The sequence below is a fragment of the Aulonocara sp. 'chitande type north' Nkhata Bay genome, linkage group LG3, assembly GCF_057382095.1.
Source record: "Aulonocara sp. 'chitande type north' Nkhata Bay isolate Kocher_YH1m ecotype deep benthic linkage group LG3, A_spYH_male_GT1.1, whole genome shotgun sequence".
Taxonomy (NCBI): domain Eukaryota; kingdom Metazoa; phylum Chordata; class Actinopteri; order Cichliformes; family Cichlidae; genus Aulonocara; species Aulonocara sp. 'chitande type north' Nkhata Bay.
The window spans coordinates 20,175,478-20,317,588 of record NC_141346.1 but is presented as its reverse complement, the minus strand read 5'-3'; the positions used below and the strand labels follow the sequence as shown (position 1 = coordinate 20,317,588).

Below are 142,111 nucleotides of genomic sequence, written 5' to 3'. Positions count from 1 at the left end.
TTTAGTAACGCAGTAACGCAGCGTTCCTACGGGAAAGTAACGGTAATCTAATTACCGATTTTGCAATAGTAATCCCTTACTTTACTCGTTACTTGAAAAAAGTAATCAGATTACAGTAACGCGTTATAAGTAGCGCGTTACTGCCCATCTCTGGTGACCATAGCAAACAGGAAACTAATGTTGTAGGAGATGAGGCAAGCACTGAATTATTTTAAATCTTGTTAGGCAGAATTTAGAAGTTGACCACACATGTACACAATACTATGCACCCCAGATTATTTCAGAGCATTAAAAACAAAACAAAAACTAAGTTTTATGCAAAAGACTACAAGAATTTCAGAATTTTTTGGGATGAGTTTTTGGGTTCACTTTCTCACAAGAAGAACGCCGGTGAGATTTGATCCAGGAGTTTAAATCTGTACCATGACCGCTTTCGTGCATTTTTCAGGATGTCAGTGGGGCAGTTTGAGGTTTGGTTAGCAGAGTTGGGAAGACATCTGTGGAGGCAGAGAAGTAATTTTAGGGAACTGACTGACAGGGAACAGGAGCAGCTTCTAGCTGTGTATCTGAGGTAAAATAAAGGCCTTAATACTTGCAGATGATTTTGAGCTTCTAGAAATAAATTGAACACATCATTTTTGAAGTGAGAAATGTATTTGGTGACTCAAAGTCCTCCTAGAAGCAAGTCCTTCCACTCAGTTTCTTAAAAGCCTCCTGACACTTTAAACATTAGAAAAATTTATTTCAGTTGGCTGTTTAATGTTTTTGCCAAGTACTCTTTAAAATACCAGAATAGAGAGGATGGAGGATTTAAGTTTATTAGATTGATCAGTATTGCTGAACTATGAAATATTTTGAGTGCAGTGTGTTTTTTGCATACAGGCATAACAGAATAGCTTTAGTGTTTTGTTTTTTAAACTTGAGAATGAACTTATACAAAATGCAGCAAGATATTCAAAAAACATTTTTAATGATTAAAAAATACACTATATCGGATTCATATCAGTATCGGACATATAAAGTGGTATCGTGCCATCTCTAGTATATACAGAATGTGGCAACTGAAGTATACACAGAGGGAAATTCAGGGAAGTGCAGACAGCCATGTAGAACGAGACCCAGCTGAACTAAATTATCAACAATGGCACAAGGAAAGCACAAGCACACCAACTCAAAATAAACCAAAAATGTCATAATTATCTGTCAAGTTTATTTCTAAAGTACATTTAAAAACTACAGCTGATGATTAAAGTTATGTACATCTAAAAGAAAATTCAAATAACATAAAACAGAGGACACAATCAAAGTTTAGATTCAACAGTTTTTCCAAACAGTTAGAGTTGAAGCATTCGCAGAGACAACCCTGTGTTTCATCCCTGACCACCAAATACAGCACCGAGCTCCTGTCAGAGCTTCACACTGCAGCGATAAAGCTGTGCTGCACGGTGGGGACCTAAACATAATCATCAAATTAATGACAATGATAACACGATCACATGCTTAACTTGTTACAGACAAATATACACAATACACCTTTTACCTGACATCCTGTCAGAAAACACTGGAATTCAGCCTACACCTAAAAATTTCCATGTATGGTGGATCCTAGATGCACTCCAGCTGTCGATGGTGTACTGCCCACAACTCAACAATGGCCTCTGGGAACAGACATAAATAAAAAGTTGTGTAATGTTCAATCTCACATCCTGTCCAACCTTTTGGAATGAGGTCTGTCACACTAGGTGTTTTGGCAAGATGCACTCCAGAAAACATGCCTGTCACCTTTTCATTGACATTGACATTAATTTTAATGTAAATCAAATTAATTTGATTTGCATTAATTAACATTAATTATGTGTAACCACATAATTTCCTCAGGGATTAATAAAGTATTCTGAATGTGTCATTTAGTTCACTAATTAGTAGCATTTACCTTCACGACAGTGGTGATGTCTTTCAATTTGTAGCACAGCAAGTTTTTTGTGTTTATGATTCTGTGAGAATCGCTCCACATGGTTTACCCAAAGTATGTTGATTTCCTCAAAATCAAATGTGAAATGCGCCCTTATATCTGCTCCTCCCAAGCCTTGACATTCTAGATGTCTCATCTCAAAATACCTAAAAATAGTCTTTGTGTCCTTGCATGATGATACTGTAACTAGTTTTGTGTTTTTGCAAATATTTTGTTGACTCTTCATAAATAAAGGAGGTTTTCACATAGTTCACTCAAGTAAAATTGTTAAAAGTTAAATTGTCTACATTCCCCACTGGTTCCTGGTCCCTAAAAAGGTACCGTCTGAGCAGAAGCAGATGTAGATTAAAGTTGTTGTAATATGATGGCATTAACTGGACTCTAACAGTGTGAATACACAGTCATCCCAAAGATGAGGTGCAGTGAGGGTGACACGAAAACTTTCAGTGCATGCAAAATGACATCATTGCACTGAAAGATCCTCATTTTACACTCGGCTCCACTAAAATCCCATCTTGATGCAGTCTGGCCAGTTTAAAATACGTGTTCTTGCACAAAAGCACAACCAGAATACCATAGTAAAATGTCATGTGATTGAAAAAGTGAGACTGTGATGAAGATGATGTACATATGACAAAAATTAAATTTTTGCAAGAAATGCATTTTGAAAGTACACATAGTGTACTTTCTGTGGTGCAGTTTGTTAGCCCGAGTACATAAGCATACGCCGACAGATGTTCACCATCAGAGAAGCATGTACAAACTTAACGGTTCTTGATTCAGAGCCCAAATGTCAGAGTAAAGGAAGGCTTTCAGAATGTAAAGTGCGTATTGTTGTTAGCTGTAATAAAATCCCAGTGGGAACAAAATGTACACTAAAGTCCTTATTATCCAAACTGTTCCACATCCTGTATCTGTGTCTACACCGAGTCAAAGCAACATGACGTATAATGGGGTTTTTCAGATGAGTGTGTCAAGGACTGATAACAACTACGTAACACTGACACGATTACCTGTAAACATGCTGTGTACTCAAATGCATCTTTTGATATTTCAGAGGGCTGATAAAGGGACTGTGGGAGCTTTTCTATCTGTTACACCCAATAATTCTGACATGAAGCTGATGCTAATGACACTTACTAGAGATTTTTGTCAAACATCAGAAAACCTGCTCACAAAGGATTGGATCAATGGGTCAGTGAGTCCAAAGACTAAGCACAACGATCCTTCTAACATCTTTAAATGTAATGACCAATATTTTACATCCTGTTATGTTCCCTCCATTCATCCGCTAAAATTTAAAATTTGGGTTAAAACTTTTCAAACTTCAACATGGCATGTGTAAACATACTAGTTTTCTTAAGTAAGCCTAAATTATTTCTGTTTCAGAATCTTATTGTCAAGAACAACAAAATTGTAATCAAACCCATCCTGAAAAAAATACTTTTTTATTAAGCCACAGCTGTGCAAATGATCTAGTTTAACTTTAAATCCACAAAACTTGTGAAATAAGTTAAAACTGAGGATTATCTTTCAACTTACACAGATAAATTATGTCAAAACCAAAAGAAATCAGTTTAGACTTGAGAAAAAGACTTGCTGAGGCTCAGAAAGCTGGAGCTAAAAATACAACATTAACAAAAATTTTCCAGGTGTCAAGAAGTGGAGTGAGAAGGATCATCGATACATTCAAAGACAGCCAGACAGTACAGAACAAGCCTGGCAGAGACTGGAAGGAATAGATCTCAAAGACTGGACAGAAAACTAGTGAGAGACGTGTCTAAAGACCCCAGAACAACCAACTCCTAGCGAACCTCGTCCCCACAGTGAAACACGGTGAGGATGCTTCATAGTGGAAGGAAACATGAAGAAAGAAAATGTGACAACCCTGAAGGAAAACATCAAGCAGTCAGCAGCAAAACTGTGCTTGGGTCTTCACTTTGTCTTCCAACATAACCGCAAAACAAAACAGACGTGGCTCCTTCAGGAGGCGATGAAAAACCAGCTCACAATGAGCATTACTGACTGGCCTGCACAAAGTCCTGACCTGAAGCCTGCTGAACATCTGTGGAGGGAACTGAAGACCGAGCTCCATAAAAGATGATCATCAAATCTGGAGGTGCTTGAGAATTTTGCAAAAGAAGAATAGGCTGGGGTTACTCGGTTCAGGCTGTTATCCAACAGAGACCACACACAGCTGACTGTTAGCATCAGTGATGCTAATAATTCTGACCCTGCTAGTTTTGTGTTTTTGCAAAGTAAGAAGTAATGTGAGCATTCAAAATAAAACTAGGATGTTTGAACACGCTGTTTTAAACATTCCTGCTCTGTTTAATGAAATGTTCATTGAGCGACTAATGACCTACAGTGAAGTGATCATATTAGCCAGTGAAAGAGTGACATTATTCCATTTTTACCTATAACAGTTGTGGCCGATCTGTGTTTAATTCTGGGTAACTCACTCTTACTGCTTAATCAGTCTCTCTGTAGCTACTTAGAGTTGTGTTGCTGGCATATGCGACGTGCTTCTGACAAAAATTGATTAGTGTATTAATCTTTTGTTTATCTGTCAGCACAAGGAGTGAACTAAAGGAATTTTTGTTTGATACGATATCTCTGGCCTCAAACGTTCCAGCCTTGGGACTCTCCTCCATCTCTGCCGTCTCTGTATCTTGGTGGCCTTGACGACTTTCTTGCCCGTGTGCACTTGTGTTTGCAGCCACGTGGTGATTAGAAAGCTGAGATTACGAACGGGACCGGGACAAGATGTTGGTCACTAGAAAAATCTCAGCAATCAAAATTCATAAGGAATTATTTCTAATTTTATTCCATTTAAGAAGACATAAATGTTATATGCTGAAAGGTTTCAAAAAACACCTGAAGCTCTCGGGGGCTTATTTCAGGTGTCTCTCTGTAAGAGGCTGATTCATCAGTGGGAGGTTCCCATCAGGTAGCTCCTCCAGCCCTCCTCTCTACCCCACTGGTTCCTGGTCCCTAAAAAGGTACCGTCTGAGCAGAAGCAGATGTAGATTAAAGTTGTTGTAATATGATGGCATTAACAGGACTCTAACAGTGTGAATACACAGTCATCCCAAAGATGAGGTGCAGTGAGGGTGACACGAAAACTTTCAGCACAAGGAGTGAACTAAAGGAATTTTTGTTTGATACGATATCTCTGGCCTCAAACGTTCCAGCCTTGGGACTCTCCTCCATCTCTGCCGTCTCTGTATCTTGGTGGCCTTGACGACTTTCTTGCCCGTGTGCACTTGTGTTTGCAGCCACGTGGTGATTAGAAAGCTGAGATTACGAACGGGACCGGGACAAGATGTTGGTCACTAGAAAAATCTCAGCAATCAAAATTCATAAGGAATTATTTCTAATTTTATTCCATTTAAGAAGACATAAATGTTATATGCTGAAAGGTTTCAAAAAACACCTGAAGCTCTCGGGGGCTTATTTCAGGTGTCTCTCTGTAAGAGGCTGATTCATCAGTGGGAGGTTCCCATCAGGTAGCTCCTCCAGCCCTCCTCTCTACCTGGGTGTGGACAGCAGGAAGGATCCAAATAAAGAGAGACGGACGGCTCACAGAGACACCATCACCAGACAGCCTCCTTAGCAGCAGCCTCCACCCTCCTCATCCTCCAACAGAGCTCCAGAAGGTAAGACGAGCTGCACGAGTAGAACAATAAAGAGTCACTGACGGGCATCTCTGTGGCTTTAACAGGATAAATAACAGACAGACGAAGGAGTGGGCAAAACTCGCACACTGACTTTTAGAACTTTTAAATGCCGAGTCCTCCTTTTAAAGGATAAATTCAGGGTTTTCGTTGTTTTTTTTGCTCATGATACGCATTCCTCCAGTCTTTTATTCATATTGTTATGTTTCTCTTCTTTGAAGTTTGGTGTTTAATGAGAAAATAAACTTAGATTCAGAGAGGAAATGTGCCAAGTGTTGATGCAAGGAGACAAATTTCACTGACAGCTGAAGGAGCATGGAGATGTTTAACTCGCACAGTGATGATTGTTCAGTTAGTCTGTTTCTGTGACATCATCAGAGTCATAATTTCAAACATTCTGCATGCTGGGATTTTCCTAACCTTACAGATGATGTACAGTAATAACTCCAAGTGTTACCATTTGATGTTTGTGCTACTTTCTGTCCAATCACAGACGTCCAACTGTGTTTCTTTTTCTTTCAGGTCTTTGTCAGGCGATTGGTTCCCTCCAACATGCTGTGCCCACTGCTCTTCCTGTCTGCATTCATTGTACTGGCAGGTAAGCATGCACCGCAGCTACTTTAAAAGTATCCTTACTAGGGATGGGTACCGGTGCACCGGTTCTGACATAAACGGTAGTAACCAGACCAAAAAGCAGCGCACATTTCGGTGCTTTATTTCGGTGCTTTTTTTTCCTGAGCTGTGATACACTTTAGATTCTAGCCAATCATTTTACGTTTCCGAGGATAGTAGGCGGGTCCAGGTACGTACGTTCTTTTAGAGCAGAGCTACAGATTAAAAATGTCCAAGGTGAAGCGTTCAAAAGTCTGGCTGTACTTCACAGCAAAATATGCAAACTCAGCAGCAACAAGTGCTTTAAGCTGATACTGTGATACTGTGCAAAGGAGGCAACACCTCGAATCTGATGAAACACCTGGCGACGCATAGCGTTTTTTTAAAAGCCGAGAAATGCGCCGTATTTGATGGCAGCAGCAGCCGAGAGGAGAGTCCTGGCCCCTAGCCCTGCCAGTGTAGCAGAAATGATGAGGATGATGATGCAGCAGCAGCCGTTCTTCTCTGCGTGAGTAGCTTAATGTTGTTCGTGTGTAATTTACGTTGAGTAGGCTAACCACGTTATTACATTAATGCATGTAAGGTGAACTAGCAAACATCATCATAGCTACATGCGGCTGTCTTCTTGTTTGATGGCAGATACTCCCTTCACCCTGGCCAAAAAGGCTAAAATGACCAAAGAAAAAGTGGGAAACCTCACTCATGTCATTGCCTGGCCCTATTTGGTTCATAACAGACAGAAAGAACATTACCTTAAAAAGGTACAAGAGGTTTTTGGACAAAGTTGGTGTTTTTTCCATTGTTTAAGCACTGCTTCCAGCCAAGAGTGATACCATACATGCCCCATAGCTGCAGAAAAGGCTAACATTGTTGTCTTTTTACAAAAAACAGCTGAACATGAGAGGTTTTTGGACCAATTTTGTGATCTCCATTCTTTAAGCACCGGTTTGAGCACCGTTTGAGCACTGGCACCGTTTCAAAAGTACCGATTTGGCACCGGTATCGGATAAAACCTAAACGATACCCATCCCTAATCCTTACTAGACTTGAGTATTTGGTGATTAGTATTCAGGAACTGATAATCAGAGACTGAGGAACAAAGACCAAATGACCTGAAGTAAGGAGGGACAGTGAAGGCCATTTGAAGTGCTGATAATCTGACAAACATGGACAGATTTTCCTGGGATCCTTGCTTTCATATCTTTATTTTAGAATAAACAATCATACAAACAAACAAGCATTTTTAAAGAGTTCAAGGGATGTAGATCTCTGTCATCTGCCCATCCATCAATCTGATGGTTCATTAATTACATTCAACACGACTCCCTGAACTCTTTCAAACGCCCTGTCTTGTCTTTTAGTTTCTATGATTTTCTCGTGGAAGGTTTGGCGCGTTTGACAATGCTATGGTCTTTTTTGCATTGAAAACACTGAGCTCTACTAACATTTTGCTCACATTTAACATGTCTGTGTCCTTCAGGGTCCAAACACACTAAATATAGTTTTGGTTCTATGTGGAAGAAATTATTTCCTGTTTTCTGTTCACATTCAATTTAACTCACTCATCTTAAACTTTTCACGTAATAACTGAACATTTCAAGTCCTGTTTTATGTTAATATTGAGTTATTTTCGTGGCATTTTGAACTAATAAGACTCAGACAAATTATAACCCCTAGTCCTGATCCTAAACTTGAGTTACTAAATTGAAATTTAAAGACAATAAACCAAAAGTGTAACTTGCAGATAACTGACAGCATTTTTTTCAGTGGCAGAAACAAGCTTCCATATTTACTGGATGCAGGAAGATAAAACTGTACCATGGGGAAAATATGGATCGCTACATACAAAAATAGCAGTGTGTGTGTGAAGAGAAAGGCACTGTAGAGAAATATATAGTACTAAAAGTTTAAACTTCAAGCACTTCAGTTGTTAAACATTTTTCAGTTTTACTAAGGTCACCAATACAAATATCTGCTCTCTTTTAGAATAATATATTAATGCTTATAAAACAGAAAAGATGTGTTAAGATATCTGCAGCCAGCCAGGAGAAAATCAGCAAATAAAGTTGAGAATCTTTTTTTTTTCTTAACTGATACTCAGAGAAATACAAAAACATTACTTTGAGTTTGATTCCATAAAAAGTGACAAAAACATTAGCGTCCATCGTGCGTGGGAAGAAAACTTCTTTTTACAGCGAAAAAACCCCCTAAACTTCCAAGCAAGCACCGAGTAGCTACCACATAATGGGAATCTCACAGAGAAACTCGCGGATTCTTCAACTGACCGCGGCACACCTGCACCAGGGCAAGCATCCGCCTACCCTACTCCTGCTTTACAGGTGAAAATAGAGCAAAAGGACCGCTGAGTCTTTGATTTTATTTATTTTCTGCTGTGTTTTACTTGCATCTATTTGAAAGAGTGAGTGTAAACACAAAATAATATTTTATTTTATGTGCTGGAATGTGTAGAAAATAGGTTTAAATGTTAAACTAATTTATTCAAGTCAGAGAATGTTGCATATAATTTAAGTTTTGCTTGATGCAAAAAGTTAAAAGATTAAAACTAATAAAACAAGTTTAAAAAAAGAGACTTTTCCATTTGATTACATTTTGTATGATGGATTATGCAGAAAAAGGAGAATTGGGCTGAAAGATCTATCGCTTTATCACCTCTTCAGGTTGTAAATCGTGTTTTTAAAAAGTAACTAAGTAACTAAGTAATTAATTACTTTTGAAAATAAGTAATCAGTAAAGTAACGGCATTATTTTTTGGGGAGGTAATCAGTAGTTACTGATTACTTTTTTCAAGTAACTTGACCAACACTGCTCGCCATACAGAGGTCCGAGGGATCTCCCAGAAATGGCCAAGCTCATTTCTGGAGAATAGGTGATTGATTTCATACCTGCTGATCTCTTACCCAGTGCAGGTTAGGTTTGCAGTATTAGTTACCATCATGATATGCCCCAGTCACACTTTCGCAGGACAGGAAACCCAGCGTAAATAAGTTTGAATCCTGCTTCGTAGTGGACCTCCAGTCTTTGCATTTGGAGTTTTTTCCCTGTCCATATCTGTCTGTTACTGGTTTTTCAGCTTCACCCTGATTATCTGTGAGTCCCTGTCATGTATTTCATACATTTTGTTTTACTTTGTTTTAGCCTCACTGGCACTCTGAATGTTATCAACTCAACATATTCAGATCAAAACAGCTCTCATTCTCTTTTCCAAACACTGCATAGCTGATCTATACGATACAATATCTGAAGTTACAACATAGTAACCTTTCTGTACTTTAGTGTTTAGGCCTGTCGTGAGAGTACATGTTAATGTACTACCGTAACATAGATAAGACTTCATAAGTCCCCATATATCCATCAACCCTATTTCTTTAGCAAAATAATTTGAATAGTTCTTTTACACCAGCTATGAGACTGATCATGACCTATCCGGCTGTCCATCGCTGCATCGAGTATGCTCTGCTATTACAAATGAGAGTGTAAAGTGAGTAAGTAATAAAAACGTTAAGTCTACTATACCCATCCATATAAGTTCCCCAAGTTTAACTTGTAATCTACCCTCCTTTTCCAAGATTTTGGCAACTTGTACGAATACTTTGTTTCTACAAATGCGTGAATGTGAACCTTTGTTTGTCCTAACAGCTAACAAGCTGCAGCTCACACCTCTCACGTGTGTCTGTGTCTTCAGGTGCTCAGCAACAGTCAGTCACTCAGCCTTCAGTGTTGGACATCAGCTCATGTCCCATCACATATTATGGACAGAAGTACGGGAAGCTCTATGTGAGTAGGATGAAGCCTGATGTTTTAGCAGAGCTTTATGTGTTGTTGCTGTTTAATCTCCACCTGTAGCAGAGATGATGTTTGCAGACTGAGTGAAGAGTTCAGAGATCAGCGTCTTATTAATGTCCTCTGCAGTGATGCTGAGTATGTAACCATCACCTGATGCAGCTTCCTGAAGAAGAGCGAGAGCTCTGACTGAAACCCGAGCACCAACAGTTCAGCTGTACATGACAGAAAAACCCACAAAATATTTTGCTATTTGATTTGTTGTGTCTCTGATTTTTACAGGTGACCTTCACAAGACGAGACATTGTGATGTGTTTTGACAAGTTTTACGACCCTAGGAATGAAGGCGACTGCATCGTGGGGAGCTCACCTGACAAAAGGAGAGCAGCTTTTAATATAGTTCAAGCAGAGTCTGTTCTTGAACGTTGGGTTAAAAATAAAACACAAACAATTCAGAACAGTTTGAGATGCAGTGTGCAAATAACCATGCAGATCAGCAGTTCAATGGTGAGTCCTGCTCTGCATCACAAAGCCTGAAGGGTGTGCCTAAAATGAATAGTTTCAATCAACACTGAAAACAAATATAAAATGAAAAATGTTTTTTTTATTTTTTAAAGGGACATTGTAGACTAATTAACATGAGTATGTCAGATGCAGCCGTACAGGCTAGTTTTCACCTGAAGGGTGAAGGAAAACCAAAGATGCAAAGGCATCTAAGCGTACACAGGAGACAGGACCAACGCATGTGAATGGTAAAAGTAATGCATAATCATAACCAAACAAACTAAACATCAAAAGCAACTATTAAAGATTGAAAACAGAAGCACTTTAAGACAATACAGACCATGAAAACAGAGACTTGCATGGATATCACTTCAGTATATGACAACATGTTGGATTATGATCGTGTTTGTTTAAAAATCACTTTTTCTGCTATTTTTGTTGCTAGCAGAAGGATTGGTCTGATGATTGGTTATATAATCACCTGATTTAAAAACATGTGTGATGACTGTAGTTTTTATAGCATATGGAAACACTCCATTATGAAATTCAAAATGTTTTAGCAATGCAGCTCAACAGGCCCAATGTTAATGTTGTGAACCTGAGCTTTTCTAAACACTTTCAGATGAAACTTCTTCACAGTGACTGAATCTTTCCTGTTAACCTGTTTACAGATTAGCTTACACCTATTCAACTTTGGGACAGAAGCAGCTATGTTTTTGGAAGCAGCTGGCATTGGTTTAGTGGCGGTGAGTCTGTGTGTATATGAACAATAACACTTTGACGTAATATGTTAAATACTTTATATTTAATGCCAACATTTGTGTCTGTTTTCAGCTTGATGTCAGTTCTTTCTGTTCTGTGATTATAACATTAGCTGTGTTTGTTTCTGTTTAGTTCTATACTCAGGTCAGTGATGTCGTAATCAACAAAGTAGAGGTTAATAACATTGTTTACAAGTCTCAAAATCATACCATAGATATCAGTGGATGCAGACACTCAGGTTAGTGAATCTTAAACTCCTACCGTGACTTTGGGATTATGTAATTCTGAAAGATTTGATTGTTACTGTTTTATTTGCACTTACAGTTGGAAAACTGTTGAACTAAAGTGAAGCCTCTCTTCCCAGGTACTGTGTATAAACCTGGTACTGTGGTCAACTCTGACCCACAAATCTGCTCCAGTGTCACCTGTTCTGAGACTGCAACCCTCCAGACCTCTGGTTGTGGTCCATTGGAGCATTGTCAAGGCAACGGCATGTAAATATTTTCTCTTCATATTTTGTTACTAAAAGGTTCTACAGTGAAATAACTTAAGAAATAGAGGGTCCCCTGGGGTAACCTTCTTTGGCAGCAACTCATGGTGATGTTTGTGGTTGGTTGCCTTTGTTAGCTGTGTGTTGGACTCCACCTGCACTGTGACCGGCCCCACTGTCATCGACGTCCACGGCCATATGAACTCCATCCAGGATCGCTGTGCATACTCTCTGTTCTCGACTCCGTCACTCCCAGACTTCCTTGTTCTGGGGAACTTCAGGGACAGACGTCGTAAAGATGTGAGCTTTTTGGACAGTGTGACGCTGCGTGTGGACGGGCATGACATTCACCTGGAACAAGGTGGGAGAGTTCAGGTAAGCGACCTACAGCCACAGTTCATGTGTCAGAGTGGAGTCTGATCCAAAGTCCTCCCTCATCCTCTGCTGTGTCTCCTCGCATCGTTCTTCTCAGGGCTGTTAGAAGCAGTTCTTTCAGAGCTGCTAAACTCAGTGGTTGTTGCTGTGAAATCAGCCTGTTTGTGTGTTTGACATGTTTCACTCAGTGTTTCCTCCACTTTGTCTCTGCTGTGATGCAGCTGGACGACTCCACACTGACCCTCAGCAGCTCACCTCAGTTGGTTCATGGTGTGCAGCTCTCTAAGGACCAAACTGGAGTCACTGCCGAACTCACCAACCTCAACATCTCTGTCTTCTTTGATGGCAACACCGCACAGATCCTCTTAGAAGGTACAGAAAATAAAGTTTAACTCATGTAATGTAAACTGTAAACTGTGCTGTTATTTATTGAGCTGCTGTGTTCCTCCAGTTTGAATATTGATGCTGATCTGACTCATTCTGTCCTGATCCTGTGCAGGACCTGCTGGTTCATCTGTGGAGGGTCTGTGTGGAAACTCCAGCAGCTCTCTGAGTGACCTGAGGCTCTCTGAGTACAGCTCCACCAGGTAAGACCTCATCACAAGCTCAGAGTCCCTCTGACTGCTGCTGCTGATGTTGCAGATATTCTGTTTGTATGAATGAGCCTGAACTTTGTTGTTTGTCGCCCCCTAGCTGTAAGATGCAGTACAGTGAGACTGCTGACAGCACGATCGACTGCAACAGTGTGACTGAACGGTGAGCAGACTGATCCACAAGGCAGGATCTGTTTACCCTTTGACGTAATAAAAAACATGTGTGTTGATCTGTCTTGTAAATTACATGGTACATCACATGTGACTGTAGCATAGATGGAAGATAAACACAACTGATTACAGATTATTATTTTATTGTCTTCAATTTTGTTTCTCTATCTGTGGTACAGCTGTAATCTCCTGAAGGAGGCGCCCTTCTCCTCCTGTAACACTGACATCGACCCAGAGCCCTACATAACCGCCTGCACCGACACTTTGTGTAAATATCCTGCAGTGGACGGACTCAACTGTCAGTTCCTGAAGGCCTACGCCAGAGCCTGCAGTCTACACAACCACGCTCTGGATGGCTGGACATCAAATACCGGCTGCTGTAAGATGTTAATAAGACCTTAATAAGACGTCAGATTGTCACTGATTTCTAGAATCGATTCAATTCTGATTCGATTCGATTTGATTTGAATCGGGGAAATTTGGCCTCAGACAGTCAGAAATATTATAATTCAGATCATGCATCAGTACATTTCTATATTTTTATATCTATAAAAAGAAAGCTGACACTTGCGAGACTTTATCAAAGGTGTAAGCATCACAGCAGATACCTTTGTGTCAAAGTAACTGAGGATAAAACACAGAAAAACATGAAGGTGATTTTCCTGGCCTGAGATTTTATAAAAATATTCTGTAGTAGATCAAAAACGAAAGAAACCCATTAATCAGCATATGAACATTACCTGATGCTGCTGAAGTGAAGCAGAGCAAAGTTACAGAGGTTTTATTAGAGACACAGCTAAACGTTTTGCAATTTTGCACAATTTTAAAAAGTTTAAATTTGTTCAGTAGCCTATTGAACAGCAGAAATTAGCTTTTCTTTTCGGAAGTAAGTAAAAGGAAAAAAACAGCGGCCAACAGTGCTGTAAACAATGGTAGACTTGTGCGCAAGCGAATAATGAAGAAAACAGATTTTTAGACTGGAAACTTGTTAGCAGAGACGGGTCTTCCAGCAGAATCTGCATGAATATTGAAGATACTTATTATCTAGACGGAGGAATAATCACACGTGGGGCATCGGCTTTCATGGGAACATTCACACCAAAAGGTGACTTTGTTTATTGAACTCTCGCGTATACTCCGCAGCATAACAGGAAGCATCCTTTCAAAATAAAATCACAACAGATGACAATGAGGGCATACCTATTAACTAGCTCAACAAAACTGTTCTTGAAGTAGACTGAGAGAGAGAGAGAGAGAGAGAGCTGTGCATGAAGTGTGATTGTATCGTGGTGGAAGCAAAACAGCAAAAGTCAGAGGAAATTCACGTCGATGTTTATCAAATGTGAAGCGTAGTTTGCTGCTTCTTTTGCGGCTGGTTCAGTGAAAACCTGCAGCTTCGGAATCTAGCGCAAAAAATACGTACACACAAAGCGTGGACCCGCCGAAACATCAGAATCAGCGAGCTGTCGACTTTCAGCCCCAGTCCGTGCCGTCGGGTGAGAAAGGCAACATCTCACTGATTCTGATCCTGATCCGCGGGTCCGCGCTTTGTGTTTACGTCTTTGTGCAGAATCCATGTACCTGCTCTCATTTACTGTTTTAGCTGTTTGGTGGTTGTTGAAATTTTGTGAGGTTTAACCTGAGATTCTGGCTTTTCGGGCAAATTAAAATTTAGATTAAAAAATCGATTCAGGATTTTAATGAATCGATATCACGTTATCCAAGCTAGAATCGATTTTAATCGATAAATCACTAATCAAAACCCACCCCTATTAATAAGCTCTCCTTTGTTAAAGAACTGAACTGTGGATTTTTAGAGCTCCCACGTTTTCAGGATAATACATCAGTGTGTTCCTCTGTAGCCTCTGAGGCCTTCTGTCAGGACAGGACCTGCAGCGATCACGAGTTCTGTGGTGAGAAGACGGTCAGTGGTGACACTCGCTGCTTCTGTCGGGCCATTTTTGCCTCCAAGTACCAAGCAAACAACTCTTTGGGTACGACAGCTGTGACATCACCATGACAACAGGGCTGAATAATGTAGGAAAGCTTCTAACTGTGATTTTTCTGACTGATATTGTGACGTTCAGGTGATGCAACGGTCTGCAAGGAGAACTCTGCTTCACTAACTCTGGTCGGTTGTCTCCTGGAGGACAAAGACATCAATTACTCTGCTTTACAGCTCAACGACCCGACCTGCAGGGGTCGGGTGGACAAGCTCACCCACATGGTGACCTTCAGCTTCAACAGCAGCAAGAGATGTGGGACGGTGGTCACGGTGGGTTTCATCTCCTGCTGTTTAAGCTTTGATCTCTGTGAATTCTAAAATTTTTGGTCATCTGAAGTTTATACCAGTCAGTCAACATCTTAAACAGTATCAGATGTTAAAGATGAAACAATGAAGAACTTGCTTAGTATCTGATTATGTGACCCTGCAGACCAACAACAGCTACATCATCTATAAGAACACCATCAGGAGCCAGAATTACTCTTCTGACGTCATCACTCGCAAAGACCAAGTCCAGATCGACTTCTCCTGTGTTTACAGTCAGCCAAGCATCCACACTGCAACCTTCAGAATCAGAGACTGGTTTGTAGTGGCTGCTAGGTATTGTTTGAATATTTGTTAAAATGTGGGCATTGCTAACAGTGCAAGTATTTTAAGATGTTGGGATTAGGGCTGCTCGATTATGGCAAAAATGATAATCACGATTATTTTCACTGAAATTGAGATCTCGATTATTTGACGATATTTATTTAACCCTTACGACCTACTATAGAACCAAGTCCGCCAGAGCTTATATTATTTTTTTACATGTTGTAGTGCCATTTGTGGGAGCATTTCAAGTTGCTATACAACTATTATAGCCCATATTTTAATAATATGTATGCATTAAGTCCATAGTAACTACATTAATTGCAAAAAAGTGCAATAAACTACAAAAAAAATTGAAAATCATTTTTGTTTTTTTTACATATATTTCTACTTGGAGAAATTTAAGAGGTTTATCCCTCAAAACTTTAAATACAAAAAGTTGCAAAAAATAGTTTACAACAACAGGAAATTTATTTTGAGTGTCTTCATAGTTTTATTTTGGAGATACACCAATTTTTATATACTGCAGGAAAAACGAAAAAACAATCCTATGATGCAAATTTGCAAAGAAAACAGCATGTGCATGAAAATAAACTATTTCCAGCAGTGCAATTCGAGTTCTAAGCATCCCAGAAACTATTCAGAAAAGTCAAACATGACTTATAAAAACACCAGTGTAGGCTTTTAAGGCCTACAAGTAAAAAAAACTACATTTCCGCGAAAATGACGTCATTTCCGGTTTCGGGCAGGAAATGGCGGACATGCGATAGTTCACGCTGACGTCTGTTTCACTGTGGGAAGTGTTACGAACAGCTGATCGGATCGGCAAAGCGTGTTTCTGGAATATTATGTTTTTGTTCCTGCAAGAGCTTTTTATGCAATTTTTGCAAAGCTTTATGTGGAAGGAAACCGTGACCGAGGACAAGCTGATGGCATAAGATGTAAGTACAACTCCTCCGGTTTCATATGCAAAACAAATTATTGCGCTAGCTTACACGGCTCAGGGTTCTTCAGGGATTTAAAAATAGTTACACAAAACGGAGCATGCTGCTCTGACCGGATTTAAAGGGTTAACAATGACTTTAAAAAATAATATAAAATAGTGTGCAACACCAATGAAGTTTGTTCTTTTTTTTTTTTTACCTCTCTTTTCAACCAACGGCAGTCACTCTCCTCTCCAAATAACTTCTGCTTAGCTTTCCGAGCTTCCCTCGTGTCCTCTTAATCAGCGGTCTCCACCCTTTTTTGCGCCACGGACCGGTTTATGCCCGACAATATTTTCACGGACCGGCCTTTAAGGGTAAATGAGGGAGGGGCTAATAATCGGCTCAGTCATTTTTAATGATCGTTGAAAGCCCAGATCGTAATCGTGATTAAAATTCGATTAATTGAGCAGCCCTAGTTGGGATTGTTGTTAACAACAGTGTAAATGTGTGCATTCTGCAGGTCCGTTGCACAGCGCATCACATCTGGAGCTTGGAATTACACTCTGACTATCAAGGCCTACGCTGCACACAACTTGTGGAGTGGAACAGTGAATTGCAGTTGAACGAGAAAATCTGGATGGTGTTGAAGACCGATGGCTTGGATGGAAGCATGGTCAGTGTGGTGACCGACTCCTGCTGGGCAACTGACAAGGCATCACCCACCAGCAGTCCAAGACATGATCTGATCATTAACGGGTGAGAGAAACTCAGAGGTGGTGGTTGCTCGCTGCTGCTCAGAGATTAATTCAACTCCTTTTGATCACTATTATGGACTCCTGAACAAAGTTTATTTTCCTGCTTATGATCAGCTGTGCAAACCCTGCTGACCCGACGGTGCAGGTGGAGGAAAACGGACTGGCAACCTCCACTTACTTCTCCTTCAACATGTTCCGGTTCACTGGGGGCTCTAGTGACATCTTCCTTCACTGCCAACTCCACCTGTGTCCCAAACAGGGGAACAACTGCATCCCGGTACGCAAATGTTCATAGAAAGATATACCAAATCTGGCCATCTTTTCTGATTTCATGAGACATTGCTCTGCACATAGACATTTCTCTTCAGTGTGCAAATGTTCAAGCACTGAAGCGCATTATTTACTGTTCCTTATCCATAGTGTCTTTTGCTATTGATGTCCAAATAGCTTCTAGATGTCCACAGAGAATTGGTTTGCATAAAACGAGCTGTCTTTGAATACATTAAATCTCAAATCTGCTCAACAGAACTGAAGTCTGACCTTTCGCTTCGCCATTTCATCAGGTCCAGAACTTCACATTCTTTTTTCTTGGTCAAATAGTGTCTGCACAGCTTTGACTTATGATTGGGGTCAATGTCTTGTTGGTATATGAACCCACGACTAATCAGCTCCGGTCCAGAAGAGACTCCATAATGCACTAAAATGTTGTGGTAGACTTTCTTGTCCATGACACCATAGATTTTTTTTTCCTAATTTGCCCGAGCTGTTAGATATGGGTGCAGTGCATCAAGCATTAACCCTTTAAAGGCGGTCGGAGCAGCAACGCTCCGTTTTGCGTAACTATTTTTAAATCCCTGTAGAACCGGAACCATGTAAGCTAGCACAATAATTTTGTTTTGCATATGAAACCGGAGGGGTTGTACTTACATCTTATGCCATCAGCTTGTGCTAGGTCACGGTTTCCTTCCACATATAGCTTTGCAAAAATTGCATAAAAAGTGCTTGCAGGAACAAAAATGTAATATTCCAGAAACACACTTTGCCAATCCGATCAGCTGTTCGTAACACTTCCTACATTGAAATAGACGTCAGCGCGAACGATCGCATGTCCGCCATTACCTGCCCGAAACCGGAAGTGACGTCATTTTCGCGGAAAATGTAGTTTTTTTACTTGTAGGCCTTAAAAGCCTATACTGGTGTTTTTAAAAGTCATGTTTGACTTTATGCTTTTCTGAATAGTTTCTGTGATGCTTAGAACTCAAATTGCGCTGCTTTAAATAGTTTATTTTGATGCACATGCTGTTTTCTTTGCAAATTTGCATTATAGGATTGTTTTTCAATTTTTCTGCAGTATATAAAAATTGGTGTATCTCAGAAATAAAACTATGAAGACACTCAAATTAAATTTCCTGTGGTTGTAAACTATTTTTTGCAACTTTTTTGTATTTAAAGTTTTGAGGGATAAACCTCTTAAATTTCTCCAAGTAGAAATATATGTAAAAAAACAAAACAAAAACGATGTTCAATTTTTCTGTAGTTTATTGCACTTTTTTGCAATTTATGTGGTTAATATGGATTTAATGCATAAATATTATTAAAATTTGGGCTATAACAGTTGTATTGATGTATAGCAACTTGAAATGCTCCCAAAAATGGCACTACAGCATGTAAAAATATAAAGTAAGCTTTGGCGGCCTTGGTTCTATGGTAGGTCTTAAAGGGTTAAAAGGTTCTTCAGCTTTTGAAAATGCTGTTTCTGATGCTGTTCATTGTTATCACCGGAATTCATCATTTTTAAAAGATGAATCGACCCATATATAATAGATGCTGATCGACTTTCAGAGACTACTATCATCAGATTCAATAAAAATGTTATAATTGGAGGGTTTTGACACAAAAGATGAAATGTTTGCTGTCAGTGGCTTCAGTCCTAAATGAATGGATCACTCTTGGTTTTGTAAAGCCTGGACTTTGTCTTTAACTTCCAGACGTGTAACACACCTGCTCGGGTACGCAGATCTGCCAGTTTGACATATGAACCTGAAGCTCCAGCCTTCATCAGCGTGTCCTGGACTTATTAGGTAAGGTACAATCGGCTTTTGTGATTTACCATCATATATGTTATGTGGTGATTGCTGAAGAGAACAGTGAAGTTTAAGTAAGAAATTCAGAAAGAGGAAAAATGCCTGAGGAAACCTCACTGGTGGAGGTGGAAAGAGACATTACAGATATGTTAGCAATTTTTACTGGAGTTAAGTTTTCTGCCCACCTAAACTGATGGGTTTGTATTTCCAACTTTGCCTGATAAGCTGTTGAGTGAATAAAATGTCCTAGTTTATACAGTGGTTCAAAAAGGTGTTTCCCCCCTTCCTGATTTGCTATTTCCTTTGTAGATTTGTCACACTTAAATGTTTCAGATCATCAAAAGAATTTAAATTTAAAATTTTAAGAGGAAAAAACCTACATGGCCCTGTGTGAAAAAGTGATCGCTCCCTTAAACCTTATAACTGGTCGGGCCAAACTTAGCAACAACAGCTGAAACGAAGCGTTTACCATAAATGGCAGTCTGTCTTGTACAGTGCTGTGAATGAATTTCGGCCCGCTCATTTTTGCAGAATTGTTGTAATTTAGCCACATTGGAGGATTTTCAAGCCTAAACCACCTTTTTGAGGTCATGCTACAGCATCTCAATCAGATTCAGGTCAGGAATTTGACTTTGGCCACTCCAAAGTTTTCATTTTGTTTTTCTTAAGCCATTGAGGTGGACTTGCTGTTGTGCTTTGGATGATTGTCCTCCTGCAGAACCCAAGTGAGAATATACGGCCATCTGTTCGTGATCTCAGCTTGAGGTCAAGAATCGTTCTTTTGTGACCTCCTGGATGAGTTGCTGATGCACTCTTGCAGTAATTTTGGTAGGCTGGCCTGTGAAAGTTCATCACTGTTCGAGGTTTTGTCCATATGTGGATAATGGCTCTCACCGTGGTTCACTGAAGTCCCAAAACCTTACAAATGGCCTTCTAACCCTTTCCAGACTGAGAGATGTCACCTACTTTGTTTATCAGCCGTTTCTTTGGATCGTGGTATGTTGTTTTGCTTTTTGAGATCTCTTAGCTTGCTTCAGTTTGTTAGAAAATTTCTATTTAATTACAAATACTTTTTCATACAGGGCCATGTTATCTTTGTCTAATATTTAAATTTTTTGATGATCTGAAACACTTAAGAGTGACAAATACACAAAAAATAGGAAATTAGGAAGGGGGCAAACACTTTTTCACACCACTGTACGTCACCTGACAGTCCAGCATCAGGGCAGAGGTCATCCTCAAACACAGATGATTCCAACAGAAGAACTGGGATATGATTTGTGAAAAGGAGCCAAGGTCTGTGACAGAAAGAACAGCAGTCACAGTTTACTCTGGTTGTCTTCTCAGGTGGTTTCCACGGTGACTTTGATGGACTGACTGACCAACCGAGTGCTGACCTAATGTGACAGTGTTCGCAGAGACAAGAGACATGCTGCTTTTATCCATCTCCTTTATACTTGTACTATTTCTGCTAAAGGATGGAAAAATAAAGCGTGTGGTAACCAGTCTGTGTTTTTCCAGAATTTCATTACTTCTACTTTTTGGCTCTGAAACTGTTCAGCTTGAACTCCAGTCTTTTCAGCTTTAATGAATATTTCCTGCAATACATTCAGAGGCTTTGAAAAGCTGACGGGCTTAGAAAAATGAAAAGATGTGCACTAATATTAGTGTTACAGACACCACCCATTCATTCCACATTTAAACATACAGTTGTGGTCAGATGTTTATACACACTCATCATGAATGTCATGGTAATTTGGTTTTTTTAAATAAGTTATTGGAACTGGCCTTTTTCGATGGTGGAATGATGGTATAGCATACATCTTTAATTACTTTAAAAAATAAGAGCTGGGTGCTCAAGTTTGAATTTATTTGGAATTTTCTCTAATTCACACAGGGTCGAAAACTATGCATAAAGACTTAAATATATACTTACATCCTCACTAGTATTTGGTTAAATGTCTCAGAAGGTTTGACCTCAACCAAACACTTTTGGTATCCATCAACAAGCTTCTGGCATAATTCAGGCTGGATAATTGACCATTCATCATGGCAGAATTGGTAGAGTTTATTTCAATTGGTTAGTTTCCTCGCAAAGACCTGGCTTAGCTAATGTGAGCTAATGTGCTTTGAATGTGCTTCCATTTGAATCGAGTTTTCGTTTGTGTTTGGGATCGTTGTCAAGTAAAAAAAAAAAAGGAGAGTCCTGTATTATTGCATCCACATTGTGTAATGTACCAGTAGCAATAGTGTAAAAACAGCCCCAGAGCATGACGCTACCACCATGCTTGACGGCCGCTGCAGTGCTACTCCTCCAAACACACCACCTGTCATTTTGGCCAAATAGTTCAACCTTTGTCTAATAATAATAATAATGGATTGTATTTATATAGCGCTTTTCGACACCCTCATAGCGCTTTACAATTCCACTATTCATTCACTCACACACTGGTGGAGGCAAGCTACAGTTGTAGCCACAGCTGCCCTGGGGCAGACTGACAGAAGTGAGACTGCCATATCACGCCATCAGCCCCTCTGGCCAACACCAGTAGGCAGTAGGTAAAGTGTCTTGTCCATCGAACCGGCAACCTTCCGGTTACATAGATGAGCTTCCCAACCCGCCGCCCCGGTCGTCTAGTCTCATCATAAAGATGTTCTGCAGAATGCATTTGGCTTGTCCATATGGGCAGCTACAAATTTCAGTGGAGTTTGAAGGTGTTATTTTTGGAGTAGGAGTTTGTTTCTTGGTCAGCACCCTCTCATTCCGTGGCAATTTAAAACTGACGTTGCTATCGACGTTGATGCTGGTGTTCCAGAAGTTTCCTGTTCATGGCAGGCTTGAGCCTGGGGGATCCCTGAACATCCTGACCAATTTCCTCTCATCTGATAGTGACAGTTTGGCTCTTCTTTCAGTCCTTAGCAATGAGACATCCAAATAACTTGTACTTAGATGAAACTGCTTGAACTGATAATCTTGGAATCTGCAGTTGCTTAGAAATGGCTCCAACAGACCTTCCCAACTCATGTTAATCTACAGTTCTCCTTCTTATATCTTCACTCAGGCTTTCCCATTACAAGCATTGGTCAATCCAGTAAGGGCTGTTTAACAAATTCTTTTTATCCGGGCAAAGAGAAACCCACAAGTTTTTTCTCTTTTATTTTCAGGTGCTTACTTTACCATGTAAGAACCATGTAGAACCTTCAGCGTCAAGATGTGTGAATAGATATTATATAGAACACACAGGGAGTGGGCAGAAGTTTTAACACTGATGTCCCTCTTCTAGCCAACATGCAGGACAGTTTATATGGCCAAAATATCTTTTTGTAGCAGGCTGTAAATATCTTTATTTCTGTTGTAAAGTTTGACATTTTGCGTCTGTGGGAACTGACTCACTTTTGGTCACTTTTAGAACCAGTCTGAAGTGGATATTAGAGAAACTGCAGTGTTCAGTGCTTTAACATTAGATTTATTTGTTAGCCCCAGAGGTTGATTTTGCATAATGCAGCTTGGCATGCTGCAATATTAACATACACCAGGTTACTGACAACCCTTTTTCAAGCCAAAACGGATAAGACTACATCTAAAACACAATATCCTCTTTAGCATGAGACAAAACAAAACTCAACTCTGACCTTCCCCTTGGTCTCAATGGGTTGGCCAATTATCCAGAACATAAATCTATTGGAATTTTAAGATCAGAGCCATACCACCAGAAAACAAACATCTACTCAAACTGGCATATGGATACTATGAAACATGCATTTCTACAACAGTCTGATTCTAAACTACCTGAATCTGATGTAAACCCGTTCCTATTGATAGAAAATCTCTTAAGACATTTACTGTGGGAGGTCCCAAAGAAATCCAAGATGACAATAATCATTCAGAGAATTCTACAAAATAAGACAAAACACTATTTCCATATAAAAATATAAAAACAAAGATAAGAAAAGTCAACGTAAACTTAAATTATTAACTTAATATCATGTTTACATTACATAACTGACAAATTACAAACTGCAAACTTAAAAAAAAAATTACTAAAACTTTAATAAGATGATTAAATCAGTCCCAAGGAATCCTGGGAATTATTGTAGTTCATTGCTCTGATTGGTGACTTTGAAAAGTAATCAGTATCAGCTAATGTGTCACCAATCAGAACTGAGGATGAGTGGATGCCCCACCGTTTTAGTGCTGCTCTTCAAACGAGCCATAGAGATTGAAAATGTGACGTCATTTAAGGGTAAAACCGCAAAGGATTCTGGGAATTCGTGGCAAGAGGTACTAGCGCACGCAGGCTTTCAATTGAAATCAGTTACACAGCGATAAAAAGAAACACAAAAAATGGAAAGAAGCTGTTGTATTATTAACTGCAATAGCCGGTCACATGACAGCCACGGGAAGCCGACGGGTAAAGCAGATAAAACAGGTTTTTTGGTTTTTTGTATCACTAATTGCCCAGTACGATTACAGCATACAATATTATTGTCACTGCTACATTTCTGTAATCCGTACCAGAAATTATTTCCACTACTAATTAATTACCATTGAGCTTAAAGGTCCTATTAATAAACGGTTAACGAATGTGTATTTATGAAGACAATTTGTGAGACTGGTAAACTTACCTTTGTTTGTACGATGGTCTTTCGTTCTACACGGTGCATTTCAAGGTCCTGTACCCATCCGTCGGTAAACTGTACCTGGGCTTGTTGCAGTGACCTGAAGTTACTAAACTTCATGAATGTATGCACTGGTGGTGGTGAAAGTTGGGCAGCACGCTAACGTCTTTTGTCCACTCTGTGTGCTCGTAAGGGTCTAACCCTTTCACTCCTTTGATTTTTTTCCACGTATCTTTTCTTTGCCTTTTCGTCGAGTCTGTCTTTGTACAGACCAGCATTGTTATCCTTCGTTTTGTACATACCTTTTTTGGGGGGCAAAGAAAAAGCAAGAAGGTATTGGAACCGGAGAATGAACGTTTTGCAGTGCTGCAAATACTTGCATTTGATGCGGTACTTGGATTGTTTTGCCACGAGTTCCCGGCATGCAATGCGCAAAAGTCACGTGGTCTGTCAATCTGTATTGTGGGCTTGTTGTTCCTACTGAGGTTCAGACAAACTGTTTGGGTTTCTGGTTGGGGGTCGGCGTGGCTTGTGGTGGGAGGGGCTTTTGCTTCTCTGATGACTCTCCCTGGTCACTAGCTGTGGATAAATAAAAGTAGAAAATGAGGAACTGTCACACTGATCTGAGCCCTGAAGTGAAAAATAAACTGAATATGAGCATAATGGAGCTGAAAATAGGTTTAAGGTTTAAAACAAGAAAAGAAAATGCACAGTTCTCATACCCGGAGTGTACCGTCGTCTTTTATATGCAATCTAAGGTTTAAGTTCTAATGACCGAAAATCAGGCTGATCTAAACTACATCTACATAAAAAAGTCAAAAGAGAAGACTCATATGACATTTGTTATTCATATTTTAATAAATAAAAAAAAAATGTGAATCCTGTGACCAAATCTAAAAATCAATGAAAAATTTGACATCACTCTAAGCCACCACCAAAGGTGTGCAATACAGTAAATGTTGGTCTCAATCTGATACTAGATTGAGACCAACGTTTAATGAAATGCTCTAAAAGTTAAATTAGACAAAGATGATCAGAGAAAATAAAAACCATAGTTTTTAAATGATGATTTCCCTTTTTAAGAAAGAAAAAAACAGCGGTTTTGTGATAGGCTGACGTTTGTTTTCTTGGTTTTAACTGGATTTCTTTTTACAGTTTCAGGACTTTTGTACAAAAACACATAGCTTGTGGTAATTAAGCTTCAGGTTTTGGTGAAGCCCTCAGAGGTGAAATACAGATTTGTGTGTGCATGTATTTGTGACTTACTCTGTAGCTTGGAGAGAGAGTACTCCAGCCCTCTCATGGCTTTAGCTTGGTTACTTTTAAACCTGGCGAGACCGAATTCCTGGCGGAGAAAGACAAAGAATTAGTCAAAGATAAATACCCGCACCATACGTTAGCTGTATATAGATACTGACGAAGTGTCACATAGTTGGTATTGGTATCTTGGCTTGGCTTGAGAGCCAGGAGGTATTACTTCACAATGTTCTGAGTGTTTGCAGACAAGTCAGCATCTTCCATGCAAACTATGGGCGACAATGGACAATCTGATAAGAGACCAAACCAATCGCAGACAGAATTTTGGTGCAGCACCCTCTTTGCAACGAATTTCCCCAGCAACAACTCGCTAACTAGTCAGGGGTTTTATTTATGACCTGCATTGCCAAGGAGTAACCGAGATATTAGCTAAGCCAACATGAAGCTATGTAACAAGCATAACAACCCAACTGCAAAAATAATGGAATAAAATTATAATCGCAAACATGCAGAACATTAAGGCAAACTAAGCAGCCGTTATCAAGTTCGTGTTGACCACACCTCCAGCCATTACTGGGGATCTTTTATAGAGATTGAAAATGTGATGTCATTCTGGGGTAAAACCACAAAGGATTCTGGGAATTCGTGGCAAGAGGTACTAGCGCACGCATGCTTTCACATGAAAACAGTCACACAGGGATAAAAAGAAACACAAAAAATGGCGAGAAGCTGTTGTATTATTAACTGCAATAGCTGGTCGCATGACAGCCACGGGAAGCCGACGGGTAAAGAGATTGTTTATGGGATTACGTCATGGAAGAGAAATTGTTCAAGCCATGTTTCCGAAGTAACAAGAGCTGACGTATGGCCTGGATTGGAGCAATTTGAAGACCAAATATAACGTTTCAGAACACTCCAGCTCACATGTTAGTCTGCTCCAAGCATTTCCACAACAGTAAGTCTTCTGTTGTAGTTATTACGTAATTTATCATAACATAATTGGTGATGTAGGTTACAAGTAAGTCTTATATTGATTTGAATAGAATTCATTGCGCTATGCTGCTTTGTTCACTGTGGCTTTGCGGGCTAATGTTTGTTATGTTTTGTAGGAAAACCAATGCAAAATGCTGGAATGTGATCCAGACTGAGCACCCTCTATCAACCTGGATCATACTGAGTTTAAAGCTGCTACCACAGCCAGATTTGATCGGTTAAGAGAGAGCGAGATCAAAACAGCCACGAAAATCCCGCATATATGTGCCCAAGTGTTGTTTTCAAGCAATCAAGTGATGAATAACTGTTTTCTACTATGCTGGTTTCCAATGTTGTTGTTGTTGTTTTTTTGTTGTTGTTTTTTGCATTGTTGATTTGTTTTTTATTGAAGCAGCTAATAAAGCATAATGGAATACAATTTTGCCTCTTTCTTGTAAGATTCTATAATAGAATGAAACAATAATGCCAGTTATAAAGAAAGACAATAAATTGAATGAATTATGAAACACTTATTTTTTTTCTATTAGATCTGAAAATGTTGTGTAATACTACAACCTGAAACTACAAACAGATTTCGTTGGCCTGTACAGAAGAAAAAGGGAAAAAAAATGTAACAACAGCTGTGAAATGGAATAGTCCAAATCACCAAAAGTAAACTGGACCTGGGCTTGTTGCAGGGATCTGAAGTTAATAAACATGAAGTGCATACACTCACACTTAGGACCATACAATAATAAATATGTCCGTGATGAAAGTTGGGCAGCACGCTAACGTCCTTACTCCACTCTGTATGCTCGTATGGGTCTGACCCTTTCAATCCTTTGATTTTTTCCTTGTCCTTTTTTTTTGCCTTTTCGTCAAGTCTGTCTTTGTACGGACCTGCCGTGTTGTCCGTCGTTTTGTACATAACTGTTTTTGGGGTAAATAAAATGCAATTAGGGATTAAAACCACAGAATTAATGATTACCGGTGCTGGAAATACTAGCGCTTGATGCAGTGTTTTGATTTTGTTGCCACGGGTACCCACAAAGCAATGCACGAAGGTCACGTGGTCTGTCAATCTCTATCAGAAATACACTAAGAGAAGCTGGTGTGTTCTTTATACTTTAAGTGATAGTAGGTTGAGTTTGGGTTTTGGTGGCCAATTTTCCCTAGGACTGAAACATTTGTATGTTTGTGTATACCTGTATGGGTCGACCCAGTCCATATACAGCTGTGGAGATCCAGGCCTCCCTCCTCAATTTGGTCCAAGATGGCTGACCATGGTTCTCTTCAAACAGACACCGCTCCACAACAGTCTTAGAGGCAGAGACGGTAGAAAATGTACAAAAAAGCCCGTTTTTACTCCAAACACAAACTGTTCAAGCACAGGAAAAAGTATTATATTCAACCCGGAGGGCGGTGCACTTTTGGACGGACCAATCGGAGTCTACGCTGCGGGACTGTTTTGATCACGCGGACTGGGAAATGTTTCACGTGGCTGCTAGGGACATTGATGAGTACATAGACTCAGTCTGTGGATTTATCAGGAAATGCGTGGAAGATGTCGTCCCATCCAGAACAAAAATAACGGAGTCTTCATTAATCCCATGCAAACGTACACCTATCTGGAATAACCCTGACATATTACAAAACAATAATATGATTAATTTCCCAGAATGGAGTTGTAAAGGAATTAAATACTTAGAACATATACTAGAGGGAACAGAATTTATTCCATTTGACAGACTAGTTGAACAATATGGGATCAACAAGACAAGGTTTTTAGAATATCAACAAATTAAATCCATAGTAAAAAAGAAATTTAACCTCAGTCAAGTTGAATTACAAACACCACTAAGTGCGGCACATTTTCTTACTCTTAAATCCCCCAAATTATTATCTAAAATATACAGAACACTTTCTAAATTAGATGAATCAATATCCCTTCCTACTGCAAAGTGGGAAGCAGATTTATCAGTCAACCTAGACCAAAACTTCTGGTCTCAGATTTGCTTAAAAACTTTTAAATTAATTAAAAATCCCAGTCTGCAATTAATACAATACAAAATACTTCATAGAGTGCACTATACAGGTCATCGGATGTTCAAGATGGGCTTTACATCTTCCAACAACTGCTCACACTGTCAAGGCAACACACCAGACAATTACATCCACGCTCTTTGGTTCTGTCCACCAGTGCAAAAGTTTTGGCGCGAGATATGTGAAGACTTATCAAAGTGTCTGAAATGTAACATTCCAACTTCCCCCTTAGTGTGTCTACTGGGCAGCTTAGATAATGTCACTTCAGAAAAGAATATAGCCCATATGATCTTCACTGCCCTATGCATAGCCAAGAAAACAGTCCTCATGAACTGGAAAAATAAAAATAATCTTAATTCTAACCAATATAGAAATTATTTTATTTATTGTTTACTCTATTTAATTTGTAAAATATGTGTACACACACACACACGTAGAAAAATATTTAGTATACACATCCAGAAATGCATATACTATTATATATTGTACATATATTTATTAGTTTCAGATCAGCCATTCTTGTATTTTGCCTGTTTACATTATTGTATTTTGCACAACTCTGTTGCTTATGAAGCTCGCACACAAGAATTTCACTCACATGTGCTGTACCAATGTACCTGCACATGTGATGTGACAATAAAAGTGATTTGATTTGAACTTAGTTAAATACTGAAAATGTTAAAACCAACCAGACTGTAAGAGGCCTTGTAGTTTTCCAGTCAAAAAGCATTTATACCTGTGTTCAGTGCAGTTCTTTAAATCCGCAAATTCATCCATTTTCTTGTCCTTTCTGAGATGAGCAAAAGTGGAGAGAATGGCCTCATTTAGGCAACTATCTCCAGCCTTTCCAGCAAGGCATTCCCAGTCCAGTCCTGTTTCTGTCACAGGTCTCCTCACAGCTGGACATGCCCAAAACCCCTGACCTAGTCCATCAAAGTCTAGATGTGCAGGAGATCTCCTATTCAGGTGCTCAAACCATGTCAGCTGGTTCCTCTATTACAGTGGTTCCCAAACTTTTTTGCTGCCTTTGTTTTACAACACGCACGCACACGCACAAACACATCCTCCAACCACACACGCCCATATTTTGCTCCATTGTGGTTTCTTTCACACCTCAAACATTTAGTAAACAATTAAGCAAATACAAGTAACTTGCAATAAATTACAGGCAGTAAGAAAGTAAACTATTACACTACGTCCACACCTACACGGGTATTTTTGAAAACGCAGCTGTTTCGTTGACACATAAACAGCATTTCGAATCACCAAAAACGGAGATTTTTTTAAAAACTCCTTTTTTTCCGTTTACGTGTGGACGAGGAATACAGAGTTCGTCACGCAACGTCAAAGGTATGTGCCTTTTTTCACGTCACGCTGTGCGCACGTTATTGTTTACATGAGATGAATTGCAGAATGGCAGATAGAGACAAAATACTGTTAATCTTACTGTCTACAGGTTTTACACACTAACATATACAAACGCAGTTACTGTCCCTCCATTTAGAAAGGCAGAGGCGTCACGGTGTGATTATTTTACTGTATGTGTAATAATATTCAACATTGCTATCAATGCATTTTTCAAAAAATGCCTCTCTGTGCAAAATGGGTTTAAAAACATAAACAACTGTGGGATACTGTTTGTCCGTGATAGGGAGAGCACAGTGCTGCTCCCAACGCAGGGAAAACCAATCCTGCAGGGGAGACTTGTGCACTTGGCACTTGTGCAGGTGAAACCAAAGGGCAGATATGCTTCGCCAGATTTTCTAGTCTTTGGCTTAGAATGAAGTTGGTTTGGAAACATATTCAGCGATGCTTCATCTCCTGCTTTGCATTTCTGTGGGCGCCCTGTGCTAGCAGTGTCCAAGAGTTTTGTTTTCTCTCTCCCTCCCTTTTCATACCGCGCCCCCCCTGCAATGGCTCCACACTTTGGGAAGGTCTGCTCTATTACATCTATGACCATGATCTCATGCTTTCATGCTATTCACAGCTCGTGGCCATTTTCTGATTGGTTATCTCAAACTGCAAACTGCCCCATTCAAAGTGGGAGAAATCGCTTGATGACAATAAGACCATCAATCTGAACTCTATCCTATCTGTCATGGGGTGGGGGTGGGGGGGTTAATTAACCACAGTGATCTAATCAGAGCGCATCTCACCATCAGCGTGTTGTGGTTCAGGTTCCAGGTCTTGGTGATGAGCGTGTGGGCCTGAGGGTCCACGATAGAATCTTCCAGGACGTAGACCGCCCGAGCCATGTGCATGGAGAAGACCCGCTCCGCCCAGCCCGGCAGGCGGTTGGTCTTCGTCAGCAGTCGCCTGGACAGCAGGTGGTTGCTGGAGGTGACCTCGCGGTATAGGACATCTTCCGTGAGTACATGGGTGCTGGTACACCAAAACAGATCTATTTTTTTGAGAACACTCACACATTCTGTTTTTTTAAATGTCTTTTATTGTTTAAAAAACTGAAGTTCTCCAAACAACACCCAGGGTTGATGCAGTCAAGATAAAAGCACGACAGTTTGGTCCACTTTGTCCATTGTCTGGAGAAAATGGACTAATGTGTTTTTTTTTTCTTTTATTGTACTAGATAATAAGGTGACATTTTTCACTGTTTTATAAGGGAAAAATATCAGATTCATTGATGGAAATTACTTTGCATATTCACTGAAACAATCATTCATGGACTCATTCCGCTTCCTGGGTACCACCATTACCCAGGACCTGAAGTGGGAGCCCACCATCACCTCCGTCATCAAGAAAGCCCAGCAGAGGATGTACTTCCTGAGGCAGCTGAAGAAATTCAACCTGCCAACACGGACGATGATGCAATTCTACACCGCAATCATCGAGTCCATCCTCACCTCCTCCATCACCGTGTGGTACGCTGGAGCCACTATCAGGGACAAACAGAGACTGCAGCGTGTTGTGCGCTCTGCTGAGAAGGTGATTGGCTGCAGACTCCCATCTTTGCAGGACCTGTACACCTCCAGGACACTGCGGCGTGCAGCTCGGATCTCAGCTGACCCTTCTCACCCTGGACACAGTCTGTTTGACCTGCTCCCCTCAGGCAGGAGGCTCCGGTCCATTCGCACCAGAACCTCTCACCATAAGAACAGTTTCTTCCCCTCTGCTGTTGGACACATGAACAATAAACGTACGACTGTTCCCACCACTAACACATGACCCTACGCTGTGTTCACTGCATCATTCCATGTTTGGCACTGATCACCACCTGCACTCTTTCTACGTAGCACTTTTAATTCTTATTCTCATGTATATATCTCATGTATATCTCATGCATATATCTTTCTACGTAGCACTTTTAATTCTTATTCTTACTTTTATTTTTTCATGTCTATTTAAGCGCAATTTATGACAGTATGTTTGCACTGAAGCACCGCAGCAATTTCCTAATGTTGTAAACCTGCTCAACATTTGGCAATAAAACCCTTTCTGATTCTGATTCTGATTAATTACCTGTATGGGTTTGGGTAGCACTGCCAGAAGGCAGCCAGCACCTGATGCCACGGGCTCTTAATGTCCACCTCGCTGTGGAAATACCTCCCCATGTCGGCATGTACTAACAGAGCTCATTCAGCAGCTGCAGGAACAACATAAGAGACAAGTTATATATTTTTTAAATATATTTTGTATTTAGTGTCATGAGTTCCTCTTCATGTTTAAGTTTGTAGAATAAAATTCCTGTCCCGTTGGTATGAACACTCACTGAATTTGATCACGGCAAGCAAGAGAGGATAGGACAGTCGTGCCAAAGTCCCCATTAACAGGACAGACAGCTGATTGTGCCTGCATTAGTGCCTGAAAATCCGGGTAGCTTTAAATTCTAACAGTGTGTTTAAATGACTTTAGTTTTCATACCACAAAAAGCTTTCAGACACCAAATGAAAACCGTTGGGGTGAGCACGTTTCTAAATATGCAATTGTTAACAGTAGAATCTAAAGTTGCCACTTTAGTGAAGAAATGACTTTGCGTTGGCCGGGAATTGAACCCGGCTCAATTGCTTGGAAGGCAGCTATGCTAACCACTATACCACCAACGCTCACATCAGCAGAGGGGAAAGTAGAGCGACTTATCCTGTGATTAACACAATACTAGTACTTCTATGCAATGCTTTTCGTCATAGCATTTGTTTACTGTAAAAACTGTTAGCTGCGACCGTTATTAGGTGTTGCTACAGCTCCGAGGCCAGCATTGCTAATCCCTTTGTTTTATAACCGCACTTCACCAGCGGGCTCAAGCTAGTTAGCTGTTTAACGCGGTCGCCGCTTCGTCATCGTCTTCTTTTTTTTTTATCTAAATGCTGAAGTCAGCGTCCGAGGTTGCTAGTACAAACACCCTCTACCGTAAACGTCGCAGTCTGTTGTAGCTGCTGAGGAAGCTAACAGCTTCGGCTAGCCAAGTAACGGACGTACCTAAAGCGCGTGTTTCTCAAAGCCCGGCGGACTGTAAGGGAGCCGGCATGGATAAAACACAGAAGCGAGGCAGTTCGGGGGTTTCTTTGTAGCAGCTGCTTATTTGAGACAGAAACAAAGAAGAAAAAAAGTGGACCCAGGCGGTCATACGTGCACTTACCGCCTTTTTCCACCAGATGGCAGACTAGACAAGCAGAAATCAGGTCGCGCTGCTTGGTAAACGGTTCACGACTAAATCCACATGATCTGCAGACCGCATGAAGTTTGGAGGTCTGTGGCAACTCTGCAAAAATTTGGTGCCCTCTGTGCACTCACTCTGTCAATTTACATGATTTACATATTTTAGTCTAGGCAACCCAAAATGTGACGTTCACATATGTGGACGCCAGGTTCTAGGAGGTTAAAGAAGTCCAGATGCTTTTCCTTCCAAGCTCCTTAGATCACAATACAGTTTCTCTCAATCTTTTAAAGTGTAAATCTGTCTGTACGTGCTGGTACCACTTCTGTCTGTTGCACTTATTTACTCTAGGATGGGTGTCAGCTAACAGAAAAGGAGTAAATACTTTTTTCCATTGTTACAAAATAAAATAATAAATAAATAACTATACTGTACAGGCAAAAATATTCTACAGACACTTTTCAGTTGTGAATTGAAGCAGGCCTGGTCAGATTTAGAGCAAATCTAAGTTTCAGGTGATATATCCACTTAGACTATGGTTTAAAGATCTAATGTTTAAGAGAATAAAGTTGTTATGATGAGATTGAGCAGTGATTGATCCCCTGGACTTGCTTGATACCCTGCACTTTCCACGGAATTCCTATCACATAAGCTGGCCCTGAAGACCTGCACTTCATGTTGTTGATGAAAAAAAGACAGTTGAAAAATGCAAGAAATGTTTAAGAAATTCTAAGATTTTTTTTTTCTTGGGCAGCACGGTGGCACGGTGGTTAGCACTGTTGCCGCACAGCAAGAAGGTCCTGAGTTCAATTCCAACATCAGGCCGGGGTCTTTCTGTGTGGAGTTTGCATGTTCTCCCCGTGTTTGCGTGGGTTCTCTCTGGGTTCCGGCTTCCTCCCACCGTCCAAAGACATGCAGCTTGTGGGGATAGGTTAATTGGATAATCCAAATTACCACTAGGTGTAAATGTGCGAGTGAATGGTTGTCTGTCCCTGTGTGTTGGCCCTGCGACAGACTGGCGACCTGTCCAGGGTGTACCCCGCCTTGTGCCCTATGACAGCTGGGATAGGCTCCAACGCCCCCCGTGACCCTGAAAAGGATAAGCAGATGGATGGATTTTTTTTTTTTCTTTCGCAATCACTGTTTAAACATAACTACCAAAAGAGCTGTACAGGAAAGGAGTGTCTCCTGTCTGGTAAAATACCATGAATTCAGTCCAGGTTAAATGACTCAATAATATGGGCTGCACCCCATAAAGTAAAGCAAACTTATCTTGTAAAATTAGGGTGACCATATTTTGATTTCCAAAAAAGAGAAGATTTGGCTTAGTCAAGAAAAACTTTAATAATACAATTGCTTAAAGAAAACTTTAACATATTTAAACGATAGGCTTTTACAAGTCAACAACTGCAAAAAAGAGGACGGTTGGTCACCCTAGTAAAATGGTGAAATATTATCCGTTCATCCATTTTCTTCTGCTTATCCAATGGGGAAATATTGTTTTTCTGAAAAATTCTCAATAAATTACTTAGTACAGTGGTCCCTCGTTTATCGGGATAGTTATGTTCTAAAATTAACCCGCAATAGGTGAAATCTGCGAAGTAGCCAACTTTATTTTTATACAATTATTATAGATGTTTTAAGGCTATAGAACCCCTCACAACACACTTTATACACTTTTCTCAGACAGGCATGAACATTTTCACACTTTTCTCTCTTGTTTAAACACTCTCAAAGTTCAAACCTTTGTAGAAAAATAAGTCCAGTATTATAGAATGAAACCAAAGAAACCCGCAGGTGACTTTGACGGTGCAAAACGTTTCATCGCCATTGTTGTGTTTGTTGGCGAGAAAACTTACAAACACACAGTACAGCACTTCAAAGCCACACTGGTAGCGATCAAAGATTTATTTAAACTTGACAAGCTGGACACATTCTGTAATGTACAGGAGACACGGCACGAGATTGATTGACAATGGTCACCCTGTACACCTCTGACTTCTGCTACAACTCTGAATTATGCCACATTCAGAAGTTTGCAGATGACACAGCCATCATGGGGTGTATCTGGGATGATCAGGAAGAGGAGTAGAGAAGTCTGGTGAGGAACCTTGTCGCGTGGAGTCACACAAACCACCTGCAACTCAACACCTCAAAGACTAACGGTGTGTTCACACCGAACGCGATGGACGCGAATAGAGCGTCAGGTTTACATGTAAAGTCAATGGAAAGGCGCGATGACGCGCGATTGCGGGTCCCGCGAAAATTCGGAAGCAGATTTGCGTCGCGAAAACGCCAAAACGCGTGAAACGCGCGTCAGTGTAGCGCGTCTGGCGCGTTTGACGCGCGAATAAAACCACGCGCGTCAGTTTTTGTGTTGCATTTTGTGCATACGCGCGTTTCGCGTCTACCGCTCGAGTTGGAAAAAGCTGAACTCGAGCGTCAAATCGCGCCGCGACAACCAATCAGGAGCCTGGTGACGTGGCTCTGACCTAGGTCAAAGGGGCAGATCCAGCCAAAGCCCTTCATTCTTCATTCAGTATGGAGGAAAAGCTAATCAGCGCTGTGGCTAACCACCCTGAGCTGTATGATGCCAGCTACTATTTTTACCGAGACAGGAATAAAAAGGACCTAGCTTGGAGACACATAAGTGAGGAGATCGGGCAACCTGGTAAGTTCATTCCTTCTTCTTTTTAATTTTCAGACTGACCCGATGAAGCCGCGCAAAAGCTAGCAAGCTAGCAAGCCTGCCTACTGTCCCGCGATTTTCCCACTGTTGTACAAATACCTTTCCGCTAACCAGATAATGCGTTTATTCAGAGGACATCTGCAGGAGAAAGTGGAAGAGCCTCAGGGACACCTATAATAAGGAGAAGAGGGCAGAGAAGGAGAAGAGGAGTGGGTCGGCAGCAGGATCGGGGAGGAGATGGAAGTTCTTCGCGGTCATGGGGTTTCTGGACCCCTTCCTCACCCCGCGGGAGACTAGCGGTAATATGGTGCGGACCGTGGAGAACTTCTCCCCCGAGGACCAGGGACAGCCCGAAGAGGCAGCAGGGGAGTGTCAGTCAGAAGGTATGTTTACAATGAATTAATGTAGGCAGTTAATTAATGCGTGTTGTCATACAGGAATATATTTTGTTTATTAATAAACAGTATACAGTAGTCCCGCTGTTCATCCGTCACTGCCTCGCCTTTTCGCTGATTTTGTTTTTATTGCACCGTACAGCATTGCATTCTGCAGCCCAAATGACAAATCTCCTCCGTGTCGTGTCTCCTGCGCTTGCCAAACTTATCATGTTTGGTTTTGATATCCATCATGTCCAATAGAAAAAAACAGCACAAAAACACTCTTAACTATGACCCTCATTCGGAAATATAAAACCTGCACCGGGGAGGGAAAAAGGCGCACAAAAGTGGCGCCGCAGACGGAGAAAAAGCGCGGCATAATACGTTTTAAAATCGACAAAGGTTTGCACTTTGAGAATCAACTTGTGAGAACTGTGACTACTGTTCATGTGCTGCAATAAATGAGAGACCACTGTATATAATAATAAGTATATAATAATATAATATTCTCTATGACTATTGTCTTCAACCTGTTAACATTTAATATTGTCTTGATAGAGTCAAGTAATCATGCAGCAGAGTCCTCCCATGTTGCTTCTCCTGACTCCCCAGTCCCTGGTCCCTCCACTCCTGCTGCTGCACCCACAGGTATGAACATCAAGCACTGATAGCTTTTTACTTGCTTGAATCCCCTTGTGATCACCTTTACTAAATATCTACAACCAATCTGTTCATATCCTGGTTTTCTTCAATTTTGAAAATGAAAATCTAGTAGCAACCTTCTCATTTCTTTGTGGTGTTTTGTTCTGTGTTTTACAGGCCCACAGAGGAGGACAGCTCGAAGGCGGGCGAGGGAAGGGTCCCAGGACGGTCCATCGGCGGTGGAGCTGGCTATCCTGGAGACCCTAAAGAGGCCACGCCCGTCTGCAACTGAACATTTCCTCCTCAGCCTTGTTCCTGCTCTGGAGAGCATGCCGCCTCAGACACGAGAATTCGTGAAATTCCAAATTTATAAATCAGTTTATGAAAACAGCACAGCTGTGCTAAATTTGGAAACATTGGACCCTAATGATCAGTAGTTTTCTGATGAGGCAGCAGCTCTCCAGAGCAGAAACAATGTTCTTATGTTTATCCTCCTTCTCCCTGAGGCTCTTCCACTCCAAGCTGGGTCCTTTTTATTCCTGTCTGTCTGTAAATAGTTAAATTTCATATATTTATGTTGAATCTTTTTGTTACTGAATTTATATCTTTTATCAAATAAACATTTATAATGACAAATGTCTTTGTTCTACTACACAGCAAATATTGGCACCCGACTTGACAAAAGTAGAATTTATTTCATATTACACTAATAACAAAACATACTAATACAGTGGGATGCATAAGTTTGGGCAACATTGTGAAAAGTAATTATTTTCCTGTACAAATCGTTGGTTGTCACAATAAAAATTGTCAGTTAAATACATCATATAGGAGACACACAGTGATATTTGAGAAGTGAAATGCAGTTCACTGGATTTACAGAAAGTGTGCAATAACTGTTTAAACCAAATCAAGCAGGTGCATAAATTGGCAACACAAAAAAAGAGAAATAATATAAATATGTAGTGTATATCAATGTGTGTGTCTCCTATATGATATATGTAAGTGACATTTTTTACTGTAACAGCAATTCATACAGGAAAATAATGACTATTAATAAGGTTGCCCAAACTTTTGCACCACACTGTATACAGGAACATAGTGAAAACAAGTTGCAGAGTAAAAAGAGGTTAGTTTATTTTGGCGTAGAGCTCCATTTATTAAGAAAAATTTAAAAAGACAGGAACACTCTTTAGAGGTTTGTGGGTGGCTCTTAAAAGAGCCGTTGTGGGGAAGTCACTCAGACTTCAAACAGGCTACTCCTTTGGTTGCCAAGACACGGCTCCCTCTGCCGAGAAGTGAGCCATGAACTTCTCCCTCACCAGGACAGCCTCTGAACGCGATGGTCCTGAAGGAGTCCCCAGTGGCAAGGAACCTGGACAAAATTGTTTAAAATGAGTATTATGTGTACTGCAGTTACAAAATACATTATTGAAATTCCAAAATTCCAAATTACAAAACATAAATCTTACATAAAACATTTTGTAATTATAAGGATAATTACATGATATATTTTAGATATAATCCAAAACAGTCTGCGGTGATTATATACAAATATTCAACTATCCCAGAATTAAACCAGGTCTAAATAAAAAAAAGGAGTGAGTATCACTACAAAGATTAACCCACATTGGTCCTAATACCAGTTTGATATCAGCAAACACCGAGAGCATACCTATGACACCACAGCCATGCTATCATTCAAACACTGATAACAGCATAAATCGAATTAAATCGGGACTTGATGAGACCGTCTGAGTATCACTAGGAATATTATCGGTAAACACCGACAGCATTCACTGTTAGCATAGCACATCCATGATAGCAGTGTATAAATGGATGGTTTAGCATATTAGCACAGGTATCAATAAAGGACTACCGTATTAAATACTTTTACTAACCTCAGGCAGACGGACAGGCGCTCTGCAGGTGGGATTGAGCGCCTGTAGTTGGTGTCTAGGCGGGCGATGCTGGGACCGACGAGGGAAAGCAGGTTCTCAAACTGGCCGACGGTGATAGCGCTGGAATCGGCCGTCATCCAGGCGCAGCTCCTGGAGCAAATGGTGAAACTCACCAAACTGCTCACGCCTCTGGAGGACCTGATGGACCCAGGTACGGCGAGGACGTCTTTTACGCTGCTGCTCTGCTCTCCACAGTAAATAGAGAAGGGAGACTCTCTCTTCAAGCGCTAGCTCGAAAGCTGCCATCTTGCAAAGATACCGGTCTGGCACAACTTCCTCCCACATTCCTCCCACATTTCCGGTTCACGCGCGTCAAAATATCATATTTTGACGCGCGATGGATTTTTCTTGGACACGCGTTGAGACGCGAATGTACACGCGTCAATTTAGGGGCGTTTGGGGCGTTTTATTCACGTCCATCGCGTTCGGTGTGAACACACCGTAAGGAACTGGTTGTGGACTTCGGGAGGTCCAGAGAAGGTCCCCTGCCGGTTCAGATAGAGGGGGAGGAGGTGGAGGTGGTCAACAAGTACAAGTACCTCGGGCTGTGGGTGGACAACAAACTGGACTGGTCATGCAACACAGAGCACCTGTATAAAAACACCCAAAGCCGACTGTACTTCCTCAGGAGGCTGAGGTCTTTTAACATCTGCAGGAAGCTCCTGAGGATGTTTTACCAGTCAGTGGTTGCTGGAGTACTTTTCTATGCTGTGGTGTGCTGGGGGAGCAGCACAGCAAAGAAGGACTCATCCAGGCTGGAGGAACTGATCAGGAAGGCTAGCTCTGTGGTCGGCATGAAGCTGGACACTCTGGTGACAGTGGCAGAGAAAAGGACACTAAAGAAACTGCTGGACATTATGGACAATGCTGGGCATCCTCTGCACACGGCCATAAACAACCAGAGGAGTCTGTTCAGTGACAGGTTGCTTCTCCCAAAGACAAGAACCAACAGACTTAAAAACTCCTTTGTCCCACACGCCATCAGACTGTTTAACTCCTCTCTCGAGGGGAGAGGGAGGGGAAACAGGAGGACAAAGGAGGGGGGAACAACTAAGCTGTAGCGCCTCTTCACTTCACTGTGCAATACCTTTGTGCAATACTCTTGTTAATAGTCAACGGTGCAATAGACCTCAATACTTTAAATGTGCAATTCACTTGTATTTTTATTTTTATTCCTATTTATTCTATTTATCCCCTTCGTATATTTTATTTATATATCTCTGTATTTATATATGTGTGTGTGTGTGTGTGTGTGTGTATATATATATAATATTCTGCTCACGCTCTGTAACTTCTTTTTTTTTTTTTTTCTTATCTTATCTTATCTCTCTCTTATCTGGTCTACAGCCAATCAGGATGCAGAACACAATGTGCTGAAAAAAAAAAAGAAGAAGAAAAAGAAAAAACTACGGAGCCCTGCAAGGGACATGGGAGAACAAAAATGAAGATGAACTTTTGCGAGATTTCGCAAAAGTAACTCGGGATCTCGCAAACGTTTTGCGAGATCTCGCAAAATAGGCTGCATCCTTCAGAGGCTGCCAGCTTGAAGCTGACGACCCAGGCGACGAAGGCTGGCCCAATTCAAAGGCTGCTCCAAATGTGTCCTTTGTGGGCCAGCCTTTTCAGGCGAGAATCTAGCTGTGTACACTTCAAATATCTGCTTGTTTTATCAAGACATCACATATTTGCAAAGGTGCTCCAACGTTTTTGGAGATGTCTGTTACCCACCAGTTTGAAGTTTTGCGAGATCTCGCAAAAGTTCATCTTCATTTCTTTTCTCCCATGTCCCCTGCGGGGCTCAGTAAAAAACAAAGCATGCAAAATTTCATGCGAAACAGCAAGGCAGCGAAAGGTGAAACGTGTTATAGTGAGGGACCACTGTATTGAAAAATTAATTACAGTATAATTTGTTTCTCCTTTCCTGTAAAATACCTACAATTTAGGCCCTATTTAAAATTATTTATGCAGTACTTGAATGTAGTTAAATAAGAGTTATCCTCTTATTCGAGTGTACCTATTTTGCCTGGTGATTTTGTCATTATACACATTAGACAAAGAAATTTAGAACCAAATTTTACATTTCATACTGGTGTTTACTATATTATACTATGTGTCTGTATCAAGTATCAGTGTCTCCTTTGTCTCCTTCTTCTTGGCTTGGTAACATGTAACAACTGAACATGTTGGCATTTTACAATTATCCCCTCTTTCTGTCAGCATTATAGATTCAGCTGTGTTGTAAAGTTAATAGGCTAAATAGGATAAGTGATGTGTCCTAAAGTATCCTTCAGATCAATGACTAGATGCTGAAAAAAAAAAGAGCTCACCTCTTGGGTCGCAGTTGCCTTTGTCTTCATCCACAAGTACACGGTTAATTTTTAAAACAGCTCCCCCAAGTTTCTTTAAATAAAATACCCCCATCCACATAAAACTAAAAAGAAAAACCCATCTCAAGCGTTGTCAAGACCCAAACAAACATATAACCCTAATCTGACTGAAAATCAGAATCAGAATCAGAATACTTTATTGATCCCTAGGGGAAATTATTTTTTGTTACAGTGCTCCATTATAAACTAACATTAACAAGACATACACTACACTAACTAAGAATAGCACAATATATACACACACACACACACACACACACACATATATATATATATATATATATATATATATATATATATATATGTACATAAAAGTCACTTATCAATAAATAGCTGAAAAAGAAACATGTGTACACAGCAAATCCAGCATGATTTCAACACTATTAAAGTGTCTATATGGGTCCACACCAGAGAGTGTTAATTTAACTCTTTTTGGAGAGTTGGTACATTAACTCTGATTTAGTGTTAAACACCAAATCTGTCTGGAGTTGATAATTTAACACTTAGTGTTAAGAGTTTATATATTAACTCTCAAAGAGTATTTTAGTTTAACTACGTAAGAGTTATCTTCTAATTCATTCTAAAAAGCGGGAATTTTACTGTTCTGAACTTCTAGAAATTTCTTTTGGAAATAAACATTTACTAAAAAGATGCAATGGTTTTTGAAAAACATTTATTCTGAACTGTGCACCACAATTTCAAAACATTTTCTGAAAGATGTAACAGTATACATGTTCTCACTTTCATTAGAATTTTGTTTATCAAAAGGTCTGACATGGTAAATGCAAATAACAGCATTCTCATCTCTTATTTCTTCAATACAATATGCACGTCCTTCATTCATCCCTTTGTGGAACTTCAACGCACTTCTGCTCTCCCCCATATTCCATCTTCACAAGCATATCCTGTGTGGAGATTGAATAAAAATTAGTTGACACTAATTAATGGCACAAATAATCCAGTAAACAATTGCAGCACAGTAAAAAAAAAAAAAAAAAGGAATCCTCTTTGAGCCATTACTTGTGTAAAGTATTTTCCCAAAAGACAAAGACACAGGCAACAGGTAATACTGAACTAAATGTAAAACCTCAACCTTTTTAATTTTTACCTAAACCGTGTGCACAAAACTCTGGAGGGATCTAAATGCTAACGTAGAATCCAGTCAGGACGTCTGCTACTGCTGTTTGCTCGTTTTTTGTTTTTTTTTATGGGCGATCGTTTTCAGGCTTCAAGTAGCACCATTATACCAACATTTCACATTCTAGACATTGTTTTAGGTGTATTTGACCAAAAGTTTGACTGAAAATTCACATGCAAGCTTTTTTCAAGGCTGTGGTATTTGCCGCAAACAATACCTTTCAGCTAGCTAAAACAGAATATTATGCTATCACCGAGCAACATGGCTAATGCCTTTCACACAGCTTCGTCTCAACTCCAAAGCAGAGGCGGAGCCAGACATTTGAAACACCCGGGGCTTAGCCCTAAAGGGTAGTATGCATGTGGGATTTTTTTTTTTTTTTTTTTTTTGAGGGGGGGGTGTAGAAATGACTGAAAGATTAATAGGCTCTGTTTTGAGTTTTGTTCAAAAAAGAATGACTTCATATAGGGAAAAATATATATCACATGTGCAGGACACCTTAAACTAGTTTTTTAATTAAGCAGCAAGGCAGAACAAAATCGGGGCTGTATCAAGACACAGGGACTAAACCCCAATTCAACCAGACCCAGAACTGATCCGGAATTAAAACAGGACTACAAGAGTTCAAAATCAGGACTACTGAGGACTTAACCAAGACAGAACCAGAATCAGAACTAGATGATAGTAGCACTAAAAATCATCATAGACCTGCACTACACTTATTTTTTTAATTCTACCAAAGTCCACTATTTAGACTGAGAAAAGTTTATATAATTATTTAGCCTTGTTGTGCAAACAAGCCTGCATAACTTAATAAATGTAGAATTTGAAAAATAGCAAACCTAAAAAGAAACACTAGGTACGAGATACATGAGTACCTATGATACAGTGATACTTTTGGTAAACAACCATTTGAGTAACATGTGTGTCTCACCTGCTCTTGTTCATCTCTGTTCTGTCCTCATTCTCCATCTCCCTCTCTGTTCCTCTCTCTCCCTCTTTGTGCTGACAATCATCAAATATACAGTTGAAACCACATATTTATGTACTCTTCAGATCAAAACACAAACACTTTTTTAATTGTAAGATCAAATCAGACTAAATGTTTATTTTTTTAGATTGATAAATATAAAAAACATATTTGTTAACTTTAAGAGTAAAGAGAGAAACTATCTGTATTTCTTAATTGCAAATGGCACCAAATTGTATTCAAAACTGAGCCACACTTATGGAGCTCCACAGTTCTTTTCCTGGTGTTTTGGTTGACATCTCTTGATTTTCCCATGTCAAAGAAACAGGCTCTGTGTTTTGCCTTATATGCATCCACAGCTGTGCCACCAATTTACTCACATGGACTCTACTAACCTATCAGAAGCTTCTTCAGCTCAGAATGGAATCCTCTGGAGTTTTCTTATTAATTAACAATAAACGTAGTGTATATGTACTCCTAAATTTAATGAAAGTGATAAAAAATAGAAGCTCTGTCTCTCTTTATTCTGACATTTAACAAATTCAAAATATATTTCAATATTTATCTAAAACAAAAGTTTACTCTAAATTGATCTTGTACAGTAAAAATGTTTTATGTTTTCTCCCTAAAGTGTATGTAAATATCTGGTTACAAATGTGAATATCCTGCTGTGTACTGAAATCCCTCTTGTTTTGCATAGAAATATACTGAACAACATACAAAGCATAATATATAAAATAACATTTACCTGAGTTTTTTCTTTGAAAGAACCCTCTAATGTCCATTCTTATATTTCAGTGCATTACTGAAACCGATTTAGTCGGGGAGGGTAAGAACTGAAAATATGAAATAAACACACGTAAGCTAAGACTCTCTAAAAAAAATAGCATTTGTTCGGCTTTTCATTTCGCCATTTGTTGATTCACTTGAAGAGCAAGTAACGTAATATTGGTCAAGTGATCAGTTTGATATCAATCTTTCGTGATGCACCATCATATTTACATTATTTGTACGGTATGAATGATTTTCTTTGGTACCTGGTCAAACTTAAGCTCTCCTTAGTATGGTTGGCTGGCTCCGTCTCTCCAACAGCGCACTCACTGCTGGCAGCAGCTGCCCCGCCCCCTCGCTCAGTCGCTTAGTGCCTGAGCTCGGATCATACCAATATCAGGGGGGATTCACGCACAGTCGTAAATTCCCACAGTGTGCACTATGTGCTTCGAATATTGTGTGTACTTTTTGTTTTATACAGTTGTCAGCCAGACATCTAACTATGAAAAAATTACACTCCAAAAGACCCCGGGCTTCTGACAAAACAACCCGGGCTTAAGCCCAGTAAGCCACCCCCACGCTCCGCCCCTGCTCCAAAGAGCCACAGAAGTAAAAGCTCATGATAATAATTGAAACAATCTTTGAAAAAATGACTGTGAATTTACTCTATTGCTGTCATAGCCCCTGTAGGAGTTCAGAGTTAAGAGGTCAAGAGTTAATGTTTCCATTGTAACACCTCCAGATTTGACAGAGAAACACTCATTTTTAACACTCGATTTTAACTACTATCATTTTACACCTCAGAGTTACATTAAAATAATGTGACTCTACTTAGAGTAAAATCAACTCTACTTTTGCAAGAAGACTATTAACACCAAAACATTTAACACTTTTGAATTTGCTGTGTAGCTGTAGCAGCAAACAGTGTGTTAAGTGGATGCGTTGTACAGGGAGATGGCCACAGGCAGGAAAGATTTCCTGTGTCGTTCAGTGGTGCTTTTCAGTAATCTCAGTCTCTCACTGAACGTGCTCCTGTGACTGACCAGCATGTCATGGAGTGGGTGGGAGGTGTTATCCAACATTGTCTTTATCTTGGACAACATCCTCCTCTCCGACACCACCTTGAGGGAGTCCAGCTCCATCCCCACAACATTACTGGCCTTACAGATCAGTTTATTAAGTCTGTTGGCATCTGCGACTCTCAGCCTGCTCCCCCAGCATGCAACAGCATAGAGGATCGCACTGGCCACAACAGACTTGTAGAAAATCCTGAGCATTTTCTGGCAGATGTTGAAGGACCTCAAAAAATAGAGACGACTCTGGCCCTTCCTGTAAAGTGCTGTGGTGTTTTTAGCCCAGTCCAGTTTATTGTCAATGTGTACTCCAAGGTATTTATAGTCCTCCACAATGTCAACACTGACCCCCTGGATTGAAACAGGGGTCAAGTGTTTCCTGGTCTTCCTGAAGTCCACGATCAGTTCCTTGGTCTTTGCCACGTTGAGCTGCAGATGATTCTGCTCACACCACGTGACAAAGGAGTCGACCACAGCCCGGTACTCTGTTTCATCATCCCTGCTGATGCATCCAACCACCGCAGAGTCATCAGAAAACTTCTGAAGACGGCAGGTCTCTGTGCAGGGACTGAAGTCTGTGGTGTAGAGGGTGAAGAGGAAGGGGGAGAGGACAGTCCACTGTGGTGCCACTATGCTGTTGATTACCTTGTCAGACACACACTGTGGGAGACGTACATATTGTGGTCTTCCTGTCAGGTAATCAACAATCCAGGACACCAGAGAAGCATCCACCTGCATCGCTGTTAACTTATCACTTATCACACACACACACACACACACACACACTCTTTGTTTGTATGTAGACGTCCGTCGTATGTTATGACCCTATGCATATTCATGTAACCACAATAAAAGGAGTGCTATGGGGAACCTGGCTGGGAGTCTGACGGAGGTCAAGTGGTGGAACGACACTTGGCTCCAGGCAGGTCTCCCTCATGCATGAGTAACAAGAAGAACTTTGCCTACTTCGTGTCTTGCTTGCTGTGTAATTATATTGTCTTCAACGTTCCAGCGAATAGGTTCAAGCTACAAACCTATCATTAATTGGTCCTTTGAGAGCCGGAGCCCTGGAGTCGACATTCACCAAGGGGAGAAGAGACACGCTGAAAGACTGACGTCAGCCAGGAAGTTCCTGTAGTAAAGTCCCGAGACGTGAGAGTTTGTCATCAGGCCAGTGGATGAGCTGTCTGTTTTCTCTCCTTGATGAATGGCGATCGGCGGGATCCGAGGCTATACTACACGCTAAGCAACACCGAGTAAGTTTAGAGTCCAACTCTATAACTGTACGTCTTCGCCGCTCAGTGGGGCGTTGTCCGTGGCCGCTTAGTGGGGATAAATTCGCAGTCTTAGTGGGGCGATGTACAAAGCCGCTCAGTGGGGTTTTTTTGTACAGAAGCATTAAGTCGCAGAGTTGCGCAGTTCGAACTTTTTTGGTTCGCCGTCTTAGTGGGGAGAAATGTAGACCGCTTTGTGGGGTCCGCCGCTTTGTGGGGTATTGAGAAGTTCCGCGGGGTCCAGATTGTGCTGGACAATAGCCCTTTTTTGTGTTGTTGTTGTTGTTGTGTGAGTGTGTAAGGAGCAGAACACGTGGTCTGTGACGTCAGCAGCTGTTGTTGTTATCATGAAATCCTAAGCAACCAAGAGTGTGTCAGAGGGTGACAGACGTTTATGCTGGACTTTGCTCCTGGCAGCACAAAGTATTTAAATAAAAATAAAAGAGAGCGACGGCTCCATGGCTGCGCGGGTTTCACGCGGACCTGAGCCGTGCGGTTAATCGCAGGCTTATAAATGGAAGAGATTCAAATGTTAGAAGTTTTCAGAAAACACATCAGCCTTGAAGAGCGTGTGGAGAAGGCCAGCCCACATCAGCAGCACTTAAGATATGCTCTGGTGAATGGCTTTCCCCCACCCCTTGCTGACACAAAATGTTTATTCTTTAGCTTGTTCGACAACAGCCTGTGCTCCAGACCATAGATTTAATTGAGGTGGATAGTTGTTAAAAGTAATCTGCATTAAGCTTAGGGTTGCTCAAATTCAGTACAATGACATATGAGATGAAGTAAAATAGGCAAATATTTAAACTAATGAAGTGCATAGAGGCACTTGACCTGTGTGAAAGACTGTCGTCTTAATATGAGCCATTGTTGAGATATAGAGCACACCTGTGAAAACAACTGTTACGGATTCAAATATTGGGGATGGATACAAGAGGAAAAGCCAAAAGAAAAACACTGGTCCGGCCGGGTTAAGTCAAACAATGATTTTAATGGTCACACGCGTAGGAGATGGACACTGTACGCAGACAGCCTCAGATCTCAAAATGGTGGAGCATTGATCAAACTCTTATAGCCTCTAGTGGCCCCCACCTAATTATAAAAGCCTAAACATTCACATTCTTTCTCTCACACAGCGCCTAAGCTACGGCCTTGGCTCCCTGTTTATCTGCTCCTGCTGAGATGGGGCAGAAAACTGCAGTATGTTCTGTTCTCTTCTAATCAGACAAATAAGGCGATGACTTTCTGCGAACAGTATTTCTTATAACTCAGCAGTATAATGCATCATAAAACAATATCATTCATTCACAATAAATCAGCAGTCTAATGCAATGCAAATCAGTTTAACAAATGCAATAGTTTTCACCTTCTTCTAATTCAGGAGAATAATGCAAACCAAAACTACATAATAATTCACAATCTTTAATTAGGGGTCTAACATGGCATACAATAATATTATAATCCCACACTCCCCCTGTTGAGCTCTTTAGAATAAAGAGCTCACCTACACCCTGCATTCCAGTGTGGCCGGGTTCATTTCTTCTTACCGCTCAGGTCCTTTGTCCCCCTGTTGGGTGAACCATATGTGAGATGGCCTCTGTGTTTGCGCAGTTCAGATGCAAGAAAAACTATTATTACAACAGTAGTAGGTACAGATGACACTCCCCAGTTCTGCCACAGCTTTATTTTGGTGCTACCTTATACCCTCCAGACGTATTCAGACTAGAACCCCTGTCCGAGGAGCTTTTAGCCTCTATTTTATTGCTGCAGCTACCAGTGTCGTCCAGTTGGGTGATCATCTGCTCGTCTTTCTTCAACCTCAGGGGTTAGACAACCCTTCAGTCGTTGCACAGATCAGGGGATTATTCTGCCCCGATTTCAAACAACGATCTGTGTATCCTCCGGTCCTGTGTATCCTCCAGAAAAAGGAACAGGAACGTGTCCCCCTTTTGACCAAGAGCCTCTCGAACCTCGCTGGTCAGGTGTTCCTGGATTTCCGCCAACCCCTTCATGGTTATTGCTGTGTTTATGGGATCCATCCTTTTGAGGTGACTAATCGGAGCCCAAGCGCCATGACACTTGAACCCAGTTGGTGTCTCGGCAGTCACTGTGTCTGTCTCTGCTGCGAAGGATCCTCGTATATCTGTGACCTCGTCTGGTGTCTGTTCCTTTCTCTGTAAGAGACAGAAAACCAAAACACCTCTCTGCCTAGCCCTAATAATCTAATGTTGTTATCTACTGATCTTCTGGCGATTCAGAATTGGTTTAGAATATTCAGAATGTCCCAGGGACTTATTCTAATCATATCCTATGTGTGTGTAAGCGTGTTTGCATTTAGCCCTCTGCACTCAAAGTCAATACCTGCAATATATCAGTCCGGACCATCACGCCGAACGAAGCTTATGACCTTCAAAAGACCAAATGCCAACTCATTATAAGCACATTTGCAAGGCGTGTCTGAAAATTATTAAAACCACTCATTTTAACAAAAGACATCAAAAACAAATTAGCCATTTTTAATTCTAACATTTGCCCCCCGTTTTCATGTGTTTGCTTCCGCCTACTGTCCCACGGTTTCCTCTCCAGTGTGGTACTCAGCTTCTCATGAACACAGGCATTTTATCATCTAAACGCTATTCAGTTCATTTCAATGATTAACGCTTAAACATGGAAATAATGATTTATGCTTCTCACTGATTCTATAAAAAAGTCCGGAAACCTCTATTAGCTTAAGCTTTACCATACCTACATCATTAAAACACAAATGAAGTCATAAAAATGTTCATATAATCCTTGTTTGATGTTAAAACTCAACTTCCCCCCTTTTTTGACACATTCCCATGTGTCAAATCAACAGAGCTAGAAAATTAAAAGAAAAGGTTAGTGACCTCGTATCTTAGAAAGTATGAGACTTTCTCCTATCCAGTGTCGTTGCTCCAGTCCTGTCATCCTGTGTTAGGGAATGAAATCATTTTAATTGTCATGTTAGATCTGTTCAACTCCTGGCTCTGCCCAGAGCCTGCGTCCGCAGAATTGCCAAGAAACAAAACCTGTAATAATATGAACTTCACTTCAATATGAACCTGTTGACTATTTCTGAGACAGCAAAGGAAGATTCTCTCCTCCTCGAGGACAGGCACTGACTCCCACTTATCTCCTGGAGCCAACTGTCCCTTATGGAGACACAACAATGCAGCCACAAGGTTTTGCAGATTGTTAAGTTGATCTGTGTGTAATGCTCGGAATCAGGTATGTAATATTAAATGAATGTTGTTTAATCAACTGCCACTACTTAAAACTTAGCAAAAGATATAACTGAATAAAAGAGCACAAAGAAAAGCATGATATCAGTGTTATGTAAGCGCGTGCGGCCTTCTATGCTCGAAGTCACTCCAGTCCATAGATCAGCCAAACATCGCGTTGACTGTAGCTTTTAACCCTTATTAACTTCAGCACAACTCTATAATGAGCAACAAACTGCAATATGTATAAAAATGATCATGGTTACACCTGCAATGAAAGATTATATGATTATTCTAACACCTGTAAATAGAAGATTAACCTGAGGTTATAACAATCACTGTAAAACAAATGTTAATGTAATGTCAATAGCTTAAAAAAATGTTTAATGCAATGCTTGTTATATGATTCTTATGTAATAATAATGCTGATGCTAAAATAACAGTAAAACACCCCCTTTTATCCCGTTTATAACCTTCACACATAAACGTTTATCCATGCCTCTTTTAATTTCACTTCCCCCTGTTTTCCCCTCAATGACCACAGCAGGGGAATCTATGTTTTGATTCAGCCATGAATGCAGCTCACCTGATTAATCACTGAGCCCCACCGTCACTGGCGTCTGACAGGGTGGCGCTGCATACTCTTCCTTTAATGTCACTATTTTCAATCTGTTAATTAGAGTGCTTAAACATGAAGTAGACTACGTCCACAACAAGTCAATACAGCTGTAAATGTGGCCAATTATCAATCTATTACCAATCAATAATGAAAAATAGCTTTTATTTTATGCATGCTTTTAGTCAACCACTCACCCAGAGGGTTACCAATCCCAGAAAATTTCTTCTCCTCATTTAATGAGTCCGTCCTCCTTCCATGCCCTGGTAACTGGTTCATCCAGAGCTGTATCATCTTGAAACATATATGCAACAAGCCAAACCACACCTTGTTCACACCAACACTTTTCCGCCCTGAAGATGTCCAACGCCATCTTAGTCTGGACCAGGGTTTTAATAGTTTTGCAATTTTCATTAGTTTTATTTTTATTTAGTTTCGACTTCAGATTTTCAATTTCCTGTCAGTTGTAATTAGTTTTTACCAATTGTTTGCTAGTTTAGTTTAGTTTCTATTTTTTCTCCTGAAAATCCTTAGTTTCAGTTTAGTTTTGATTAGTTTCAGTTATAGCTTTAGTTGTGTTTGCAATAACTAAGTGTAATGAAATCCCCGTTCCATCATATCAGTCATGCTCTTCTGCTTATCCTTGGGTATTGAGACTATTAACTCTTGCAGCACCAGGATGGTCGTAATTTTGGTTCAAGTGAATTGATAAACTTTTTGAAGGCAATTGACTCACACAGTTATGTAGATGTCCCCATCCTGTTGTCTCGGGATGCATCACGCTGTCTTGCCTGGGGTTAGCTTCTGTTTTCTGGGGAAGAGGGTTGAGTGTGCTCCCTTACCTTCTCAAGGTAAGCTAGGTTAGCCTTCTGGTGTGAGCTTTTCAAGTGCACTTTAAGATTTGTGGGAGTTTTTTCCCTTTAGAAATGTCCCTTTATCCAAAACACAGTCATATTCAAAGTAATCCCAAATTGGACTCTGGCGCTTTCTCCCGACTTTTCCTGACCTGAGTCTGCGCGTGGACGGAGCAGCAACCAGTGTCGCCAACTCCTCAATAAGGAAAATCGCTATTGGTTGTCCTAAAAGTCGCTAGAAGTCGCTAAATGACGTCATCGCCTAATTTGCATAATTGGTCATGCTAATCTCATTGTAACCTAAGTTGTTGGAGAGAGAAATAACATCGTGGAAGAGACATAAAGTGAGTAAAAAACGTCCTAAATGCATTTAGAGTCTATTTAGAACTATAAATTAAATTTCTTTTAGCAATTATTGTTTTTTTGACACAATTCCAACCCTGCTCCTTTACCTGGGCTTGGACCGGCAAAAGTGACCCGAAATAGGCACTCTTGTGGAGTTACTTTGTGTGTGTGTTTATAACTAGTTTTAAACCTTGTGATCCACAAAACAGCATAAGAGTAAAACAGTAAAACAAGAACTGACTGCGTTACAGCATCCGCTGCTTGTTGAGAGTAAAAGTGATACACGCTTTCACGTCTTTTTTTTAGCTAAGGGGTCTGAAAACTCGCTAAATATAGCGACAAAGTTGCTAAGTTGGCAACACTGGCAGCAACACAGATGACACGACTAACGTACTGCCACCTGCTGGCATAATGAGACAGCAAGAAAAAATCTGGAAACTAAACTTCATCTTCACCCTTGACTATCGTATGACACACACACATCAATGAAAACGAAACACATTTTGCTATAAATTCAGTTAATTTTAGTTAGTTTTGTGAACACTCATTACAGTTTTAGTTAGTTTTCCTTTTTTGTTTTTATTTTTATTTCTGTTAACGAAAATGTTTTTTCACTTCTAGTTTTCGTTATTTCGTTAGTTTTTGTTAACGATAATAACCTTGGTCTGGACTGTCAATGGTGACTTTAATGCTGACTGTTCCGACAATCCATTTTATAACATTTCCTGGTCAGATTAGCCAATCTCTGTACACTGGAATAAACATAATCAACATGGTCAATATTTTTCCTGCGTGTTATTTCACCATCTTATCAATTCCAATGCTCCATCCTTATGTGGTTTGCGACATTATGTTTATCCACTCTGTCTCTAAATGTTTGAAGAATTTTTCAAGTTTGGGGTCAAATTTTGAGAATTTGACCATAAGTGAAAGTTATGGTGTTATCACCCCCTTCGGGGCTTACCTTTCCCAGTTTTGATGATATTCCTCCCTATTCTTTGCAAGTACCCCCTTTTGGTGGCGAGAAACTGTTGGTGTGGTCAAGTGGGTGCTGTAAAAACAAAAGCTCAGGACAGATCAGTCACCAGTCATGTACTCACACACAAAATTAGCATATATCGAATTTCATATTGATCCTCTGAGTGTAATGGTACGTTTTAATTTGAATTTCTCAAAGCTAAACACAATATTTTTCTTTATTTTGCTCTTGTTCTTGTGCAGCACCACCCCTCAGCACATGCCCCTGTCGGTTATATCTGTACTTTTCTGAATTATTGACTATTTCAATGAAGGGACCTAAAAGACGGGGACCAGTGTTTATTATTACATATCTCCATTTTGAGTGTGACAAGTCTATCATTCCCCTGTTATTCACAGACCTCAATAGAGGGTTTTTTGGCTTTTTTTTTTTTCCTCTATAAAAGTTAATTGACTCTTTACAGTGGCCTGCTATGGTTAATAATAACACGTTCAGTCATGAGTGAAATCAAACCTTTTCTTCACTTTAGCATTTAACATTCCCAACAATATAATGTGATACATTAATTAAAACAGAGCTACTAAAACACAATTTTCTTAATGCAAACATCAGTAACTCAAAATTAGCAACCAAAGGGTTAAGTCTGCATTTCACACTCATGTGAAGCTACAGCCTCCCCCTTTAGTCTCTGTCATCCTTCTGTTCCTGCAAAAACAAAACGAAGCAAGACAAAACATCCACCCTTCTTTTACAGGCTGGGTGAATTGTTTGTGGACATTTACTAATCCTAAAGTCGGTACCGTTTTTGTCTCAGTATCAAGTCAGTTAAAACTTTTAGTCGTCAGTCCATCACAGTCCAGTCACATGCATACATCCACACACATTCATACCAGATATTGCTGATAATGGAGTCTCACGCGCAACCTATTCGAGCCTCCATCACCAGCAAGATGACGTCATCATTTTAAAGGAAAACAGTTCCTTGTGTTTTTTTTGGACTGGATTGACTCGCTGCAATCCTTTTAGGCTCAGGACTTCTCATGTGATCAATGTCCCATCTTTCTCCCAAGCCCATTATAATCATGGAGAAAAATACTTTGCGACTGTTTTCAGTAAGAATATTTTATAGCGCTTTAAAGTTCAATCTCTCAGGCCTGAGAGATTCACATTCGTTCTCTCACACAGCACCTAAGCTACGGCCTCCTGCTGAGATGGGGCAGAAAACTCCAGTATATTCTGTTCTCTTCTAATCAGACAAATAAGGCGATGACTTTCTGCGAACAGTATTTCTTATAACTCAGCAGTATAATGCATCATAAAACAATATCATTCATTCACAATAAATCAGCAGTCTAATGCAATGCAAATCAGTTTAACAAATGCAATAGTTATCACCTTCTTCTAATTCAGGAGAATAATGCAAAATATTTCTAACATTTTGAGTTATTTTCCAGTGTTAGAAAATCAGCACTGCTCAGTGTTAGCCATTGTTAATCTTCAAAACTGACTAGGTTACTTTTAAACATATAACACTGTCAAAGTGTTAATTTAACACTCAATAGTGTTGTATTTAACACTCAGAGGTGTGCACCCATATAGACACTCTCCAGTGTTAATTTAACACTGGAGATTTTGCTGTGTAACATGAGTTTTGTGCGGTTCTGCTTAGGACTTGGAAGTTTACATCAGTGGTATCAAGGTGACTACAGTGTACAAGAATACAATACAAGATATCAGTGGATGCAGACACTTAGGTTGGTGAATCTCAGGCTCATTACTTTGACTCTGGGATGTTACAGGGAGTGCTGTGCCTTTCTGCTTGCTCTTGTTGGTTTTTAAACTAAAGTAAACCGTCCATCACTTCTCAGGTATTGCATATGAACCTGACACTGTGGTGAGCGCTGATCCAGAAACCTGCTCCAAACTCACCTGCTCTGAAACTGCAGTCCTTGAAACCATTGGCTGTGGTCCACTGGAGCGTTGTCAAGGAAACAACACGTGAATATAACCCCATTTATATTTAAAAGAAAGATCTGATGCATTAAGGGATTTTTTTTAATGTAATTTAATTAATTTTTTTTATTTTGTGTATTTGGTCTCTTCCTCATCAGCGGCTTATGAGGTTAGTGGTTGATTGTTTTCTTCTTTGCTTCCATCAGCTGTGTAGTGGACACCACCTGTACTGTGACTGGCCCAACTGTCATCAACGTCCACGGCCAACTCAACTTCATCAAGGATCGGTGTGCTTACTCTCTGGTTTCTATTCCGTCAATCCCAAACCTGTACCTCGTGGCAAATTTCAGAGACCGCCGTCGTGAAGATGTGAGCTTTTTGGAACGCGTGATACTGCGTCTAGATGGGCCAGGTGTTCATATTCACCTGGAACAAGGCGGGAGAGTTTGGGTAAGCTGCGTCAGGCAAGCTAAGGGTACATCTTTAACCATATTGCCATGTACATTGTTGCAGCCATTCCTCGATTCTCAATGGTGCTCATGGCAATTAATTAATGGTCATAACAATTCGGTCGATTGTTGGTCAGTGGTGCAAGTTTAGGTTATGCAAAGAAACTGCTGTGTTTCCTCGCATCGTTCTTCTCAGGGCTGTTAGAAGCAGTTCTTTCAGAGCTGTTGCTGTGAAATCAGCCTGTTTGTGTGTTTGACATGTTTCACTCAGTGTTTCCTCCACTTTGTCTCTGCTGTGATGCAGCTGGACAACTTCATGTTGACCCTTGAAAGTTTGCCTCAGCTGGTTCATGGTGTGCAGCTCTCTCAGGACCAAACTGGAGTCACTGCCAAGCTGTCGCTCTCCAACCTCAACATTTCTGTCTTCTTTGACGGCTACACCGCACAGATCCTCTTAGAAGGTACAGAAGATAAAGTTTAATTCATGTAACGTAAACTGTAAACTGTGCTGTTATTTATTCTTCTGTGTTTGTCCAGTTTGAATATTGATGCTGATCTGACTCATTCTGTCCTGATCCTGTGCAGGACCTGCTGGTTCATCTGTGGAGGGTCTGTGTGGAAACTCCAGCAGGTCTCTGAGTGACCTGAGGCTCTCTGAGTACAGCTCCACCAGGTAAGACCTCATCACAAGCTCAGAGTCCCTCTGACTGCTGCTGCTGCTGATGTTGCAGATATTCTGTTTGTATGAATGAGCCTGAACTTTGTTGTTTGTCGCCCCCTAGCTGTGAGATGCAGTACAGTGAGCCTGCTGACACCACGATCGACTGCACCAGTGTGACTGAACGGTGAGCAGACTGATCCACAAGGCAGGAAACATCTGTGTTGTACCTTGATCTCTGTGGTACATCACATGTAACTGCAGCACAGATAGAAGATAAACACATCTGATTACAGATTATCATTTTATTATCTTCAACTTCTTCTTCTGTCTGTGGTACAGCTGTAATCTCCTGAAGGAGGCGCCCTTCTCCTCCTGTAACAGTGACATTGACCCAGAGCCCTACATAACCGCCTGCACCAACACTTTGTGTAAATATCCTGCAGTGGACGGACTCAACTGTCAGTTCCTGAAGGCCTACGCCAGAGCCTGCAGTCTACACAACCACGCTCAGGATGGCTGGACATCAAAGACCGGCTGCTGTAAGACCTTAATAAGACATTAATAAGCTCTCCTTTGTTAAAGACCTGAACTGTGGATTTTTAGAGCTCCCACGTTTTCAGGATAATACATCAGTGTGTTCCTCTGTAGCCTCTGAGGCCTTCTGTCAGGACAGGACCTGCAGCGATCACGAGTTCTGTGGTGAGAAGACGGTCGGTGGTGACACCCGCTGCTTCTGTCGGGCCATTTTTGCCTCCAAGTACCAAGAAATCAACTCTTTGGGTACGACAGTTGTGACATCACCATGACAACAGGGCTGAATAATGGAGGAAAGCTTCTAATTGTGATTTTTCTGACTGATATTGTGACGTTCAGGTGATGCAACGGTCTGCATGCAGGACTCTGCTTCAGTCACTCTGGTCGGTTGTCTCCTGGAGGACAAACACATCAATTACTCTGCTTTACAGCTCAACTACCCGACCTGCAGGGGTCAGGTGGACGAGCTCACCCACATGGTGACCTTCAGCTTCAACAGCAGCAACAGATGTGGGACGGTGGTCACGGTGGGTTTCATCTCCTGCTGTTTAAGCTTTGATCTCTGTGAATTCTAAAATTTTTGGTCATCTGAAGTTTATACCAGTCAGTCAACATCTTAAAGAGTATCAGATGTTAAAGATGAAACAATGAAGAACTTGCTTAGTATCTGATTATGTGACCCTGCAGACCAACAACAGCTACGTCATCTATAAGAACACCATCAGGAGCCAGAATTACTCTTCTGACGTCATCACTCGCAACCAGTGTTGGTCAAGTTACTTGAAAAAAGTAATCAGTAACTAATTACTGATTACTGATCAGTAACTAATTACTGATTACTCCCCCAAAAAACTAATCCCGTTACTTTACTGATTACTTATTTTCAAAAGTAATTAATTACTTAGTTACTTAGTTACTTTTTAAAAACACGATTTACAACCTGAAGAGGTGATAAAGCTTTCAGCCCAATTCTACTTTTTCTGCATAATCCATCATACAAAATGTAATCAAATGGAAAAGTCTCTTTTTTTTTAACTTGTTTTATCAGTTTTAATCTTTTAACTTTATGCATCAAGCAAAAATTTAATTATATGCAACATTCTCTGACTTGAATAAATTAGTTTAACATTTAAACCTATTTTCTACACATTCTAGCACATAAAATAAAATATTTTTTGTGTTTACACTCACTCTTTCAAATAGATGCAAGTAAAACACAGCAGAAAATAAATAAAGTCAAAGACTAGCGGTCCTGTTGCTCTATTTTCACCTGTAAAGCAGGACTGGGGGTAGGCGGAGGTTTACCCTGGTGCAGGTGAGCCGCAGCGGTCAGTTGAAGAATCCGCGAGTTTCTCTGTGAGTTTCCCATTACGTCGTTGCGCACTCGGTGCTTGCTTGGAAGTTTAGGGGGTTTTTTCGCTGTAAAAAGTTTTCTTCCCACGCACAACGGACACTAATGTTTTTGTCACTTTTTATGGAATCAAACACAAAATAAGGTCAGTACTTCCAAGCTTTAAACGCTGCACGCTCATACTCTCTCCCACAATCGATATATGATCCATTGTTGATCTCCACACAGCTGTTGTCACTAGCGGCGCACTCGCTTACGTCACTGTCGTGAGACATTCTCGCAAAAAAATCACGGTTTTAGTAACGCAGTAACGCAGCGTTCCTACGGGAAAGTAACGGTAATCTAATTACCAATTTTGCAATAGTAATCCCTTACTTTACTCGTTACTTGAAAAAAGTAATCAGATTACAGTAACGCGTTATAAGTAGCGCGTTACTGCCCATCTCTGGTGACCATAGCAAACAGGAAACTAATGTTGTAGGAGATGAGGCAAGCACTGAATTATTTTAAATCTTGTTAGGCAGAATTTAGAAGTTGACCACACATGTACACAATACTATGCACCCCAGATTATTTCAGAGCATTAAAAACAAAACAAAAACTAAGCTTTATGCAAAAAGACTACAAGAATTTCAGAATTTTTTGGGATGAGTTTTTGGGTTCACTTTCTCACAAGAAGAACGCCGGTGAGATTTGATCCAGGAGTTTAAATCTGTACCATGACCGCTTTCGTGCATTTTTCAGGATGTCAGTGGGGCAGTTTGAGGTTTGGTTAGCAGAGTTGGGAAGACATCTGTGGAGGCAGAGAAGTAATTTTAGGGAACTGACTGAGAGGGAACAGGAGCAGCTTCTAGCTGTGTATCTGAGGTAAAATAAAGGCCTTAATACTTGCAGATGATTTTGAGCTTCTAGAAATAAATTGAACACATCATTTTTGAAGTGAGAAATGTATTTGGTGACTCAAAGTCCTCCTAGAAGCAAGTCCTTCCACTCAGTTTCTTAAAAGCCTCCTGACACTTTAAACATTAGAAAAATTTATTTCAGTTGGCTGTTTAATGTTTTTGCCAAGTACTCTTTAAAATACCAGAATAGAGAGGATGGAGGATTTAAGTTTATTAGATTGATCAGTATTGCTGAACTATGAAATATTTTGAGTGCAGTGTGTTTTTTGCATACAGGCATAACAGAATAGCTTTAGTGTTTTGTTTTTTAAACTTGAGAATGAACTTATACAAAATGCAGCAAGATATTCAAAAAACATTTTTAATGATTAAAAAATACACTATATCGGATTCATATCGGTATCGGACATATAAAGTGGTATCGTGCCATCTCTAGTATATACAGAATGTGGCAACTGAAGTATACACAGAGGGAAATTCAGGGAAGTGCAGACAGCCATGTAGAACGAGACCCAGCTGAACTAAATTATCAACAATGGCACAAAGAAAGCACAAGCACACCAACTCAAAATAAACCAAAAATGTCATAATTATCTGTCAAGTTTATTTCTAAAGTACATTTAAAAACTACAGCTGATGATTAAAGTTATGTACATCTAAAAGAAAATTCAAATAACATAAAACAGAGGACACAATCAAAGTTTAGATTTAACAGTTTTTCCAAACAGTTAGAGTTGAAGCATTCGCAGAGACAACCCTGTGTTTCATCCCTGACAACCAAATACAGCACCGAGCTCCTGTCAGAGCTTCACACTGCAGCGATAAAGCTGTGCTGCACAGTGGGGACCTAAACATAATCATCAAATTAATGACAATGATAACACGATCACATGCTTAACTTGTTACAGACAAATATACACAATACACCTTTTACCTGACATCCTGTCAGAAAACACTGGAATTCAGCCTACACCTAAAAATTTCCATGTATGGTGGATCCTAGATGCACTCCAGCTGTCGATGGTGTACTGCCCACAACTCAACAATGGCCTCTGGGAACAGACATAAATAAAAAGTTGTGTAATGTTCAATCTCACATCCTGTCCAACCTTTTGGAATGAGGTCTGTCACACTAGGTGTTTTGGCAAGATGCACTCCAGAAAACATGCCTGTCACCTTTTCATTGACATTTACATTAATTTTAATGTAAATCAAATTAATTTGATTTGCATTAATTAACATTAATTATGTGTAACCACATAATTTCCTCAGGGATTAATAAAGTATTCTGAATGTGTCATTTAGTTCACTAATTAGTAGCATTTACCTTCACGACAGTGGTGATGTCTTTCAATTTGTAGCACAGCAAGTTTTTTGTGTTTATGATTCTGTGAGAATCGCTCCACATGGTTTACCCAAAGTATGTTGATTTCCTCAAAATCAAATGTGAAATGCGCCCTTATATCTGCTCCTCCCAAGCCTTGACATTCTAGATGTCTCATCCAAGTTTTTATAAATCTCAAAATACCTAAAAATTGTCTTTGTGTCCTTGCATGATGATACTGTAACTAGTTTTGTGTTTTTGCAAATATTTTGTTGACTCCTTTCAAATAAAGGGGGTTTTCCACATACTTCACTCAAGTAAAATTGTTAAAAGTTAAATTGTCTACATTCCCCACTGGTTCCTGGTCCCTAAAAAGGTACCGTCTGAGCAGAAGCAGATGTAGATTAAAGTTGTTGTAATATGATGGCATTAACAGGACTCTAACAGTGTGAATACACAGTCATCCCAAAGATGAGGTGCAGTGAGGGTGACACGAAAACTTTCAGTGCATGCAAAATGACATCATTGCACTGAAAGATCCTCATTTTACACTCGGCTCCACTAAAATCCCATCTTGATGCAGTCTGGCCAGTTTAAAATATGTGTTCTTGCACAAAAGCACAACCAGAATACCATAGTAAAATGTCATGTGATTGAAAAAGTGAGACTGTGATGAAGATGATGTACATACGACAAAAATTAAATTTTTGCAAGAAATGCATTTTGAAAGTACACATAGTGTACTTTCTGTGGTGCAGTTTGTTAGCCCGAGTACATAAGCATACGCCGACAGATGTTCACCATCAGAGAAGCATGTACAAACTTAACGGTTCTTGATTCAGAGCCCAAATGTCAGAGTAAAGGAAGGCTTTCAGAATGTAAAGTGCGTATTGTTGTTAGCTGTAATAAAATCCCAGTGGGAACAAAATGTACACTAAAGTCCTTATTATCCAAACTGTTCCACATCCTGTATCTGTGTCTACACCGAGTCAAAGCAACATGACGTATAATGGGGTTTTTCAGATGAGTGTGTTAAGGACTGATAACAACTACGTAACACTGACACGATAACCTGTAAACATGCTGTGTACTCAAATGCATCTTTTGATATTTCAGAGGGCTGATAAAGGGACTGTGGGAGCTTTTCTATCTGTTACACCCAATAATTCTGACATGAAGCTGATGCTAATGACACTTACTAGAGAATTTTGTCAAACATCAGAAAACCTGCTCACAAAGGATTGGATCAATGGGTCAGTGAGTCCAAAGACTAAGCACAACGATCCTTCTAACATCTTTAAATGTAATGACCAATATTTTACATCCTGTTATGTTCCCTCCATTCATCCGCTAAAATTTAAAATTTGGGTTAAAACTTTTCAAACTTCAACATGGCATGTGTAAACATACTAGTTTTCTTAAGTAAGCCTAAATTATTTCTGTTTCAGAATCTTATTGTCAAGAACAACAAAATTGTAATCAAACCCGTCCTGAAAAAAATACTTTTTTATTAAGCCACAGCTGTGCAAATGATCTAGTTTAACTTGAAATCCACAAAACTTGTGAAATAAGTTAAAACTGAGGATTATCTTTCAACTTACACAGATAAATTATGTCAAAACCAAAAGAAATCAGTTTAGACTTGAGAAAAAGACTTGCTGAGGCTCAGAAAGCTGGAGCTAAAAATACAACATTAACAAAAATTTTCCAGGTGTCAAGAAGTGGAGTGAGAAGGATCATCGATACATTCAAAGACAGCCAGACAGTACAGAACAAGCCTGGCAGAGACTGGAAGGAATAGATCTCAAAGACTGGACAGAAAACTAGTGAGAGACGTGTCTAAAGACCCCAGAACAACCAACTCCTAGCGAACCTCGTCCCCACAGTGAAACACGGTGAGGATGCTTCATAGTGGAAGGAAACATGAAGAAAGAAAATGTGACAACCCTGAAGGAAAACATCAAGCAGTCAGCAGCAAAACTGTGCTTGGGTCTTCACTTTGTCTTCCAACATAACCGCAAAACAAAACAGACGTGGCTCCTTCAGGAGGCGATGAAAAACCAGCTCACAATGAGCATTACTGACTGGCCTGCACAAAGTCCTGACCTGAAGCCTGCTGAACATCTGTGGAGGGAACTGAAGACCGAGCTCCATAAAAGATGATCGTCAAATCTGGAGGTGCTTGAGAATTTTGCAAAAGAAGAATAGGCTGGGGTTACTCGGTTCAGGCTGTTATCCAACAGAGACCACACACAGCTGACTGTTAGCATCAGTGACACTAATAATTCTGACCCTGCTAGTTTTGTGTTTTTGCAAAGTAAGAAGTAATGTGAGCATTCAAAATAAAACTAGGATGTTTGAACACGCTGTTTTAAACATTCCTGCTCTGTTTAATGAAATGTTCATTGAGCGACTAATGACCTACAGTGAAGTGATCATATTAGCCAGTGAAAGAGTGACATTATTCCATTTTTACCTATAACAGTTGTGGCCGATCTGTGTTTAATTCTGGGTAACTCACTCTTACTGCTTAATCAGTCTCTCTGTAGCTACTCAGAGTTGTGTTGCTGGCATATGCGACGTGCTTCTGACAAAAATTGATTAGTGTATTAATCTTTTGTTTATCTGTCAGCACAAGGAGTGAACTAAAGGAATTTTTGTTTGATACGATATCTCTGGCCTCAAACGTTCCAGCCTTGGGACTCTCCTCCATCTCTGCCATCTCTGTATCTTGGTGGCCTTGACGACTTTCTTGCCCGTGTGCACTTGTGTTTGCAGCCACGTGGTGATTAGAAAGCTGAGATTACGAACGGGACCGGGACAAGATGTTGGTCACTAGAAAAATCTCAGCAATCAAAATTCATAAGGAATTATGTCTAATTTTATTCCATTTAAGAAGACATAAATGTTATATGCTGAAAGGTTTCTAAAAACACCTGAAGCTCTCGGGGGCTTATTTCAGGTGTCTCTCTGTAAGAGGCTGATTCATCAGTGGGAGGTTCCCATCAGGTAGCTCCTCCAGCCCTCCTCTCTACCCCACTGGTTCCTGGTCCCTAAAAAGGTACAGTCTGAGCAGAAGCAGATGTAGATTAAAGTTGTTGTAATATGATGGCATTAACAGGACTCTAACAGTGTGAATACACAGTCATCCCAAAGATGAGGTGCAGTGAGGGTGACACGAAAACTTTCAGCACAAGGAGTGAACTAAAGGAATTTTTGTTTGATACGATATCTCTGGCCTCAAACGTTCCAGCCTTGGGACTCTCCTCCATCTCTGCCGTCTCTGTATCTTGGTGGCCTTGACGACTTTCTTGCCCGTGTGCACTTGTGTTTGCAGCCACGTGGTGATTAGAAAGCTGAGATTACGAACGGGACCGGGACAAGATGTTGGTCACTAGAAAAATCTCAGCAATCAAAATTCATAAGGAATTATTTCTAATTTTATTCCATTTAAGAAGACATAAATGTTATATGCTGAAAGGTTTCAAAAAACACCTGAAGCTCTCGGGGGCTTATTTCAGGTGTCTCTCTGTAAGAGGCTGATTCATCAGTGGGAGGTTCCCATCAGGTAGCTCCTCCAGCCCTCCTCTCTACCTGGGTGTGGACAGCAGGAAGGATCCAAATAAAGAGAGACGGACGGCTCACAGAGACACCATCACCAGACAGCCTCCTTAGCAGCAGCCTCCACCCTCCTCATCCTCCAACAGAGCTCCAGAAGGTAAGACGAGCTGCACGAGTAGAACAATAAAGAGTCACTGACGGGCATCTCTGTGGCTTTAACAGGATAAATAACAGACAGACGAAGGAGTGGGCAAAACTCGCACACTGACTTTTAGAACTTTTAAATGCCGAGTCCTCCTTTTAAAGGATAAATTCAGGGTTTTCTTTGTTTTTTTTGCTCATGATACGCATTCCTCCAGTCTTTTATTCATATTGTTATGTTTCTCTTCTTTGAAGTTTGGTGTTTAATGAGAAAATAAACTTAGATTCAGAGAGGAAATGTGCCAAGTGTTGGTGCAAGGAGACAAATTTCACTGACAGCTGAAGGAGCATGGAGATGTTTAACTCGCACAGTGATGATTGTTCAGTTAGTCTGTTTCTGTGACATCTTCAGAGTCATAATTTCAAACATTCTGCATGCTGGGATTTTCCTAACCTTACAGATGATGTACAGTAATAACTCCAAGTGTTACCATTTGATGTTTGTGCTACTTTCTGTCCAATCACAGACGTCCAACTGTGTTTTTTTTTCTTTCAGGTCTTTGTCAGGCGATTGGTTCCCTCCAACATGCTGTGCCCACTGCTCTTCCTGTCTGCATTCATTGTACTGGCAGGTAAGCATGCACCGCAGCTACTTTAAAAGTATCCTTACTAGACTTGAGTATTTGGTGATTAGTATTCAGGAACTGATAATCAGAGACTGAGGAACAAAGACCAAATGACCTGAAGTGAGGAGGGACAGTGAAGGCCATTTGAAGTGCTGATAATCTGACAAACATGGACAGATTTTCCTGGGATCCTTGCTTTCATATCTTTATTTTAGAATAAACAATCATACAAACAAACAAGCATTTTTAAAGAGTTCAAGGGATGTAGATCTCTGTCATCTGCCCATCCATCAATCTGATGGTTCATTAATTACATTCAACACGACTCCCTGAACTCTTTCAAACCCCCTGTCTTGTCTTTTAGTTTCTATGTTTTTCTCGTGGAAGGTTTGGCGCGTTTGACAATGCTATGGTCTTTTTTGCATTGAAAACACTGAGCTTTACTAACATTTTGCTCACATTTAACATGTTTGTGTCCTTAAAGGTCCAAACACAGTAAATATAGTTTTGGGTCTATGTGGAAGAAATTATTTCCTGTTTTCTGTTCACATTCAATTTAACTCACTCATCTTAAACTTTTCACGTAATAACTGAACATTTCAAGTCCTGTTTTATGTTAATATTGAGTTATTTTCGTGGCATTTTGAACTAATAAGACTCAGACAAATTATAACCCCTAGTCCTGATCCTAAACTTGAGTTACTAAATTGAAATTTAAAGACAATAAACCAAAAGTGTAACTTGCAGTTAACTGACAGCATTTTTTTCAGTGGCAGAAACAAGCTTCCATATTTACTGGATGCAGGAAGATAAAACTGTACCATGGGGAAAATATGGATCGCTACACACAAAAATAGCAGTGTGTGTGTGAAGAGAAAGGCACTGTAGAGAAATATATAGTACTAAAAGTTTATACTTCAAGCACTTCAGTTAGTAAAACTGAAAAATGTTTAACAAGGTCACCAATACAAATATCTGCTCTCTTTTAGAATAATATATTAATGCTTATAAAACAGAAAAGATGTGTTAAGATATCTGCAGCCAGCCAGGAGAAAATCAGCAAATAAAGTTGAGAATCTTTTTTTTTTTCTTAACTGATACTCAGAGAAATACAAAAACATTAGATGTCATTGAAAAAGTTTAGACCCTCCTTACCCGCCATCAGACGCGTTACTGTAATCTGATTACTTTTTTCAAGTAACGAGTAAAGTAAGGGATTACTATTGCAAAAACGGTAATTAGATTACCGTTACTTTCCCATATAGGAACGCTGCGTTACTGCCTTACTAAAACCGTGATTTTTTTGCGAGAATGTGTCATGACAGTGACGTAAGCGAGCGCGACGTTGGTGACAACAGCTGTGTGCAGATCAACAATGGATCATATATCGATTGTGGGAGAGAGTATGAGCGTGCAGCGTTTAAAGCGTGGAAGTACTGACCTTACTTTGAGTTTGATTCCATAAAAAGTGACAAAAACATTAGCGTCCATCGTGCGTGGGAAGAAAACTTCTTTTTACAGCAAAAAAAACCCCCTAAACTTCCAAGCAAGCACCGAGTGCGCTACCACGTAATGGGAAACTCACAGAGAAACTCGCAGATTCTTCAACTGACCGCGGCACACCTGCACCAGGGCAAGCATCCGCCTACCCTACTCCTGCTTCACAGGTGAAAATAGAGCAACAGGACCGCTAGTCTTTGACTTTATTTATTTTCTGCTGTGTTTTACTTGCATCTATTTGAAAGACTGAGTGTAAACACAAAAAAATATTTTATTTTATGTGCTGGAATGTGCAGAAAATAGGTTTAAATGTTAAACTAATTTCTTCAAGTCAGAGAATGGTGCATATAATTTAAGTTTTGCTTGATGCATAAAGTTAAAAGATTAAAACTGATAAAACAAGTTTAAAAAAAGAGACTTTTCCATTTGATTACATTTTGTATGATGGATTATGCAGAAAAAGTAGAATTGGGCTGAAAGATCTATCGCTTTATCACCAATTCAGGTTGTAAATCGTGTTTTAAAAAGTAACTAAGTAACTAAGTAATTAATTACTTTTGAAAATAAGTAATCAGTAAAGTAACGGCATTATTTTTTGGGGAGGTAATCAGTAATTAGTTACTGATTACTTTTTTCAAGTAACTTGACCAACACTGCTCGCCATACAGAGGTCCGAGGGATCTCCCAGAAATGGCCAAGCTCATTTCTGGAGAATAGGTGACTGATCTCTTACCCAGTGCAGGTTAGGTTTGCAGTATTAGTTACCATCATGATATGCCCCAGTCACACTTTCACAGGACAGGAAACCCAGCGTAAATAAGATTGAATCCACACTTTTAAGCTTAAATTTCAAAACTTACATTTAACTACTGATTTTATCTACTGTTCTGTTTTTATCTGTTTTGATTTTATATACTGTTTTGTTTGTTTGTTTGTTTGTTTGTTTGTTTGTTTGTTTGTTTGTTTGTTTTATTAGTTTCAGGTTGGCCATTCTTGTATTTTGCTCGTTTGTGTTGTTGTGTTTGCACATCTCTGTTGCTTGTGGGGCTCGCACACAAGAATTTCACTCGCATGTGCTGTGCCAGTGTGCCTGCACATGTGATGTGACAATAAAAAGTGATTTGATTTGATTTGATTTGTTAATTAGTTAGTTAGTTTATTTGCTTGTTTTAATCAATTTTAAATCATGCTTTTTATTTTTTTTTTTGTTTCTAATGTCTCTGTAAAGCACTTTGAATCACCTTGTTGTTGAATTGTGCTATACAAATAAACTTGCCTTGCCTTGCCTTGCCTTGAATCCTGCTTCGTAGTGGACCTCCAGTCTTTGCATTTGGAGTTTTTTCCCTGTCCATATCTGTCTGTTACTGGTTTTTCAGCTTCACCCTGATTATCTGTGAGTCCCTGTCATGTATTTCATACATTTTGTTTTACTTTGTTTTAGCCTCACTGGCACTCTGAATGTTATCAACTCAACATATTCAGATCAAAACAGCTCTCATTCTCTTTTCCAAACACTGCATAGCTGATCTATACGATGCAATATCTGAAGTTACAACATAGTAACCTTTCTGTACTTTAGTGTTTAGGCCTGTCGTGAGAGTACATGTTAATGTACTACCGTAACATAGATAAGACTTCATAAGTCCCCATATATCCATCAACCCTATTTCTTTAGCAAAATAATTTGAATAGTTGTTTTACACCAGCTATGAGACTGATCATGACCTATCCGGCTGTCCATCGCTGCATCGAGTATGCTCTGCTATTACAAATGAGAGTGTAAAGTGAGTAAGTAATAAAAAAGTTAAGTCTACTATACCCATCCATATAAGTTCCCCAAGTTTAACTTGTAATCTACCCTCCTTTTCCAAGATTTTGGCAACTTGTACGAATACTTTGTTTCTACAAATGCGTGAATGTGAACCTTTGTTTGTCCTAACAGCTAACAAGCTGCAGCTCACACCTCTCACGTGTGTCTGTGTCTTCAGGTGCTCAGCAACAGTCAGTCACTCAGCCTTCAGTGGTGGACATCAGCTCATGTCCCATCACATATTATGGACAGAAGTACGAGAAGCTCTATGTGAGTAGTATGAAGCCTGATGTTTTAGCAGAGCTTTATGTGTTGTTGCTGTTTAATCTCCACCTGTAGCAGAGATGATGTTTGCAGACTGAGTGAAGAGTTCAGAGATCAGCGTCTTATTAATGTCCTCTGCAGTGATGCTGAGTATGTAACCATCACCTGATGCAGCTTCCTGAAGAAGAGCGAGAGCTCTGACTGAAACCTGAGCACCAACAGTTCAGCTGTACATGACAGAAAAACCCACAAAATATTTTGCTATTTGATTTGTTGTGTCTCTGATTTTTACAGGTGACCTTCACAAGACGAGACATTGTGATGTGTTTTGACAAGTTTTACGACCCTAGGAATGAAGGCGACTGCATCGTGGGGAACTCACCTGACAAAAGGAGAGCAGCTTTTAATATAGTTCAAGCAGAGTCTGTTCTTGAACGTTGGGTTAAAAATAAAACACAAACAATTCAGAACAGTTTGAGATGCAGTGTGCAAATAACCATGCAGATCAGCAGTTCAAAGGTGAGTCCTGCTCTGCATCACAAAGCCTGAAGGGTGTGCCTAAAATGAATAGTTTCAATCAACACTGAAAACAAACATAAAATGAAAAATGTTTTTTTTATTTTTTAAAGGGACATTGTAGACTAATTAACATGAGTATGTCAGATGCAGCCGTACAGGCTAGTTTTCACCTGAAGGGTGAAGGAAAACCAAAGATGCAAAGGCATCTAAGCGTAGACAGGAGACAGGACCAACGCATGTGAATGGTAAAAGTAATGCATAATCATAACCAAACAAACTAAACATCAAAAGCAACTATTAAAGATTGAAAACAGAAGCACTTTAAGACAATACAGACCATGAAAACAGAGACTTGCATGGATACCACTTCAGTATATGACAACATGTTGGATTATGATCGTGTTTGTTTAAAAATCACTTTTTCTGCTATTTTTGTTGCTAGCAGAAGGATTGGTCTGATGATTGGTTATATAATCACCTGATTTAAAAACATGTGTGATGACTGTAGTTTTTATAGCATATGGAAACACTCCATTATGAAATTCAAAATGTTTTAGCAATGCAGCTCAACAGGCCCAATGTTAATGTTGTGAACCTGAGCTTTTCTAAACACTTTCAGATGAAACTTCTTCACAGTGACTGAATCTTTCCTGTTAACCTGTTTACAGATTAGCTTACACCTATTCAACTTTGGGACAGAAGCAGCTATGTTTTTGGAAGCAGCTGGCATTGGTTTAGTGGCGGTGAGTCTGTGTGTATATGAACAATAACACTTTGACGTAATATGTTAAATACTTTATATTTAATGCCAACATTTGTGTCTGTTTTCAGCTTGATGTCAGTTCTTTCTGTTCTGTGATTATAACATTAGCTGTGTTTGTTTCTGTTTAGTTCTATACTCAGGTCAGTGATGTCGTAATCAACAAAGTAGAGGTTAATAACATTGTTTACAAGTCTCAAAATCATACCATAGATATCAGTGGATGCAGACACTCAGGTTAGTGAATCTTAAACTCCTACCGTGACTTTGGGATTATGTAATTCTGAAAGATTTGATTGTTACTGTTTTATTTGCACTTACAGTTGGAAAACTGTTGAACTAAAGTGAAGCCTCTCTTCCCAGGTACTGTGTATAAACCTGGTACTGTGGTCAACTCTGACCCACAAATCTGCTCCAGTGTCACCTGTTCTGAGACTGCAACCCTCCAGACCTCTGGTTGTGGTCCATTGGAGCATTGTCAAGGCAACGGCATGTAAATATTTTCTCTTCATATTTTGTTACTAAAAGGTTCTACAGTGAAATAACTTAAGAAATAGAGGGTCCCCTGGGGTAACCTTCTTTGGCAGCAACTCATGGTGATGTTTGTGGTTGGTTGCCTTTGTTAGCTGTGTGTTGGACTCCACCTGCACTGTGACCGGCCCCACTGTCATCGACGTCCACGGCCATATGAACTCCATCCAGGATCGCTGTGCATACTCTCTGTTCTCGACTCCGTCACTCCCAGACTTCCTTGTTCTGGGGAACTTCAGGGACAGACGTCGTAAAGATGTGAGCTTTTTGGACAGTGTGACGCTGCGTGTGGACGGGCATGACATTCACCTGGAACAAGGTGGGAGAGTTCAGGTAAGCGACCTACAGCCACAGTTCATGTGTCAGAGTGGAGTCTGATCCAAAGTCCTCCCTCATCCTCTGCTGTGTCTCCTCGCATCGTTCTTCTCAGGGCTGTTAGAAGCAGTTCTTTCAGAGCTGCTGAACTCAGTGGTTGTTGCTGTGAAATCAGCCTGTTTGTGTGTTTGACATGTTTCACTCAGTGTTTCCTCCACTTTGTCTCTGCTGTGATGCAGCTGGACGACTCCACACTGACCCTCAGCAGCTCACCTCAGTTGGTTCATGGTGTGCAGCTCTCTAAGGACCAAACTGGAGTCACTGCCGAACTCACCAACCTCAACATCTCTGTCTTCTTTGATGGCAACACCGCACAGATCCTCTTAGAAGGTACAGAAAATAAAGTTTAACTCATGTAATGTAAACTGTAAACTGTGCTGTTATTTATTGAGCTGCTGTGTTCCTCCAGTTTGAATATTGATGCTGATCTGACTCATTCTGTCCTGATCCTGTGCAGGACCTGCTGGTTCATCTGTGGAGGGTCTGTGTGGAAACTCCAGCAGGTCTCTGAGTGACCTGAGGCTCTCTGAGTACAGCTCCACCAGGTAAGACCTCATCACAAGCTCAGAGTCCCTCTGACTGCTGCTGCTGATGTTGCAGATATTCTGTTTGTATGAATGAGCCTGAACTTTGTTGTTTGTCGCCCCCTAGCTGTAAGATGCAGTACAGTGAGACTGCTGACAGCACGATCGACTGCAACAGTGTGACTGAACGGTGAGCAGACTGATCCACAAGGCAGGATCTGTTTACCCTTTGACGTAATAAAAAACATGTGTGTTGATCTGTCTTGTAAATTACATGGTACATCACATGTGACTGTAGCATAGATGGAAGATAAACACAACTGATTACAGATTATTATTTTATTGTCTTCAATTTTGTTTCTCTATCTGTGGTACAGCTGTAATCTCCTGAAGGAGGCGCCCTTCTCCTCCTGTAACACTGACATCGACCCAGAGCCCTACATAACCGCCTGCACCGACACTTTGTGTAAATATCCTGCAGTGGACGGACTCAACTGTCAGTTCCTGAAGGCCTACGCCAGAGCCTGCAGTCTACACAACCACGCTCTGGATGGCTGGACATCAAAGACCGGCTGCTGTAAGATGTTAATAAGACCTTAATAAGACGTCAGATTGTCACTGATTTCTAGAATCGATTCAATTCTGATTCGATTCGATTTGATTTGAATCGGGGAAATTTGGCCTCAGACAGTCAGAAATATTATAATTCAGATCATGCATCAGTACATTTCTATATTTTTATATCTATAAAAAGAAAGCTGACACTTGCGAGACTTTATCAAAGGTGTAAGCATCACAGCAGATACCTTTGTGTCAAAGTAACTGAGGATAAAACACAGAAAAACATGAAGGTGATTTTCCTGGCCTGAGATTTTATAAAAATATTCTGTAGTAGATCAAAAACGAAAGAAACCCATTAATCAGCATATGAACATTACCTGATGCTGCTGAAGTGAAGCAGAGCAAAGTTACAGAGGTTTTATTAGAGACACAGCTAAACGTTTTGCAATTTTGCACAATTTTAAAAAGTTTAAATTTGTTCAGTAGCCTATTGAACAGCAGAAATTAGCTTTTCTTTTCGGAAGTAAGTAAAAGGAAAAAAACAGCGGCCAACAGTGCTGTAAACAATGGTAGACTTGTGCGCAAGCGAATAATGAAGAAAACAGATTTTTAGACTGGAAACTTGTTAGCAGAGACGGGTCTTCCAGCAGAATCTGCATGAATATTGAAGATACTTATTATCTAGACGGAGGAATAATCACACGTGGGGCATCGGCTTTCATGGGAACATTCACACCAAAAGGTGACTTTGTTTATTGAACTCTCGCGTATACTCCGCAGCATAACAGGAAGCATCCTTTCAAAATAAAATCACAACAGATGACAATGAGGGCATACCTATTAACTAGCTCAACAAAACTGTTCTTGAAGTAGACTGAGAGAGAGAGAGAGAGAGAGAGAGAGCTGTGCATGAAGTGTGATTGTATCGTGGTGGAAGCAAAACAGCAAAAGTCAGAGGAAATTCACGTCGATGTTTATCAAATGTGAAGCGTAGTTTGCTGCTTCTTTTGCGGCTGGTTCAGTGAAAACCTGCAGCTTCGGAATCTAGCGCAAAAAATACGTACACACAAAGCGTGGACCCGCCGAAACATCAGAATCAGCGAGCTGTCGACTTTCAGCCCCAGTCCGTGCCGTCGGGTGAGAAAGGCAACATCTCACTGATTCTGATCCTGATCCGCGGGTCCGCGCTTTGTGTTTACGTCTTTGTGCAGAATCCATGTACCTGCTCTCATTTACTGTTTTAGCTGTTTGGTGGTTGTTGAAATTTTGTGAGGTTTAACCTGAGATTCTGGCTTTTCGGGCAAATTAAAATTTAGATTAAAAAATCGATTCAGGATTTTAATGAATCGATATCACGTTATCCAAGCTAGAATCGATTTTAATCGATAAATCACTAATCAAAACCCACCCCTATTAATAAGCTCTCCTTTGTTAAAGAACTGAACTGTGGATTTTTAGAGCTCCCATGTTTTCAGGATAATAGATCAGTGTGTTCCTCTGTAGCCTCTGAGGCCTTCTGTCAGGACAGGACCTGCAGCGATCACGAGTTCTGTGGTGAGAAGACGGTCAGTGGTGACACTCGCTGCTTCTGTCGGGCCATTTTTGCCTCCAAGTACCAAGCAAACAACTCTTTGGGTACGACAGCTGTGACATCACCATGACAACAGGGCTGAATAATGTAGGAAAGCTTCTAACTGTGATTTTTCTGACTGATATTGTGACGTTCAGGTGATGCAACAGTCTGCAAGGAGAACTCTGCTTCACTAACTCTGGTCGGTTGTCTCCTGGAGGACAAAGACATCAATTACTCTGCTTTACAGCTCAACGACCCGACCTGCAGGGGTCGGGTGGACAAGCTCACCCACATGGTGACCTTCAGCTTCAACAGCAGCAAGAGATGTGGGACGGTGGTCACGGTGGGTTTCATCTCCTGCTGTTTAAGCTTTGATCTCTGTGAATTCTAAAATTTTTGGTCATCTGAAGTTTATACCAGTCAGTCAACATCTTAAACAGTATCAGATGTTAAAGATGAAACAATGAAGAACTTGCTTAGTATCTGATTATGTGACCCTGCAGACCAACAACAGCTACATCATCTATAAGAACACCATCAGGAGCCAGAATTACTCTTCTGACGTCATCACTCGCAAAGACCAAGTCCAGATCGACTTCTCCTGTGTTTACAGTCAGCCAAGCATCCACACTGCAACCTTCAGAATCAGAGACTGGTTTGTAGTGGCTGCTAGGTATTGTTTGAATATTTGTTAAAATGTGGGCATTGCTAACAGTGCAAGTATTTTAAGATGTTGGGATTAGGGCTGCTCGATTATGGCAAAAATGATAATCACGATTATTTTCACTGAAATTGAGATCTCGATTATTTGACGATATTTATTTAACCCTTACGACCTACTATAGAACCAAGTCCGCCAGAGCTTATATTATTTTTTTACATGTTGTAGTGCCATTTGTGGGAGCATTTCAAGTTGCTATACAACTATTATAGCCCATATTTTAATAATATGTATGCATTAAGTCCATAGTAACTACATTAATTGCAAAAAAGTGCAATAAACTACAAAAAAATTGAAAATAATTTTTGTTTTTTTTACATATATTTCTACTTGGAGAAATTTAAGAGGTTTATCCCTCAAAACTTTAAATACAAAAAGTTGCAAAAAATAGTTTACAACAACAGGAAATTTATTTTGAGTGTCTTCATAGTTTTATTTTGGAGATACACCAATTTTTATATACTGCAGGAAAAACGAAAAAACAATCCTATGATGCAAATTTGCAAAGAAAACAGCATGTGCATGAAAATAAACTATTTCCAGCAGTGCAATTCGAGTTCTAAGCATCCCAGAAACTATTCAGAAAAGTCAAACATGACTTATAAAAACACCAGTGTAGGCTTTTAAGGCCTACAAGTAAAAAAAACTACATTTCCGCGAAAATGACGTCATTTCCGGTTTCGGGCAGGAAATGGCGGACATGCGATAGTTCACGCTGACGTCTGTTTCACTGTGGGAAGTGTTACGAACAGCTGATCGGATCGGCAAAGCGTGTTTCTGGAATATTATGTTTTTGTTCCTGCAAGAGCTTTTTATGCAATTTTTGCAAAGCTTTATGTGGAAGGAAACCGTGACCGAGGACAAGCTGATGGCATAAGATGTAAGTACAACTCCTCCGGTTTCATATGCAAAACAAATTATTGCGCTAGCTTACACGGCTCAGGGTTCTTCAGGGATTTAAAAATAGTTACACAAAACGGAGCATGCTGCTCTGACCGGATTTAAAGGGTTAACAATGACTTTAAAAAATAATATAAAATAGTGTGCAACACCAATGAAGTTTGTTCTTTTTTTTTTTTACCTCTCTTTTCAACCAACGGCAGTCACTCTCCTCTCCAAATAACTTCTGCTTAGCTTTCCGAGCTTCCCTCGTGTCCTCTTAATCAGCGGTCTCCACCCTTTTTTGCGCCACGGACCGGTTTATGCCCGACAATATTTTCACGGACCGGCCTTTAAGGGTAAATGAGGGAGGGGCTAATAATCGGCTCAGTCACTTTTAATGATCGTTGAAAGCCCAGATCGTAATCGTGATTAAAATTCGATTAATTGAGCAGCCCTAGTTGGGATTGTTGTTAACAACAGTGTAAATGTGTGCATTCTGCAGGTCCGTTGCACAGCGCATCACATCTGGAGCTTGGAATTACACTCTGACTATCAAGGCCTACGCTGATGCCGGCCGCACACAACTTGTGGAGTGGAACAGTGAATTGCAGTTGAACGAGAAAATCTGGATGGTGTTGAAGACCGATGGCTTGGATGGAAGCATGGTCAGTGTGGTGACCGACTCCTGCTGGGCAACTGACAAGGCATCACCCACCAGCAGTCCAAGACATGATCTGATCATTAACGGGTGAGAGAAACTCAGAGGTGGTGGTTGCTCGCTGCTGCTCAGAGATTAATTCAACTCCTTTTGATCACTATTATGGACTCCTGAACAAAGTTTATTTTCCTGCTTATGATCAGCTGTGCAAACCCTGCTGACCCGACGGTGCAGGTGGAGGAAAACGGACTGGCAACCTCCACTTACTTCTCCTTCAACATGTTCCGGTTCACTGGGGGCTCTAGTGACATCTTCCTTCACTGCCAACTCCACCTGTGTCCCAAACAGGGGAACAACTGCATCCCGGTACGCAAATGTTCATAGAAAGATATACCAAATCTGGCCATCTTTTCTGATTTCATGAGACATTGCTCTGCACATAGACATTTCTCTTCAGTGTGCAAATGTTCAAGCACTGAAGCGCATTATTTACTGTTCCTTATCCATAGTGTCTTTTGCTATTGATGTCCAAATAGCTTCTAGATGTCCACAGAGAATTGGTTTGCATAAAACGAGCTGTCTTTGAATACATTAAATCTCAAATCTGCTCAACAGAACTGAAGTCTGACCTTTCGCTTCGCCATTTCATCAGGTCCAGAACTTCACATTCTTTTTTCTTGGTCAAATAGTGTCTGCACAGCTTTGACTTATGATTGGGGTCAATGTCTTGTTGGTATATGAACCCACGACTAATCAGCTCCGGTCCAGAAGAGACTCCATAATGCACTAAAATGTTGTGGTAGACTTTCTTGTCCATGACACCATAGATTTTTTTTTCCTAATTTGCCCGAGCTGTTAGATATGGGTGCAGTGCATCAAGCATTAACCCTTTAAAGGCGGTCGGAGCAGCAACGCTCCGTTTTGCGTAACTATTTTTAAATCCCTGTAGAACCGGAACCATGTAAGCTAGCACAATAATTTTGTTTTGCATATGAAACCGGAGGGGTTGTACTTACATCTTATGCCATCAGCTTGTGCTAGGTCACGGTTTCCTTCCACATATAGCTTTGCAAAAATTGCATAAAAAGTGCTTGCAGGAACAAAAATGTAATATTCCAGAAACACACTTTGCCAATCCGATCAGCTGTTCGTAACACTTCCTACATTGAAATAGACGTCAGCGCGAACGATCGCATGTCCGCCATTACCTGCCCGAAACCGGAAGTGACGTCATTTTCGCGGAAAATGTAGTTTTTTTACTTGTAGGCCTTAAAAGCCTATACTGGTGTTTTTAAAAGTCATGTTTGACTTTATGCTTTTCTGAATAGTTTCTGTGATGCTTAGAACTCAAATTGCGCTGCTTTAAATAGTTTATTTTGATGCACATGCTGTTTTCTTTGCAAATTTGCATTATAGGATTGTTTTTCAATTTTTCTGCAGTATATAAAAATTGGTGTATCTCAGAAATAAAACTATGAAGACACTCAAATTAAATTTCCTGTGGTTGTAAACTATTTTTTGCAACTTTTTTGTATTTAAAGTTTTGAGGGATAAACCTCTTAAATTTCTCCAAGTAGAAATATATGTAAAAAAACAAAACAAAAACGATGTTCAATTTTTCTGTAGTTTATTGCACTTTTTTGCAATTTATGTGGTTAATATGGATTTAATGCATAAATATTATTAAAATTTGGGCTATAACAGTTGTATTGATGTATAGCAACTTGAAATGCTCCCAAAAATGGCACTACAGCATGTAAAAATATAAAGTAAGCTTTGGCGGCCTTGGTTCTATGGTAGGTCTTAAAGGGTTAAAAGGTTCTTCAGCTTTTGAAAATGCTGTTTCTGATGCTGTTCATTGTTATCACCGGAATTCATCATTTTTAAAAGATGAATCGACCCATATATAATAGATGCTGATCGACTTTCAGAGACTACTATCATCAGATTCAATAAAAATGTTATAATTGGAGGGTTTTGACACAAAAGATGAAATGTTTGCTGTCAGTGGCTTCAGTCCTAAATGAATGGATCACTCTTGGTTTTGTAAAGCCTGGACTTTGTCTTTAACTTCCAGACGTGTAACACACCTGCTCGGGTACGCAGATCTGCCAGTTTGACATATGAACCTGAAGCTCCAGCCTTCATCAGCGTGTCCTGGACTTATTAGGTAAGGTACAATCGGCTTTTGTGATTTACCATCATATATGTTATGTGGTGATTGCTGAAGAGAACAGTGAAGTTTAAGTAAGAAATTCAGAAAGAGGAAAAATGCCTGAGGAAACCTCACTGGTGGAGGTGGAAAGAGACATTACAGATATGTTAGCAATTTTTACTGGAGTTAAGTTTTCTGCCCACCTAAACTGATGGGTTTGTATTTCCAACTTTGCCTGATAAGCTGTTGAGTGAATAAAATGTCCTAGTTTATACAGTGGTTCAAAAAGGTGTTTCCCCCCTTCCTGATTTGCTATTTCCTTTGTAGATTTGTCACACTTAAATGTTTCAGATCATCAAAAGAATTTAAATTTAAAATTTTAAGAGGAAAAAACCTACATGGCCCTGTGTGAAAAAGTGATCGCTCCCTTAAACCTTATAACTGGTCGGGCCAAACTTAGCAACAACAGCTGAAACGAAGCGTTTACCATAAATGGCAGTCTGTCTTGTACAGTGCTGTGAATGAATTTCGGCCCGCTCATTTTTGCAGAATTGTTGTAATTTAGCCACATTGGAGGATTTTCAAGCCTAAACCACCTTTTTGAGGTCATGCTACAGCATCTCAATCAGATTCAGGTCAGGAATTTGACTTTGGCCACTCCAAAGTTTTCATTTTGTTTTTCTTAAGCCATTGAGGTGGACTTGCTGTTGTGCTTTGGATGATTGTCCTCCTGCAGAACCCAAGTGGGAATATACGGCCATCTGTTCGTGATCTCAGCTTGAGGTCAAGAATCGTTCTTTTGTGACCTCCTGGATGAGTTGCTGATGCACTCTTGCAGTAATTTTGGTAGGCTGGCCTGTGAAAGTTCATCACTGTTCGAGGTTTTGTCCATATGTGGATAATGGCTCTCACCGTGGTTCACTGAAGTCCCAAAACCTTACAAATGGCCTTCTAACCCTTTCCAGACTGAGAGATGTCACCTACTTTGTTTATCAGCTGTTTCTTTGGATCGTGGTATGTTGTTTTGCTTTTTGAGATCTCTTAGCTTGCTTCAGTTTGTTAGAAAATTTCTATTTAATTACAAATACTTTTTCATACAGGGCCATGTTATCTTTGTCTAATATTTAAATTTGTTTGATGATCTGAAACACTTAAGAGTGACAAATACACAAAAAATAGGAAATTAGGAAGGGGGCAAACACTTTTTCACACCACTGTACGTCACCTGACAGTCCAGCATCAGGGCAGAGGTCATCCTCAAACACAGATGATTCCAACAGAAGAACTGGGATATGATTTGTGAAAAGGAGCCAAGGTCTGTGACAGAAAGAACAGCAGTCACAGTTTACTCTGGTTGTCTTCTCAGGTGGTTTCCACGGTGACTTTGATGGACTGACTGACCAACCGAGTGCTGACCTAATGTGACAGTGTTCGCAGAGACAAGAGACATGCTGCTTTTATCCATCTCCTTTATACTTGTACTATTTCTGCTAAAGGATGGAAAAATAAAGCGTGTGGTAACCAGTCTGTGTTTTTCCAGAATTTCATTACTTCTACTTTTTGGCTCTGAAACTGTTCAGCTTGAACTCCAGTCTTTTCAGCTTTAATGAATATTTCCTGCAATACATTCAGAGGCTTTGAAAAGCTGACGGGCTTAGAAAAATGAAAAGATGTGCACTAATATTAGTGTTACAGACACCACCCATTCATTCCACATTTAAACATACAGTTGTGGTCAGATGTTTATACACACTCATCATGAATGTCATGGTAATTTGGTTTTTTTAAATAAGTTATTGGAACTGGCCTTTTTCGATGGTGGAATGATGGTATAGCATACATCTTTAATTACTTTAAAAAATAAGAGCTGGGTGCTCAAGTTTGAATTTATTTGGAATTTTCTCTAATTCACACAGGGTCGAAAACTATGCATAAAGACTTAAATATATACTTACATCCTCACTAGTATTTGGTTAAATGTCTCAGAAGGTTTGACCTCAACCAAACACTTTTGGTATCCATCAACAAGCTTCTGGCATAATTCAGGCTGGATAACTGACCATTCATCATGGCAGAATTGGTAGAGTTTATTTCAATTGGTTAGTTTCCTCGCAAAGACCTGGCTTAGCTAATGTGAGCTAATGTGCTTTGAATGTGCTTCCATTTGAATCGAGTTTTCGTTTGTGTTTGGGATCGTTGTCAAGTAAAAAAAAAAAAAGGAGAGTCCTGTATTATTGCATCCACATTGTGTAATGTACCAGTAGCAATAGTGTAAAAACAGCCCCAGAGCATGACGCTACCACCATGCTTGACGGCCGCTGCAGTGCTACTCCTCCAAACACACCACCTGTCATTTTGGCCAAATAGTTCAACCTTTGTCTAATAATAATAATAATGGATTGTATTTATATAGCGCTTTTCGACACCCTCATAGCGCTTTACAATTCCACTATTCATTCATTCACACACTGGTGGAGGCAAGCTACAGTTGTAGCCACAGCTGCCCTGGGGCAGACTGACAGAAGTGAGACTGCCATATCACGCCATCAGCCCCTCTGGCCAACACCAGTAGGCAGTAGGTAAAGTGTCTTGTCCATCGAACCGGCAACCTTCCGGTTACATAGATGAGCTTCCCAACCCGCCGCCCCGGTCGTCTAGTCTCATCATAAAGATGTTCTGCAGAATGCATTTGGCTTGTCCATATGGGCAGCTACAAATTTCAGTGGAGTTTGAAGGTGTTATTTTTGGAGTAGGAGTTTGTTTCTTGGTCAGCACCCTCTCATTCCGTGGCAATTTAAAACTGACTTTGCTATCGACGTTGATGCTGGTGTTCCAGAAGTTTCCTGTTCATGGCAGGCTTGAGCCTGGGGGATCCCTGAACATCCTGACCAATTTCCTCTCATCTGATAGTGACAGTTTGGCTCTTCTTTCAGTCCTTAGCAATGAGACATCCAAATAACTTGTACTTAGATGAAACTGCTTGAACTGATAATCTTGGAATCTGCAGTTGCTTAGAAATGGCTCCAACAGACCTTCCCAACTCATGTTAATCTACAGTTCTCCTTCTTATATCTTCACTCAGGCTTTCCCATTACAAGCATTGGTCAATCCAGTAAGGGCTGTTTAACAAATTCTTTTTATCCGGGCAAAGAGAAACCCACAAGTTTTTTCTCTTTTATTTTCAGGTGCTTACTTTACCATGTAAGAACCATGTAGAACCTTCAGCGTCAAGATGTGTGAATAGATATTATATAGAACACACAGGGAGTGGGCAGAAGTTTTAACACTGATGTCCCTCTTCTAGCCAACATGCAGGACAGTTTATATGGCTAAAATATATTTTTGTAGCAGGCTGTAAATATCTTTATTTCTGTTGTAAAGTTTGACATTTTGCGTCTGTGGGAACTGACTCACTTTTGGTCACTTTTAGAACCAGTCTGAAGTGGATATTAGAGAAACTGCAGTGTTCAGTGCTTTAACATTAGCTTTATTTGTTAGCCCCAGAGGTTGATTTTGCATAATGCAGCTTGGCATGCTGCAATATTAACATACACCAGGTTACTGACAACCCTTTTTCAAGCATTTCTACAACAGTCTGATTCTAAACTACCTGAATCTGATGTAAACCCGTTCCTATTGATAGAAAATCTCTTAAGACATTTACTGTGGGAGGTCCCAAAGAAATCCAAGATGACAATAATCATTCAGAGAATTCTACAAAATAAGACAAAACACTATTTCCATATAAAAATATAAAAACAAAGATAAGAAAAGTCAACGTAAACTTAAATTATTAACTTAATATCATGTTTAAATTACATAACTGACAAATTACAAACTGCAAACTTCAAAAAAAATTACTAAAACTTTAATAAGATGATTAAATCAGTCTCAAGGAATCCTGGGAATTATTGTAGTTCATTGCTCTGGTGACTTTGAAAAGTAATCAGTATCAGCTAATGTGTCACCAATCAGAACTGAGGATGAGTGGATGCCCCACCGTTTTAGTGCTGCTCTTCAAACGAGCCATAGAGATTGAAAATGTGACGTCATTCAAGGGTAAAACCGCAAAGGATTCTGGGAATTCGTGGCAAGAGGTACTAGCGCACGCAGGCTTTCAATTGAAATCAGTTACACAGCGATAAAAAGAAACACAAAAAATGGAAAGAAGCTGTTGTATTATTAACTGCAATAGCCGGTCACATGACAGCCACGGGAAGCCGACGGGTAAAGCAGATAAAACAGGTTTTTTGTATCACTAATTGCCCAGTACGATTACAGCATACAATATTATTGTCACTGCTACATTTCTGTAATCCGTACCAGAAATTATTTCCACTACTAATTAATTACCATTGAGCTTAAAGGTCCTATTAATAAACGGTTAACGAATGTGTATTTATGAAGACGATTTGTGAGACTGGTAAACTTACCTTTGTTTGTGCGATGGTCTTTCGTTCTACACGGTGCATTTCAAGGTCCTGTACCCATCCGTCAGTAAACTGTACCTGGGCTTGTTGCAGTGACCTGAAGTTACTAAACTTCATGAATGTATGCACTGGTGGTGGTGAAAGTTGGGCAGCACGCTAACGTCTTTTGTCTACTCTGTGTGCTCGTAAGGGTCTAACCCTTTCACTCCTTTGATTTTTTTCCACGTATCTTTTCTTTGCCTTTTCGTCGAGTCTGTCTTTGTACAGACCGGCATTGTTATCCTTCGTTTTGTACATACCTTTTTTGGGGGGCAAAGAAAAAGCAAGAAGGTATTGGAACCGGAGAATGAACGTTTTGCAGTGCTGCAAATGCTTGCATTTGATGCGGTACTTGGATTGTTTTGCCACGAGTTCCCGGCATGCAATGCGCAAAAGTCACGTGGTCTGTCAATCTCTATTGTGGGCTTGTTGTTCCTACTGAGGTTCAGACAAACTGTTTGGGTTTCTGGTTGGGGGTCGGCGTGGCTTGTGGTGGGAGGGGCTTTTGCTTCTCTGATGACTCTCCCTGGTCACTAGCTGTGGATAAATAAAAGTAGAAAATGAGGAACTGTCACACTGATCTGAGCCCTGAAGTGAAAAATAAACTGAATATGAGCATAATGGAGCTGAAAATAGGTTTAAGGTTTAAAACAAGAAAAGAAAATGCACAGTTCTCACACCCGGAGTGTACCGTCGTCTTTTATATGCAATCTAAGGTTTAAGTTCTAATGACCGAAAATCAGGCTGATCTAAACTACATCTACATAAAAAAGTCAAAAGAGAAGACTCATATGACATTTGTTATTCATATTTTAATAAATAAAAAAAAATGTGAATCCTGTGACCAAATCTAAAAATCAATGAAAAATTTGACATCACTCTAAGCCACCACCAAAGGTGTGCAATACAGTAAATGTTGGTCTCAATCTGATACTAGATTGAGACCAACGTTTAATGAAATGCTCTAAAAGTTAAATTAGACAAAGATAATCAGAGAAAATAAAAACCATAGTTTTTAAATGATGATTTCCCTTTTTAAGAAAGAAAAAAACAGCGGTTTTGTGATAGGCTGACGTTTGTTTTCTTGGTTTTAACTGGATTTCTTTTTACAGTTTCAGGACTTTTGTACAAAAACACATAGCTTGTGGTAATTAAGCTTCAGGTTTTGGTGAAGCCCTCAGAGGTGAAATACAAATGTGTGTGTGCATGTATTTGTGACTTACTCTGTAGCTTGGAGAGAGAGTACTCCAGCCCTCTCATGGCTTTAGCTTGGTTACTTTTAAACCTGGCAAGACCGAATTCCTGGCGGAGAAAGACAAAGAATTAGTCAAAGATAAATACCCGCACCATACGTTAGCTGTATATAGATACTGACGAAGTGTCACATAGTTGGTTTTGGTATCTTGGCTTGGCTTGAGAGCCAGGAGGTATTACTTCACAATTTTCTGAGTGTTTGCAGACATCTTCCATGCAAACTATGGGCGACAATGGACAATCTGATAAGAGACCAAACCAATCGCAGACAGAATTTTGGTGCAGCACCCTCTTTGCAACGAATTTCCCCAGCAACAACTCGCTAACTAGTCAGGGGTTTTATTTATGACCTGCATTGCCAAGGAGTAACCGAGATATTAGCTAAGCCAACATGAAGCTATGTAACAAGCATAACAACCCAACTGCAAAAATAATGGAATAAAATTATAATCGCAAACATGCAGAACATTAAGGCAAACTAAGCAGCCGTTATCAAGTTCGTGTTGACCACACCTCCAGCCATTACTGGGGATCTTTTATAGAGATTGAAAATGTGATGTCATTCTGGGGTAAAACCGCAAAGGATTCTGGGAATTCGTGGCAAGAGGTACTAGCGCACGCAGGCTTTCACATGAAAACAGTCACACAGCGATAAAAAGAAACACAAAAAATGGCGAGAAGCTGTTGTATTATTAACTGCAATAGCCGGTCGCATGACAGCCACGGGAAGCCGACGGGTAAAGAGATTGTTTATGGGATTACGTCGTGGAAGAGAAATTGTTCAAGCCATGTTTCCGAAGTAACAAGAGCTGACGTATGGCCTGGATTGCAGCAATTTGAAGACCAAATATAACGTTTCAGAACATTCCAGCTCACATGTTAGTCTGCTCCAAGCATTTCCACAAAGGTACGTCTTCTGTTGTAGTTATTACGTAATTTATCATAACATAATTGTTGATGTAGGTTACAAGTAAGTCTTATATTGATTTGAATAGAATTCATTGCGCTATGCTGCTTTGTTCACTGTGGCTTTGCGGGCTAATGTTTGTTATGTTTTGTAGGAAAACCAGCCTACAAAATGCTGGAATGCGATCCAGACTGGGCGCCCTCTATCAACCTTTGTACGGACCTGCCGTGTTGTCCGTCGTTTTGTACATAACTGTTTTTGGGGTAAATAAAATGCAAGTAGGGTTTAAAACCACAGAATTAATGATTACCGGTGCTGGAAATACTAGCGCTTAATGCAGTGTTTTGATTTTGTTGCCACGGGTACCCACAAAGCAATGCACGAAGGTCACGTGGTCTGTCAATCTCTATTAGAAATACACTAAGAGAAGCTGGTGTGTTCTTTATACTTTAAGTGATAGTAGGTTGAGTTTGGGTTTTGGTGGCCAATTTTCCTTAGGACTGAAACATTTGTATGTTTGTGTATACCTGTATGGGTCGACCCAGTCCATATACAGCTGTGGAGATCCAGGCCTCCCTCCTCAATTTGGTCCAAGATGGCCGACCATGGTTCTCTTCAAACAGACACCGCTCCACAACAGTCTTAGAGGCAGAGACGGTAGAAAATGTATAAAAAAGCCCGTTTTTACTCCAAACACAAACTATGTTCAAGCACAGGAAAAAGTATTATATTCAACTTAGTTAAATACTGAAAATGTTAAAACCAACCAGACTGTAAGAGGCCTTGTAGTTTTCCAGTCAAAAAGCATTTATACCTGTGTCCAGTGCAGTTCTTTAAATCTGCAAATTCATCCATTTTCTTGTCCTTTCTGAGATGAGCAAAAGTGGAGAGAATGGCCTCATTTAGGCAACTATCTCCAGCCTTTCCAGCAAGGCATTCCCAGTCCAGTCCTGTTTCTGTCCCAGGTCTCCTCACAGCTGGACATGCCCAAAACCCCTGACCTAGTCCATCAAAGTCTAGATGTGCAGGAGATGTCCTATTCAGGTGCTCAAACCATGTCAGCTGGTTCCTCTATTACAGTGGTTCCCAAACTTTTTTGCTGCCTTTGTTTTACAACACGCACGCACACGCACAAACACATCCTCCAACCACACACGCCCATATTTTGCTCCATTGTGGTTTCTTTCACACCTCAAACATTTAGTAAACAATTAAGCAAATACAAGTAACTTGAAATAAATTACAGGCAGTAAGAAAGTAAACTATTACACTACGTCCACACCTACACGGGTATTTTTGAAAACGCAGCTGTTTCGTTGACACATAAACAGCATTTCGAATCACCAAAAACGGAGATTTTTTTAAAAACTCCTTTTTTTCCGTTTACGTGTGGACGAGGAATACAGAGTTCGTCACGCAACGTCAAAGGTATGTGCCTTTTTTCACGTCACGCTGTGCGCACGTTATTGTTTACATGAGATGAATTGCAGAATGGCAGATAGAGACAAAATACTGTTAATCTTACTGTCTACAGGTTTTACACACTAACATATACAAACGCAGTTACTGTCCCTCCATTTAGAAAGGCAGAGGCGTCACGGTGTGATTATTTTACTGTATGTGTAATAATATTCAACATTGCTATCAATGCATTTTTCAAAAAATGCCTCTCTGTGCAAAATGGGTTTAAAAACATAAACAACTGTGGGATACTGTTTGTCCGTGATAGGGAGAGCACAGTGCTGCTCCCAACGCAGGGAAAACCAATTAAGCACGGGAGACCTACCTCGGCACTTGTGCAGGTGAAACCAAAGGGCAGATATGCTTCACCAGATTTTCTAGTCTTTGGCTTAGAATGAAGTTGGTTTGGAAACATATTCAGCGATGCTTCATCTCCTGCTTTGCATTTCTGTGGGCGCCCCGTGCTAGCAGTGTCCAAGAGTTTTGTTTTTTCTCCCCCCCCTTTTCATACCGCGCCCCCCCTGCAATGGCTCTGCGCCCCCCCCTGGGGGGCGGGCCCCACACTTTGGGAAGGTCTGCTCTATTACATCCACCTCTTATGACCATGATCTCATGCTTTCATGCTATTCACAGCTCGTGGCCATTTTCTGATTGGTTATCTCAAACTGCAAACTGCCCCATTCAAAGTGGGAGAAATCACTTGATGACAATAAGACCATCGATCTGAACTCTATCCTATCTGTCATGGGGTGGGGGTGGGGGGGTTAATTAACCACAGTGATCTAATCAGAGCGCATCTCACCATCAGCGTGTTGTGGTTCAGGTTCCAGGTCTTGGTGATGAGCGTGTGGGCCTGAGGGTCCACGATAGAATCTTCCAGGACATAGACCGCCCGAGCCATGTGCATGGGGAAGACCCGCTCCGCCCAGCCCGGCAGGCGGTTGGTCTTCGTCAGCAGTCGCCTGGACAGCAGGTGGTTGCTGGAGGTGACCTCGCGGTATATGACATCTTCCGTGAGTACATGGGTGCTGGTACACCAAAACAGATCTATTTTTTAAGGACACTCACACATTCTTTTTTTTTAAATGTCTTTTATTGTTTAAAAAACTGAAGTTCTCCAAACAACACCCAGGGTTGATGCAGTCAAGATAAAAGCACGACAGTTTGGTCCACTTTGTCCATTGTCTGGAGAAAATGGACTAATGTGTTTTTTTTCTTTTATTGTACTAGATAATAAGGTGACATTTTTCACTGTTTTATAAGGGAAAAATATCAGATTCATTGATGGAAATGACTTTGCATATTCACTGAAACAATCATTAATTACCTGTATGGGTTTGGGTAGCGCTGCCAGAAGGCAGCCAGCACCTGATGCCACGGGCTCTTAATGTCCACCTCGCTGTGGAAATACCTCCCCATGTCGGCATGTACTAACAGAGCTCATTCAGCAGCTGCAGGAACAACATAAGAGACAAGTTATATTTTTTTTAAATATATTTTGTATTTAGTGTCATGAGTTCCTCTTCATGTTTAAGTTTGTAGAATAAAATTCCTGTCCCGTTGGTATGAACACTCACTGAATTTGATCACGGCAAGCAAGAGAGGATAGGACAGTCGTGCCAAAGTCCCCATTAACAGGACATAGACAGCTGATTGTGCCTGCATTAGTGCCTGAAAATCCGGGTAGCTTTAAATTCTAACAGTGTGTTTAAATGACTTTAGTTTTCATACCACAAAAAGCTTTTCCCCCACAAAAAGTTTTCAGACGCTAGTTTTCAGACACCAAATGAAAACCGTTGGGGTGAGCACGTTTTTAAATATGCAATTGTTAACAGTAGAATCTAAAGTTGCCACTTTAGTGAAAAAATGACTTTGCGTTGGCCGGGAATCGAACCCGGGTCAACTGCTTGGAAGGCAGCTATGCTAACCACTATACCACCAACGCTCACATCAGCAGAGGGGAAAGTAGAGCAACTTATCCTGTGATTAACACAATACTAGTACTTCTACGCAATGCTTTTCATCATAGCATTTGTTTACTGTAAAAACTGTTAGCTGCGACCGTTATTAGGTGTTGCTACAGCTCGAGGCCAGCATTGCTAATCCCTTTGTTTTATAACCGCACTTCATCAGCGGGCTCAAGCTAGTTAGCTGTTTAACGCGGTCGCACAAACACCCTCTACCGTAAACGTCGCAGTCTGTTGTAGCTGCTGAGGAAGCTAACAGCTTCGGCTAGCCAAGTAACGGACGTACCTAAAGCGCGTGTTTCTCAAAGCCCGGCGGACTGTAAGTGAGCCGGCATGGATAAAACACAGCAGCGGGGCAGCTCGGGGGTTTCTTTGTAGCAGCTGCTTATTTGAGACAGAAACAAAGAAGAAAAAAAGTGGACCCAGGCGGTCATACGTGCACTTACCGCCTTTTTCCACCAGATGGCAGACTAGACAAGCAGAAATCAGGTCGCGCTGCTTGGTAAACGGTTCACGACTAAATCCACATGATCTGCAGACCGCATGAAGTTTGGAGGTCTGTGGCAACTCTGCAAAAATTTGGTGCCCTCTGTGCACTCACTCTGTCAATTTACATGATTTACATATTTTAGTCTAGGCAACCCAAAATGTGACGTTCACATATGTGGACGCCAGGTTCTAGGAGGTTAAAGAAGTCCAGACGCTTTTCCTTCCAAGCTCCTTAGATCACAATACAGTTTCTCTCAATCTTTTAAAGTGTAAATCTGTCTGTACTTGCTGGTACCACTTCTGTCTGTTGCACTTATTTACTCTAGGATGGGTGTCAGCTAACAGAAAAGGAGTAAATACTTTTTTCCATTGTTACAAAATAAAATAATAAATAAATAACTATACTGTACAGGCAAAAATATTCTACAGACACTTTTCAGTTGTGAATTGAAGCAGGCCTGGTCAGATTTAGAGCAAATCTAAGTTTCAGGTGATATATCCACTTAGACTATGGTTTAAAGATCTAATGTTTAAGAGAATAAAGTTGTTATGATGAGATTGAGCAGTGATTGATCCCCTGGACTTGCTTGATACCCTGCACTTTCCACAGAATTCCTATCACATAAGCTGGCCCTGAAGACCTGCACTTCATGTTGTTGATGAAAAAAAGACAGTTGAAAAATGCAAGAAATGTTTAAGAAATTCTAAGATTTTTTTTTTCTTTCGCAATCACTGTTTAAACAGAACTACCAAAAGAGCTGTACAGGAAAGGAGTGTCTCCTGTCTGGTAAAATACCATGAATTCAGTCCAGGTTAAATGACTCAATAATATGGGCTGCACCCAATAAAGTAAAGAAAACTTGTCTTGTAAAATTAGGGTGACCATATTTTGATTTCCATTTGATTTCCAAAAAAGAGGAGATTTGGCTTAGTCATGAAAAACTTTAATAATACAATTGCTTAAAGAAAACTTTAACATATTTAAACGATAGGCTTTTACAAGTCAACAACTGCAAAAAAGAGGACGGTTGGTCACCCTAGTAAAATGGTGAAATATTATCCGTTCATCCATTCTCTTCTGCTTATCCAATGGGGAAATATTGTTTTTCTGAAAAATTCTCAATAAATTACTTAGTACAGTGGTCCCTCATTTATCGGGGTAGTTATGTTCTAAAATTAACCTGCAATAGGTGAAATCTGCGAAGTAGCCAACTTTATTTTTATACAATTATTATAGATGTTTTAAGGCTGTAGAACCCCTCACAACACACTTTATACACTTTTCTCAGACAGGCATGAACATTTTCACACTTTTCTCTCTTGTTTAAAGACTCTCAAAGTTCAAACCTTTGTAGAAAAATAAGTCCAGTATTATAGAATGAAACCAAAGACACCCGCAGGTGACTTTGGCGGTGCAAAACGTTTCATCGACATTGTTGTGTTTGTTGGCGAGAAAACTTACAAACACACAGTACAGCACTTCAAAGCCACACTGGTAGCGATCGAAGATTTATTTAAACTTGACAAGCTGGACACATTCTGTAATGTACAGGAGACACGGCACGAGATTGATTGACAATGGTCACCCTGTACACCTCTGACTTCTGCTACAACTCTGAATTATGCCACATTCAGAAGTTTGCAGATGACACAGCCATCATGGGGCGTATCTGGGATGATCAGGAAGAGGAGTAGAGAAGTCTGGTGAGGAACTTTGTCGCATGGAGTCACACAAACCACCTGCAACTCAACACCTCAAAGACTAAGGAACTGGTTGTGGACTTCGGGAGGTCCAGAGAAGGTCCCCTGCCGGTTCAGATAGAGGGGGAGGAGGTGGTCAACAAGTACAAGTACCTCGGGCTGTGGGTGGACAATAAACTGGACTGGTCATGCAACACAGAGCACCTGTATAAAAAAGCCCAAAGCCGACTGTACTTCCTCAGGAGGCTGAGGTCTTTTAACATCTGCAGGAAGCTCCTGAGGATGTTTTACCAGTCAGTGGTTGCTGGAGTACTTTTCTATGCTGTGGTGTGCTGGAGGAGCAGCACAGCAAAGAAGGACTCATCCAGGCTGGAGAAACTGATCAGGAGGGCTAGCTCTGTGGTCGGCATGAAGCTGGACACTCTGGTGACAGTGGCAGAGAAAAGACACTAAAAAAACTGCTGGACATTATGAACAATGCTGGGCATCCTCTGCACACGGCCATAAACAACCAGAGGAGTCTGTTCAGTGACAGGTTGCTTCTCCCAAAGACAAGAACCAACAGACTTAAAAACTCCTTTGTCCCACACGCCATCAGACTGTTTAACTCCTCTCTGGAGGGGAGAGGGAGGGGAAACAGGAGGACAAAGGAGGGGGGAACAACTAAGCTGTAGTGCCTCTTCACTTCACTGTGCAATACCTTTTGTGCAATACTCTTGTTAATAGTCAACGGTGCAATAGACTCAATACTTTAAATGTGCAATTCACTTGTATTTTTATTTTTATTCCTATTTATTCTATTTATCCCCTTCGTATATTTTATTTATATATGTCTCTGTATTTATATGTGTGTGTGTGTGTGTATATATAACATTCTGTAACTCTGTAACTTCTGTCGGTGCTGTGCTTTTGGAAACCGAATTTCCCAGAGGAACCCACCCGAGTGATTAATAAAGTCTTATCTTATCTTATCTCTCTCTTATCTGGTCTACAGCCAATCAGGATGCAGAACACAATGTGCTGTAAAAAAAAAAAAAAAGAAGAAGAAGAAAAAGAAAAAACTACGGAGCCCTGCAAGGGACATGGGAGAACAAAAATGAAGATGAACTTTTGTGAGATTTCGCAAAAGTAACTCGGGTTCTCACAAACGTTTTGCGAGATCTCGCAAAATAGGCTGCATCCTTCAGAGGCTGCCAGCTTGAAGCTGACGACCCAGGCGACGAAGGCTGGCCCAATTCAAAGGCTGCTCCAAATGTGTCCTTTGTGGGCCAGCCTTTTCAGGCGAGAATGTAGCTGTGTACACTTCAAATATCTGCTTGGTTTATCAAGACATCACATATTTGCAAAGGTGCTCCAACGTTTTTGGAGATGTCTGTTACCCACCAGTTTGAAGTTTTGCGAGATCTCGCAAAAGTTCATCTTCATTTCTTTTCTCCCATGTCCCCTGCGGGGCTCAGTAAAAAACAAAGCATGCAAAATTTCATGCGAAACAGCAAGGCAGCGAAAGGTGAAACGTGTTATAGTGAGGGACCACTGTATTGAAAAATTAATTACAGTATAATTTGTTTCTCCTTTCCTGTAAAATACCTACAATTTAGGCCCTATTTAAAATTATTTATGCAGTACTTGAATGTAGTTAAATAAGAGTTATCCTCTTATTCGAGTGTACCTATTTTGCCTGGTGATTTTGTGTCATTATACACATTAGACAAAGAAATTTAGAACCAAATTTTACATTTCATACTGGTGTTTACTATATTATACTATGTGTCTGTATCAAGTATCAGTGTCTCCTTTGTCTCCTTCTTCTTGGCTTGGTAACATGTAACAACTGAACATGTTGGCATTTTACAATTATCCCCTCTTTCTGTCAGCATTATAGATTCAGCTGTGTTGTAAAGTTAATAGGCTAAATAGGATAAGTGATGTGTCCTAAAGTATCCTTTAGATCAATGACTAGATGCTGAAAAAAAAAAAGAGCTCACCTCTTGGGTCGCAGTTGCCTTTGTCTTCATCCACAAGTACACGGTTAATTTTTAAAACAGCTCCCCCAAGTTTCTTTAAATAAAATACCCCCATCCACATAAAACTAAAAAGAAAAACCCATCTCAAGCGTTGTCAAGACCCAAACAAACATATAACCCTAATCTGACTGAAAATCAGAATCAGAATACTTTATTGATCCCTAGGGGAAATTATTTTTTGTTACAGTGCTCCATTATAAACTAACATTAACAAGACATACACTACACTAAGAATAGCACAATATATACATATATATATATATACATAAAAGTCACTTATCAATAAATAGCTGAAAAAGAAACATGTGTAGCTGTAGCAGTAAACAGTGTGTTAAGTGGATGCGTTGTACAGGGAGATGGCCACAGGCAGGAATGATTTCCTGTGTCGTTCAGTGGTGCTTTTCGGTAATCTCAGTCTCTCACTGAACGAGCTCCTGTGACTGACCAGCATGTCATGGAGTGGGTGGGAGGTGTTATCCAACATTGTCTTTATCTTGGACAGCATCCGCCTCTCCGACACCACCTTGAGGGAGTCCAGCTCCACCCCCACAACATTGCTGGCCTTACAGATCAGTTTATTAAGTCTGTTGGCATCTGCGACTCTCAGCCTGCTCCCCCAGCATGCAACAGCATAGAGGATCGCACTGGCCACCACAGACTTGTAGAAAATCCTGAGCATTTTCTGGCAGATGTTGAAGGACCTCAAAAAATAGAGACGACTCTGGCCCTTCCTGTAAAGTGCTGTGGTGTTTTTAGCCCAGTCCAGTTTATTGTCAATGTGTACTCCAAGGTATTTATAGTCCTCCACAATGTCAACACTGACCCCCTGGATTGAAACAGGGGTCAAGTGTTTCCTGGTCTTCCTGAAGTCCACGATCAGTTCCTTGGTCTTTGCCACGTTGAGCTGCAGATGATTCTGCTCACACCACGTGACAAAGGAGTCGACCACAGCCCGGTACTCTGTCTCATCATCCCTGCTGATGCATCCAACCACCGCAGAGTCATCAGAAAACTTCTGAAGATGGCAGGTCTCTGTACAGTGGCTGAAGTCTGTGGTGTAGAGGGTGAAGAGGAAGGGGGAGAGGACAGTCCCCTGTGGTGCCCCTGTGTTGCTAATCACCTTGTCAGACACACACTGTGGGAGACGTACATATTGTGGTCTTCCTGTCAGGTAATCAACAATCCAGGACACCAGAGAAGCATCCACCTGCATCGCTGCTAACTTATCACCCAGGAGGGTCGGCCTGATGGTGTTGAAAGCACTAGAAAAGTCAAAAAACATGACCCTCACAGTGCTCGCCGGCTGGTCCAGATGGGTGTAGACACGATTGAGCAGGTAGATGATGGCGTCCTCAGTTCCGAGATGAGGCTGATAAACAAATTGAAGGGGATCCAGATGTGGTCTTACTATGGGTCGCAGCTGGTCCAGGATGAGCCTTTCCAGGGTCTTCATGATGTGGGAGGTCAGTGCCACGGGCCTGTAATCCTGGGGGCCACTGGGACGTGGCGTCTTTGGAATAGGGATGAGGCATGATGTCTTCCACATCACCGGGACCCTCTGCAGACTCAGACTCAGCATAAACAGTTTATGAAAGACTCCACACAGCTGGGGGGCACAGGTCTTGAGGACAAGGGGACTCACTCCGTCTGGTCCAGCAGACTTGCCTGAGTGAAGTCTCCTCATTTGCATCTCAACCTGGTATTAGATAGTAGAAAAAGTAGATAAAGGCAAAAACATCGCAAGACAGCATCTCTGTTTTCCTTTTTCGTGTGTAAATGTAAAAACCGAGTCTTTCATATGCTTCATTTACATGTGCACAAAAACATATAGCAAAGAAAAAGCCACATTCGCCAAAATACAAGTGTACATGTGGACGTAGCTTTTGTGTCTCTGTTTTCTGCTGCAGGTGAGAGACGAAAATTGCTGCTCAGTCCTCCCTTTGCGCTTCTTTTCTACACTCAAGCAGCATTTCATTTATCACAAGTGCTCACATGCAGACATACCAACACTACTCACTCACTGACATATCACATAATTTTTTCCATATAGTGTTTTTGACATCCTATTATTTGTTGTGACCTTTGAGCTACTTGTAATACTGCAAAGTGTTTTTTACGATAGCATCAAGTGATTTCAGTTTGTGTGGCGGGAGGAGGAAAACAGTGGAGCAATCTACAATTTTTGAGGAGTGGACTTGCAGGCTTTTATTGCATAAAAAGACAGGACTGTAATGGTAAAGTGCAAACTGGATCACAAAACAACTACATTTGATTGCCAACACAACTTTTAGCATGTGTTAGCATGTCTGTGAAAGCACCTGCACAGACAGCCTGCTAACACAAATGTAGCCAAGCTGAGCACAGCAGGCAGAGCCTGAACTTAAAAAGGTAACAAAGACAGTAATTAGCAGTTCACCTTGCAGTGTTGTATGTCCCATTTCTATCTGTATGTTTCAGCACTGGATGTGTAGTTAGCTTAGTTGCCTTCCAAGCAGGTGTGATTCCTGGCCAAAGTAAAACTGTTTTGAGATTGTAACTCAGGAGGAAGAGTGGGCTCTACAGCCTCTTTTCCTTGATTTCTTCTTGGAATTGCCAAGGGCACACAAATGGTGGGGGGAAAGTTTTCCTATAACCAGTGTTGGGACTAACGCGTTATTAAGTAACGCGTTACAGTAACTACGTTATTATTGTGGTAACGAGCACGGTAACTAGTTATTATGCCAAAATCAGGAACGCGTTAGTCGTTACTGGGATTTAGATAGGGTCGTTACTCGTTACTTCGTGTGGTGGCTATCGCGGAGCTTCCACAGATTCAGTAACATTAGCAAGTGGTGGAGGCAGCAGGTGGATGAAGGAAAAGGGACACAGAAGGAAAAGAGACCCGAGGCGGCCGCCGGTCCAAGTGTGAACTGAACTTCAGGTAAGAAGTTATGACCTGCAGTCTCTCTGGGTCAGATATAAACCAAGTTTAGGTGGAGTTTATTTTCGTTATTCTGACTTTTTCCGTACTGCTACTAGCTAGCATGACGGAGTTTCTATACAGCTGGGTGGGTGCTATGAAGTTAATGATGTTGAACTTTATTTTGTTCATAAGTTATCAGAGTTGCCAACCGTCCCGTCTGGTATTCAGAGAAAATATTACGCGTTTCTTATTGAGGTGAAAAGGAACAGTTTGTCCCGGACTTCAGCTACAATGAAAAAGACACAAAGCTGGAGTTATTCTGTGTTTATGCTGCACAGCTGCCTCTTCTTCTTTCATTCTCCCCCGTCCCTCTCCCGTTTCTACTTAAATCATGAAAACTGATCAATGATCAGCTGATCGGCTCTCTTGTTTGTTTATCGCCCACTTTGCGCCGAAAGAGGAAACCAGCGGATGTCGCGGTAAACAACAGCAGCACGTTTAAGCTTGATCAGCTGTTGTTAGAATTTATTTAATATTAATTTCTACTATCAGCTGATGTTTGCTGGAGCCACAGCTGTAAAGCTGCTGGTCATGATATGGTTTGGATATGTGGTGAGAGGGAAACATGAAGATGAAACCAGGAGATGTCCTTACTGAATCATCAGAGCTGAACAGGTGATGGAGAAACAGGATTACCTTTTAGGTGACATGAATGAGTTGAACGGAAGTTATGAACTGTTTCTGAGAGACAAATAACCCCAGGATCCTTTTTTAGGTAGCTGACAGCTGGTAACTGTGCAGGTGCGGATCTAGCAAAGTGTGGCCAAGGGGGCATGTAGGGCATTAACAGGGAAATGGGGACACAAAGAAATACTTTTCTTTCTTATTCTCATTTAAAATGTCTAGCTTTTAAAAAATAATTATCTGAATCTTACAACAAACGATTGATAGATTGATGCATATATACCATCAAAACAGTGAACATCACTGTCACAACAGTGTTTATTTTCATTCAAAGGCTTTATGATTTTTCCTATAATGATGGGCCGGTCTCTAGTCAAAATGCCCGGGACGATTTATTTGTCCCAGTCCAGCCCTGTATGCAGCTCATCTGCAGTCTGGTGTTACCTACATCTTCCTATTCAGAAGGCAGAATTTCCGAGTTCTGAGTACAATCGAAAGCACCACGACTGCAGTTTTTGTGTTGGATGTAAAAGGCGCACATGATGCTGTGACGTAGGCTAGAATCATGGCAGTAGTCAATGACGGTCCAGGCGTGGGATTTCTCTCGTGGAAATATGCACATTATCTTTTCCTTTCTATTGGTAGGTGGCACAGTGCACCTGTGGCAAGTAAGCAAGCTAGAAGACTGGCAAAGTTATGGAAGAAACACATTAACAAGAGAATTCTGAGTAAAACCAAAGTTACTTTCCCTAGTAACTAGTTACTTTGAAAGTAACGAGTAACTTGAAGTAACTGAGTTACTTTTGAGAGAAGTAACTAGTAATGTAACTAAGTTACTATTTTAAAGTAACTTACCCAACACTGCCTATCAGTGAGTGAGTGGTTACTCTGATTACTCTGCATATCTAAGTGAGCTTGGGCAATATACTGAACCCTAATGCTTTCATGTGAGTGAGTGCAAATGTTAAACAATGTTGTCTAACATGTTGAATGTAAATGTTGAATGTCTGTTACTTGGTGTAAAAAGCTAATTTAGAGCTCCAATTGAGTGAAAAGTTTTTATTGCTTTTATTGTTAATGTACAAAAAAACAAGAGCATGCAAATTGTGTCAAAAAATTCATTGTGCTACTAGCACAACCTTTGTCCTCAGCAGATATCTGCACAGACAATAATAACATAACGCTAGCGAAGATCCTAGAGTGACATCAAAGCTGAGTGTATGCAGACCTGAGCCCAGCAGCCAGAGCCTGAACTTCAACAGGTAACAAAGGCAGTGATGAGGAATTAGGCTTGGACACTGGAGCCTCCATTTGACCTGCATTTTTAAGTATTGGTGGTATACTTGTTAGAGCTAAGGCTACAGCTATCGATTATTTTGGTAATCGAGTTAGTTATCAGTTAGTCCGTCTTTTAATCGGATAAGAAATGCTTTTGTCTTATTAATGAGCAATAAAACCCATTCAAAGAAAGAAAAAAAAACAACCCACAGGTCTTTCAGAATGAACTGCATATTAGTTTGCATTTTAGAAATTACAATGTTTTAAAGTTTAACTGCATACAATAGATTTTTTTATAAAAAAAACCCAACAAAACTAAACTCTTTGATTGGATGTACATTTCATACTGAAAACATTTTCTTAAATTCAAAAATATATAAATAATCTCAAGTACGATCAAAGGGCAAAGGCAAATAAAATAAGATATATACGCAATCGAAAATAAAGCATACCTTTACTCTGTTTTCTTGCCTGTTTTCTTGGAGGCAACTTTTTGTACTGCGGAAAACAGATGCTATGATGATATAGACGTTAACTAATAGCGTCCAACCGAACAACAACCCTCATGTCAGTGGCTCAGAGTTGCCCATGTACATTTTTATTGGCCTGTGAAAAAAGCTTTTATTTTTATATTTTTAAACGCGAATCCAGTTTAATTGATAAAATATTTTATATTACTCCACTTTCAATCTAAAAAATGGTACGAACGCCTTGAAATAAATCTGGACTAGTACACCCCATGCCCCCCTTTAGAGTCACCACTATTTGCTGGAGGTATCGCTTCCATATAAAATTTGAATACACCTTCTGGAGGCTTACTGCAGACTTTTTGCTGTGTAAAACAAACAGTGGTGGAGGGAAATGCCAGTTTCCTTTTCCTTTTCTTCATGTCGGAGTTTATTGATCAGGTGGTTTGATGAAGGACTCCTGCTAGCTTTTTCCCAGTTAAGGTTTTAATGGTAATTACAGGAACAGGGCCTCTGTTTTAAACACTAGAAACACTCTTTCTTTTACTCAGTTTGAGCTTACCATCTCATTAAAAAAAACTGTGGCAGCGTCATCATCACTGCTGCTATGTTATCTGTGTTTTTGTTTAAAACTGGGGGCTGTGTGGGCTTAATGTTTTCAGACTTTTTATTCAAACACTGCTCCTAAATATGTTCCTACTGCAGAGCTGTTTTTAGTTACAAGAATGAAATGTTTGTCTTTTCATCATTTAACACAGCGGTCCCCAATCCACCAGTCCGTGAGGCGTTTGGTACCGGGCCATGACAGTTGAGGCTTGGGTGTGAAATGTACTGTTTTCAGGGTTTTTATTGTTTTTTATCGTTATTTTTTTAAATCATTTTTATCATTGACTCGGTTTCCCCGGGTTTTTTCCTGTGTGTTATGAAGAAATCTTTTTTTGGGTACCGGTACTGGTTTTATTTTGTTGTATTTGTTTGCGACACCTTAAAGGCCGGTCCGTGAAAGTATCATCGGACACAAACCGGTTTGTGGCACAAAAAAGGTTGGGGACTGCTGATTTAACACATCGGCATACTGCAGAGTCATGTGTTAAATGATGCACTGTCTGTGTCAAGAGTTTTATAATCAAATTACTGGAATTACTCGATGAATCGTTGCAGCCGTAGTTAGAGCAGTTGATCCGGGTTCGATTCTGAGTCAATGCAAAGCTGCTTTGCTGCTGTAGCGGAGAGGAAGAGCAGGTTGTCTACTGTCCTTGGCTGCTCTACTCTTTATGTAAAAAAATATTTTTGGGCAAGATACCGTACCTGATGAGCTTGTGTGTGTGTGTTTGTGTGTGTGTATGTGTGTGCAATTGTTAGACAAGGTGCGGGTGAAATAACTCCCCAGACTAAGCGGAAAGGTGCTTTATACGCACCAGCAATCACTTCAAAGTTTGTTGTTGTTGTTTTTGTGTTTGTACTGTAAGAAAAATCATATGTGTATTCTCATTAGCATATATGATGAGGATAGGGGTTTGTGGCGGTGCGTGGAACTGTAGCCTCAGGTTTATATTGTTATCACGTTATGTGACAGTGTGTTTAAGTTCATGTTACAGAGTTAAGCAAAAGTAACCAAATTAGTTTCTCTGGAGAGTAAATAAGCAACACACCGCATTGCTTTTAAGGAAAGTAACAAGTAATGTTTAACGCTTTAAACTTTTTGAGTAACGACCACAACATTCTGATAACTTCACCCTCCGACCTCTTTAAATGTGGGCACGTCTGGGTCCAACAAGTCCACATTAACAAAAATGTAGTAAACAATCGCACTAATAATACAACAGCAATCCAACAAAGTCACAGGACTCAGTTAAAATCATCCACACTGTCACAAAAATATCGAGTAAATTCATTCAGTGTTTCCTCGCTCAGCTCTCTCTCTCCGTGTGGTTTCTAAGGTCTCTCCATCTCTCTCTGTTACCGGCAGGCAGCCAATCATCTGCAGGGTCTCGCGCCTCCTGTTTTCGCCTCACCTCGCCTCAGTGCCAATCAGACCGTTCACACTGCGCACACGCCACGGCACGTCGCCACGGGCGCCGCTGACAGCAGGAGACACGGCGGAGGGCACAAGCCACCACACACACACACCTCCCCTCCCTGTTACTGAACATCAGCGTTGTGTGTACCCCCTGCCACCACCCTCCCCCCTCCCTCGCTCCCTTCACTCTGTCGCAAGAGCGACGCACGTATCCGTTCATAACCTCCGCCATTATTCATCACCCCCTACCCCCTCCCTCTCCCCCGTCCTTCTCCTTTCTTCCCATGGTGCCGTTTTTTTTCCTTTCCTCGAGCTCGTCTCTTTTTCCCACCCCTGCAGGGTCTCCACAGAGCTGCTTCCTCCTCGCCTCACCCGGGCTAATTTAACGCCTCTCTCTCTCTCTCTCTGTGTGTGTCTCTCTCCCTGCCTCGCACTGGCTTGTGCCAAGCCCAGGTGATTATCCATCCGCCCCCCGTTATCCGTTACCCCCCTCCTCCTCCTCCTCCCCCCCCCCCCCCCCTCCATTCCTCCTCCTCCTCTCCTCGGTACCAACAGACCGACAAATCCCTCCCGGTGCTCCTTTCTCCCCCCTACCCCTCCTCTCCTCTCCTTTCCTCTCTCTCTCTGTCTCCTTCCCGCCAGCCATGATCCGTGGCGGGCTAATTCCCAGACGGTCTTCTTCCTCTTCTCCTCCTTCCTCCTCTTCTTCTCATCACCCTCTTCCTCCACCACCTCCTCCTCCTCGCGGGCCCGGTAAGTAGCAGCAGCAGCAAGCGCCGTCCATCTTCTCGTTTACTCCTCCTCTCTCTGTCGGACTGCATGCTGTGTTCACGGTATTTACCGCTCGTTATCGAGTCTGGCTATTTTTTTTTTTTTGATTGACCCCCCTCCCCCCCAACACTCACCCTCCCCCCTCCCTCTCCTCCTTCTTCCCTCCTTCCTTTTCCTTTCTCGTGCTGTGCCGGGGGAGGGGGGGGGGGGAGGAAGGAGGGGAGGTGTTAATGTGTCGCGTGGGAGAGCCGTTTTCCCCCCTCGCGGCCGGTGGCCACCATGACCTTCTGTCGGAGCTCGCGCCAGCCCGGTTGACCAGACAGGGTAATTAGTTACGCCTCGGGGGAGTGGGAGAGTGGTGGTGGTGAGGAAGGGGGGGGGGGGATGTTGCGAGAGACACACACACACAGACACACACAGGCTTGACGTACACACTGGCTGCGCACGCAGAGCAGAGCGCACGGACGCACACACACATTTGAGGCTGCACACATTCAATTCTTTTCACATAGACATGCACACACACACACACACACACACAGGGACACAATTTCAGTCTCTTTCTTTCTCCATGCAAACACATTTTCAAGCTCACACATTTGCAGCCCGTTTATTCTGCACACGCTCACAAACGACAATGACTCCTTTACAGTTGGACTTAACCATTTGTGTGTGAGTTTGTGCGTGTGCACACCGAGAGGTCAGAGGTCACTTATAATCAGATTATTCCACCCTTTCTGATATTTCGAGGCCTCTGCTTGGACCTGAGATCTGCCTTACGTGAACTTTTTTGCCTATTGAGTGCCCTCCGTGGAAGCACTGGGGTCACGACCTGGCCTTGAAACCGACGCTGACGAGCTACAAATAGAGGCCTCAGTTCACTCGATGTCGGATGTTGTGGTGTCCCTGGTGGGGATTCGGCGCTTGCTTGCTCAAGGGCACGTCATCACCTGAGGAAAAGGGAATTCCACAAAGGAAGACGAAGAAGATGGCAGCTTGTTCTTTGTTTCCTCTTTTGTTTGCAGCCTTGTGTCATCGCCATCTCCATATAAAAGACAAGACGTAGCCACCGTGATGTCACCAGGTAGTTTGTTGGAGCGTTTTGTGCGCTGCCATCATGGTTTTTGAAACCAAGTGAGCTGTTGATGTGATGATTTTGAGGAGAGCTTATTCTCGACTAAATTTCCTATAATTTTTAAAATTCATTAGGAAAGCATTAGCCGAAGTCAGACATCGAGTTAGAATCAGACTTCTACACAGTTAGACTTCATTTTGCAGCTATGAGCAGTCGCCCCCTGCCGAACCTCAGAGGGAATGCAGGCTTAAGGGATTTCCCCTCGCTTACTGTCACAGGATAGTCGGTCTTTCATGTCCTCTGACGGCTTTACTTTCTGGGTTTACTTTCAGATTAGATGTGAATAACTGAGGGTAATGGCCTGCCGACTTAACTGACCAATCAATCAGCTACATTAAAATACTCTCTGTAGATCATTTGTCAAATCAAATTAAATCAAATCACTTTTATTGTCACATCACATGTGCAGGTACATTGGTACAGTACATGTGAGTGAAATTCTTGTGTGCGAGCTTCACAAGCAACAGAGTTGTGCATTTGTGGGACTAAAACCACAGAAAATCTTGTTGCTGAGCCTGAAAAAGATGATCCACGAGAGTGAGGGTTTTCTTTATTGAATGCAGCACCTTCACCTGACTTTTCTTTTTACTTTCAGAGCAAAACGTGGCGACCACGCAGAACTAACTAGCTTCCTGTGCAACAAAGCCCACCTGAGTGTGTGTGAGTGAGTGTGTGTGTGCGCTTGTATGTATATGTGTGCGTGAGGTCATGTCGGGCATGACGAGTGGCGTGTGTGTGGACAGTGACCTCTCCTCGATGCTCCAGAGAAGCTCAGCCCCCTCGCACCATCACCCAAATCACCATGGCTACGGTGGACAGGGACAGGTGAGTTGACGTGTAAAGTTTTGCATCCATGTTGGTCTCCCAGTGCAGGGCTGCAGAATCAGCGGGTGAAGCGAAGGTTAAATCAAATTAAATTTAGAAGGTTCCTGTTGAAACTGGCCTCGGGTCATTGCCAAAAACTCAATTAGATCATCCAGGTAGGCATCAATTACAGAACCCACCGCTGCTCTGCTGCGAGGGCGCCGATCTCAGGGTCAGCTGGTCGATTGTTCGGTCAATACGCTTTCTCATTAGTCCAATCCACTGCGTTACTTTCAAAGAACGAAACAAGCCTTTTAAGGATTGATCCATTAGCTGTGAAAATGACCCCCACATTTTCACAGCTAGGGGGGGGACTGCCAGCTTAATTAATGCTCACATTTACAGAACTTTTACTTTTCAGTTTCCTTCTTGTCACTCTGCTCCAGAGAATACAGCGACGGTGTGGTCAGACCAACTGCAAAATAAATGTTTCCTGCAGTGAGACGACAGACGAAGTCTAGGCAAAAATGGATTTACTACAAAGACAGAATGTGGTACTGTTCATTAAGAGTTGTACTTTGGAATAAAGTAGTTCTTAGATTGGCTCTCATGAACGAATGTTTGTAGGCAAATAATAGAGATGAATAAAACTGCACTGGTGAATACAGCGGATATTTCTTTGTGAGCTGTGAAGGAAGGAAAACGTGGAACAGATCTGTGCAACAGTATTTGCTCCCTTCCAGATTTTGTAGCGATTTGCATATATGTCTTGGATTTTTTTTTAGATTCGATTAGATAAAACTTTATTAATCCCTCTGGGAAATTCGGTAAATCGTTTAGATTTAATGTCAATATTAGACAAAGATAGCCTGAGTAAATACAAAACACAGTTTTTAAATGATGGTTTCATTTATTAAGGAAAAAAGCTATCCAAACCCACTAGGTCCTTTGTGAAAAGTAATTGTTCTCTAAACCAGGGGTCCCCAATCCCAGTCCGCGAGGGCCGGTGTCCCTGCAGGTTTTAGATATCACCCTGGGTCAACGTACCTGAATCACACGATTAGTTCATTACCAGGCCTCTGGAGAACTTCAAGACATGTTGAGAAGGTAATTTATCCATTTAATAAATCAGCTGTGATGGAACAAGGACATATCTAAAACCTGCAGGGACACCGGCTCTCGTGGACTGGGATTGGGGACCCCTGCTCTAAACAGTACCTGGTTGTTCCACCCTTGGCAGCAACGACTGCAATGCCAATGAGTCTTTCGTGTCATGGTGGAGGAATTTTGGCACACTTTTACTCTGCAGCATTGTTTTAATTCAGCCACACTGGAATGTTTTCAAGCATGAGCAGCCTGTTTAAGGTCATGCCACAGCAGCTCAATCTGGACTTTGGCTAGGCCACTCCAACACCTTCATTTTGGTTTTGTTGGGCAATTCAAAGGTGGACTTGTTGGTGTGTAGCCAGCTTTTAGCAGTCGTCATTAGGCATAGTATCAACTCTGTCGCCTTGGTGTTTGCTGATATTTGAGGCTCCATTAACAGGTGAACCGCTCTGTCCTTTGTATTTTGCTCCATGAAGACAGCTCTGCCCACCAACCTCCCTGTAAAGCCACTTTATCCGTGTGCTTTTTTAAATTGATTATGGCTGGTATTGATAACAGTGATTGGTGCTATGTCCTGCAGGTGTCGGGCCTGGCTCCCATGCTGGACTACACTACAGAGATGGATCGGTACCGCTCCTCCATCGCCAGTTTCTACAAGACCAACGTCAATATGAACATGAACGTTACAAACTTCCCTCAGTCAGCCAAACTGGCCGCCCGCTTGGCCGCGGCCGCCCCCATCTTCCCTCCCACCGCTGCCAGACTTGGGGCTATGGCGACGACGCCCTGGGGTTGCCACGACAACATGAACATGAACATGAACCACCCGGCGGCAATGTTCTGGGGCCGACCTAAACCCGTGGCGGCCACGCCGACGCACCACCCCCACCACCATCATCACCCCTCTGCGACGCCGGGTCACATGACATCCTCGCACCCCCATAGTACCAGCATGCACCAGAGCAGCAACAGTGGGTCGGGAGGGGGAGGAGGTGGTGGGAGCAGTGACGGTGGAGGGGCTGAGAAACACGGACACACTGCCTCACTTCCTGTTTCACAGGGAACGGCACACCATCACGCCATGGCATCAAGCAACGGGAACTTCCTTCCTGGATACAGTGGGGGAACAGACTGTGGCGTCATGAACAAGCAGGGACACACCCACGCGGACATGATAGGCCTATCAGAGGGTGGCAGCTGCAACGGAGGAGGGGTTATGGGTGGCAGCTTCCTGGGGGGGCTGGGACTACCTCCCGGGGTCATTGTTATGGCAATGGGGTCAGCAGGGGGCGGGATCTCAGACGCTAGCAGCGCCTTTCAGATGACAGGCGGCCAGCGGGCGCTAACAGACTGCCAGCAGCATGCCAACTCCTCCCCCTGCCCCTCCTCCTCCTCGCCCCCATCATCAGGCGTGACAGCGGCGGCCGTTTCCTTGTCGTCATCATCATCTTCGTCATCCGGGACGGTGGCTAAAAGAAAGAGGAAGCGGTGTGGCGTGTGCGGGCCGTGCAGGCGGCTCATCAACTGTGGCGTCTGCTCATCGTGCCGCAACAGGAAGACGGGTCACCAGATCTGCAAGTTCAGAAAGTGCGAGGAGCTGAAGAAGAAGCCGGGGGGAGGAGGGGGGGTGCTGGAGGTGAGTTCATGCACGCACACGCACGCATACACACGTGCACACGCACAGCATTGGCTGGACGTTAGCAAATGTATGTCTCATCTTCTCTTTCTTCTGTGTGTGTGCGCATCTCTGTCTGTGTGTATGTGTGCATCTCGGTGTGCGTGTGTGTCTCGGTGTGTGTCCTGGCTCACTTAACCCAGATCACTGGCAGTGATGCTCGAGCTGGAAGGCATCGCTCACCCTGCTGAGTGTGTGTGTGTGAGTGCTGTGCAGATGGTGGGTGGTGAAATGTGAGAGCTCGGTCCCTGCTGAGGTCTGGCAAGCCGCCAGCAGACACACACACACACACCAACACTGATTCACAGTGATAAAGCGGCCAGGCGAGAGGGAGGGAACGGCGAATATTTATGTGATCTACCACTGCTGTGTGCGTGCGTGTGTATAAGAGTGTGTGAGCGCAATAAGAATTAGTGGCGATCAATAATTCTTTGACACCAGCATTCGACCTCACTGATGACTCTATATATCTCTCTCCCTTTCTCTCTCTCACACACACACGCACACGCACTTCCTGTGGGAATCGCTACAAACTATCACTAATTATTCCCTCATCTGCACACATGTGCTGTGAGGACACGCGCTGAAACACTGTGTGTGTGTGTGTGTGATGGGAAGAGAGTGAATTAGCAGCCATAATCTTCCTCAATTACACGCTAATTGGACCTGTGGAGGCTAACGGCAAGTGACAGCGGCGTGTGTGTGTGTTACAAAGTATGTGAATGTTTGTGAGGGCAACTCTCTCTCTCCCTCTCTGTGTGTGTGTCAGCAGGTGGTTTCACACTCTTGCCTCATTCTTTCCGCTCTCTTTGATGTCGACCTGACAAACTCTCAGCCTGGCACCAAGTTTACTCTGTGAGATGAACAGCAAAGCACCCTGAGTAGTTTTCTCCACCTTTCTCTGCAGCAGGATAACCTGTCAGAGCCCATAGCAAACTGGCCACTAACTTCAAAGTGATTTCAAAACCAGTCACAGCTGATTTCAGTGCACTCGATGCAACATATGCAAGGATATCATACCCCGCATATGTAGGCGTCGTCACTTTTAAGAAGTCCAGTTTTGAAGCCTTAATTTCAACTTCATGTCCATCGTCATGTTGGCGGTTGTGGAGCTAGAAGCGACCATATTTGGATGAGAGGATGTAATTGAGTTATCAGTTAACTGTGCTAATTAGTGAGTGTCACTGACCAAAACTGAAGCACAGACTTCTTCGATGGTCAACTCTTAGCAGGTAGGGTGACCACATGTCCCTCATTACGCAGAATTTATGGTTCGAGTCTAAGGATGGCCCTTCTACCTGCAGTGGCGCCAGTGTACAAATAAGTGGTACAACTGGTCTGTGGGCCATTCTTGCTTGTTTTGTTGTTGGTCCGTTAGCCAGCCAAAGAGAAGAGTGAAGTTATAAAATACAAAGAGAGATCATGGCAGCGGTGGAAACTTTTCATTGTTTTTTACACTCGGTTTCACTTCAAACATTTTTCTATTCACGGAGTGAGCAGAGAAGGGTTTTCAACCGCAGACGTGCTCCCATCCTGGCCTCCAAAATCCTAACTACAGATTGCTACCATATTACATTTGCATCTGCCAAATGCTAATTGGTTGACAAGTAGGTCAGAATAGGACAGGAGCAACAGGAGTTCACCAGGAATGGGAGAACTGTGAAAAAACCCCATCGAAGATTAAAAAAGAAAAAACAAACAAAAAAAAACCCCAGCAATGTAACAATTATGCAGATTGAAAAATTATGCTTCAAGTGAGACTGCACAACATCTTAAACATCTTACAAAAACCTCCCACATTTTGACTGGTTCTGCACTTTTCTACGCCTTCTTTTACCCAGAGCATATGAAGGGAAAGCATTTTATTATAGTCACATGAAACTTAGCCAGTTTAATACTGAGCTCATATTTTGTTGAATATGATGGAAACCACCATAAAGGAAATGAAGTGGTAGTATATTCTGAGAAGTAACATTTTTGTCTTTCAGGTTTTTTTCTTAAACATATTTTTCAGTTTCACACTGAAGAAGAGTACATGTGTCATAGGTGGTTAAAAATAGCGAAATTGTCACATATGGCTCTGTCAATCTACAATGTATCGCTACTGAAAACCACAGACCACTGACCATACAGAATTGCAGCTGTACAGGGGTGTATAAAGACTATTTCATGGACCATAAAAGAAACTTATTATCTTACTATCTTATTAAAAGATCGAAAGCAACAGGAAAAGTTGCATTGAAATATATTAGTCTATTACGACTATATTAATCATCAGATAATTGCAATAATATCCTCCAAAAGGCTCAAAGAGATCAAACAGTCCAAATGTAGCGGAGCTGAACCTGTGTCGCCAACCATCTCTCAAAGAGGCCACACCCCCAAAAATGCTGGGGACTGTTTCATTATTGGGGTCACCTTTTAATTTATATTAAAGAACTTGTTTTTACATGCTTTCCCTTTACAGATGAATACTTTACTTTGTGACTGGTGGCTCTTCTTTCAACAAACCCTCTTTTTTTTAAGATTATCTCAGTATTAAACTAAACCAGTGATAGTTTGTGTATCCACACAGTCAAAGAGATTTGCTGTTTTTCGAAGTTAATTTATATCCCAAACCCCAAATTATAATGAAATTAAACTTTATCACAAGGTGACAAGACAGGAAATCTATATTGACTCTATGAAGTTCTGCTGGCAGCTTTTCAGAGGAAGGAGAGTATAGTCGCAGCAGACCGACTTTGATCTACAGCCTGCATCACTGCGGATGTGTTTACCCACACAAACGGTTCAAGAAACACAGCAGAAACTGCGAGCCAGCGTTGATGCTGATGTGATCCAATATTTACAATTTAACTGAAAAAAAGTCAAAGGTAAAAGACTAAGATTCAGGAAAGAAATAGTAGAAACAGACATTTAGGTGTGTATTTATTTTGTCATTTCGATTTTACTGTCAGTTTTCCTATGTCTCACGCCACATTTTGTCTCCTATTCTTAGCGGCCTCCCTCTGTCCCAGCCAGTGAGGCATTTCGTTGGTTCTTCTAGCCTTCCCTCCACCAACAGAACCAAAATCTGGAGGCCTAGCAGGAAGTCACCATCACACGGACTGCAAAATCAGCAAAAGGACTACAACCTCTGGAACTGAAATTGATTCTCTGCGACAGGATTACAATTTCATACTGTATGGATGACAGTTCCCAGACTGAGACTATTCCCACCTCAGCTGGAACAGGGAGTAGCTAGACAGAAGGAGAGGAAGAGGGGGCAGTTTGGTCACAGGCAACCGGACTTGGCCAATTGATGTGGTGATGCCATAATTGCATGTTTTTCCCAAGATTGTGTAAAGGTAAATTTATAAATCAATTCTTAAAAAGGCGCACACAGAATGTCCAGACCGTAGCAAGCAAACTGGCTAGAACAGATACTAGTCTGTATTTGTACTGGCTAAACAAACTTGTTCCAGACCTCTAAATTGTCTATCACTTCTCCTGTTTGCTTTTCTTAACAAACAGTTCAGGCCTTGACTATTGAAAGGATAGGCCGCTAAGTAGCCACATAAAAATAATCTATAAATTCTGTAGCTCTAATCTATTATATAAAAATTTCGAAAAGCTCAGGTTGTTCCATTGCAAGCTTGACTGGATGAATATCGAAACATTAACGGTTCTCTTATGGCTTACTCATAGAGTTGCAATCAATTCAAAGACTAGTGCTGGAACAAAGCTGCCACTATGTCTATGTCTGTAGCTAGGCTGTTCTTAAAATTACATGAAATTGTATCAAAACGACATCTTTGAGGGTATATGAAATCTGACATCTACTGGTGAAAATGCAAGAGTATTGCCCTGTACCTCTACTTTTAGCAGTTCTTTGTGTCAAGATCTAATCCACTTTTTATGGACTGATTTTTAGACTTTCTTTCATTGGGTCTCAGCCTTATAGGTAGGGTAAGGATCTCGGATGCTGCTCTTTTGCATCAAAAGCAGCCAGCTGTGGTGGTTTGAGCATCTAATTAGAGATTCCCTCTGAGTACTGTCCTTTGGAAGGTTCCAGTACAATCCAAGCTCGAAGGAGCCATGCAGATTGTAGATCCCATTTCAGCCAAGAGAAAACTGGGAACTCCCACGGGTAACTGAAAAATGTTGCAGACATTGGGAGAATAATACCCTGCATAGTTTGCTATCAATGCAACCTGACCCCGAAAAACAGAAAATAGAGGCATGGCATCAAAGATCAATAAGCCAACAGCAGAGAGAGTGTTCTGTACCTGCTTTCAACAGTAAATGTTAGATTTGGGAAATTGGGCTTCTTTGTAAGCTTGACCAGATGTTTTGGCCAGATGTTCCGGTCACGTGATTGCTCTGGCAAAAGCGGGTGGTGTTATCAATAAGGTAGATTATCCATTTCAGATCCCAGTATGGACCTCAACATGAAGTTTACCTTAGCCTGGTGTACCTCATGTAGCCTTGATTTAAAAATGTCTGAAAATAAAAGAAGAAAAAGGAAGGAAAAAGGCAATCAAAGCAGTGTTTTTGTAAGTTCCAGAACAGTCTTGACAATCTCATTCACATAAACATGTATTAATTACATAGAAATCATTTTAAGTGCCAACATTGTAACCGTTTTATCCATTTCCTCTAATGTGTTATGTAGCTTTTCTGTAAAGGTCCATCAAGTCACAAAGCCCAAAGTCCACACCAAAGGAAGGTAGTCTCTCCCAGAAGAAGAAAAGCCCAGTTTGTAGCATAGGATTTCCTGTTGTTACTTATAAACATCATTCTGAAATAACAATATATGCCAGTTTGGTCCTGTTAAACTAATGACAATGGATTACTCTCACTGTAATCCCCCTGACACTAGGAAAATCATGTAGCTAACATTACCTCACCTCTGACTGGCCACCCACAGGAAAGAGCTTTCTGGAAATAATCTTCAGTAAATATAAGAAATTATACAAACTTTAGTACCAAATGTAAACCAGTAAACAGATTTCATGAAATTCAGCAATCTTGCTGACAAACATATTTTGCTAAGAGAAAAAGTATTATGTTAATAGTGACATTATTGCAAGGACGCTTTGTGTACTGTGCAATGTAGCAACTTTTTTTTTTTCTTTTTCCATAACACTTATATTACCAGGAAGTAAAACAATTGAGATGAAACATCTCTTTCTGGCTTCCTGGATTTTGTGAGAGTGTCCTTATCCTAAACAGGGAGCATAAGTCTAGCCTGGTTTTCAGTTATGGCAATTATGACAAAACCATAGTTCTCAGAGAAAAGCTGTTCAAACATGGGGAGAACATGCAACAGGGCTTACCACTGAAGCATCGTGCTGACGTGCTTTTATAGAAGACTGTTCTTGTTCTGGGTCAAGGTCCAAACTCCTTAATCTGGATTTCTTTTATGAATAACATATCTTTAAGGTATGTAAGCGGTGTTCACATAAACATCCAAGACATTACCAGTGAAAAGCTGATTGTCTGAAAGTTCGAAGTAAATAGAAAAAATAACTATACCGGATTAAATTGGCTACTCTTCCTTTCAGGGTGTTCAAATTCATGTGCAGCCCAACATGGCTTAGGTTGCATAGTGGAAGTCATCCTCTAACCCCTCAGGACCCTGCCTCGGGATGTTGGAGCAGAACTCTGCATTGGCAGCCTGACACCTGAGAGTGAACTCAGGGTGCACAACACACAGTTTGCCATAATATCAACTAGCATGGTAGTAGAACTCCTGATCTGACCTTTGAGCTTCAATTCTTCCACATTCTGCTCTCTCACAGTTGCACTTTTTGATTTTAGTACATAAAGTATAATTTTGGTCAGCTGTAGTCTTGCTGTCTTGAGATGTCCGATAATGTGAACAGAAGCCGTATATATGGTATATAGTTTGTGATCATGGCACAGATTATGTATGTTTGTGTACAGCCTTCACAATCTGTGATAAAACTGTCACCTGCTTCCTCTTCTTCCTCCTCCTAGCAAACCACAAACCCCATTGTAGCCAAACCAGGAAGATTCAGGACTTAACCACAGAAACAATTACAGTCTGACCAAAACCGGATGACACGTTAACCTCAAAGGGAAAAAAAATCACCACAGAGAGGATACAAACTGACCTCAGCAGGACGTGATTCAGGACTGTTATTAAGGACTACAACTTCACCACAGTAGGACTACCACATCACTGTTATCTGTCTCTTCTGTCTACCTCCTCCTCAAGAACATTAAAGGCACCTTGATTGATTCTTATTGGGCTCTGTTCATGTTGGTACGGCATGATCTGCTTCTTAACTCTCTAGATGGTCCGGAGCTGATCTGCCTCTTGTGGAATCTGGTGTTTAGATTTTGTATTTGCAAGTGTACTCTGCTGTCTAAATGAGTCGTGAAATGTCTGAATTTATTTTATTTGTCTAGATTTAATGGAAAGTTCTCAGGGTGCAGTCACACTTCTGGTTTATATGAACTACAGTAGACTGAACACAAAACTCACTTTGTTGCATTTTTTTTACATTTGATTAAAAGGTGGCAGTTGAAGGTTTGAAATTCCTGTCTTCACTAAAAGCTTAAAATGGCAAGATGCATTTTTAGAGAAGTATGGATCAGAAAATCTGCTCTCAAGTTACACCTCCAGTCCTGAATATTCAGATCTCTAAAGTTCATATCTATGAGACCCCTGCCAGGACCTCCAAGAGAGTTCAGAACCAGTTTCTCTGTACTTGTATCTGGGCATATTGTACCACACATGGTGACCAGTAGGATCCAGAACAGAAGAACTCACCTGCAGTTTATTTGTGGCACAGAGACTCACCCTTGGATCATCTGGAGAGCTCTGAGGTTCTGAGTATAACTCTGGGACTAAAAGGAACTGAACTGAACTAAAAGATCAAATCAGAACATTACACACACACAGAAAAAAATAATGTTATTTCCAACACGTCTGTAGGCCATTGATGAGGCCCTATGAGACTTTGTGCACAAAAACCTTTATTACTGTTAACAATAATTTGTCTTATAAAATGATTGGACGGCAGAATCCACAGCCTTCTTAAAGTCTTATTTTGAAATATTATCTTCACGAATGTTGAGCAATCTGCCATCAGAAGACCTTTGATATGCCATATGGATGAAAGTACTGGGCCAACCACACATTAGGAGCTGCTCGACCATGGAAACCCATGCCATGAAGCTTCTGGTGACGTATTTTGCTGATGCTAGAGGCCTACTCTTTGTAATGTTTAAAATGTTTGTAGAGGGACGCTGCATGGCTAAGTGCTTGATTTTATACACCTGTGGCAATGGAACTGAAAAAAAACCTGAATTTACTGATTAGGAAGTGTGGCCCAGCACTTTTGTCCATATGGTGTATCTGGAAACAGTCAAGAATGTTAGCCATTTCACATGTTTTCTGGGTTGGATCACATAACATTTAGAAGATTTTCATTATAACACACTCTTGTTACTTTATCACTTATCCACTCAGTAGATAAGTGATTTGTAACTAAGAAAGGAGAACATTAACTCCTGAAATACATAAATGTGATTCCAGCCAGACACTATAAAAAGGTGGATGTAGATACTGTAATGCCATCCAGTGGTTTTTGAAATCCTGGGAAAATTATTTCTAAATCCCCAGTCACGCTTGTCTACAAATGGTTCAGTGACCTGATGGCAACCTTATGGTTAGCAAAAACTTCCTTGTGATTGCTTTGGTCACTGGCAGATTGCAGTGGTCATAATTTGGATGAATGTGACAGACTTGTCTACAAACAGTAGTCAGTTACCGTCCAAGCTACAGTTAAACTGAAAAGAAGGATGCAAACTGGAACTGGATACTATTTGCCTTCATGAAACCGAACTTTTACTATAGAGGCAAACATTCTCCCTTTCTGGTTTGCTTCAAACTTTTTCAAGTTTTACTACCCTAGCAGCCTAGCAGTTAGCAAGTATTTGCAAACAAACATGAAAAATTTTAGTCAACTGTGGAATTTGGTAGCAACCAAATTTAACATCAGGAGGTTTTTGGTAGTGGACCTTTTTTTTTGCAACAGATTACACCCAGTGTGCAGCAGAAACATTGAGGAACCACTACCAACTAGTTGGGAAAAACAAATTTCCTTAGCTACCAATACAGCAAAATTGGTTGTATCACATCCAACACTGCAGACAACTCTCGAGCAAAGTGTGCATAACATCACATAAGAAACGTCGACGGGACCCTAAGTCTTTCTGCAACCCTAGCTACCACCATCTAGTGGCTTTCAGATAAATTGCAGTGTTTAGGTACTTGGGCATTGACTTCATTTTTCCAACCTGAAAATACATCCGTGTTTTATACTATGGTCCTGTGTAGCTGATCAGTACTTCGACAAAGTGGTCTTTAGGTGAAACACAAATACTGAACTATATTTTCTAACACTATATTTGTTGAATTTTGACCAGAAAGAAGAAATAACACAAGACAAAAAATAGTAATCACAACCTGATTCTTTTGTTCCACAGACAGCAAGCCCAAAAATTCCGATTTAATAAAGAAAATCTTTATTAATTTTTAATTATTTCAAAGAGCACATATTTGTGTTAATTTGTTGCAAATAATCTGACATCATCAGCATATAGCTATGTAGCTTTATGCTCAATGCATCCTCCTATTATTCCATAAATATATGAGTGTGATGCCATCATGATTGCTTGCTCTGACATGTTGACAAATCTGTACCTGACAAATATGGCGACAGCTTCTTGTAATAGAAACTGGCAGTAAAATATTTTAAATGTTTTACTTGGACGTTCACGTCCATAACAGACAGCACCACTAGTAGGTCAGAATTTCAACTTCAAAGAAAATGTCTTGATAATTACCTGATGATTTGGTGTTAAATTTGTACAAAGATTCAGGTTTCCCGCTGAATGATTCCTATTAGTTTGTTTGTGGCTGGTTTCAGTTACTACCATCAGTGTGTTGAAGTTTCTGCACCTGCCGACGTGATGGAAATACAGATTACTTTTATTTTGACGTAAGCCTAATTTATTTTTGGAGGAAAATGTTCCATTGCCTCATTGTCGGAATCAAACATCCCCTTTTTCTCAGGTTGGCTGAGGTGTCGAAGGTGTTGAGGGGGGGTTTGAGAGAGGAAGGGGGCGTTTGTTTTGTATGTGTGTCCTCCTCCTCATGTATTCTGTCTCTGTGACCTCCTCATGTGCTGAATTATAATAAAGCATTTCAAAGATTAGCTGCGAGTGTGTGACAGACACGCAGTGGATGTCAGGTGATTGCATCATACAGTATTGTTTGTAATGATGTGTGTGAGAGGGAGAGTGAGAGAGCTGGAGGGGAAGGGGGAGAGTGAGAGCAGGCAGGCATGAAAATGAACAATATGTTTTCTTGTGTTTGTGTGAAATTCTCTGCCACAAGATGGAAGCTGAGTGTGTGTCTAAGAGTGTCTATGTGTGCGCGTGGGCTTCTCATCTCAGTAATGGTGTTGCTATCAGAAAAAGAGAGAAAGACTGAAAGGCTGGTTGTCCCTGACGACAGTGTTCCGTGTTGCCTAGCAACAGCGCTAACAATGGCCCACCACCAGTGTTCTAGAATGTGGGCGTGGCCTGACAGATAGAGAGGGGTTGAGTGATAGAGGAGGGCACTTTTCTCTCAGCAGAGTTTTCAGCCCATTAATCTCGTGATAAACAGCTGTGACATGAATGATTGATGTTTATTACAGTCTGTTGCAAATCTGCGAATAAAGCAGCTTTCCTTAAATCTGTCAGAAATCTAAACAAACAAACAAACAGCATGCAAAAGGAACGCCATTACACAAAAAGAGATGACAAATCTAAAGGCACATCTACAGCTTTAAGAACCACTTCGTGCTCATGCAAAAAACAAAAAACGAAGTCTTTAAAACTCTGATGTGAATAAAATTCTGCACAGGGTTGAGGTGCAAAAGACATGGTATGCCGAAAATGACCAAATCCAAACAAAAATCATAATAATAACTGCACTATTGTACAAAAAGTCTTGATCCACTCTTCACTTCTTTATTTGCTGATAGGAAATTAGGAATTACAGCAGGTTAAAAAAGTATTGAAGAAAATATATTTCTAAAGTTGCTATTGACATGAAATTCTCACCAAAGTCAGCTACAACCCATCCCATCTGCACACAGAAAGAAGTAGAACATAGATGTCCATAAATTATGTGTAATAATGAGGTAATAATGACGCTCACCACACAAGACTCCAAAGAAATCTCCCTGTTGGAGCTCAGTCTGGGGGGAGTTATTTGTATCTCCTTATCTTTCCTCATGTGGTACATTTTTCCATTGTTATACCTCTCTGACCTGTCTTCCCCATGTGATGTTTTGTGCAATGTATGGTTGTGTCCAAATTCATGGGCTGCATCCTCCTGAGGACCCGGCCTTCGCGGTCTACGTGGGCCGGGTCCTCAGAAGGTCGGGTAGGCCGGAAGTAAACTGCTGGGGAAATTGGACGGTCTAGCCTTCAGATTTGCGTCACCGCTGTCTCGGTGGAGTTTAATATACTCAGCCGTCTGCTCCTTGCTATCTAAAATATAACAGGACACTGGCGTAAATTTTCGACTGTCTCATACTTCTGTTTAATCAGTTTTCTGTTTGACGTTTAGTCAGCTGTGTGAAAACCAAGGAGGAACCCACCCGGGTGATTAATAAAGTTTTATTTTATCTAATCTAATCTAATAACTTTAATCTCAGCCAAACCAATTTACTCACGAACAAACAAAACACTGAAAAAAGCCCAACAATAACATTTTTAGGTTGTCTAAGTGAATTATATATTACATTTAACCCGAGTAGCGAAAGTCCGCGGTGATCTGAAAATGATGTGCCGGGAGTTGTGCCGTTCTCGGCTGCATCAGTAACCCTCGAGCTCCCGGCTAGCTGTCGAGCTGGTGGGTAGCAGACGTCTCCGAAAACGTCGAAGCACTTTGGCAAATATGCGATATCTTGATAAAACGAGCAGATATTTGATGTTTACACAGCTACTTTCTCGCCTGAAAATATGTTAAAAGTTTATTTTGTGACCCAGAAAGATTAGTAAGAGTAATTTTAAAACTTAGTAGCGGACGCCATTGCTGGAAACTGGAGTTTGGCTGGGATATGGTGGGCCACGAAGGACACACCCGACCCATCCTTCAAATTCGGGGAAAAGGAGGACGCATTTGTCGGCCGCATTCGGAGGAGTCTATGGTCGTGTCCAAATTCATGGGCTGCATCCTCCTGAGGACCCGGCCTTTGTGGTCTACGTGGGCCGGGTCCTTAGAAGGTCGGATAGGCCGGAAGTAAACGGCCGTGAAATTGGACGGTCTAGCCTTCAGATTAGCGTCACCGCTGTCTCGGTGGAGTTTAATATACTCAGCCGTCTGCTCCCTGCTATCTAAAATATAACAGGACACTGGTGTAAATTCTCGACCGTCTCATACTTCTGTTTAATCAGTTTTCTGTTTGACGTTTAGTCAGCTGTGTAAAAACCAAGGAGGAACCCACCCGGGGGATTAATAAAGTTTTATTTTATCTAATCTAATCTAATAACTTTAATCTCAGCCAAACCGATTTACTCACGAACAAACAAAACACTGAAAAAAGCCCACTTTATGTGTGTGTGTTTATAAGTAGTTTTAAACGTTGTGATCCACAAAACAGCATAACAGTAAAAGAAGAACTGACTGCATTACAGTCAGTGCGGGAGCAGCGGTTTCACTCATGCGTGGTTCATTTGCAGTTTGGACGCATAGATGTGAACATCTCCTGCAGCTGGGGGAGGACTATCCTCTGCCCATGAGCGCTTTAGCACGGGTGAGGTGCCCACAGCAGCACCGCTGCTTGTCGAGAGTAAGAGCAACACGCTCTTTCACGTCAAAAAGTCGTCATAAATAAGTCTCCAATAACACCAGAAAAAGTCGCCAGACTTGTCGCTAGTCGCTTTTTAGAAAAAAAAACTCACTAAATATAGCGACAAAGTCGCTAAGTTGGCAACACTGGCTACTGAAGCGTACGACACAAAGCGCCCTCTGCTGGCGCACCTTACATGACAGGAAATGGACATTAATAGTGTCCTTACCAAAATAAAGTGTCTTTGGGCATAAAATAAAATGGGGGGGGGGGGGTGTGTGACTATTTTCATGTGTTTATCTTTATCATAGTGCCACCTATGTGCAGACACCAGACAGGTTCATCCCTTTTTACGCTTGTATGATTCACTGGTTAGTGGCTTACCAAACTAAAAACATTCCTTTGAAAGTGGTTGTGTACAAGGACTGGACTGAGAATGAGTGAAAAAGCAGCCAAGGGACAGACCTTTGGAAGACCTTCAGAAAGCCTGGAGAACAACTGCTCAAGATGACTTTAAACAAAAAGAAACATGTAAAGAAACTAGGGGTGGCTCAAGACTTTTGCACAGTATCTTTCAAAACAAGACTTTACAAACTGTGAAATTGTACTTATAAAACAACTTCATATTTATGCTGTGCAAAGACATGAAATTCACTTCTGAAGAGTAGTTTTATGGGTTTTCAACAAGTAGTTTTATTTTGAAATTTAAAAAATGTAAATTCAGCGTTATGCTGCTGTCTATACTGTCTGAGGTTCATTTCAAATCTTTCACAGCACGTTTTCCAGTATGGACATGTATGCTGGAAAAGATGCTGTTTTCCACTTGTGTACTCAGCTTTTTCTTTAGGTGTTTTTGTACAGCTCATCATGTCATCTTTTCTCCTTTACACTCCTCATGTTCTTCAACTGTAGTAAGGAGTTGGCATTGATCCATCACAGTGTGTAACTGTGTGTATTTAACAGCCATTTAGTGGGACCCCAGCGGCTTTAATTAGTGTGGGAGAACCGCTGTCGCTGGCTCGGTCTCTCTCGGGGCTCATTATCCCACTTAGTGTTCTTGCTCTCTTCTAAGGGCCAGTGAAGAGGAGGACACGGAAATTGGGAGGAAGAAGGAGAAAGTGAAAGATGAGGATGTGGTGAGAAAGTGATGACATGATGAGGAAGAGGAAAGGGGGGGGGGGGGGGGGGGGGAAACCACTCCTCTGGCTCCATCTGGTGGTGAGAAACATAAACTGCACTGACTTTTCTGTTACTCTTTTTTTTCTTGTAAAAATGTAAATCACAGAAAAACGTTATTTTTTCTAACTTTATTAAATGATTTGATGAGACGGGCGATGAACTGTGGGGGAACTGATCCACTAGTCCTTCACAGTGAAGGGATCTGGAGGTTCTGTCACTGTTGAGTCAACTTATCCCCTTAGACTGCAGGCCGAGGTACTACCTGTATCTGCATGTGGTTATTTTCATGTCAAATAAATTGTTATTTTTAACTGAAAATTTTTTAATCATGGATTTAAGTGGAGAAATGTTCCTATGATGAGTTTCTGGGCTCAGCCTTAGAGTGAGAATAGCTCAGAGAACTGCTGCTGCTCCACATCAAAAGGAGCAAGCTGGCTAGGATGCCCTTCTGGGAGCCTCCTAGCTGATGTCCAACAAGGAGAACACCCTGAGGCAATCACAAGAGAAGCTGGGGAGACGATGGGAGATTTTCAGTATGACAATGATCCCAAACACACTGCGAGTGCAGTAAAAGCCCACCATGATACAAAAACACACAGCGGACCACTATCAGTCATGGATTTTCTGAAGCCCAGATATTACTGATGAAGTGTGGGCTCATCCTGACAGAGAACATGACAAAAGACAACATCTAATGTAGAGCTTTGAATGTCCTTCAAAAAGCCTGGAGAACTAGTCCCGCAGACTACTTCAAGGAATTACAAGAAAGATTTGCTAAGTGAGTTCCGGCTGTGTTGAAGAATAAAGGTGGTCATACCAAATATAGACTTGCAAGCTCGTTGACAAACTCTGTTTTTGCCTTATATTTTTTGTTTTTATGTTTTCCAAGAGCTACTACTCTGAAAAATAATTAATTGAAAATTAAGGAATAAATGAGATCTAAAAAGGAAAAGTTTGTGTTTTTATTCTCCTGTTTTCCACATTGTTGGTTTAATTGTCCTTCACTCTGATTTCCTGACTCATTTTTATTTTCCTTTCCTTTTTGATTTTTATTCATTTTATGTTGTTGCCACCTATTCTGTTTTACTGATTTTTTAATGTCACCTTTGCATAAAATAATTAAAATTTACTCAGATGAAAGAGATCTGGAGAGGCCTCCCACCTGTTAATCATAACAATCACACAGCTTCAGATACATTTTTCCAGTATTGATAAATTCGTTTATAACGCACTAAACGTACTGTGTGTATATAATGTCTGTAAGCAGTCATTTTATATTCTTTTTCATATATATATATATACATATATATATATATGGGCTTAGCAAATTCACTGGGCCACCTTTCACAAAAACCAGAGGACACAAATATGATTCCTTAATGCTTTGTAATTTCAGAATACATTACCTGGTTTACCTGTTTACCTGTTTAGACATTACAAATAACGTTTAAGTTACAAAAAAAAAAAATCCCATGGTTTGGCCTGAAGTAGCACAATTACCACTTCTTTGTGTCTGTGAAGGTTCTCAGTCATCCAGGTCATCGTAGTCAAAGGAGCTTGCAAAGAAAAGCGTCTGGACTTCTTTAAGTTGCTTGAAGACGTTTCACCTCTCATCCGAGAAGCTTCTTCAGTTCTAAGGTCAAATGGTGGAGAGTCCCAGATAAGAAGGACAGACGCAACAACATTGTCATCCCCTATGTAGCCGGTGTATCAGAAAAACTCAGGAGAGTTTTCTCCAAGCATGACATCCCAGTGTATTTCAGAACCAGCAACACACTCAGACAGAAACTGGTTCACCCGAAAGACAAAACACCAAAACACAAACTTAACAATGTGGTGTATGCTGTACAGTGCAGCGAGGAATGCTCAGACCTCTACATTGGAGAGACCAAACAGCCACTTCACAAGCGCATGGCACAACACAGAAGAGCCACCTCCACAGGACAAGACTCAGCAGTCCATCTGCATCTTAAGGATAAAGGACACTCTTTTGAGGATGCCAATGTTCACATTTTGGACAGAGAGGACAGATGGTTTGAAAGAGGAGTGAAAGAAGCCATCTATGTCCACTGTGAGCAACCATCGTTGAACAGAGGCGGGGGTTTACGACACCAACTCTCTGCCATCTATAATCCAGTTTTGAGATCCCTTCCCAGACGCCTTAATGCCCACTCACATCCTGGGCCATCTGACCTCAGGAAATCACATGATAGGGTGGGGCCAGGTTTCACAATGAGCTCACCTGAAACTCTGGCTGATTGGGACCCACACCCAGTTTCACACCTTGGCTCAGGCGATTAGAGGATCATCAGGAGGTCCTTTTGTCCCTCTGTGGGGGGTCACTCCCACTAGGTTTAAATCTGGGACTCTCCACCATTTGACCTTAGAACTGAAGAAGCTTCTCGGATGAGAGGTGAAACGTCTTCAAGTAACTTAAAGAAGTCCAGACGCTTTTCTTTGCAAGCTCCTTTGACTACCACTTCTTTGCTTTCATAATATGATGATGCAACTTTAGACCAGATGTGCACTTCCAGTCTGTTGACTGGTATAAAAAGCAAATAAAAAACAAACCCAAAACCCAATGATTCATATCCGTGAACACAAATGCACAGGCAGCTATTTGTGACTTTACCCCCCCACATTTTGCTACTAGACTGGGCCAGACCCCAAACACCCCAAAAAACTATTTTTTTTGCTAGCTTGGGAGTTGTGGAGGGTTGAGCTAACCCTCTTCCCTACTGTTTTCATTTGGTTGTAGGAGCTGGAGTGGGCAAGTTAATGACTTGCATGTCTTTGTTACCTTTCATTGTCAGGCATGTCAGATTTCGTGTTGTTGTTTTTTGTTTTTTTTTTAAATCGTAAGTCAAATTTGTTCCATGTAAGTTCGTACTTTATGTTTAATGTGAAAATAAATGCAGCCGCCCTTTTCTACAAATCCCCTGTGGGAGAGGAGCTGGAGTGGGCAAGTTAGTGATTTGGAGGTCTGTGTTTCTTTTACTTTTCATTGTCAAACAACGCAGGAACACACCAGTGTAACCAGTTTGAAAAAAGAAATGAAAAAAAGATCCGTTACCACGATAAGCTAATGTCACGTATTTTTAGCAATGGACCCCAGTACATAAATCCAAATTCCATTCAAATATATGATGAGTCAGAAAGCTTTAATGAGTCATTACTTCTCCATCTGTTTTACAAGCCACTGCCAACATTGCTCATACATTTGAGTAAAAAAAGCATTTTTTTTACATTACTGTAAAAGATTTTTTTTTTAAACCAAACTTTTATTCAGATTTTATTTTTTTTTTATTTTTTTTATTTTTGCACACAGAACATGTAAACGCACAAACATCCACTCACTTACACAAGCATGTGTCCGAGTGTCATTACCAAATTCAGTCATCATTCCCCTGAAAAGGCCAGTTTTGTTCAGGTTTACACCTTGTCTTTTACTTTTAGTCTAGAGCTACCGGTTTTGTGGACTACATGTGATTGAGAGCGCTTCACTCTGGACTCATCCTTACACTTTTTTTTTTCTTAAGCAGTTTGAACATGGGAAAAAAAACAAAAACCAACCAATTGATAGCGAGGTTTGGAGGGGGTTTCACCCGCTTGCCTCAACGATTAAAATAATAAAAGTAATACAAAAGTACATGACAGTGCTCATGTCTAAACAATCAGTTTATTGGTGCTGCCTCAGAAAACAAGTTTATTTTGAAAATCAGTCACTAGGAATGTGTTTGTACTCGAGTTAAATTCTAAATAAACAAGTTTATAAATGGTTCATGAAAAATGATGCTAAAAGTATAATGCAACAGTTTGTCCCTGACATTTATTCCGAACATTTAAATCTCTCGTTTCATCGTGTCCTACGTGGCGGAGCGTTCGTATGGATGGGTGTCAGTGGTAGAAGTGGAGTTATACTCCGAGATGATGTGATTGTCCATGTGGGGCTCAAAGTCCCTCTGAGCGTATTTTGGTGGTGGAGGCTCAGAGTCAGGGGGGAGGTTATGTTTTGAATCAGGATCAACGTGGTTGGGGGGCCGGAGAAGATTCGGGTCCATGCCGAGTTCGGACTTTCTGTGCGAGGCGTTGAATGTAATGCTGTGTTCAGAGGGAGTAGAGGAGGAGGAGAAGGCTGTGTGGTTCAAGTGTCCGTCAATCAAACAAGACGAATGCAAGTTAGCAGGTGCAACAAGACCCACCGAGAGTGGCTTTCCCTCGCAGTTCAGCACCGACGCCGTCTCCTCGCCTGTCCGTCCTCCCGAGGCCGGACAGGAGGAGTGGAAGTCAACTGGAAGCAGGTTCACGGTGGACGGCGTGGCAGCTGTTGTCAAGCCAATTAGAGTCAGATTACTGGAACAGGGGGAGTTAGGGGGTGAGACATCATTCTGAGTCCTGGAATCACTAACAGAAACGGGAAGTGATGTGTCGTGAGAGTTGACTCCTGAGTACATGCCGCTACGTGCCGGGGGACCTCCAGCAGCACTGCTGAATCGATGAAAGTCAACGGGTGATGCCCAGAAGGAGTTGTGAGTCTTATTCCTGCAGCTGGCGGAGGTAGAGTGAGCAGGAGCTGGCTTCTCTTTGGACCAGCCAGCAGCTGAGTGGAAATCAATGTCCGATGAAGAATTCACAGGATTTAAGTCGACGGGTGAGAGGATGGAAGATATTCCCATCGTGCTCTCCCTGGTGGAATGTAAAGCTGAGGAGTTTAAGGAGTAATAACGAGAAGCCGTGGGAGTCGAATCACACGCAAAAGAAGAGGAAGAGGGAGCGACAGGAGGTTTGTGACCGGAGCGATCGAAGTCAGTGGTTAGTGCTCGGACTTTAGAGAGAGCAGCTGAAACGCTGCTCATGTTGGCCGGCTTGCTGCTCAGTGCGAACGTGCTGGTCAGATGTCTCTTCAGTGCAGAAATGGGCGGGATGGACTCGCTGTCGTCAGGCAGCTTCGCGGGCGAACAGGAGTCGGTGGGATTTAAACTATGCAGAATTGGTCCGGCAGAGGTGTGATCTGAGTGGAGGTCTTTGTTAAAGATAGGGGAGCGGCGTGGACTCCCAGCATCTTTGTGTTTTAGTGGTGGCGGCGTGTTCCTGTTGTATGACCGAACCGGGCTGGCCTGTCTGAGGAGCGGAGGGGCATCCCTCCCCTCCTTCCATTGCTTGAGTTGAGATGGCGAGTTTATGGACGTAGCGTCCTGATTCTGGACTGGCTGCTCCTCAGAGAAAGTGGATTTCCAGCTGTCCTGCTGTTGATGAGCCTGACTAACGCCACACGGATCTCGGTAGCGCCTTTTTTTGGAGTCTGGGGAACAGCTGGCGTCAATGTCCAACGGGGCTTCACGTTTAGGTGCAGCGATCCTGTCCAGGTCACTTAGGATGGAGGCCAAGAGGTGGCTGTCAGAGGTTGAAGCTTCAGTATGTCTTTTATGAAGAAGATCAGTCATTACGCGGGCAGCATCCTGGTCTCCCATTGGTCGAGAGCCCACGCTCACAGAGCCCATGTTTCTGTGACTGTCGGCGTTGGGTGTCTTTGGATCTGTCGCTTTGATTGGTCCTTCTACATCAACATCCAGGTTCTCCACGTCCACCTCGTGATCGCTGTTGTCAATGGCGATCAGTCTAGCTGCCTTGGAACGGCCCGCCAGCTCTGTGTCCGACCCATCGTATCCTCGGTCCAGAATGTCAACGGGAAGCTCTCCGATTTCAGCGTCCAAAACGCCGCCCACACTGGTCGAATGCACCAATGGAAGCGGAGGAAGGTCTGAGAAGTCGACGGTCTGCTGGCTGCTGAGTGGGCTGCTGCTGATACTGCCGCTATTTTTGTTGTTGGCGTCGTCGTGGGTGCTGTCGCTGTCCAGGGTGATGATGACCGGAGAGCTGACAGAGAGAAAGACAAAGAAATAAAATCAGAATAAAATCAGAAATAAATAACAGCAACAACCCTCATCACTTGAGTCTTCTGTGATCAATAATGGTGTTCTTCTACAAAGGGATCAATACATAGATCAATCCCACCTGAAGTACATATTGTGGTAAAAATCTTAACGTTATCCATCCATCCATTCGCTTCCGCTTCTCCTTTTCAGGGTCGTGGGGGGCGCTGGAGCCTATCCCAGCTGTCATAGGGCGAGAGGCGGGGTACACCATGGACAGGTCGCCAGTCTGTCGCAGGGTTAACACACAGGGACAGACAACCATTCGCACTCACATTCACTCGCACATTCACAGCTAGTGGCAATTTGAATTATCCAATTAACCTATCCCCACAAGCTGCATGTCTTTGAACGGTGGGAGGAAGCCGGAGTACCCGGAGGGAACCCACACAAACACGGGGAGAACATGCAAACGCCACACAGAAAGACCCCGGCCTGATGGTGGAATTGAACTCAAGACCTTGCTGTGCGGCAACAGTGCTAACCACCGTGCTGCCTATCTTAACGTTATTAAAGATTTTATTCAGCATTTGTGAGCATTTATAGCCTTATTAGTGCAGAAGACACCCACATGACATTTGTTGGACTGGTGAACACATTTTAACTCTGCAGTAAGCACAAAACTGAGTTGGTGTCAATTTTTAGCAGAGGTTAAAACTGCTTTTTTTTCCTGGAAATTTTTACTGTACTTACGGAGCTTACAAATAATACATATTTAATCCTGTAATGTGTATCGTATCTGTGAAAAACCCAAATAAAACTTTTAAGAAACCATCTGCACAAATAGCAAAAATTATTCATTTAAATTAAAATTTGTATCTGCAAAATGATATTTATTTTCCTTTTTTCTTCCTAGTAAAAGGTTCAACAAACAGGTTTTTTTTGGCATTTATTTAATTGTTCAGGCTTTACAAGGTGAAAAACCTCAAATTTGGACGTTTTATTTGGGGAAATTGTAAAGTTCAGCCATTTCTTTTGTTATTAACCTCCTAGGACCTGCCGTCCACATATGTGGACATCACATTTTGGGTTATTTAGACTAAAATACTCAATTTTGCTCTACATGGGCCTGATATCCACTTACGAGGACATTATACTGCCACTGTTCTATCAAAATTTGAAACGAATATCCTCATATGTGGCTCTTATTTTTCTTAAAAACAAAAATAAGGTTAAAAAAAAAAAACTTTGTTTTTACATTCATCAGGCCCCAATATGCCCAAATATCAAAGAAAAATTAAAATGCATGTCGTGGAAGAGTTCGGGTCTTAGGAGGTTAAAGTAACGTTTTGAACAAAAAAGTAGATTCTACTCATAATGTTTGCATCACCAGAAACAAAAATGAAATTGGACAAGAAAATTGCAGTCTCTGCACCTACGTGAATGTTCCCCGCAGATGGCTATAATCAAGCTTTTCTGCAGACACAGTGTCTGAAGGTTAATAATGAAACAAAAGATGGAAGCTCTGCCAATAAAATTTTAAGTCAAACAGGCAGATTTCCTCAGGAAGGCAACAGAAGTGGAGCCATCATCAGAGATGGATGAACTCTCTAAACACAAAGGAAAGGAGTTTCAATGCTTCCTTACTTGCCTCATTTAGCAGAGGATACATTGAAGCATCATTCATGAAAGGAAAAGAGATAATGACATCACAAAATTCCCTGAGACAAACAAAATACCTGCTAAGTGTTAGATGATATTAATGTTTACCATCCGTTACACGCTACAACCTGATGTTGACCCTTAAACAGCTGAACTCTGAACGCCACGCTGCTGCAACCTTAAAAATTACCGTATTTTTCAGACCATGAGGCGCATTAAGGGAAACAAAACAGTCAGATAACTTAAACTTTACTCAACTCATTCTTCTTGCCTTGTCTACTTCCGTACCATTGATTCATTAATGTTGAATTCTCTCGCAGCTGCTCTATTCCCATGTTGTTGCAGTATATTAATGACCCAAATACATGAATGTACTATTGCTGTGTGATTTATTACTATTACTGAAGGTTACTCGCCATACCAATACCAACTAGATATTTAAATCTTAATATAAATGAGTAACAGTAGAGTGGACATTAGGTAAGACTGCACTTTTTGCAGCAATCTTGTATAGAAAACTATTCCACGCGTATATAAAACAGGTCTGTGGCTCCGAACCGTAGTAAAGGGACCTCTGACTAATACGCCAGGTTCCGTGTTGAGCTTGTAGCCGAAAACTAGCTTTACTTTGTTGTCTGCGTCAACTTTGCTAGCGAGAGACAGAGAGAGGCGTTGAAACGCTACTCCACTGGAACTTATTGTTTCACATGAACACCGTGTACAGTCAAGTCTTAATAGCTTACTTACAACTGGACTTGTCAGGCACTCTTTTTGGCTGCAGTGGTCATTATTATATTTACATGCTTCCAGCTCCCGTTTCTGCTCGGTGACAACTTGTACTTTTCAACTCTCCTTTTTTGCACACAACAGGTATGGCAGTCCATTCTCCCTGCAGCATGGACTAAACTGCCCATGAGGCTACATTCTTTAGGGCTATGCCTGTAACACTCTGCCTATTGCCTTGATATAAAATTTTTAGAGTAATAATTTTCGCAAGTAGAGGTGACATGGGCCGTGAGATTGAGACACAGGCATTAGAGCCTGCTAATGCGTGTTTTGTTCGGGTTTCCATCCATGCCATGCCAGCCATGTTTTTTCGCACACAATGCATTCTGGGACGAGGACGTGTATTGGTTGTCGGCAGTTTTCCATCGGTGCTTTCGTTCAGCTAACCTGTTTTGTTTTTTAAAGTGTAGCAACAGTTTTAATTAACTTGCCTATTAGTGACCTGGTTACGACTTGGTAGACCAGCACTATCTGGTCTTTGAGTCTGACGTTATTAGCCATGTCTGGGCCCAAACTCAAATGATCACTGCAGCATTACTGAGAGTTGAAAAACTGTCTAAATTTGCTCATCTGTAATAAAATGATCAGCGTTCTGCTCTGCCAGGTGTAACAATTAAGTTTAACATCCAGGCATCCATGAAAACGGAATTTACGTTAACTGAGTTAGAAGTTAGCAGGCAATTAGTTTGCTAGCTTCCATCTAAATATAATATACCATGTTCTGACCGAGAGATTTATTTAACAAATTAAAACGTACAGCTCTGCTATCACTTCCAACATAAATGACAACAGGAAACTAAACAGCAGTGACTTTTGTAGGGTTACTGAAGTTGGGCTAATGATAATGATGTGCTACGTGATCGCTAGCGCGACAAGCTATGTTAGCATAATATAAACAGTAAAGCTGGAGGACGAATGCTAACGAACAGAGGACTTATGTTTGCAAAGTTTGGTGTAAATGTTACAGAGCTGCGGTGATGTCACCGTTTGCAGGTCCTTAAACTTAGACTGCATTACTGGATATAATGCCTGTGTTACAACTGTTGCAGTATAATACTGCTGCTGCTGGCACTTTGTTGGAATTGGACGTCATCACTAACATTGCAGGGTGGAAATCCCGTCGTTAAGTCTGACGTCACTAGCCGTGTCTGGGTCTAAACTCCGCTGCAGGTCCATATATCAAACGATCACTATGGCATTACTGAGAGTAGAAAAACTGTCCAAAGTCTTTCATATTTAATAAAATGATCAGCGTTCTGCTCTACCAGGTGTTTAACAATTGAGTTAATTGAGTTTAACATCCAGGCATCCATGAAAACGGAATTTATAACATTTAACGGAGTTAGAAGTTAGCAGGAAGTTAGCTCGCTAGCTTCTATCTAAATACAATATAGCATGTCCTGACTGCGGGGTTTTGGAAACAAATTAAAACGTACAGCTCTGCTATCACTTCCAGCATAAATGAAGACAGAAAACTAAACTGCAGTGACGTTTGTAGGGTTACTGAAGTTGGGCTAGCTGGTATATAATGATGTGCTACGTGACCGCTAGCGACACAGCTATGTTAGCATAATATAAACAAGCTAACTTTTTTTCTCACTGGATAAAAGTTACCGTGAGTGTTCTCGGTGGTCAGGAACAAATGTAATCGCATGGCAGGATGCTGTAAAAGGACCAAACTTCAGCCAGGAGAACAACTGAGATAATCCATCCACAATACGAGGTTAGTCATTCTTATACTGCTGCATGGGCTGGGCTGTAGCTACATCCTAAGGTTTTAAAAACTGAGCTTAAATAAATGATTAGCGGTAATAAAAGCCGAGGGAGGTCAACAGTGATCACTGACTGTTTTAGGAGCTTTTCTTAAATAGAAGAAAATACTTAACATTAAACATGTTAGCAACACAAAAGCCATATTAAACGCAGACTACTTTAGGCCCGGAAGTAGGATTCATCACGTCATCACTTAACGACTGGATAGACAGGTGAAACACGATATATCATGTTCTGACTGAGAGATTTCTGGAAAAAAAAAAAAAAAACGTAAACGTACAGCTCTGTTATCGCTTCCAACATAAATGAAGACAGAAAACTAAACAGCAGTGACGTTTGTAGGGTTACTGAAGTTGGGCTAGCTGGTATATAATGATGTGCTACATGCCGCTAGCGACACAGCTCATGGCAGGATGCTGTAAACGAACCAAACATCAGGAGAACCACCGAGATAATCCATCCACAATACGAGGTTAGTCATTAATATACTGCTGCATGGGCTGGTCTGTAGTTACATCATAAGGGTTTAAAAACTGAGCTTTAAAATGATTAGCGGTAATAAAAACCACGAGAAGCCGACAGTGATCACTGACTGTTTTTAGGGGCTTGTTGAGATTAAATCGAACAAGATACAAAACATTAAAACATGTTAAAAACACAACAGTCTTATTAAATGCAGACAACTTTGGGCCTGGAAGCACGATTCATCATGTTATCACTTAAAGACCAGATACCGGTCATGGCTGCCCAAAGAACATCTGGATTAAGACAAACGGCTTAAAAAAGTTTTGGTACTTTACAACAAACCTTCTCAGTCGCCGTTGCCATTGGCAAGCAGTAGCCGCATAGACACCAGTAGTTTTCCCTCACTCTCTCGTCCTCGTGTGACGGATTGTTTTCATCTTCATCTAAACTAAGTACTTGTTGACTATTTTCATTCGCTCTCTCGGTTTGATCTGGTTCAAACTGGAAAGGTTGAACAGAAGCCATTTCCAGTGCACTGCTAACTGTGAACTCGATGCGGTGCAACCATATGACGTCACTACCCAGAGTGTATTGAGAAGTAAATAACAATGGCGGCCTACTGGTAAATGGTTTTATATAAAATGTGTTTAAAAGGAAAACATTTGGCGTATTTTAATACCACGTGTTATTGAAAGCACAGTACATATTTTAACGCAAACATGTCTTGATAGCCGGGGTTCCCTTTAAAAGAAGACGCAGTGCAGCAGATCACTTTTGGACTAACAAAGAAAGTAATGTCTTGATGCATTCTCAATCATCCAGGAAAGTAAATCTCCAAAAGCTGATTCTGTTCATCTGGACGTAGCGTTTTGTGGGAGAAAGGTTTCGTCACTCATCAAAGTGACTTCTTCAGTCTCAGCTGACTGCAGGTTTCCCCAAATCTTATAAACCAGGGGTGGGCAACTCCAGGCCTCGAGGGCCGGTGTCCCTGTAGGTTTTAGATGTGTCCTTGAACCAACACAGCTGATTTAAATGGCTAAATTACATCCTGCAGTTCTCCAGAGGCCGGGTAACGAACTAATCATGTGATTCAGGTGTGTTGACCCAGGGTGAGATCTAAAACCTGCAGGACACCGGCCCTCAGGGCCTAGAATTGCCCACCCCTGTTATAAACAGTACATTTGCATAATGACTGAAACCAGCCCACTGAAGGAACAATGGGCTGGGAGGTCAGTTCCTTAATCTTAATTATGCAAATTGTCATGACCATTGATCAACAACCACTGACCAAAACCCACTGATCAATGGCCATGAGTACCATTCACAGAGAGTTGGGGAATGGCTGCAATCACAGCATTGTAAGATGGCGAAAGATGTACCCTTAGGCCCCCTCCTCGAAAGAAAGTAATATATCCTAAACAAACCAGAGAAATACAGGCAGAAAAATCCACCTTTAGGCTGGAAATGTAGCAGCAGAAATGTAGCAGCCTGTAATTTCTAAATAGCATTTCTGTTCCCCGTCTGTGAGCAAAGTGTGATGCAGGGATTGACAAAGACTTGTAGAGTGGATGTGTAACATCTCACATTCAAAAACTGATATCACCTGTGCAAACGGTACACCTGATAATGATCAACAGAAGTGTTTCATCACTGTGTTCATTTAAAATAACTGATTTCACAGTTAATCAGGTGACGACCACTTCGCTTCGTCTCAGACTCTTCTTTACGTGTTAATTACTGTCAGCTGTATGAATTTGTGTAACGTGCTAAAACAAACCTTTTTTCCCCCTCCCAGCAGTGTGACACCTCGTACCTGCTCTGCTGAGCCTTGCGATGACGTTTCCGGCGCCGTTTGTGGGCAGGAGGCTGCGCCCCGTCGGCGGTGATGGTGCCCTCGTAGATGATCTCCACGCTGGGGCTGCGGTCTTGTCTGGACCTCCGGCTGCTGCAGAGGGAGAGCATGGAGTGAGCAACTTCTGGAAACGTCATTAAAACACCTGAACCACAGGAAGCTATTGAGAGGTCTTCCTCATCTGTTGAGCTGAGCACTTCACACAACAGCTGGTGAGATGTTTCAGCTGACAGTTTTAGAGTCAGGAAAGCAACTCTAAAAAAAGAAATCAACAGTAAGAGGAGAAACAACACGCGAACATGAAGCCTTTTCATTGCTGAAAAGAAAATCCCAAACATTAATATTAGACTGAGGTTCATTTAAACTTAAGAAAATACAACAAAACTGTGTCTGTTTCCAGAATAAAGAGGAATACGTTAATGCTGATCTCTCGTGGTAAAGGATTCATTTTTCGTGCATCGTCCCCTGAATAAAGAGCTGCAGCTTAGTGATTAACCAAAGATAATCATTTTCAAAACCTAAACACTTGCTGCTTCTGTTTACCTATCAATCAGATCTAGCTAGAAGCAGCCATCACATCAAAATGTATAAACAATGTTGCTAGGCACCACTGGCCTGCGGGAACGCTTTTACATGAATATTTATGGGTTCAAAATCACATCCCCTGTGGGGAATTCATTTACATGATTTTGAAAATCACAAGAGGTCAAAACGATGAGAACCAACAGGCAACATCCCAGGTAGGAAATGTTTCTTAGTTTCACCATACAACCAGTGACATCATGTCTGCTTGTGCAAGTCGCGCTTTGTGGTAGCTTCAGTCGGCAAAATAAATGTGTCAAATTACCGAAAAACTTAGTAGCTCAAGTTTTTCACTCAAAGCACTGTCCTGTGATTTTAAAACAACCTTTTTGTCAATTTGAAGAAAATCAGAGTGCCTTATGGTCCGAAAAATACGGTACAAGTCAAATGAAACCCAAATCAGAGGTGAGGGTGGTGGGTGAAACCGGCTTATCCTGCAAATCAAAATTTGTCAAAAACAGTCAATAATAGACCACTGATAATTTACACTCTTCTGGAAAGTCTAATAATAATAATAATAATAAATCCAGTGGCCTCTTACCTCTCGCCACCGTAGCCACTGCTCGCCCGCCTGTGCCTCTCCCTTCTCCTTCCTCTGTCTCGCTCCTTCCTCTTCCTCCTCTCTTTCCTCTTCTCCTTGCGAATACCGCCACTGCCGCTCGGCCTCCATGTGGGATCCTTGACATTGTTGTCCAGGTGGCGGCTCTTGCATTTCCTTTTCCCGCCGGGTTTTTCTCCGTGATGAGCGCTGTCGCTGGGGGACAGCGTGGGCGTCGGTGGCGTCCGCGGTGGTGGTGGGGGAGGACGTGGTGAGGACGAGGAGAGGGATGGTGAAGAGGCAGAGGAGGTGAGAGGGGACACCTGGGCGCAGGGGTACTCCCAGCTGGAGTCCGGCGGGCTGGGCGACGGCGGGGAGCTGGAGTCAGCGCTGGAGTCAAACGGAGGCGAGGAGCGGTGCCGCATCATGGCGGGATAAATGGAGCGATTTGGGTTGAACAGAGTGCCACTTTTCCTGTGCTGATTGCTGCTGCGTTCTTGCCTTCTCTTCCTCCTCTTCTCTCTTGCTGCCTCACTGGTGGACTTCCTGTCTCTCCAGCTCCCCATCTCCTGCTGCCGCTCAGTCTCTCCAGGCGTCGCCGGGCTGAGCGTGCACACAGAGCTCCTGCTCCGACCAGAGCTCCCTGACCATGAGCGTGCACGTGAGCGCTGTCCTGCCACCTCGCCAATTTTCTGCCCCTTGTCCTGCTCCTCTCTGTAAGTACCTGATGTGGAGGGAGGGATCGCTGGTAGGTAAGAGAGGGGAGGTGTTGTTGCAGAGGGGGGAGGAGGAGCCTCCTCCTCTTTCTTCTTCTCTACCTCCTCTTCTTCTGTGTCAGAGGAGAGCTGCACCAACTCTGGCGTCCGTTCTGCAATCGGCTTCTTGTACCCAACGATGAGACACTCATCCTCTTCTCCCTGCCTTTCTCCTCCATCCTGATTGGCTGCCTCCGGCAGGGCAGGACTGAACGAAGATGAAGGCTCGGCGGTGGAGTAGGAGGGGCCTGGGGTTTCATCGTCCCAACCCGAAAGGCTAAGGACACTCGCTGTTTGGATGGGGTCATCTTGAGCTCCCACCTCCCTCCCCAGCCTCTCCTCGGACCCTCCCCCTGCCCCCCTCTCTTCATCCTCCCCCTCGGAGATGGCAATGACAGAGCTGCCATCGGACGAGCTGCTCATCCCATCCAGTTCCACTGCAGCGTCCGGTGGCTCGTACACCGCCTGCAGGTCATAGTTCTCCAGGCTGAGCGACGAGCGGGCGAAGCTGATGAGCTCATGCAGGAAGTGCTCAGTGCGTGCCAGCAAGAATGGCCGCAACTCTTCTTCTATGTTGGGTGTATTCTCCAGGCCGTGGCGGGCGAGCCTTGCCATGATGATGCGCTGAACGATGTCAACCAACGAGGTGTGCGAGCCATACAGCACCGTGAGCTCCCTCCGCAGCCAGGGGCGGAGCCTGTTCAAGTGGGCAGGGTTCCGACGGAAGCTATCTGCCGTGATGTCACGCTGTCCCTCGTTGCCGTGTACTCCGGCAACCCCACGGACCCGAATGCCACAGCGATAGAGGCCACGGCGAAAAGCCACCGTCTCTCTCTCCCTAAGTCGACGCACGGTTCCACCTTCACGCTGCAAACGCTGCCTTGCCGCTAAGCGAGTCATCAGTCGCCGTGATGCCCGGTCATTGGGGGCAATGGGTGCCACTGCCCCTCCAAGGCCTGTTAGTCCTTCAAATATCACACCGCGCTCCACCAAATCAGCACCTCCTCTTATCCTCTGTTCCTCCCCATCCTCACTGTCCTCAGCAACGACTGGAGGGTGAGGAAGAGGAGGGAGTGGAAGGGGAGGGGAATCGAGGTACCACTCCCAACTCCCTGCCCTCTCCTCCGCCCTTCTGGCCCCTCTCTCCCTCCGCCGCCTCCTTGTTGTTGTCTCGCCAGCCTCTGACACCCGGTGCCGCCTCAGCATTAGCCTCATTTGATGGCTGCTTCTTGCAGCTGACGCCATCGCTGCCACCATTGCCACAGTAGCGGCCACGCTGCTGCTGGGGGGCGCTGAGCGTAGCGTATATTCCTTGAAGTCATCCTCAGCTTGGTTCCGGTAAAAGATTGAAGCAAAGGGCTGCTTGCAAAGCGGACACTCTGGCTTTTTGTGAGACCACTCCTGGATGCACGGGAAGCAGAAGCGGTGCTTGCAGCGGTCCAGGAATGCCAAGTTGTTGAAACGGTCCAGGCAGATGGGGCACTTGGAGTCAGGCGACGCCTCCTCTGCTGCCATCAGATGGGGGCGTGCTGACGTTGAGGCGGAGGACGCGGGTGGAGACAAGGACGAGGAGGATGTGGCCGCAGTAGAAGATCTGCTAGCGTTTTTCCTCCTGCTGCCACTCTCTCGACTCTTCTGCTCTTCATCTTCCTCCAGCGCAGCACCACGTCCTGCAGCACCTGCGGCTGCATTGTCACGGCGGCGAACGCGCAGCTTCATTCGCGTCGGTGCCATCACCTGAAAACAAACAACGCAGGAAGAAATGTGTCCTTATTCAGCTTTCAGGATTCAGAACTGTTGAGTACAGGTGAAATGACACCTGCTGAGAACAAAAACAAAGTCCTGGATTACAAATTAATCAGGTCACATGGCTCCCCAGTGCTTCACTTTGATCTAAAAACACAGGAAAGCTGTGGCACCAACACAGCTAGCAGCTACTGCTTCTTTGTCACTCTTTAAATTTCGCTACCCATTTGACTTTCTGCTTTTATATTTGACTTTTTATTGAAAAATAACTTAACTGTAAATCAAAGCCCCTCTTGTGGTGCTGTTCTTTATAGATTTATACTTCACTGATGCTCCTTGTAGCCACTATGTTAGCGTGCTAACACTGACTAACTGAAGCTCACAGTCAGGATTGAACACTGCGGTAAACACTTTGCACCTGTCAGAGCCTCTGTTTGTTTAAATCATCCGTCTGTGGAAACCCTTCACACAGTTGTGTTAATATTAACACTGATTATTATTCTAATTATTCACCCAATTACCGACACGGAAGGACTCCCCTGAGTTTGTTAGCCTGCTAACACACCAGCTAGCTGTTACCTAAGCCTTCCATTTTGTTTAATTCTATCAATTCTATAAAGACCTTTAATTTTGCAAAGATTATTCGCGAAAAATCTAATTGTTTAAATTAAATATGTTTTTTTGTTTAAAGATTTTCAAGCTAGGGATGCTCATCGTTGCTTAAAAACCCTACATGCTATCTCTGGCTAACAGAAGCTCCCTGCCTGTTAGCATTTAGCCCACATTTGTTATTTTCTACGGTCATTATAAAAATCTGCGTTTAATTACTTGGCTTTACTCTTTAATTCTTTCTCCATAACAACAATGATGTTTTAAAACATTATATTGTTTATTTTATTACTTACAACATATTCTAGCAGGACCGATGCCGAGGTTGCTACCAGACCAACATGCTAACCAAAGCTAGCCGGGTTCAAACAAACGGCTTCCCCCAGCCTGTTAGCATGCCTGTTAGCTTCGTACCTGAGCTGAGGAAGCAGCAGGCTCCGCGGGTTGCTCCTCATCCGGATTCTTTCTCCTCCTCCGGGTCGAGCTCCGCGCTTTCAGCGGCATCCGCCGTCACCGAGCTCAGCGATGGCCCCGGACACACACTGTATCGATCCGTTTAGAAACCGACTGCTGTGAGAAACACACACATCTGCCTGTCACTGTCCTCAGAAGCGACGCTCCTCACAGCTGGAACGAGAAAAACGCCGCGATGGATGATGGGAAATACAATGACAGTCGAGTTTTCTTCGTCTTCTTCTGTGGTCAGCCCCCCACAATCAGTTTATCACTGCCACCTAGTTGGGTGGGGTGATGGTACGAGGATTCTGAATGCAATCTGCAGCACAGGGTGTGAGGGACAGCACGGGGGGATCTATGGGCTCAAATATTTTGCACTTGTAAATAAGGATTTGTATGTGTGTAAAAAAAGATTTGTATGTGTAAAAAGAATTTGTGTGTGCTTAAAAAAGATTTGTGTGTGGACTTAGCCAAAAAATACGTGAGATAGTCTGCACTCAAGTTTCAAGTTACAAGTACGAATTGTGACCCTATTTTTCTTCCTTTCATCTGATTGGCCAATGTCATGTCAATCAGAGAACACATGGGTTTGGCTTTTTTACACACACACAAATTCTTTTTACACATACAAATCTTTTTTACACACACACACAAATTCTTTTTTACACATACAAATCCTGATTTACAAGTACAAAATATTTATGACCACAATTTGAGCCCATAGGGGATCGCAAGATCGTTTCCATGATTAGAAAAAATACTTCAGAGCAAGAGAAGAAGACTCTCCGGGGAGTAGGCATATTATCCCACTTGGGTTAGAGAGGATCAAGGCTGAGATTGTGCATGTGTGCAGGAAGGATAGTGGATGTATTGGAAAAAAGAATGTTGATAAGTGCAATCTAGATGACTTGTATACCCCCAGTCTATATTTGAAATCAACTGTAGAACTACTGTAGTGCTGATCTTTAGCCTAAATTTAAGATGTTTAACAACAACTATTCATGAGTTTCAGTCATTTCTTACACAGCCCCTGAATTCTCAGTAAAGTAGTTTGCACACTAACAAGCATTTCCCTGAATCTGATCTCTGTTCATGGGGACAGAGGCCAATATTAGGCTGCAAAAAGAAAGAAAAAGAAGGTCCTTTACATCTCTATCTACCATTGCAGAGTCCACAGGATACCTGGCTCCTCCCTTAAAGACCCTACTCACTACCAACAAACTGTGTTCACACTCCCAGCCTCTTGCTGGAGGTGTAGAAGTGTGTGACTGAAGAACTCTTTCTTCCTGCCATCAGACTCCTAAACACCTGACAGGAGTTTGTAAACTTGTTTTACCTCCATCTATATTCCTCTGTTTGCACACATGCAATTGCACACTCACTGCTGTCTACTGCACGTGCAGCTGAGGTAGCATTCTAGATTGATATTTACATAGTATTTGATTTGATTTGTATATATTTATATAAAAATAGCATATATTTTTTTTAAAATGTTATATTCCTATTATTTTATAACCTATTATAACCATCCGTTATTCTATTTATCTAATTTATTTGATTTTCTTTATTTGACATCTCCTGCTGATTGATTGAAGGACCTGAAGGGGCAGCAATACGCCTTTTGTTGAGTCTGCCGGAAATCCAAGAAGAAGAAGCAGCGGCAGTCGAAGAAGAAGAACTGTAAACAAACTAAAGTGAGGCGGCGTTTGTGTTTAGTTTTTAGGTTTTAACAGAAGATGGAGGCACTCAGCAGGCGGGCTCTGGACCGGATTTACTCCGCGGTAAATTTTCTTTATTTATTCTATTGACTTCTCAGTCACCGGGACTAGACGCGGTAACCGTTAGCAACAAGCTACAGCCTGGAAACAGTAAAGCTAGCGAGGAAGACACTAACAAGCTGATATTTAACATCATAAAGACCAAAAATAAATGCATAAAAATTTTCACTCACATCAAAAATAGAACACGTAGAACATTGAAATGCCTGTTTGATTGTGAAAACACAAAATTACCGACATGTAACAAATTGCTTTATCGTGTGCGTTTATTGTGGTTCAGTTTTTGTTTATTACGTACGACAGGAAAACAGTCATAGTCTGAATGTCAGCATCATGTGAGTTTGTCACAGAAAAGTTGTGTGTGATCTTATACACTCATCAGCCTCAACTCATATTAGGTACAACTTGCTGGTTGGACATGAGCTGCTTTAACTCTTCGTGGAACAGATTCAATTGTCCAAAACGTGTTTAAAAATGCTGCTTAGAGCAGGTTTAACCATCTTTCCAAGGTTTGAAGTCCTTCTGAATCAAGTCTCTCTCCGGCCTTCAGGTATTGCTGGCAGTTGTGGTTTTGTCCTGGTCTTATGTGATCTACGCCAGCAGGATCGCCTCCGTTTGGCTGCTGGAACAGAGGACGCGTCGTTGAGGCAAGACTGACCGTGCGTCAGAGTGCAAGCGTACAGGTCTGTGTTCTGGTCATGATGACATGTGGTATCATAAATAAAGTCATCTCCACGGACACCTGCACAGTGTAAAGGGTGTAAACTGTGGTATTGTTCAAAGCACAAAGTGAGCGTCATGCATAAAAGACAAAGCATGTTAGGAAGAGCTCTTTTAGCTGCTGGTACAAATGGGAGAAACAGACCCTGTTTCCTTGCTCATATGAACACCTCACTGCTCTTTTCACATCCCTTTAAACCCAGCCAGGTTGAAGTCACTGCAGCACCACCAGGGGTCAGTATATGAACTGTGATCTGCTGCAGATCTCAGGCTTCAGTCAGATTTTTGCTTAACTTTTTAAATTTGCTAATTAAAGTTCCTAACTGAATGACATGACCCTAAATATGAGCCTGGTTGTGGGTTAGATTCTCTAGGTACATAACAAAAGACCCTTTAGTGCTTGCCTCCTTTAGTGGAGTTGAAGCTTGAAGATCAGGCTGGTCATTTATCCCCGCACGATAGGATGTTGTAGGATTTTTTTTCCTAAAGTCTACAGTCGTTTGTTTAGTTGTGGATGTATTAGTGTGTCTGGAAGGACTTTCTTTGAAGTGAAGTTCTTTGGTTTCAGAAGGTTAAACCTGTTCCTCCTGCTCTGGTCTCAGGCTGATGGACCCCTTTGAGCCCTCGTTCCAGAGGTTCAGACCTGAACATATGGTGACTGTTCAGGTAGGAGAGGACAGAAGCGGCTGAAAGCACCAGAGGTTTCCAGGAGGTCAGATCTGAAAGGAGACGACACAACAACCAAAAACTGGTTTAAAAGTGGGAAAAGACGGCGTAATGAGAGAAACAATGAAGACGAGCTCCGAACTTGAGCGGGTTCTATGGGGACTGCGTTTAGCCCACAACACAGTAAAACCCACAACATCCACTCTGATACTTTATGTTGTAATTACTGCTGAGTAACTTAGAGTAATTGAAGTTGGATTAATGACTTCTTGGGCAGTCAGACCAGATCTCTCTCTTTAATTGAGACTTTTATACATTGTCCCACATCTGTCTCACATTTTGACTTCTTCTGCACTTTTTCTAAAGTGTGGCTTTTACCCAGTGCATATCAAGGGAAGGCTTTTTTATATGTGTCAAATAAAGATTAGCCTGTTTAATGTTGCGAATGTTACAAATTACCAGAAAGTCATAAGATTTTCACATTTTAGTGATTATGATTGGAACCACCACAAATGAAATGGAGTGTCAGTATTTTAGAATCAAAATAGTGTTTTTGTTGTAGTTGTTTTGATTTTGCACGGAAGCAAGTCTGGTGTGAGGTGACACAGTATGCTGTGCCACAACTGACTAAAGATAGCTAAACTCTGGTACTTTTTATTGACATAATCTATGGATACATCACTACTGACACCCACAGACAGTTTCAGTTGGAACAGCAGGAGTATGTAAAGACTATCACATGAGCGCCCTTTAAATCTTATTATATTTACTTAAAAAAAGAATTGGGAAAATTGCATTCACATATATTGGATTACCTCCCAGCATTTTTAACACTTTGTCCCACACTTACACATATCATTTATTGGGATCTGGTCAGCCAATCAGGAATCTGTACTTTTTTTGTCTTATAATCACAATAAAAATGCTCCAACAACATAAACAGGGTCCAGGGGTCCAATTCAGGAACTCCAATTAGCTGAGGTGAAGCTTAGCCGCCTGTGTCATCATCCACCTGTCAGTCAAAGAGGCCACGCCCCAATAATGCAAACTTTAAACCTTAATATAATTTAAACAGATGACTTATAAAAAATTCACCCTCCCTTAGAGTTGTTAAGAAGAGGGGAATTAGCTATAGGGTTCAAAACCTTTATTGTAGCAGGGTGTAAATATGTTTGTTTGTCTTGTAAAGTCAGATGTTTTAACACAGTCACTCTAGTGGACATTAGAGGAACTGCAGGCTTTACATTCACAAAGTTATTTATTCAGTACATGTAATTCTATAACTAGACACTACGGCTGAATCACCAAAAAGTTTTCTGCAGTTTTTTTTAATGTTTGTTTTTTAAAATTCAATTTAAACTCCCAAGTGTGAACTTCCCTAAGGTCTAAATGTGTCTTTAACATTGGGAAACCTGATGGTCTGATGCTTTGTTTGTAGTTTAATATTACCTGATCTACCTCTAAATTAATGTAAAAGCAATGAAAAACGAGTATCTGGTCATTTTTCTGTATATTTCAACATTAAAGATTAGTTTCTTCAGCTCATGTGTGTTGAGATGTTTCATTTTCATGCCACCAGGGTTGAACAGATTTATGTTAAACAGAAGCAGGGATAATAATGGAGACGTGTGTCCTCTGATGTATTCAGTAAATAAACCTCAGACACACACACAGGAGGTTGATTTGGAAGGAAGAGGTTTGCTCTTTGATGTGTGCCCTCAGATATGTAAATGCTCTTAACAGAATGGGTGAGTGAGGGCAAGTGAGGTAAGGAGAGAATGAGAAGCAGAGAGAGGGGGTTCTCTTTATGTAAATACTCATTCTGTTATCAAAAACCACTTCAAGCACACACACACCTTCTGTCATCTGTAATTAAAATCCTGCTCATCGTGTCTCCATCTGCTCTCGTGTTTGGGGCCCCGAGACCTTTTCATGGAAAATTAAAAACATTGATGGGAATGTGGGCACGATCCCACCTGCCAGAAAGATCCAGAGCCCTCTGGAAACCACTGGAAATATGTGATAAATGTGAGGGGGGTGCATAAGGGTCTCCTAGGAACTACAAGTGGCGTCTGGAGTCTAAACAGAGTCTTTCTCAGTTAGGTAAAACACTTGTTGACCTACTTATTAATTAACCAAGGTGGTATAGTTCCAAACGTATTTGGACAGAGGCAAATGTTTTGCTTCTTTTTCCTTCTACATCACCAAAAATCTATTTGAAATCAAGAAAAGAAGTACTGAAGTGTTGGTGTGTTCACATGTGTTTGCAGCCCTTCGTGCTTTTTAGTTTTCGTGTTCAGCAGTGAAATACAGCATGTTGAGATCAGTTGGTGTACTCAGCTGCTTTCCAATAGTCTTCACTTTCAGAGTGCTGATTCAGGGGATTTTTGTCCGTCTAACCCAGCCTGTATGATTTGCATCTCAACTGTCTCTTATGAAGTCTTCATGATACATTACTGACATGTCAAGTCTTCTTTTAGCTGGATGTTATAAAAGGCTTTTATTTTATTACAATGGCAAAGATTCTGTGATCGTCCACCACTTTTGTATTCCCTTCTTCTTGGTGCTCTTGCAGCCTGTTGATTTCATCTTTCACCTGTAATGACGCCTCTTTGAACTCCATACAGCATTACTGTGAATGCAAAACTAGCCACCCATTCGATTATGGATTTAAATCAAAGTGTTGAATTTTTAAATTGAACACATAGAATTAAATCCAGTTTATCTCCTTAACCTGTTTGGAATTAATCAGAAATGAAATGACACCTTGTAAGGACATGTTATGTTTTTGAGGTTTGGTTACTGTTTTGATCTTTTCCTGATTTTTGTAGTCAGTTCATGTGCATCTCCAAAAAATCTTTTTTTGAAATACAGCATTTTTACATTTTATATTTTGATATTGATGGCCATTAACGTGCACTGTTTCTATTTAATTAAAAAAATAAATAAATACATGGTTGCACTGAGTCCATTGGATGATGAATACCTGTTAAATTAGCACGATGTCCTCTGAAGTGAGACGTCACTGCTCTGCATGCTGGAAAGAAAAAGCGAGCTGCCTTCTGCAGCTGTGCTTGTATTCAAACCTCTCATGCAGATGAGCCATAAAACACACAAGCACTCGTGTGAGGCTGCAGGACTCTGTTTATTCACTCGCTATCAGGCACTTTGTATACACACACAGCATGTAGAAGTAAATCATGAAATATATATTCCTTTTTGATAAGACACACGGGAGTAGGATGTCTTCACAAGTTGTAGGTCAAAATTATTTGAAGCATTTCAGTCAGGTTTCAGGACTAATCACAGTCAAGAAACAGCGTTAGTGAAGGTTACAGAGAGAGAGCATATATCTCCAATATTGGCTTGTCTTTATTGGCTCCCTGTTAAATCCAGAATCAAATTAAAATTCATCTCAGGAGATAGAAGCTAAAAATCTGTAAGTAACACTTTTTAATCAGATATGTCATCAAGTCAGTGAAACATCTGGGATATTGATCTGGTCTGGCAAGTTTCAGCTGCTTTGGTGCACTAGAGGGGCAACAATGAGGCATCCCTCAAAACAGGAATGCTTTTACAGGTGGAGGCCACTGGCAATTTCTCCATCCTCATTTTTTCTGACTGTTTTTTCACTAGTTTTCTATTTGGGTAGGCTCAGTGTCACTATTGATAGCATGAGTTGATACCTGAACCCTGCAGAGTTTGCACTGGTAGTCCAAGTCCTCCAGGGCAGAACATCAATTTGTCCAACTGACAGAAGGTTTGCTGTCTCCCAGCACAGTCTCAAGAGCATGGAGGAGATTCCAGGAGACAGGCTCTTTCCACACTAGGAGAGCTGGACAGAGCCATAGATTGCCCTAAACCCTTTAGCAGGAAGGGTTTCTTCACCTTTCTATACAGTGGCTTGCAAAAGTATTTGGCCCCCTTGAACTTTTCCACATTTTTTCACATTACAGCCACAAACATGAATCTATTTTATTGGAATTCCACGTGAAAGACCAACACAAAGTGGTGTACACGTGAGAAGTGGAACGAAAATCATACATGATTGCAAACATTTTTTACAAATAAATAACTGCAAAGTGGGGTGTGCGTAATTATTCAGCCCCCTGAGTCAATACTTTGTAGAACCACCTTTTGCTGCCATTACAGCTGCCAGTCTTTTAGGGTATGTCTCTACCAGCTTTGCACATCTAGAGACTGAAATCCTTGCCCATTCTTCTTTGCAAAACAGCTCCAGCTCAGCCAGATTAGATGGACAGCGTTTGTGAACAGCAGTTTTCAGATGTTGCCACAGAGTCTCGATTGGATTTAGATCTGGACTTTGACTGGGCCAGTCTAACACATGGATATGTTTTGTTTTAAACCATTCCATTGTTGCCCTGGCTTTATGTTTAGGGTCGTTGTCCTGCTGGAAGGTGAACCTCCGCCCCAGTCTCAGGTCTTTTGCAGACTCCAAGAGGTTTTCTTCCAAGATTTTGGCTCCATCCATCTTCCCATCAACTCTGACCAGCTTCCCTGTCCCTGCTGAAGAGAAGCACCCCCAGAGCCTGATGCTGCCACCACCATATTTGACAGTGGGGATGGTGTGTTCAGAGTGATGTGCAGTGTTAGTTTTCCACCACACATACGTTTTGCATTTTGACCAAAAAGTTCCATTTTGGTCTCATCTGACCAGAGCACCTTCTTCCACAGGCTTGCTGTGTCCCCCACATGGCTTATGGCAAACTGCAAACAGGACTTATTATGGTTTTCTGTTAACAATGGCTTTCTTCTTGCCACTCTTCCATAAAGGCCAACTTTGTGTAGTGCACGACTAATAGTTGTCCTATGGACAGATTCCCTCACCTGAGCTGTAGATCTCTGCAGCTCGTCCAGAGTCACCATGGGCCTCTTGGCTGCATTTCTGATCAGTGCTCTCCTTGTTCGGCCTGTGAGTTTAGGTGGACGGCCTTGTCTTGGTAGGTCTACAGTTGTGCCATACTCCTTCCATTTCTGAATGATCGCTTGAACAGTGCTCCGTGGGATGTTCAAGGCTTGGGAAATCTTTTTGTAGCCTAAGCCTGCTTTAAATTTCTCAATAACTTTATCCCTGACCTGTCTGGTGTGTTCTTTGGACTTCATGGTGTTGTTGCTCCCAATATTCTCTTAGACAACCTCTGAGGCTGTCACAGAGCAGCTGTATCTGTACTGACATTAGATTACACACAGGTGCACTCT

The 142,111-nt window shown here is 41.4% G+C and overlaps 7 protein-coding genes, 2 long non-coding RNA genes, 2 other non-coding genes and 1 pseudogene across 15 annotated transcripts; 6 read left to right on the top strand and 6 right to left on the bottom strand.

The window, feature by feature from the left end:
• Positions 1–1,014: 1,014 nt before the first annotated feature.
• Positions 1,015–2,035, bottom strand: LOC147334440 (uncharacterized). The gene is made up of 3 exons (XR_015128581.1): positions 1,934–2,035; positions 1,541–1,658; positions 1,015–1,453 (listed from the first exon to the last, which is right to left on the bottom strand). It is a non-coding gene; the product is annotated as an uncharacterized LOC147334440 (long non-coding RNA).
• A 3,448-nt stretch (positions 2,036–5,483) lies between these two features.
• On the top strand, positions 5,484–20,820 carry LOC147334439 (alpha-tectorin-like; annotated as a pseudogene). The gene is made up of 19 exons (XR_015126105.1): positions 5,484–5,631; positions 6,172–6,247; positions 9,965–10,056; positions 10,345–10,569; positions 11,238–11,312; positions 11,461–11,566; positions 11,693–11,822; positions 11,956–12,193; positions 12,415–12,565; positions 12,693–12,780; positions 12,887–12,949; positions 13,137–13,336; positions 14,820–14,951; positions 15,045–15,232; positions 15,393–15,544; positions 16,997–17,232; positions 17,346–17,508; positions 19,220–19,312; positions 20,663–20,820. The product of XR_015126105.1 is annotated as an alpha-tectorin-like (transcript).
• A 3,142-nt stretch (positions 20,821–23,962) lies between these two features.
• On the bottom strand, positions 23,963–31,776 carry LOC147334438 (PRELI domain-containing protein 1, mitochondrial-like). Of its 2 annotated transcripts, none has more exons than XM_086287335.1 (5): positions 31,685–31,776; positions 30,364–30,589; positions 27,370–27,483; positions 25,171–25,280; positions 23,963–24,510 (listed from the first exon to the last, which is right to left on the bottom strand). In XM_086287335.1, the coding sequence occupies exons 1-5, from the start codon at positions 31,774–31,776 to the stop codon at positions 24,423–24,425; spliced, it is 630 nt and encodes a 209-aa protein (XP_086143461.1). In that variant the 3' UTR covers positions 23,963–24,422. The 2 variants fall into 2 exon arrangements, with proteins under 2 accessions (XP_086143461.1, XP_086143462.1); XM_086287336.1 differs by having other exon boundaries at positions 23,963–24,514; positions 25,202–25,280.
• A 420-nt stretch (positions 31,777–32,196) lies between these two features.
• trnag-ucc (transfer RNA glycine (anticodon UCC)) lies at positions 32,197–32,268 on the bottom strand. Its single transcript has one exon. It is a non-coding gene; the product is annotated as a tRNA-Gly (tRNA).
• A 2,972-nt stretch (positions 32,269–35,240) lies between these two features.
• LOC147334436 (uncharacterized) lies at positions 35,241–36,964 on the top strand. Its single transcript, XM_086287334.1, has 4 exons — positions 35,241–35,490; positions 35,640–35,891; positions 36,444–36,533; positions 36,705–36,964. The coding sequence occupies exons 1-4, from the start codon at positions 35,361–35,363 to the stop codon at positions 36,962–36,964; spliced, it is 732 nt and encodes a 243-aa protein (XP_086143460.1). The 5' UTR covers positions 35,241–35,360.
• A 16,817-nt stretch (positions 36,965–53,781) lies between these two features.
• On the top strand, positions 53,782–56,559 carry LOC147334435 (alpha-tectorin-like). Its single transcript, XM_086285926.1, has 10 exons — positions 53,782–53,836; positions 54,006–54,135; positions 54,297–54,540; positions 54,844–55,000; positions 55,125–55,212; positions 55,322–55,384; positions 55,540–55,739; positions 55,849–55,980; positions 56,074–56,261; positions 56,422–56,559. The coding sequence occupies exons 1-10, from the start codon at positions 53,782–53,784 to the stop codon at positions 56,536–56,538; spliced, it is 1,374 nt and encodes a 457-aa protein (XP_086142052.1). The 3' UTR covers positions 56,539–56,559.
• A 6,322-nt stretch (positions 56,560–62,881) lies between these two features.
• Positions 62,882–77,996, top strand: LOC147334434 (alpha-tectorin-like). The gene is made up of 19 exons (XM_086272381.1): positions 62,882–63,029; positions 63,570–63,645; positions 67,128–67,219; positions 67,508–67,732; positions 68,401–68,475; positions 68,624–68,729; positions 68,856–68,985; positions 69,119–69,356; positions 69,578–69,728; positions 69,856–69,943; positions 70,050–70,112; positions 70,300–70,499; positions 71,987–72,118; positions 72,212–72,399; positions 72,560–72,711; positions 74,162–74,407; positions 74,521–74,683; positions 76,395–76,487; positions 77,839–77,996. Exons 2-18 carry the CDS (start codon positions 63,600–63,602, stop codon positions 76,485–76,487), a joined length of 2,388 nt encoding a protein of 795 aa, XP_086128507.1. The 5' UTR covers positions 62,882–63,029; positions 63,570–63,599; the 3' UTR covers positions 77,839–77,996.
• Positions 77,997–79,646: 1,650 nt separating this feature from the next.
• Positions 79,647–86,967, bottom strand: LOC147334432 (PRELI domain-containing protein 1, mitochondrial-like). The gene is made up of 6 exons (XM_086272369.1): positions 86,817–86,967; positions 85,891–86,014; positions 85,366–85,591; positions 83,630–83,743; positions 82,165–82,243; positions 79,647–81,478 (listed from the first exon to the last, which is right to left on the bottom strand). The coding sequence occupies exons 2-6, from the start codon at positions 85,980–85,982 to the stop codon at positions 81,387–81,389; spliced, it is 603 nt and encodes a 200-aa protein (XP_086128495.1). The 5' UTR covers positions 85,983–86,014; positions 86,817–86,967; the 3' UTR covers positions 79,647–81,386.
• Positions 86,437–86,508, bottom strand: trnag-ucc (transfer RNA glycine (anticodon UCC)). The gene has a single exon. It is a non-coding gene; the product is annotated as a tRNA-Gly (tRNA).
• On the top strand, positions 86,896–112,808 carry LOC147334431 (uncharacterized). Of its 2 annotated transcripts, none has more exons than XM_086272358.1 (4): positions 86,896–87,086; positions 100,597–100,826; positions 102,493–103,548; positions 106,586–112,808. In XM_086272358.1, the coding sequence occupies exons 2-4, from the start codon at positions 100,710–100,712 to the stop codon at positions 106,631–106,633; spliced, it is 1,221 nt and encodes a 406-aa protein (XP_086128484.1). In that variant the 5' UTR covers positions 86,896–87,086; positions 100,597–100,709; the 3' UTR covers positions 106,634–112,808. The 2 variants fall into 2 exon arrangements, with proteins under 2 accessions (XP_086128484.1, XP_086128476.1); XM_086272350.1 differs by lacking the exon at positions 86,896–87,086 and adding an exon at positions 98,652–98,848.
• A 6,220-nt stretch (positions 112,809–119,028) lies between these two features.
• On the bottom strand, positions 119,029–134,047 carry LOC147334430 (uncharacterized). 2 transcript variants are annotated; one of them, XM_086272328.1, is made up of 4 exons: positions 133,568–133,700; positions 130,165–132,653; positions 129,003–129,134; positions 119,029–122,507 (listed from the first exon to the last, which is right to left on the bottom strand). In XM_086272328.1, the coding sequence occupies exons 2-4, from the start codon at positions 132,648–132,650 to the stop codon at positions 120,497–120,499; spliced, it is 4,629 nt and encodes a 1,542-aa protein (XP_086128454.1). In that variant the 5' UTR covers positions 132,651–132,653; positions 133,568–133,700; the 3' UTR covers positions 119,029–120,496. The 2 variants fall into 2 exon arrangements, with proteins under 2 accessions (XP_086128454.1, XP_086128446.1); XM_086272320.1 differs by having other exon boundaries at positions 119,030–122,507; positions 133,686–134,047.
• On the top strand, positions 133,692–138,427 carry LOC147334429 (uncharacterized). Its single transcript, XR_015126092.1, has 4 exons — positions 133,692–133,972; positions 135,323–135,508; positions 136,056–136,188; positions 136,828–138,427. It is a non-coding gene; the product is annotated as an uncharacterized LOC147334429 (long non-coding RNA).
• The last annotated feature ends 3,684 nt before the right edge of the window (positions 138,428–142,111 follow it).

Bases quoted from the DNA above. Each gene is read 5' to 3' on its own strand.
- LOC147334431 (XM_086272358.1), top strand. From the start codon at position 100,710: ATGTCGGGCATGACGAGTGGCGTGTGTGTGGACAGTGACCTCTCCTCG. The intron at 100,827-102,492 runs GTGAGTTGACGT...TATGTCCTGCAG, and splicing joins GCTACGGTGGACAGGGACAG to GTGTCGGGCCTGGCTCCCAT. The intron at 103,549-106,585 runs GTGAGTTCATGC...TCCTATTCTTAG, and splicing joins GAGGAGGGGGGGTGCTGGAG to CGGCCTCCCTCTGTCCCAGC.
- LOC147334438 (XM_086287335.1), bottom strand. From the start codon at position 31,776: ATGGGGAGGTATTTCCACAGCGAGGTGGACATTAAGAGCCCGTGGCAT. The intron at 30,590-31,684 runs GTAATTAATCAG...TTGGTGTACCAG, and splicing joins TGCTACCCAAACCCATACAG to CACCCATGTACTCACGGAAG. The intron at 24,511-25,170 runs GTATTTCACCTC...ATCCACAGCTAG, and splicing joins ATACATGCACACACAAATCT to TGACCAGGGAGAGTCATCAG.
- LOC147334436 (XM_086287334.1), top strand. From the start codon at position 35,361: ATGGAGGAAAAGCTAATCAGCGCTGTGGCTAACCACCCTGAGCTGTAT. The intron at 35,491-35,639 runs GTAAGTTCATTC...GCGTTTATTCAG, and splicing joins TGAGGAGATCGGGCAACCTG to AGGACATCTGCAGGAGAAAG. The intron at 35,892-36,443 runs GTATGTTTACAA...TTGTCTTGATAG, and splicing joins AGGGGAGTGTCAGTCAGAAG to AGTCAAGTAATCATGCAGCA.
- LOC147334434 (XM_086272381.1), top strand. From the start codon at position 63,600: ATGCTGTGCCCACTGCTCTTCCTGTCTGCATTCATTGTACTGGCAG. The intron at 68,986-69,118 runs GTAAATATTTTC...TGCCTTTGTTAG, and splicing joins CATTGTCAAGGCAACGGCAT to CTGTGTGTTGGACTCCACCT. The intron at 70,113-70,299 runs GTGAGCAGACTG...TCTGTGGTACAG, and splicing joins TGCAACAGTGTGACTGAACG to CTGTAATCTCCTGAAGGAGG.
- LOC147334432 (XM_086272369.1), bottom strand. From the start codon at position 85,982: ATGGGGAGGTATTTCCACAGCGAGGTGGACATTAAGAGCCCGTGGCAT. The intron at 83,744-85,365 runs GTGAGATGCGCT...TCTGCCTCTAAG, and splicing joins TGAACCACAACACGCTGATG to ACTGTTGTGGAGCGGTGTCT. The intron at 82,244-83,629 runs GTATACACAAAC...TTTCTCCGCCAG, and splicing joins GACTGGGTCGACCCATACAG to GAATTCGGTCTTGCCAGGTT.
- LOC147334430 (XM_086272320.1), bottom strand. From the start codon at position 133,775: ATGCCGCTGAAAGCGCGGAGCTCGACCCGGAGGAGGAGAAAGAATCCG. The intron at 129,135-130,164 runs GTAAGAGGCCAC...CTCCCTCTGCAG, and splicing joins AGTGGCTACGGTGGCGAGAG to CAGCCGGAGGTCCAGACAAG. The intron at 122,508-129,002 runs GTACGAGGTGTC...TCTCTCTGTCAG, and splicing joins CGCAAGGCTCAGCAGAGCAG to CTCTCCGGTCATCATCACCC.
- LOC147334435 (XM_086285926.1), top strand. From the start codon at position 53,782: ATGAGTTTTGTGCGGTTCTGCTTAGGACTTGGAAGTTTACATCAGTGG. The intron at 55,981-56,073 runs GTACGACAGTTG...TGTGACGTTCAG, and splicing joins CCAAGAAATCAACTCTTTGG to GTGATGCAACGGTCTGCATG. The intron at 56,262-56,421 runs GTGGGTTTCATC...GTGACCCTGCAG, and splicing joins GATGTGGGACGGTGGTCACG to ACCAACAACAGCTACGTCAT.